The sequence below is a fragment of the Cynocephalus volans genome, chromosome 1, assembly GCF_027409185.1.
Source record: "Cynocephalus volans isolate mCynVol1 chromosome 1, mCynVol1.pri, whole genome shotgun sequence".
NCBI classification, from domain to species: domain Eukaryota; kingdom Metazoa; phylum Chordata; class Mammalia; order Dermoptera; family Cynocephalidae; genus Cynocephalus; species Cynocephalus volans.
The window spans coordinates 63,403,650-63,546,910 of record NC_084460.1 but is presented as its reverse complement, the minus strand read 5'-3'; the positions used below and the strand labels follow the sequence as shown (position 1 = coordinate 63,546,910).

The 143,261-nt window shown below is 44.4% G+C and overlaps 5 protein-coding genes and 1 non-coding gene across 6 annotated transcripts in view; 3 read left to right on the top strand and 3 right to left on the bottom strand.

Moving 5' to 3' along the window:
• The window catches only part of LOC134379758 (cryptic protein-like), a 6,807-nt gene extending 4,638 nt beyond the window's left edge, over window positions 1-2,169 (bottom strand). The window contains exons 1-5 of the mRNA XM_063098936.1: window positions 2,147-2,169; window positions 1,808-1,857; window positions 1,583-1,717; window positions 745-883; window positions 555-664 (exon numbers count right to left, since the gene is read on the bottom strand). Coding sequence (XP_062955006.1) covers window positions 555-664; window positions 745-883; window positions 1,583-1,717; window positions 1,808-1,857; window positions 2,147-2,169 — 457 coding nt within the window. The remainder of the gene's footprint in view (window positions 1-554; window positions 665-744; window positions 884-1,582; window positions 1,718-1,807; window positions 1,858-2,146) is intronic.
• Window positions 2,170-18,537: 16,368 nt separating this feature from the next.
• LOC134379701 (serine protease 40-like) lies at window positions 18,538-26,654 on the top strand. The gene is made up of 4 exons (XM_063098809.1): window positions 18,538-18,829; window positions 21,680-21,919; window positions 23,485-23,657; window positions 26,340-26,654. Exons 1-4 carry the CDS (start codon window positions 18,538-18,540, stop codon window positions 26,652-26,654), a joined length of 1,020 nt encoding a protein of 339 aa, XP_062954879.1.
• Window positions 26,655-68,962: 42,308 nt separating this feature from the next.
• On the bottom strand, window positions 68,963-69,034 carry TRNAE-UUC (transfer RNA glutamic acid (anticodon UUC)). The gene has a single exon. It is a non-coding gene; the product is annotated as a tRNA-Glu (tRNA).
• Window positions 69,035-70,837: 1,803 nt separating this feature from the next.
• Window positions 70,838-74,855, bottom strand: CCDC115 (coiled-coil domain containing 115). The gene is made up of 5 exons (XM_063114604.1): window positions 74,631-74,855; window positions 74,451-74,554; window positions 74,265-74,347; window positions 73,501-73,632; window positions 70,838-71,759 (listed from the first exon to the last, which is right to left on the bottom strand). The coding sequence occupies exons 1-5, from the start codon at window positions 74,739-74,741 to the stop codon at window positions 71,647-71,649; spliced, it is 543 nt and encodes a 180-aa protein (XP_062970674.1). The 5' UTR covers window positions 74,742-74,855; the 3' UTR covers window positions 70,838-71,646.
• A 540-nt stretch (window positions 74,856-75,395) lies between these two features.
• On the top strand, window positions 75,396-79,291 carry IMP4 (IMP U3 small nucleolar ribonucleoprotein 4). Its single transcript, XM_063105650.1, has 9 exons — window positions 75,396-75,516; window positions 75,626-75,734; window positions 77,239-77,322; window positions 78,057-78,166; window positions 78,246-78,378; window positions 78,460-78,614; window positions 78,685-78,779; window positions 78,879-78,952; window positions 79,050-79,291. The coding sequence occupies exons 1-9, from the start codon at window positions 75,514-75,516 to the stop codon at window positions 79,160-79,162; spliced, it is 876 nt and encodes a 291-aa protein (XP_062961720.1). The 5' UTR covers window positions 75,396-75,513; the 3' UTR covers window positions 79,163-79,291.
• A 15,486-nt stretch (window positions 79,292-94,777) lies between these two features.
• On the top strand, window positions 94,778-121,479 carry PTPN18 (protein tyrosine phosphatase non-receptor type 18). The gene is given in 15 exon segments (XM_063103684.1): window positions 94,778-94,902; window positions 96,885-96,961; window positions 97,263-97,339; window positions 97,424-97,519; window positions 97,632-97,670; window positions 115,373-115,441; window positions 116,030-116,092; window positions 116,325-116,467; window positions 116,841-116,907; window positions 116,990-117,067; window positions 117,163-117,252; window positions 117,603-117,691; window positions 118,361-118,563; window positions 118,999-119,073; window positions 119,294-121,479. Coding segments are annotated over 15 exon segments (1,359 nt in total). The 3' UTR covers window positions 119,362-121,479.
• The last annotated feature ends 21,782 nt before the right edge of the window (window positions 121,480-143,261 follow it).

Genomic DNA, 143,261 nt, shown 5'->3' with positions numbered 1-143,261 from the left:
AGGGGTCAATGACGTGGAGGGAGGGGCAGGAAAGTGGTTCAGGGGCTTTGGCATCATTAAGTGGGTGACCGGACACTACTCAGGCAAACCAGCCAGGGTTGACAGAGGGCAGAGGTGGGGACTTGGCTGAAGGGCTGTGCCTTCCCTGACTGTGCCCCTAAACCACCTTTTGCCCTCTGGCCTGGCAAGGCAGGCCCTGCCCAGGCAATCAGAGCCGAGGCCCTCATGGCTTCAGAGCTGAGGGACGGTGTTGGCTAGTGCAGGGAAATCAAGAGATTCACTCTGCTAACTTGTCTCCCAGGTTCAGCTCTGCTCACCAGCTTGTCGGCTCCTGAATTCCGCTCATTGCAAAGGATGCATAAGGTCGCTGCTGGAAATCACATTTAAACCCAGCAATCCGGATATGAGAAACTTAAAAACAAAAATTTAAACGGTAATAATAATTCCCTATGTGATTCACAATCGAGCAGGTTTGCTCATGTCTGTGTCGCCTGGCACAGGAAGATGCTCGCATGTCGGTGTGAGCCGCAAGCAGGAGACTCTGGTCCTCTTACCACAGCGGCCCAGCGTCTGGCGGGGAAGGCAGTGCAGGGCCCCGAAGACGCATCTGCAGAGCCGGCAGCGGCGGAAGGTCCAGGCACCGTGCACCAGGGCACCGCATTCGCTAAAGAGGAGGGGACCTGGCGTCAGTGCGGTGGCCCGCAGCGCCCCGCCCCCGCCCGGGCCGACGCGTCCCGCACCCACCTGCGCCTCTGGTCGTGCTCGCAGTAGCGGCCGGTGAAGTGCGCGGGACACACGCAGAAGCTGCCCAGCACGCAGGTGCCCCCGTTCCGGCAGCAGCGCGCCCGCAGGGCCGCACCTGTGCGGACACCCGGCGTCAGCTCTGCGCCCCGCCGCGGCCTCCACGGCATCCCGGCCGCGAGGGGGCCTAACGTGGCCGCCCCGGGGAGGCAATAAAATCAGCTCCCTGCTCAGTGTGTTTGCTCAGGTAAACCCTGCGTGTCAATGTAGGGATCAGAGACAAACGACCTGGGTGCCACCCTGCAAGTGGGGCTTTCTGTCTCCCTTCCTTTCACATGTTAAAGTCAGGCTGTGGCTTCACCTGACAGTGATTAAAGACAGGCTTCCCAGGCGGGACCACCCACGGGTGTGATGTCGCCAAACCCACCGGTCAGAGGGGCCTCCTGGGGACGCGGAGCCGGGAGCCCGAGCGTCTGTCCTCGATAAGTGTCCGCTGTTAACCGGGTTTGGGATATTTGTTTTAAACACATTTAAATCACTGTTTCCTGGACTTGCAGGAAGATAACCATTCAATAGCAAATGCAGCATTTTACGCATGAAATCGCAACACTTTTAGCAGTGAGCACCTCACTAGGAAATGTTTTTTACTTTATAGTGTATCGTCATCTGAAGGTAACAAAACGTTCTCTGTTGGGGTTTTCGTTTTGTCCTTAATTTATCCCGCATTTTCTTCAGCTCCTAAACTCAAGAGTCCACTAATGGAGATGACAGCAAACGTTTCGTGGGCGGTGCCGCGACTTACCCTCTCGCTCCCAGGAAGCCCCGGAGGAGGAAGGCAAACCCTGCGGCCTCCAGCCCTGCGCGCTCTCGTTGATGTCCCTAACGTCATTCAGCGTCCCACTGAGTGTCGCCTGCTGGAGCTTCTGAGCTGCACTGCGGTTGACTTCTCCACCTTTATGTCTCTCTCTTTCATCGCCTTTTAAAAGCATCGAAAATATGAGACTGGTAGCGATTGAGGAAGATGTTATGCAATTAAAACAGAGACTATGAATAAAATGTTTCTTACTGTTTCCCAAATGGATGATCTGTAATGCCAAACTCATCATAAACAGAAGCCTAGAAGGTTTGAAGACAATTATTAAAGTTTAAAATATGAAAAAGTATAAGCAGAAATTCATGTATATAAATGTAATGCAATTGTTATATATGAATAAATAATTATATAAAATATTTATAATAAATATAATGCAATCATTTTGTAACTTGTAGATTTTTATTAATGTCATAGCTTGAAAAGATTTTAGACAGATAGTGTACACTTCCTTTAATGAGAAGAAATTGCAATTTGTTCTGAGAGTTTTAAGCCCCCTCATGGCTCTAAGATCTGGATGACCTCTGTCCTTACCTGACATGGAGCCTCCGGGTCATTCTTCCACTGACACATCTGGCTTGATATGAGTCTCCTCTCATCGATACATTGAAGATCAGTTTCCAAGGAAGTTGAGTCTGAACAGTTTTGTATTAGAAGGTATCTTTACTCCAGGCCCTGGAATGGCTGCATCAGGACACAGAATGGATAAGTACTGAAGACAGAGACATTTCCTTCCCTGCCTAGGTTGAGAGACACAGTGATGAGATCTGTGACAGGCAGGTCCCAGCTTGGAGCCTGAAGAACTGTCTCCTTGGTGAGACCTGGCTGGGAGGTGGAGACTTGGGCCAATTCTCACCCCAACAGTATTTACAGTGCTGACAGCAGTGGCCAATCCATGATGCAAAACATTGGTGTCCGAGGTGACAAGACTTCCCCTCACTGACAAAAGAAAATTAAAACCCTAACACGAACCAAAAGGCTTTCACAGAAAAATGGAGACCTTCTATTGCATACTGCTTATACTAGGAGGTAGTGAGGGGGCCCAGCTAGAGAGGGGAGCTGCTGTATGGGATGTAACCAGCAGCCCAGGGTCCTAGAGTATGAGGATAAAGGGTGACATTTCAACAAGTGCCTTCTGAAATGCACCCTTACATCCATAGACTGAGCTTTGCTCTGTGAGCAGCATGGTGGTATCTGTACTCATTTAATACAGTGCCCCTCCGGGGTAGGTGCTATTATTATCCCCCATGTAAAAGTGAGGAAGCCGAGGCTTAGAGAGTGTAAGTCCCTTGGCAGTTAGATCTTTGAAAAACATGAAATGCGCAGATACTATGAGAAGAGGCCCACAGGGCATGGAATGCAGAGCCCCCTGAGCACAGGTGGAACTGCTGCATGCCGCTGTCTGAGGAGCCTGCACTGACTCCAAGAAGGGAGTGATTTGCGGGCCTCTTCTGGAACTTTCTAAGTCTCAGTTTTTCTAAATGCCAGCATAGGGACTGGGGCCCTTGCAACAACACTAAAGAAGACACCCTGGAACGTGGTGTTGCAAATTGTTCTGTGATTTTAATATAAAAATTGATTTCTAAAAATAGCCATGTTTCTTCCAAGGCTGAAATGGCCTTTGATACTAATTTAATTTCTTGCACCTTTAAATGTGAGGTTTTTAAACCAGTAGGGAATTGGTGAGGCTGGCTGCCATGGGGCCTCCCAGTGATGGGTTCTGTGAACTGCCAGGACCAGGTCAGGCCCAGCAGATCCAAGCGAGCAAAACACTCAGAGGATGACATTTCAGGACTTTGTCAAACATCTGTAAGTGCAGTCATGAAAAACACACTTCTAAGTTTAGTGGTTATTACTGGTTAATTGCATAATTTAATTACATATAAAAGTAAGTTCAGGGCTGTCTGGTTGCTCACTTGGTTGTGCTGATAACACCATGTCATGGGTTTGGATCCCCATACTGGCCAGCCACCAAAAACAAAAACAAAGAAAATAAGTTAACATTTTATAACTTAAAATAAATAGAAACTTCTATGTGAGCTAAATGGGCTATATACCAAAATAAAACCATACATTAGCTAAAGAATTGTATTTCTTTGTGTAAATTTTCTTTTTTGTTGTTTTTTGTTTGTTTGTTTTAAAACTGATAATTTTATAGAATGATGTTGAAACCAAACCTTTCTGATAATATTAAAGTTTTAAAAGTAGTATCTAAAATCTAATTACCCTCCCACAGTTTCTTTTATTAAATTTTGCAGAGTGGACTTTCCAAACAGACACAAAATCTGGGAGAATGATTCAACAAACTCAGGTTCAATTAAGTATCATCCTTCTCCATTCTTATCTCACTTATCTCCTCTCACACTTTCTTCTTGGAGTTTTTGATGGCAAGTTCCAAACATCATGATATGTCAAATAAGGTTTTGAAAATCTGTGCTTTAGAAATGGAAACTGTAGAAAAAGGAAAGGAAAGTCGTGCCAGCAAGATAGGATTGAGAAGCAAGAGACAGTGACTGTTGTCAGCCCACCTTGGCTGTTTGCTTAAGACCTGAAGTCAGCTCTGAGGAGGGGAAGGGCAGATGGCCTGCAGTAATAAAACTGCTGATAACCTATTTTTCATCATACTGTCACTTGCTCTCCATGCAGGGCTTTGTGGTCTCAGGTTGTCTCATTTACTCAAAGGTCGTATAAAAAAGTGTTTTGCATTTCACTGCAGAGCTGCCCTGTTTGGGATCCACAAGGCCCAGTTGGAAGGGGCTGCCTAGGAGATGCTGGATGGTGGGAAAGCGGATCCCCTGCCCTGGGGGAGGTCCTCTTTTCTTGTTATCAGCTGCAAACAGATAAGGTTGGAAACAACCATTAATCAAACCTCCAGTGGAATGTTCTAACTCATAAAGTGTGTGGGAACTGGGACACTCTGTGCTAGGATCGCAGACTGCCCCCCTCAGTGTTCTCAGCACATCAAACAATCACTGAGAAAAATGTTCTGCAACAAGTCAGGTGTGAGGGAATTCTCTGAAGATGACTTTAAAGCAGTGGCTGTCCCCATGGGCTGCTCTGGTTGTTGGCCGGGCCATTTTCTATCTCTATACCTTTTCCTATTCTAGATATCTCATGTGAGTGGCATCACACAGTATTTGTCCTTTCATGTCTGGTTTATTTCACTTGGCAGAATGTTTTTAGGTTCACGTGTTGTGGCATGTTTCAGAACTTCATTCCTTTTTGTGATTGAATAATATTTCATTGCATGTACGTACCATGTTTTGTTTACCCCTCATCCGTTGATGGACACCTGGTTTATTTCTACCTTTTGGTAGAATACAGCTAGAAGACACCTGTCTACACGCCAAGGAGGGAGGCATCAGGAGAAACCGAATGATGAGAAAATAAATTTCTGTTATTTAAGCCACCAATTCTGTGGTAGTTTATTATGGCAGCCCAAGCAGACTAATACACAGGTTTTTGTTTTTTCCATTATTGTTACATATTATGTAGGTCAGTAATTTTTGCCAAGTACAAAGTATATTTATACTGGTAGTTTTCTGGAAGTAGAGAGAGTGTTTTTTACTCTGGGTCCTCATACAGACATCTTCGTATAGAGGAGGGACCCTGCTGACAGTTTTCACAGGCAGTGGCATTAGCCCCGCTGAAGTTCCTTTAAATCAAATGGTGAATCTGGACTCTATGGGTGTGACATTCCGGGTCCTTCAGGAAGCCCAGTGCAGTCTGAGATGCTCATCTCAGTGACCAGGCAATGACCAAGTCAAGCGATGGAATATGGTCTCCCCAAGCAGTCAGTCTCCACCACAAACTGCATTTCCCAGATGCGGCCACACCCAGATGGAGACCTTTACTAATTATTCTAATTAGCGATGCTAATTTAGCCTCTAAGTAATACAAAATACCTGCTGGAACAGATTTCCTTGAACAAAATGCGGTCGTAAAAAAAATGGAAAGCACATATTCCCTGAAGTAAAAACGGAAGCTTAAAATAAATGCAGCTCAAGAATGAGATTTAGTTTTTCCAGAACTGTGGAGGAAGGACGCGGTGGTGTGCTGAAGGACAGGCCTGGGGTGCAGGGGCCCTCCTTGGAGCACCAGCTGTGAAGGGGGCTGTGCCCTGGCGTCTGGTGACAAAGCACAGGATCAGGAGGGGTGGGAATCAGGCTGTCCTCAGTGGCTGGGCACTGCTGTGGCTCAAGGTGCACTGTGTCATCAGGTCAGATTTATCTTCCCACTGGGGACTGGGACCCAGAGAAGGGGCCTCTCCCTCAAGGGCTTTCATCTCCACAGGGGAGACAGTCAAGAAACAAAGAGTGAGCCTGCAGTGTCTGAGTGCTTTGATCAGAGAACATTTGGGACTTCACCTGGGGGGGGTATGTGTGCGTATGTACGTGTGTGTGTACGTGTACAGGTGTGTGTGTACGTGTGCATGTGTACGTGTGTGTGTACATGTATGTGTATGTGTGCGTGAGCGTGTGAAGAGAGAGAAATTGTGTCCAAGTCGAAGCGTGAAGGAAGAGGCTGACCAGTGGCAGGCGGGCTCTTTCCCACCTCCCCTCTCCTGCCCTCCCTTCCTCCATCCCTAAACACTTCCTCCCTTTCCTCTTCCCTTCCCTCCTCCTCCTCCCCTCCTCCCCACAGCTCTTAGGTCGCTCAGAATTAACTTCAGATTTACAACATTTAACACATGGTTGTAAGTCCCAGTTTACCTGAGGATCCCCCAGAACCCCCATACCTTCCACTTCCAGCCCTGTGGCCTCTTCCCAGGACAGACGACTATGGCTTCCCATGGGACAGGAGGGAGAAGGTGAAAAGGGGGAGTCCCCATCTTTTTGTGACCTGCTGTCAAGTGAGTGACAGGCCCACGCTCAGGAGAGGAGCTTACACAGGGGCATGAGCAACAAGCAGGGGTTATTTGGGCCCCTGGCAGGGACTGCCACATGTAAGTTAAAAATGTTGTTTTGCCATATCTGCTATTTTGCTGTTTTATTTTTAACTGAAGAATATTAAAGTAATTACATACGTCATGACATCTTCCTCCCCTAAATATTTCAATATTTAGGATGTCTGAAAAACAAGGCTATTTTGCTACATAACCATAAATCTGTATTATACTGAACTGAATTAACAATAGTTCTTCATTTTAAGATGGGATCATTCCATTTTGGGACGGATCATTCCATTTTGGGACGGATCATTCCATTTTGGGGATGGGATGCCTTCGGTCTCAGAATTCCAAGCTCTAAGCACTGTGAACTCCTCAGTTCATATCTCAGTCCTCCTTTTTATTCAATTTTCTCAATTTCTATCTTCTAAACTTATAAATAGATTATATTCTTATTCGATTCTACTTATCAAAGTTAATTTATTATAAAGTTTGATAAAGCAAAAATCTGAATTTTCCTCAATATATTAAGAATCATTTAATTGTAAACATTTATGCAACGCTCTGAAAACCTGTGTTTTTTGTTTTTGGTATATACCTGTCTTTAAGCCCCTTATAAATCAGTCTAGTATCTGAAGTATTTCTATAAGAATGTATGATAAAATTTAATTGTAAAATCAATATCTTATTGAAGAATGGTGCCTCGCTGAGTTTAAATTCTGTGAATTGACCACATTTGCTCACAAATAGCACTTGGCACATTTGACAACAACCACTCCAGACTGTGCACTGAATGCTTTGGATTTCAAGCTGAGATTGGCAGGGAGAGGGGAAGGTGTGCAGTAAACTGGAGCTCTGGGATCCAGCCAGTGGGGCTGGGCCCGGACTTTCGTCCCTGTTAAAATTTGAAAAGGAAACCAGTTTGGAGAAAGGGATCAACTTTATGTTTAAATGCTAGTCTGCCAGTTTTAATGGTCAAGAACCACATATAGAATTGAACCCAATTAAAGAGTTAATAAAATCAACGGCCTTTCTTACAGACCAATTTCAAGGTTTGAAGATTTAAAAATAATAATCTTACCTAGAATGCAGAGGCAAGTTTTCTTTTCTTCAGGCACTAGTCCAAAAAAAAGGATTCCAACAGAGTTCTGAGCTCTTGGAGTTTTTCACAGAGAAAGGGACACTCTAGGGTTACATGTTATTTATTTAATTTAAAGTTTTAATTTACAGCACTTTGTTCTTTTATTAGCATTCTGAACTATTTTAAATATACTGAAAAACACAGAGAGGGATTAACAGATGTTCATGAACCCACTATCCAGAATTAATAAACGTTCACATTTTGTCATATTTGCTTCTAATCACTTTTATATAACATTTTAATATTACATATATTTTATATAGAAACATATATATAAACTTTACATAGTGGTCCCTCAGTATCCTCAGGGAATTGATTCCAGGACCCCTGTGGATACTAGAATCCACAGATGCTCGAGTCACTGATATAAATTGGAGTACTATTTACATATAACCTACACAATCCCCCATATACTTTAAATCATCACTAGATTACTTATAATACCTGCTACAATGTAAATGCTGTGTAAATAGTTGTTACACCGTCTCATTTTAAAATTTGTATTATATTTTATTGTTGTATTGTTATTTCTTTTTTCAAATATTTTTGATGCATGGTTGGTTGAATCCTTGGATGTGGAATTGTAGACACGGAAGGCCAGCTGTGTATATAAATATATCTATATTTTATATAACAAAACATTTCATGTACAGTTACAGTTCTCCTTGTCACTGTCCTCTGGCCTACTCCCTTCCCCAGGGGTAGCATCCACCCTGAATTTGTTGTATATTCCTCCCGCCCATGTTTTTGAAGTTTCACTTCAAATATATGGTCCCCAGACGATATATAGCACGAATTTCTATGTTTGGTATTATGCAGTCACTTCATTCTGTGCTGGCACTTTTCACTAATATCTTATCTTCTAGGCCAATATCGTTGCCATACACAGATCTAGTTCGACGTCGGTTCTGTTTCCAGTACTATGAGCAAGGCAGTGACAAGCATGCTAGACCGAGTCTTTATGTGCCCTGTGATGTTTCTCTGGAAGTCAATTGCTTCATCACGAGGCATCACATCATCAGCTTGTGAGATGCACTGCATTGTGCTCCACAGTATTCACCCTACACTCCCCAGCAGCGTGTAAGAGGGCCATGCCTGAGTGACCAGAGAGCCATCCGAGGATCCCAGGGTCCTCCAGAGTGGGCCGGTCTCCCCTCAGCTGCTGTGAGGTTCACGACATTCATTCAGGCACCACACCTTGGAGATGGACCATACCCAGAGGGACTCTCACACTGAGTGGGATGTGGGTGCCTGAATTTGATCTAGATGTGTAACAGGTAGTATAAGGAGCTACATTTCCCCTGTTCTGCCAGGTACAGCCATTTGTTGATTCCATCATTGTGGCACCAGCATGTCTGATGATGCCAGCAGGAGTGGACAACACGTGTTTTCTAGGTATTCTCATCTACCACTTCCTGGAATCTGCTCCATCGTGGCAGGCACCTAAGGTTTCTTCAAATATAGCTGAGCAAGGAAGGGGTCCTTTGCTTTCAGAATCAGTGACCTGAGTCCCCTGGAACTACCTCCAGAGTGCAAAAAGAATTTCCCTTTCTCAGACAACATGCAGGTGGTGCAGGGGCACCCTGCCTTCTTGGAATGGAGTGGAACACAGAGAGTGCGCGCAGTCGCATGTGAGGCCTGCACACCTGTGAGTGAACTGAAGGTGTCAGCAGACCACAAAGCTGTGGAGAGTGCTAACATTAATAAAACAAGTGTATTTCACAGGACCTAACTTTTTAAAATTACACATAGAAATGTTAAGCTTGCAAAAACCAGGAAACTTTCCCCAGGCTAAAGTTTCTGTTGTAGATAAAGAATTGTAACACAGTAAAATTGCTGGCTCAAAGGGCAGATGTCCTTGGTGCAGGTTAACCTACTGATTGATATGTTGAGAAAGTTACTTGATTGTTATGTAAACATACTGAGGAAATTGCTGTAAGAAAAGAAAGTGTTTACTAAGAACAAGCTTTTGTTGGTGGATCAACTTAACCTTTTGCAAATTGCATTATGGAATTTCACTTTGTTTATTTTGCTGATGTTACTAGTTTCCATTGTTAAAACTATACTTAACCATAACTCTGCCCATATCCTTGTGTTCTTTGTAATGATTAGATCAACTGAATTTTCCTGTGGAAATTTCTTGTCTTTATAATAAAAGGGAGAAGCTAACTTTGAATCAGGGCTGTCACATTCAGCTTTCTCCTCCTAATGGGGAAATTACTGAAGTGCAGTCCTCATGGGCTTCTCGATGCATTCATACTGCTTTGAGTAATTGAGTAATTCTTTTTTACATCTCCATTACACAGGGGGAAGTGTAACACATAGCAGCACCCCTAGAACTGGAGGGGGGACTTGCAGGGTACAGAAGGAGTGACCTCCTCTTGGCCCTGCCCCATCTCTTCTGCCTCGTCCTGCACAGCATCTCACTGTCCCTGCAACTGTGGTTGGAGAGGAGGAGGCAGTTACAGAGGCCTTGGGGTGCAGCATCCCAGCTGGACAGGCCATCACTGGCATCACCCATTCTACAATGGGGCTATATCACAAAGGAGTCAGAGCAGCTGGGAGGGGAGAGGAGCAGACAGCACACCCGCGGACCAGACAGAAGAGAATATCTTTCAAAAGTCCCCACAAAGTGCCAGGGGGATTTCCAGAGAGAGCGAGCTTTCACTTGGGGTAGGAGACCCCAGGTTTCCAAGATAGTGCAGATGGCAGGGAGGATGCGGGGGCCACAGGTAAACTGAGGCTGAGTATGGAAGGAAGAGTAGGAACCATTTCAAGGTTTTGGAACCTTGATTTTAAGTCCCGGGTCTGAGGATTCAAGATGGGTAAGGCAATATCAAACAGTCTATTCCTGCCACCTTGTGGCTAAGCTCACAGCAACTTATTCCTGGAGACAAGGGAAAGAGGAAGAACCTGACTGAGCAGGAAAATAAATAAATAAATAAACATACAAACACATAAAGGGTGGGTGGGGGAAGAAGACACAAAAAATCGCAACAATTCCTTGAACTTGTTAAGACAAATGAACAGATTTGATGTAGTGGGCGGGGAGAGGGAAGGGGGAAAGAGGAACGGGTAAAGGGACATGAAAATCAACTGCAATGTATATTGAGAAGTTAAAATAAAAATAAATAAATAAATAAAAGTAGGAAAATGCAGTGCCAAGGGAAAGGTGCCACGCTGTCCAGCACTTACAGGGCTGGGTGAGTGCAGAGAGGCTTGTGTAGGCAGTGGTTACTGGCACAGGTTCTAGATCCTACTCACTGGGGCCAGGTCCGGGCACTGAGCCTGCATGAGGGTCACTTTGCCTCTGAGTGATGCTGGCTCCTCACCTGGGAGATGGGGGTAAACTCAGCCCATCCCCGTGGTGGGGGAGGCTGTAAGGTCTCAGAGCGCCCCACCCCTCACACCCACAGCCTGCCTGGTGCCCTGCCTCGGCTCACAGCACCACGGGCTGTTGTCCAGGAGCCTTGGTACCCTCGTCCTTTACGGACCCACCCAACTCCTGATGGTGGTGTCCCTGTCCCATGTCCAGGCCAAACACAATCTACCTTCTGCACTGCCTTGGAGACAGCTTAGGGCAGGAGCAGGCAGGGCAGTGGTTAGTCCTGAGCTCCCTGTGTGAGCCTTGGTTTTCCTTGGATTCAGGTTCCTCATCTGCAAACTGGGAGTGTTCATCGTTGTGAGCATTTACATTTAAAGTAATTACTGATAAGGAATGACATACTTCTGACATTTTGGTATATATATATTTTTTTACATCTCTTTTGCTCCTCAATTCCTCCATTACTGACTTATTTTATATTTAACTGATTTTTTGTATTGTACAGTTTTGATTCCCTTCTCACTTCCTTTTATGTCTTTTTAAAAGTTATTTTCTTAGTAGTTACCTTGAGGATTACAATTAACATGTTAAAAGAATAAAATCCAATTTTAATTAACACCAACTTATCTTCATTAGTGTACAAAAACTCTGCTCCTTGACAGCTCTGCCCCTCCTCTTTTACATTGTTATTGTCACAATTACATTGTGTGTCCATTAAGATAGATTTACCATTATTGTTTTATACATTTGTCTGTTAATTCATATAGGAAAAGGGGGAGATTCAAACCTATATATACATATATATATAAGCTTTTTAATTTACTTATATAGTTACCTTTGTTCATGTTTCTTCTGTCCCCATATAACTTTAAGTTTCTTTCTAGTATCCTTTCATTTCAACCTGAAGGATGCCCTTTAGTATTTCTGGTAGGGCATGTCTACTAGTGATAAACTCCCCAAGTCTACAAGACATATTCTTTCTCCTTCATTTTTGAAGGACATATTTTCCAAATATAGAAATCTTGGTTGACATTTCTTTATTTTTAGCAGTTATACTGAATATGTCATCCTACTGCTTTTTGGCTTCCATGGTTTCTGATGAGAAATTGGCTGTTAATCTTATTAGAGATCCTTGGTACATCACTTTTCTCTTGATGCTTTCAAAATTCTCTGTTTGCATTTGGCTTTTGACAGTTGGATTATAATCTTTCTCCGTGTGAATGTCTTTAATTTATCTTGCTTGGAGTTTGTTAAGTTTCTTGTTGGTGTAGATTCCATCTGTTATCAAACTTGAAAGTTTTCAGCCATTATTTCTTCAAATATTCCTTCTGCCTTTTCTCTCCCTCTCTCCTTCTGGAGCTCCCGTTATACATATGTTGTTATTTGCTCTTATGGCTTAATCTCCCAAAGGCCCCACTTCCTAATACCATCACATTGGCGTTTGGGTTTCAGCATGTGAATTTGGTGGGGGGACACAAACATTCCAGACTATAGCCTGTCTTGTTCCCTAGCCTCTTTCTTCCCAGGATTTTGGTCTGTTATCTCTTGCCTCAGGTGGCTCCTGCTTTAAGTGGCTTTTGACAAATGCCCCCCAGGGGGTCACTCCAGCCCTTAAGAATGTTTCAAGGTGGGCAACACAAACATCAGAGCTGATCCTCAAGGAGCAACCAGACAGGTCAAAACACACAAACATAGTTCTTTGAGAACAAGGCCCATATCGTCCCCTTTGGCACTGGCAAGCTGCTCCAAGAATGCTGCTGGAGCATGGGTAATGGTAGGTGGGTCAGTTAGAAGACCACTGCTCCCTCTTACCAAAATTTAGCAGCTTCTTTCTTTGTTAATCATTCCCCTCGTTGTTGCAAATTTATTTTTAGTTGCCATAGTTCCAAGAAAGTAGATTCTGACAGATTTTACCAGTTTAATCATTGCCTTAGTGGAGGACTGGAGAGCTGGAGTTTCCTACTCCACTGTTTTCAGTCTCTGTGTTTTGCCATTGATTTTGCTCATATTCTTGTTGTAATTTACTGATTTTAACTTGCTGTAGGTAAATACTACTATTTTGCCCTTTGGCACTTTTACAATTTATTTGAAAGGAAGAAAGTTCTCCACCATAAAGAAGACTGAGAAATAGTCCTTTTAAATTTTCAATGGCTTATTTAGTTACATTTAACGCTATTTCTTCTTGATTAGTATGCTATGTGAGGTGAGGATTTCATGTAGAGAAATTTGTATACATTTCCCCCCAATATAAATTTTGTTGTACCATTAAAAGTGTGAGACAAAGGAAATGGCTACTATATATAGTGTTGAGAATGTTTTCAATTTAGAGAATATAAGGAGTTCCCACAAATCTATTAAAAAAGAAAAGAAAGGTAGAAAGGCCCAAAGGAAAACAGACAAATTGGGTAGGTGATTTGCAGAAGGGGTCATGCAAATGGGTGGTAAACTCAGAAGAAATGCTCAGCTTTGTTACTAGTCAAAAAATCCATATAAAAATGACAGTGAAATACCATATGATGCACCTGATTGGCAAAAAATAAACAGTTTTGTAACACTTCATAGTAATGAGGATGTGGGGAGCTAGTAGGCAGGCACTGCTGGTGAGATTGTAATTGAACTCATCGTATCAGGAAAGCAAGTTAGGAATGTATGGTGACATCAGGTACATTACAGGAAATGCACTCCACAGAACCTCTCACAGAACAGCACAGGGAGAAATACACAAAGACATTCCACATAGAGAAGCACAGGCAATAAACTCTGACACAGAAAATGGATTGAAGTACGCATCTAATTAATGAAACATGTGTAGACTTCCCAAAATAATACTGGCAAGTAACAACCAAAACGGGGAACACAGACCAAAAAAGTTTTATAAACAAAATTCAAATTAATGAGTGTCTATGCAATGAAGCAATGGGATGAGAAACAATGGTAGAGGGCACCCAGTGTGCAGCCTTAGGCTTATGGGCAGAGTGTGACCGTAAATGAGGATTGTTCTACTGCTAGGCAAAGGTCACGACTTCCCTTCCTCATTGACTTAATGCTTGAGTGATTGTATGTGGATTGCTTATATTTGTTTGATGTCCTTTTGATCTCTCCTATTCTTGAAAAGGAGACAATAGTTGAGCAGGTTTTATACAGGTTTTGTGTAATCTTAAGGTTAAAGCTTCTCATGATAAATGTGCACAATTATTTCTTTTCATGCTTTTTACAATAAGTCTCCATTATCTCAAATGAATTCATGTTTTTAAGTTCTCTAAAATATAGCAATTATGATTACAGCTATAATCCACAATGATTATCAATTAATTTTGGACAAAATAAGCTCTACAGAAAAATTTAGAACTTCATTCAAATAAATCTCTGAAGCACTACAATGTTCTTTTGTAGATTTTTGAAGATTTCCTGTTGTGGTTAAAGAAACAGTAAAGGATGAGAAAAAAATAAGGAAGGAAAGAAGGAAAGAAAAACAAACAAACAAAAAACACCAAAAAAATAGTTCAGAGAGTATAAAAGGATCAAGTGCTTTTTATAAAAAGGATAAATAAAAGTAGGTAACTTACAAACATATGTATTGTTCCAAGTTTAATCTTGAGAATCTTATGCCTGGGTTTATTCTATTCTTTTCACAGTGTATTAAAATTGCCAATTTATTTTTCTGCTTCTTCTGTTGGACATTGAGCTTTTTGAATGAGAGTTTTGTTTGTGTGTTAGCAAATTCTGTCTCATAGGAGACTGTGGCAGGCAGAATTCCAAGAAAATCCTCAATGACCTACATCCTTGCATAATTCCTCCCCTTGAGAGTGGGAGGGATTGTGACTATGACGGGCTATCACTCCCATGGTTACATTATGTTACATAGCACTTTGAGAGAGGAAGATTATGGTTTAAGGAAGGATGATTATCCTTGCTGGGCCTGACCTAATCATAAAAGTCCTTTATATCTGGGTCTAGAAGTCACAGACAGTAGAAGTCAGAGATTCAAAGCCGAAGGAGGATTTGATGTAAGGAATTCTTTTGCTAGCTCTAAAAGAGTTAGCTGTGATATTGTGGAAAAGGCCTGTGGAAAAAAGCTGTGAGTGGCTCTAGGAGCTGACTGGCTCCCAGCAAGCTAAGAGACATACAACTCAGTCATACAAATGCAAGGACTGAATTTTGCCAACAACATAAATGGGCTTGGGAGTATGAAGGGACTTCAAAACATTTGTGGAAAAATGAAATTAAAAGATAAAAATATAAAATATAAACTTTATTACTCAACATAAGCTCCACCAAGTTCAAGATGCTTTTGTAAGTGTTGATACCAGCCATTTAATCCATCCCTAAAGAACTGAGGGTCCTGGGAATTTAACCAGGTCAATGCAGTCTGTTTTACATTATTACCTAAAGCAAAATCGGAGCCCTTTAAAGACTTTTTAAGATTAGGAAACAAAAAGAAGTCAGAGTGAGCCAAATCAAGACTGTAAAGTGGATGCCTAATGATTTCCCAGTGAAACTCTTGCAAAATTGCCCTTGCTTGATGAAAGGAATGAGCAGGAGCATTGTCATGGTAGAGAAGGACTCTAGTGAAACTTTCCCAGGTGTTTTTCTGCTAAAACATTAGCTAACTTTCTCAAAACACACTCATAATAAGCAGATGTTACCATTCTTTGGCCCTCCAGAAAGTTGATAAGCAAAATGCCTTGGGCATCCCAAAAAACTGTTGCCATAACTTTACTCCTGACTGGTCTGCTTTTGCTTTCACTGAACCACTTCCATCTCTTGGTAGCCATGGTTTTGATTGTCATTTGTCTTCAGGATTGTACTGGTAAAGCCACATTTCATCTCCTGTTACAATTCTTGGAAGAAATGCTTCAGGATCTTGATCCCTTAAAATTTCCATTGAAACCTCTGCTCTTGTTTGCAGCTGATCTGGGTGCAACAGCTTTGGCACCCACTGAACAGGAAGTTTGCTGAACTGTAATTTTCCAGTCAGAATTATGTAAGCTGAACCAGTCAGATGTCTATGGTATTGGCTATTGTTTATGCTGCTAATCGTCAGTCCTCTTCAATTAGGACATGGACAAGATTTATTTTTTCCCGATAAATTGCTGTGGATGGTCTGCTGCTGCAGGCTTTATCTTCAACATTGTCTCATCCCTTCTTAAAACGAGTTATCTGTTTGTAAACTGCTGACTTCCTTGAGGCATTGTCCCTGTAAACTTTCTATAAAGCAGCAATGATTTCACCATTCTCTCACCCAAGCTTCACTATAAATTTGATGTTTGTTCTTGCTTCAATTTTAGCAGAATTCATGTTTCTCTTATAGGGGTTCTTTTCAAACTGATGTTTTATCCTTCTTAGTGCCTCAAAAGAGATCCTGTTCAGACATGTATAACAAGTTAGTACAAGTTTATATTGGTGCCAAAAAAATTTGCAATCTACGACAAATTTTTCATAATTTGCATTTTCCACGAACTTTAAGACCCCTCATAGATTCTTCCCCAGCGCCTCCAGTAAGCATGCAGTCAGCTGACACCTTGAGCTTGAGACCCTGAACAGAGAACCAAGTTGAGCCTGTGTAATAATAATTTTGTATTGTTTTAAGCCACTAGGTTTGTGGTAATTTGTTACACAACAATAGAAAATTATTATAAATTTTGGTTCCAACGGCCGGCCCGTGGCTCACTTGGGAGAGTGTGGTGCTGACAACACCAAGGCAAGAGTTAAGATCCCCTTACCAGTCATCTTTAAAAAAAAAAAAAAGAAATTTTGGTTCCAGGAATGAGGTGCTGCCATAACAAATACCTAAAAATGTATCAGTGGCTTTGAAACTGGGTGGAAGTTGGAAGAATTTTGACAAACATCATAAAAAAACTTACATCATCTTAAGGAAAGCCTAAATTTCCTTGGACAAGACTGTGAGTAGAAGTCCGGACTTCAAGGATGCTATTAATGAGTGCTCAGAAGAAAGTGTGGAACACATTATTAAAAATGGAAGAGAGTAGGTCCTAATGATGCCATGGCAAAAACTGTGTACTGCAGCTATGTGTAAAGCAAGCTGCCATGCATATTGCATATATGCCTGAGGAGGTTTCTAAGCAAAGCTTTGAGTGCTACCTAGTTTTTCTTGCTGCTTATAGCAAAATGTGAGAGGAGAGAGGTAAGTTAAGAAGAAAACTGTTAAACAGAAAGGAAATAGGAATGATGATTTTGAAAATCTCAGCCTCTCCAGATGTCAAAAGATGCTGAAAGTCAGAGATGGCTGCTGAAACCATGGCATAGGGAAAAGGCTGAGTGTGAGACTGTACAATTTCTACTAAGAAAGACCCCAGAAAGACCAAGCGGTGAGAACAGTTGGTAAAATGAAAGGCCCTTTCAAGAGAGCACACATTCCTCATGGGTCTTCTCAATCACAACAGAGGTCCTCTAGGACACTTAAGGGCATGGTCCTCTATCATCTCAGCAGGAGGCTCAGAAAGAGAAGGGATTATCTCAAAACTGTGGATATGGCTTTGTCTAACAAAGTGAAACCTGGTGAAACCCACACAAGGATCACAGGTTCTTCAGATGTTTATGTCGAGCAGAAACATTCTCAGCTTGTACTTACAGAGACAGAGAAAGTACAAAAGCAAAGTGGGTCCCCCAAATTCTACTTGCAGGAAGCAAGCTGATGGAACTACTGAGATGAAAACATGTGCTACTTTCCATAAAAAGAAAGGATAGCCAAGACTCCAAAGTGCAGAGCTGAGAGTCAGAGAGTTTCCCCTGCCAGGCCTTGAAACCTAATGGAGTTTGCCCAGTAGGATATAAAAACTGTTATGAACCAGTATCTCCTTTTTACTTTCCATTCCTCCATCCCTCTTCTGAACAGAAATGTCTATAACTGTTATCCTATGCCTGTCACACCACTGTACACACACTGTTGGGGGACGAAGTTTCTTTAGTTTCATAGGTCCACAGACAGGGAAAAATTGTGCTCGGGAGCTGTATTTAATGGATTACAGCGAAGAACCTTATCCATACCAGATTTACAGGATTTAGATGATGTGATTGTGAACTTAGAGCTGATAAGATAATGAAATCTAGATTTAGATGATGAGATTTTGAATTTTGAGTCGATACTGTAATGGGATGGGACTCTTGGGAACCTTGGGATGTGATGAATGTAACGTGCATTTGGAAGGGACGTGAGTCATTGGAGGCCAGAGGCTGGACTGTGGCAGGCTGCATTCTAGGAAGACCCCAATGACCCTCTTGTTGAGTGTGGGAGGAACTTGCCAGTATGATGGGATAATCCTCCCATGGATATGTCATGCTGTGTGGCACACAGGAGCTTAAGAAAGAGATATTATATTATCCTTGGTGGGCCCAACCTAATCACATGAGCTGGCGGGGTTATAGATGGATGGACTGAATCTGAAAAGCAAGTTGGAAATATTTGATGACATCATTTAAGCACCCACGCTCTGACCTTTACTGTATACTCCCCAGCTTTATGCCATAGCTGCCCTAATGTCTCCCCCATCAAACTGGGGTCCCCAGAGGAAGGGGCCCTGCCTCCGCCAGCAGCCTGCGGGCTCCCAGTGATGACCGCCACCTGCGGACTTGGGGCTCTGGGCGCACGTGTCTCGACGCCTTCCCCTAGTCCTGCGCCGGCCACGGGCACAGCCCGGTCCCAGAGGAAGGCGGTTTCTCAGCGGCCTCGGATGGCCGCGCGCCGCGCCGTCCGCTCCGCCCAGGACGTGGCCAGCCCGATGGGGGGCCCCAAGGACGGGCGCTCAGACCGAGGCTGGCGGGCGACCTGGGTGCTGGGCGCCGCCCTGCTCTGCCTGCACCTCCTGCCACTGCGCGCCCAGGCCCCTCCTCCGCTGTCATCTGGTGAGTGGTCGGGGCAGGGGTGGCCGTGGGGAGAGGGGGAGGTGAGCCAACGTCACCCGCCTCTCTCGTGCCCCTCCCCCTCCACCCGACCCCTGACATCTGCCAGGAGGACCTCGGCCAGGCCAGGACCTGCTCTGGGGACCTGGGAGGTAGGCAGCTGGGAGGCCCAGCCTTCGGACCGAGGGGAGGACCTGAGCGCCCCCTCTCTTCTGCTGGCTCTTTCCGGTTGGATCTCAAGCCTCCTCAGTCCCAGGGCCGAGGTCCTGCACAGGCCCCTCAGGTCGGGTCCCACACGCCCTCTTCATTTGAAGGAAAGTGCTGCTTCAGACTGGCCAATTGTCGGGCAGTGTCTTCCCTTCGGCCTCAGTGTGAGAACGGTGGGCTGAGCAGGAGGGCACAATCCCTTCAGCCCCGAGGCCCTGAGCAGTGACATCCCTTCTGCAAGCCTTCAGGGTCTAGATCTTCAAACAGGGCTGTGCTCCTTACATGAAATAAGGTCTGGGAAGAGCCCAGCGCCCACCTTCCAGCCTGGACCTCTGCCCCATGGTGCCATCTCTCCTGAAAGGCAGCCCTGATCTAATGTGCCTCCCCTTCCGCCATCCAGGTGGTGTCTTGTCACTTCATCCTGGGCCTTGCCTATTTCCCACCTGTGAATTGAGAGGAGAGGTCATGGTGGCCCCTGCCTCTTGCTGATGGTGACATTTTGGGGCACCGAGGGCTGGCATCCTTAATGCAGATACCTCATGGCTGGATTATCTTCCACAGTATGTGGAAAGAACTCAATCACAAAGGAAGAACTCCAGGGAGCAAGACCCGTGGTCCCAGATATACCTGGTGTGCGGATCCTCGCTGGCAATAAGGCAGCGCCAGGACGGTGGCCATGGCAGGCTGCTTTGCTCATGAATGGCAGACTCATCTGCGGAGCTGCACTCATCGACAGCAACTGGGCAGCCTCTGCGGCCCACTGCTTCCAAAGGTGTGTCTTCCTTCCTGGGAGCCCCCAGCTGCTGGGAAGGAAGGGAAGGGACGCCTACAGGAGGGAAGCCTGAGGCGGTCAGTAGAGAAGGGGTGACAGTCGCCCCAGCCTCTTTGTCTAGGCTTTGTTCTGGGATAGTTTGCTGCCTGCAGGTGTCCCGGTGTGAGCTCTTGCCCCTGCTTTGACCCAGGAGTCCCCTCCACTTGGAATACCATCCCTGCTCATCACCCAGCTGATCTCCTGACCATCTGTGACACATCTCCCAGGCCTCGTACCCATTTCTCACTCTGGGGATGCCCCATTCCCACCACAACTCCCTACTTTGGTAAACCTACCAAGGTGGTGTGATTGTCTCAGCTACGTGCATATTACTTTTAAATAGCTAAATTAATATTCACTCTAGCTGTGATTATCAGTAAATACTGTAAACAGATTTTAGTTCCAAAGTGACAGCTTCCAGTCCACTCTTTATCTTCCATAAGTTTTAGGAAACAAAACCCTGTCCCTACTCAGGGTGAACTTTGGTTTCTGTGTCTTGCCCAGTTCCAGACCATCCCATGAGATCTTGGCGGGTCTCAGTTTCCTCCTGTGTAAATGGTAGTGAGTGTGTAGTGTCCCTGGCCATACACTTGGCACAGGCTTCAGGTATTAAGTCAGAGTGACAGTCCCAGGGCCCCGTTTCCCAGGGCCAGCGGAGTGATGGTCAGGGCCTGTGTAGACAGGCTTCTGCCCCCTCTAGCTCTCCACAGGCCATCCAGGGCACACCTGCTGAGGCTCCTCTGCATGCTAGCCATCCACACACTCTGGCACATTCCTCTCTGGAGGTGTCCTGAGACTCTGTGTCTAACTAGCACCAGTGTCCTTTTGTTACTTCCATAGAATTATGGGTCTACAAAGACACTACTGTCCCCCCAGGCCAGAGCTAGGGATGAAGCAAATGGCCTCTGTCCTGGGAGATGTGAGGCAGATCGGGTCCCTCCTCAGGTGTATCCCGGCTCATGGTGCCAGAGGGAGTGGAGAGGACACCTTGCTCCAAGCCAGGAAGCCAGAGCTGTGGGCGTAGCTGTCCTTGAGTCTTCACTTGGGTTTCCCTCATTTCTTCAGCCCCCATCAGTGCAGGCCCCATGTGAGGCCTTCTGTGGGGCCCACCTCGAAGCTTCTCGTCCTATCAGGAACTACCTCGGTAGACTCTGGGGGCATGTCAGGGGAGACGCCATGGGTCCAACCAGAGCAGGGGCTTGGAGGTGGAGGGGCCTTGGGGGAGAAGGATTCGGGTGTGTGGAGTGTGAGTAGGGACAGCAGAGGCAGGACATGTGGGCTGGAAAGTCACTCATGTTCTGGAAACAAGGAGAAGTTCCATTCCATGTACTCCCCCATTTGCTCCACAAATAGTCGAGTGCCTGTCACCAGGTGGGGGTCCAGCCTCTGGAGAAGACAGTGTGTGAGGCCTGGGGAGGAGGAGCCTGGATCGTGCTGGACTGGGAAATGGGGTCTTTGAGAATCACTCCAGGCCATGGGGCCTTGCGAGGGGTCTGCTCAGAGCTGAGAATGAGCTAAGTGTCTTATCTAAAATGAAGGGGTGCAGTTTGATGTGCCCCCAGCATTTCTGTCCAGCACTAACATTCTCTGCTCCTTTGATTCTAGGGCATACTGGGAAAGCCATCAGAAACCTTCAAAGGATAAATATCCTAAGGCTGTAGGTAGCCATCAAACCCATCTCAAGAGAAGGACTATTCAATATTAGGAAAGGAGGATGAGAGAAACCCTGGAATGATAGGGGCAGGGGGTCTAGTTGCCTACAGTGCCGGCCCAGCATTCAGAGGATCCTGCCCCCAACAGGTCCTCTCACCCATCTGACTTCCGGATCCTGCTAGGGTACAACCAGCTGAGCAATCCCTCTGAGTACAGCCGGCAGATGACAGTGAACAAGATCATCGTCCACCCAGAATACAACCAGCGTCACAACATGGGGAGTGACATCACCCTGCTACAAATGCACCTGCCTGTGGAATTCAATGCCCATATCCGCCCTGCATGCATCCCAGAGCCCACCATCTCGCTGCCCACTAAACTCAACTGCTGGATAAGCGGCTGGGGAATGCTCACGGAGCAAAGTGAGTGCAGGGCAGGACAGGCAAAGAGACGAGGAGGTGGTAGACCATGGTGGGGACCTTCCAGTCCTTATACAGCTTCAAGGTTCCCTCCATCTGTGGTTCAAAAAGTCTCACATCTCTAAATTTAGGAGTCAGGGACTTGGGTTCATTGACTCTGAGCCATTCAGTATTCCATGGTTCTGAACACTGTTGGTCCCACCCTGATTCCAAGGTCCTACCTGTGTTGACTACCTCCAGAGCCTCACCAAACACCACTTGAGCTTCCAGGGCATGGAAGGTGCTGGGCATCAGGGAGGAAATAAGGGCAGTCCTGCCCTCTGGCCTGGGACAAGTAGGGGAGCTCAAGAACTCTTACCTCTGAACCTCACTGCTTATCCCTCAAGTAAGACTTGACCGTTCTCTCAGCTTGCTGGGTTTTTGCACATTTTTGATTGAGAGAGGAGAAATGTTGGGCAAAGATTTTTGCACAAGGGTGAATGCTTTTGATTGAGGAAAATATAATTGTGAGTGAGAAAATGTAGAATATAAATTGGGCATGATTTGTAGGGTCATGATCTGGCAGAGTATCTCAGTGGAGGCACTTGGGGCAGGACTTTCCTTGATGTGCAGGCCAGCATCCCTGCTCCTGGTCGCTAACTGTCAGTCACACTGACCTAGTCCTTAGAGCAGCCGACTCTCCAACATTTCCAAAGACACCCTCCTGAGATGGACTTTCATTCTCTAAGAACCACAACCAGGGCAAGATGGATTTTCCAAGATGGGTTGGAGGGTAGAAGTTTAGAGCAGCAAGGGACGTCAAGGGCTGGAACAGCCACCAGGGCAGACAGCAGCTGAGGACAGGAGAGACCTGGTCCTCAGTCGTCCTTCTCACTCCATGCCCTCTGCTGACTTTGGCTGCTGGGCGTGGACACAGGCCTGGTTTCTGCCACACACTGGCAGCCCCTGACAACACATGAGGGCCATTCATGGCAAGCACTGCACAGGAGTGAGCTGTTATCCCAACACCACACCAAGGCCAGATCTGTGAGTGACATCTGGAAACAGAATCCGAGTATCCACAGGCCAGGTGCTCCTTGAGGCAGGGCCATGTCCTATTTGTCATACTGGCCAAGTCCACCTGGCACTCGTTAGGAATGACATTGCTCCACCCTGGCCAGGCCAGGGCTCCCACCTCCCTCTCTTCTCCCTCCAGCTGTGTCCGCATAGCAGTCAGAGGGATTGTTTTTGAAACATAAGGAGACCCTTCGGTTGTTTCCCAGTGTGCTTTGAATGAAACCCCAGTGCCACACCCTGGCTAGGAGGCCCTGCTGTGAATGTGCCTCATCTTTTTTACCCTTTGCTTCAGCCCATTTGCTGCCACACTGGTCTCCCTGCTGGTCCTTCCCACCGTGGGCCTTCACCTTTGCTCCCCAGAAGACCTTCCCCTGGTCTTCGTATGTCCTCTGAGAGGCCTCCCTACCACTGCCAGCTAGAATGGTCACCCTCTGTCAACAGGCAGGCCTGGGAGGGAGTGGGCTTCTCTCCAGCGTGTGTCCCCCATCTGAGCCATCTGACTCCTTCCACAGAGTTCCTGCCTGAGCCCTTACAACTGCAAGAGGCAGAGGTCACCCTCGTAACAAACAACTACTGTAAAATGTTCTACCCAACACCCCCAGGCCCCCCCAGGCGTGATGTATATGGCATATATGATGATATGGTGTGTGCTGGTGACCTCTTCACGGGGAAGTCCATCTGCCGAGTAAGTGGGACCGACTGTCTCTCCAGCCGGAACTCAGCTGCCTCTCTCCTCCTGTGCCATCTGTGTCCTCCTCCTCTGTATCTTCTCTGGACCCTGCCCCCACTCAGATTCCTCTTCACAAGCCTACCCCAACCTGAGGTGTCAAAGCCAGAAGGACAGAAGCCCCTAAAGAGCCCCAGTCCGTCCCATCCATTTCCTTTTAATTAAAAAAAGCATTGTTGAAGCAGAGCTTACACAGAAAGGGCATAATTTACAAGTGTACCATTTGATGAATTTTTAGAGACTGGCACATTCATATATTTAGCACCCAAAGAGTCCTACTCATGCTTCCTGCCTGTCCCCAGCTCTCCTGGAATAGCCCTATATCTGGCTTCTAAAGCACCATGGCTTCATGTCGGTGCTTTATCTGAATGAAATCATACAGGATGTAAACTTTTGCCTGGTCTCTTTCAGTCAATATTATCTTTGTGAGATTTATTAATGTACCGTATAGTTTGTATTGTTCATTCTTATTGCTGTATTCCACTATGGGGATACACTACAATTTTAGTTATCCATTCTCTGTTGGTGGCATTTGGGCAGTTACCATTTTAGATTGTTGCTAATAGCATTGCTGTGAATATCCTGGTGCATGTGTTTTAGTGCATATATGTTCATATTTTGGTTGGGGGTCACTCTGCCAGTGGAATTGCTGTGCTGCAAGATACTCATATGTTCACCTCATATAGATACTCTGAGGAGCTCTTCAACCTGGTTGTACCAATTTGAACTCCTGCCAGCAGTGGGCGAGAGTTCAGGTTGCTCCATGTTGCCACTAGGACTTTGATTGTCTGCCATTTTAGTTTTAATCATTGCATGTGATTTTAAATTTGCATTTCTCTGGTTACTACAGAAGATAAGCACTTTTACACGTTTATTGCCTTTTTCGTAAAGTATCTATGCAAGTTTTTTTTGCCAACTATGCAGTTGTCTTTCATCTTGTATCATAGGAGCTCTTTATATACTGCAGATATACACCCATTATTGAATATGTGTATGTATTATGAATGTTTTCTTCCACTCTGTGTAATCTTTCTATATCATGGTGGGGAAACTGAGGCTGAGGCAAGAGAGCACTGCCATAGTAAAGTGTGGAGAGGCCCTGCTATCCTCAGGAGAAGCTTTCCCCCTACTCCACAGTGTCCTCCGACAGCCTCCTCTCCCTCTCTTGCTTCCACAGCTCAGAAACATACTGCCACGAGTCCCAACATGAAATGCCCTACATGTACCCTCCCTGCTCCCTACAACCTACCCCCCAGCCAAACTGATTCTTGGCCCCCTCCCTAGCAGGGCTCACCGCAGGGGTGTGTGCACATGCTCTCTCTTGCTTTCTCAGTTCCTGTTCTGCCTCAGCCCACTCCATCAGGCTCCTGTGCAGCATCCTCGTCAGATGCCGCAGTGGCCCCTCCTGTGTTTCCTGCTCTTTTCCTTGGCTGTGCCTCCTCCTCCTCCTGACACCAAGGGCCCACCACTTGCTGTTTAACCTGCTTTTCTTGCCTTGCTCCATTTTTTTTTAGATGGAGAGAAAAGGTCTGATATGGCGAATTCCGTATGCTGACCGTTCCCTGCAGTCCTTTGCCACCCCTTTCCTTACAGTCATGTCCTGGCCCCTTGTCCTGCCCCAACAGCTCAAGAACCATTTTTTCAACATCTGCACTGGGTTCCATTGCTTCCGTAATGAGTGTCCGCCACAGTCAGGCCTTGCTTCTCCCTCCAGTCTCAGCTCAGAGATCTCCGATGGCCCAGTGAGAGCAGCCGTTCCCGGACCCTTCCTACACTCTGCATGCCCCATTCCACAGGTCATATCGGCAGATGTGTATTTGCATGGACATGTTACCTCCATGTCCCTTGGGGCACTGACTGCACACAGAAAATGCTTGGTCATGTTTATGCAGCAGAGGGCTCGAAGGTGCTGTGTCCCCTTGGGCTCCGCTTTTTGGCCAGTAAGAAGGGGGCATTCCATTCATGATGGCAGGGACCTTCCCCCCTCAGAGCCCTGCCACATGTGCAGTCCCCAGCACTTTCTGGGAGCCCCCGGCACTCTTCTGTGATTCTAGCTGCCCCCATCCCCTCCTACTGGACATGGGCACCCCTCTTTTCACCTCAGCACATCCAACAGCTTGGCATTTTCTAAAGAAGCTTAACCAAGGAATTGAGTAAACACTAGAGACCTTAATAAGTCAAAAACAAAGGTGCGGGGGGGATACAGTCCTGGACTGAGGATTTGGGCAAAGGCCACAAGCCAGGCCTCTAGCCACCCTGCAGGACCTCAGGCAATGCCATCTCCCACAAGAAGGGGCTGGGAGGGCAGAGGGCAGATATCTGTCTTCTGGAGTCCCCGTGTGTATTCTCAGAGGTCTGTGGCTGCTAGAATTTAGGGCTGCCCATGGTCCCCTCAGGAGCTTTGTGAAAAGGTGCCCAGGGCCCCAACCTCAAGATTTTGATCCAGAGGGTCCCTGCTTTGTCTGGACTTTTTAAATATCCAGGTGATTCTTATGAGAACCACTCACTTAGCAGAGTCAGCTGGTGCCCACCTTGCTTCCCACACTCCATCCTGGGGAAAGAGAGGCCCCCTCCCATCCCCTGAGCAATGTGCATCCCTCCCTGTCTCACCCCCACCACCCATGTCTTCTATTTCCTCAGGGAGATTCTGGGGGTCCCCTCGTCTGCCCGCTGAATGGCACCTGGTTCCTGATTGGGGTGTCCAGCTTCAGCATGGAGTGCAACAGATATGTCAGCCTCAGCGTCTTCACCAGGATCTCCTACTTTGCCAACTGGATCGATGAGAGGAAGAAGGCCACGCCCACTGCCGATCCTTCCTTGGCGCCCCCTCAGGAGGCTCCCTCTGCTGTGAACAGCATGGCCTCTCTGGGCACAGTGCACAAGCCTGGGATCTGCGCGGCTCTGGTGTCTTCTCATGTCTTCCTGCTGCTGCTCATCATCCTCAGGAGGCTGTGACAGACCCTTGCCAGCCTTCCACCATGAGCTGCTTGTGAGGGGGTGGCCTCCGTGTTCCCATCTCTGGGCTCTCCTGTTCATCTGAGGCCACCCCTGCCCCAGGCCCTACGAAATAAAAACAACTGAAGGAGCTTCTTGATTTTGTTTCCACCCCATCAGAGCCATCTCCCAGGCCCCACTATGCTTCAAGCTCCTCAGTCCAGGAAGGTCTCTCTCCTCCCTGAGCTGAGGGACACCCAGAGAGCCAGGCTGGCCATATGGGATTTAAGTCACTCTTTTTGGGGAGTTGGGTTTCATGTCTGCGCTAATGGGTGTACCATCTTCCAGAAGAACCAGCTGTGGCACAGAGGCCAGGGCTTCACCATGTGGAGGCAGTAGCGTGTCCTTCTGGAGTCAGATGACTTACACTGAGCTGGAAATGAAGAAGGGACTTCTGGGCCCACAGGTCACAGAGGATCTCTTTGAAAGGTTGCAGGTAGACTGCAAAGGGCCAGGACAGGCCGAGGTCTGAGGTCTTGGGTCAGCTCTCAACCTGCTGCTCCTGTAGCCACAGCCCTGCACTCTCCCCAACTCCTGTGGGCTTAATCCTGGCCTGTGGTAGTTAAGGTCTGGCTGACCAAAGACTTGATGGCCTAGCACTGAGCCCATAAGCCAGGATCTGAGCTGTCTCCTGCAGTCCTCTCTGGGTCACCACATCCTAACCATTCAGCACGATTCTCAAAGGGCCTGGCACCACATCCTCCCACTCCCCGACCCAAACTCTTGATAAGGGAGCAGCCCCCAGTCATTGCAGGCCAACTGTGCACCAAGTGCCATCCAGGTGTTCGCTGCAAATTCTTTCTGATCTTGTTGTCACCCAAATAGCCCAGTCCCTCACCAGCAGGTGGGAACAAGTTAAATCTCATGTGCATGATCAGCAGAATCTCATGTGTTAGAAGCCCTGTGCTGCTAACACAGAGGTTTCCTTTTCAACACAGGGCCTGTCCTTCCTTCCCACTGAGGCACCACTGAACAAGACTGGCCTTATGAGCTCAGTGGTGTCTAGAAGTGAGAAGAAAGCATTCCCTCCCCTGTTCGTAAACTCAGTTAGGGGCTCCACAGAGGGGTTGATGGGGCCTGAAGTAGGTTCAACACTTGGTCAGTTCAGACTTGGAGCATTAGCCACCTGCTCTCCCCAGAAGTGCCACTTTCCTTCAACCCACAGTGGCCTCATGCTGGCTGGGCTGGAGTTCCCTCACATGGTTACTTCTGCTTTGACCTTCAACAGGTGTGTTCCTGTGTGGGGATAGGGTTATGTGATTGCCTGCCTGCCTACCTGTAAAGTTCCTCGGGCCTCCTCCAACTCAGTGGATGCAAAGATACACCCAGTGCACTCTGCAGACCTCCAAGATCACAGATCCAGCCAAATTCCTCATTACCGGGAACCAACATCATTGCTCAGTATTACTAGCATGGTTCAGTCTCTTTATATATCTGGGACTCAAAAGCCTGGTATGGTTAAATAACTTGTCTGAGGTCACATAGTAAACAGTGGAACAGGAATTCAAATCCAGATCTCAAGAGAGAGCTTAGAAGCCTTTTTGCTACTAGTGCAGCCATTTCCAGATGCCGCAGGCCCTGTCTGACTTTCCCTCTCAAGCTGCCTTGGAGAGGCTTGGGCTATCCTGTCCCGAGTGTAGCTCATAATACCCTTTGGTCAGTGCCAAGGAAAGATTACAAATACCAAGACCAAGGTCCTGCTCACAGTGCAGGGCCAGTGAGCTTGGGGCTAGGGGACAGGCTGGGAGTGTAACTGGTGTGGGTTTTACCAGACCCATCATGTGGTCTTCCAGATCTCCAAATGGTACACTGGCACAAGCTGCTGGCTCCCTTTTCCAAAATCAACCCTGGACGAACTGTGGAGATGAGAGGAAAATGTGGATTTCAGAAGCTAACCAAAATCAGTGAGGAAATCCTGGAGAAACTGAAGGTTATCTTAAATGGCTGTAGTTGAGGGTGAAGCCGGGGGCAGTAAGAGGATGGGCTTGACAAAGGCCATTCACATGTTCTGCTCTTGTCTCTTGCCTCTCCATGCCTTGTGACAAATGCTGCCAAATCATCCTCAGGTGCCAGTATTGCAGGGTGGCAGTGTCAGCCTGTGTGAGGGCCATACCAGCCACCTGTGGGCATGTGCCCTCTATCTCCCTTCCTGGAACCACACAGGGAAGGATTGTTGCTACCTGGGAAGGTGGTTTCCTTCCACTTTGATTTCTTCCAAGGCTTTCAGGTGAAACCCTGACTATAGGAGCTGCCTGGGGCTTGGCAGAAGGCAGGAGAGGGTAAGAGAGGAGTTTTGGTACCCGGGCCCCTGTGCTCTGGGGTCAGCCATCCTTCTCCTGCAGCTCATCAAAACTTCAGGCTTCCTCAGTGCACATTACCAGACAGGATGATAGAGTAGCTGCTAACCCTGCAGAACAGGCACACGTGCCAGAGTAACTGCCCACCTCAGGAGTATGATTGCCACATAAGAACACAGCAGACTTTACAACATGTCTTACTTGAAATGGAGTCTAGGGAGAGACAGATCAAATATTTTAATAAGCACAATAAATATTCTTTTGGATATAGGGAAATATCATTAGCAATAAGATCAGAGTCCAGGAAACCACAGAGAAGAACCAAGTCAAAATATTACATATGAAAAATAGTGAGTTAAAGAGCACAATAGGTGAGGTGAGTAATGAGATAAATACAGGGGAGAGTGGAATGTAATTATTACTTTGTATGTCCATTGCACAGTATAAACTTTGGAGCTGGTACACTTAAGTTAGGATAATTTGTAGAGCATTTATTTACAAAAGAACTAATTACCAAGCTATGGTTGCATGTGAGGCAACGAGAAGGCCCAGGGCAGGGGCCTGGCGCAAGCAGCAGCAGCAGAGCTTCTCCCACCCCTAGACCCTGAGGGACGAGGGAAGGGAAGCCCCTAGACAGACAGCACCTTCAGAGGAACAGGGACATTCAGTTGAGGATTCAGCCTCCCAGAGAGGAAATAAACACACTGACCACTCTATTCCCTTCCTCACATCTTCAGCTGAGGCTCCTCATTGGCTGAACCCAGTTGCAGCCAGAGGGCACAGGGACCTGTCTGTGGAGCCCACAGCAATGGGCTGGGGAGGGTGAAGTGCACAGCTGGAGGGACAAGTGGAAGAGAGCTGCTGCAGGTGGTCTGCATTATATGGATCAACTCTCCTGCTTAAAAAATTAAAGCTTTCATTAATTGATTATTAAAAGATCTTCATAAAAGCATTGAAAAGGTAGAAAGAGAGCCAGGATCTGCGAGGTCAAATTCTGGAGGAAAATCTACAATCAGAGAGGTCATCAAATATCTGAGCCCCACCGTGGTTTCTGCAGTGAGGGTGTTCTTACAGCTCGCAGCTGGGCTTCCCTGTAGCAGACATCTGTAAATGCAATAAAATTCAAGACCCAGTAGGTGAGCTATATTAGGGTCCTCCAGAGAAACAGAACCAATAGGGTGTGTACATATATAGTGAGAGATTTACTTTCATGAATTGGCTACTGAGATTTTGGACACTGGCAAGTCCAAAACCAGCAGGGAAGGCTGTCAGGCTGGAGACCCAGAGAGAGCCAATGGTGAAGTTCAAGTCCGATTTAGTCATGTTTTTATCTTCTATATTTTATGATGGTTTGATATCTTGGGGAAGGCTTGCTGGCCAGGAAGAGACTGTCTCTCCCAGGGATAGCAAATTCCAAGAGATAATAAACAATTTGGTTGTATACACACGTTTCACATGCAAACCAATCAATCAATCCCGAGCCCATACTCCCAAATACCACCTCTATCTAATGGTTACACACCGAGCCAAGATCTTCCCTATACTAGGTTACCCCAGGCCCAGGTACTGGACAACTAAGGCCACCCTGTAGCCCAGAGCCTGCTGACATTATTCAAACTAGCCAGCTCATTGCTGTGCCTTGACTTTCCCATGGAACCCACAAGGAAGGCTCTGGGCCAGGCTCTGTCATCACTTCTGTCTCTGCCTCCTGACCCAGCCTGGTACTTTCCCATGTGGCCATACCTGGTGTGGCATGTCCCCTCCTCTTTGAAACTGTTGGTAATAAACGTCTTCTTTCAATGTCATTAGCTTCTCTGTGTCATCACTCAGTCACCTCCATAAATTATGATACAGTTGGTACATTTTAAGGCACAGCCAGAAGCTGTCAGACTGGAGACTGGGGAGAGCCAATGGTTCAGTTCAGGTCCAAAGGCCAACTGCTGGAGAATCCCCTCTTGCTCAAGGGATATAGGTCTTTTGTTCTATAAAAGCCTTCAACTTATTGAATGAGGCCCCATATACATTAAGAAGCACAATCTGCTTTATTCAGGTTTCACAAATTTAAATGTTAATCTCACCTGAAAACACCTCACGGAAACATCCACAATAGTGTTTGACCACATATCAAACGCTAACCAAGTTGATACATAACATTAACCATCCCAGAAACACTATGGGAAACACTCCCCACGTGATGTTGGGCCCCTAGAGAGCTCCACTCTCAGGGTAAGAGCATAAGAGGATAAGACATACCCTCTTCCCTCCAACCTAAGGACCTGAGGGAGGCTGCACCGGCACTGAGCAGAAAAGGAGAAGGCAAAGGAATGGGTAGACCTGCACTTGCAGTGTGACTAGCTACGGGTCAGTCAAGCAGCCTCAAGCTGTGAGTGTGGTTTCAGGTGGTCTGTGACCAACTGGGCCCCAGGCTCTTGACAGAGGCAGATGCAAAGCTCCTCTAGAAAGTGGTACATTCATTCTTGGTGTAAGAAAACCCCTATAATAATTTTTCTCAAGAGTACCAACCAGCACACAGTCAAACATCACCAACCACGAAAGAAAACAAAGCTTCCTAAATAAGAACCCGGAAGAAATAAGAGAAAGAAGAAAGAACAAAGACTTCAGACTTCGTAAATGACAAACAATGTACAATACCTATGCTTATTATGGTGTATGTGTTAGCTTGGTCTCAATAACAAATGATCTCAAAAACTGCTGGCTAGCCCCCAGCAGCCACATCCAGCCCAGCGATGACCGAGCTGATGCCAGAGGCCCCTGGGCTCCCCTGCCTGAATGAGGGGGATGCCACAGGCCTCGACCTCCCTGCTCCTGCTTCCTCCTCCTCCCTCCCTATCCCCTCCTCCTCCCCCCCAACTTCTCCTCAACAACATCCTAGGACGTAAAAAATAATAACAATAATAAATTTAAAAATTTTTAAAAAGAACAAAATTCAACCTCCCCTCTTGGCTATCCACCTTGCAGCCCCATCTCACCCCACCCACCCACAATGACGCTGACCTCTCTGTCCCTTGAATTCACCAAGCTCATTCCAGTCTGGTGCCTTTCCCCTGATGTTCCTGCCACCTGGAACTCTTCTCCAGATTTTGACTGGATTTACCTCCTTCTCATGTTGCTTTTTTGTTTTTTGTTTTTCACTCAAAATGTCTGTGTGAATAACAAGGCCATTGGCTCTGAACATTTAAAAATCATCCATAAGTTAGTTTACAAAGCCACTAAGAAATTACCACTAGCACCCATTTTTAATAAAGAAACCAAGAAGTAATATCCTAAAAACAAAACAAAGCAAAGCAAACAAACAAACAACAGAAACTACTGGCCAGGAGTGCAACTTCTAGCACGACTCCACGGACCTGCTTCCCAGAGAAAGCGAAGAAAATTATTATTATTTAAAATTAAAGTTCAAGAAAATTATTATATTTTAAAATTAAAATGGGCATACAGCAAGTCAAGAAGAACTTACTCATGAAAACGTACTGAGTTCAGTAGGAACAGCGAGAGTCTGCCGCGCTTGAACCACGACCTGCTCCTTCCACTCTCCCAGCTCAGCACGACAGAAAGTCCGCTCCAGCGGGGTGCAGCCAGGAGTGCAGGGCCCCGCTCCGAGTCAGAGGGTCACAGCACCCTCTCAGGAGGTCAGCCAGGGGTGGGCACTCTTTCTTCTATTCAGCCCCCACTGTGGGGCTGCGTGGGGTGCACTGAAAATACTGGAGCCCCGACTTCCCTTACCCTGGCCTGTAAAGCAAAGTGTCCCTGCAAGCCAAGGTGACAAACTGAAAAAACATCCCGAGATGCTGATAACGTTATCAGTTTATTTGAGCCAATATATATGTCTGCAGCCCAGGAAAGCCCAACGAAGTTGCCTTCAGAAGTGCTTTCTGAAGGGCCAGCAGAACTTTAGCATTTTAATAATCACAGAAAAGTGAAGAACAAAGGAGAGAGAAGGGGACAGCTCCTTAATCAGCACGTTAGTTTTCCTGCAGGTTACACAGCATTACGTAGGTTAGTGATTGGCTCTCAGTTGCATCCTAGGTATAGATGTATGAGTAAGGGTCACGGGTACATTTTCAGCACTCCAAAGTGACACAACTTCTGTCGGTGTTGGTAAGTCTGGTTTTAGGTTAAAAATAGTCTTGCAGTAGCAGGTCGGGTATGTGAGGTCATGGCTGCCACCCCATTCCAGACCTCCCAAAGCTATGGGAATTGAGCTGACCTTAGAGCAGATCTCTGGTTTATCAAAGGCAACCTGAAAACCTAAGGCCCACCCCCCATAACACCGAGCATCCAGCTCCTAAAGCAGGAGTGACTCTCAGAGAAGTGTGCCTGCCCATGCCCTCAGCTCAGGGAGAAAAGCAGGTCATAGGACACAGAGATCTGAAGCTCTTTCCAAAGGAACTGACTTCATTGGCAACAGAATGTGGAAAAGCTCGAGCTGGAAGAGCACCCTCAAAAACAATGGAGCTTGTGGTACTAAGCAATTAAGAAGAAGCTGGTAGGTTTATTAGAGGTACAAGCTAAATTGCAGGCCAGCTGGTTTACCAGCAAAATCCAGGTAAAGAAAGTTAAGAGGAGCATTCCTGGGGTCAGAACAAATGTCAAACACTGACTCAAAAACTCTCCCTGCAAAGGAGCTTGAGTTGAACTGGATCAGGCCAGCTGCTCCCCTGCACACTCCCACTGCCTGCCATGCCTGCGTTCCGGAACCACCAGGTGAACGTACCCACCTGGGGCATCCCCACTCTCCTCGTGTGCATACACGCCACTACAAAACACGAGTTCAAAGATAAAAATTACTGCATTGCTTGCCTGTGAAGCTGGCCCTGCCCACCTGTCCTACTCGCTGCCTCCCTCAACAGCCTGGGGTAAAAACCCAATCTCATGTTCACCAAACTACACATTGAGAAGGAGTCTGTGCTATATCCCTTCTCCTGACAGCTCTCAGGACTTAGCCTCACTGGGTGACAAACCCCATCTGTCATTGCCCTTCTCCAACGAACAACATCTGATGCCTTGGCCACAAATCCTCTGCTCACATCTCTTCTGCCATATCCTATTTCTCCACAGATAAGCCAAGACTTTGATGTCCTTGGCTGTGCTTCTGCCTACCCTTGGGGCAATCAGGGCCTTATGCCCACCATTTGGAAAGCAAGTACAGGAGAAGCCCATGGCTAAATCCCATGAGCTCACATCAGTGCATAAGTGATTTAGATCAGGGACTATACCAGTGAGCTCTGTGTGGGCCCATAAAGCAGAGGAATGTTCTCACAGTCATCCCTGGGACAGAGGAGGAGGTGGACTAGTAGCCCAGTCTTGGCTCCAGACTCATCTGCCATGTCACCCTCTGTCATCAGGAAGAAGTCACTTTCCTGTAAAATGCTTGTACAAGCCCCCTGCACAGGACTGTGATGGTCAGAGGCCCAGGGGCCTTGTATGATGTGGCTTCTGTCTTATGATACAAGAGATGCCACAGGAGAGTGTTTCAGATGCAGCTGTGAACCTGGTCAATGACATCTTCACTGGCAGTCCACTGGCCAATGACTGAGCAGAAGGACGAGCCCAGGGACAGGAAGCTGGGAGTGTCTTTATGAAACCCTGGATTGTGAGCCCAATCATTTGTAGGAACCAACATTTTTATGTTGTTGAGACACATAATCCTTAGTTTATGTAGTTGTGTATGTTTTCAACATGCTCAGTGATAGAATTCATTGAAAAACGCAATTGATGTGTTTTATGTGTACTTAAATTTTTTAGAAAGTAAAGAAAGTTTAAAAAGCTCATTAGTTATTCCCAAAATAGTGCTTTTACATGTAGCATAGAGAAATACTTAAGGACAATATTTGGGGGCCCTGTGACATACATAAGGCCCCCTCAGAGAGCCTGATGTCTGTGCCTAATACTAGCAAAGCCACTTGCTGATGGACTTCTAGGCCCAGGTAGACATGATTTTGAACCTATATGACCGGGAACTTAAAGAACCAGAAATAAAAGACAATCACTTAGAAACTCAAAATAAATTCCCATAATTAAAACCACAACCCTCTAAAAATAAATAAAATGAAAACTAACACCTCTAAAAGGAAATGTCTCAAATATAAATAACAAAAAAACCAGACAATCCATGACTAAAATAAACAATAAGAAACTAAAAATCAATAATTATATAAATAAAATAATTAAAAATAAAGTAATTCAGAAATAAAATAATTTTAAAATATGTATATAATCGAAAATAACTTTAAAGCTGAATTAATCTGAAAATATATACCATTTAAAGGGAATAACTGTAGATTGTGGGAAGATGGTAACAGTTATTCTTTCTGTGCTGTTGTAAGGTTCTCCCTGTATTGAGGAACAACATCAAAATAGAGAAGGACTGTCGCAGTAGAGGTGATGAGAGAGAAGACCTCTATGAAAGAGGGAGAGAAAACAGAGCCACTAAATCTCCAGAGCAACTGCTGTATCTGTTAGCATTCCATATGAACAACTGGAGTGAGAGGTCTGTGAGCCTGGGAAAGCTGTTTCAATCATACTGCTTCCTACAAATTCAAGAAAATAAATTTCACAGAAAATTTAGTGACAGAAAAATATTGATATTGAATCCCAACAATGGTACTATAGGGGCAAAAAGGGAATAATTGCAGAATAACACCACTACAGAAAACAAAAGCATTTCTTCTTAATGTACCTCATGTACTGTAACGTACTTTTTAAAAAAAAATGAAGTAAAAGGCATCAAGAAAATGATACAGATACTAAGTGACATCATAAATTAGGATTAGAATAACTCAGAAGTGAAAGGAGAGAACTCAGGAATAAATAAGAAAAAAAACTGAAAAATCACTTCATAAATAAAGTGTAAAGGAAAGGAAACAAAGTTACAAACAGTGCCCTAAGAGAAACAACAGGTCAAAAAGGGGAAAATACTAAAAAAAAAAATAAGTGCGACTATAAAGATTTGAGAAAAAAATTTCAAAATTTGAAGGTCAGTGTAAAAGACTGGAGTGCCTAAAAGAGAAAAACAAAGCAAAGACACAAAACAAACATTAAAACTTACAATTGTAACAAAAACAGTTCTTTGGAAATAAATAAAGATGCTTTCAAAAGCTTTAAAGAAAAAGAAAAGTACTTTGAGTACCTAGAAAAAAAGAGGAAGCAATACAGAAAGAAAACAAAGTTAGAAAGGGCTGGCTGGTTGCTCAGTTTGTTAGAGTGTGGCCTTATCACACCAAGGTCAAGAGTTCAGTTTCCTGTATTGGCCAGCCACCAAGAAAAAAAATAGGAAAAAGAGATGAGAAAGATAAAATCTCAACATTTTTGAGAGAAATATTTTGTTACAGAAGAAACTGAAGTAACATATTTAAGAACCTCAATGAAAGAAACTGTGAGGTATGGATTTTATACCCAGCAAAATTGACTTGCAGATATAAGAAGCACTAACATTCAAGTCATCATGCAAGACCACAGATAATACTGTTCCCATGGTCCCTTAAAGAGAGCTGATCAAACTTAAGACAATGAAATGCTCAGAACACTACGAGTAAATGAAGGTTCCGTGAGAGGGTGAGTGGCCGGGGTGGTGGTCATGAGGGTGATTGCCTTACAATAATTTATTAAGAGGTTTGCTTTGGACACTTTTCTCTTGGTGGCTGGCCGATACAGGGATCTGAACCATTGACCTTGGTGTTACAAGGCAGTGCTCTAACCAACTAAGCTAATCAGCCTGCTGGACACTTATCTACATACTAGGGCATTTCAAAAAGTTTGTGGAAAAATAGCATTAAAAGACAATACAAATCTTTCCATAAACTTTTTAAATTGCTTTGTGTATGCTTTAATTGTGTAAAAATATTTTTAAAACAACTGGTAATAAACACTGTTTAATGTAAAAATTTCCAACACTAAATGTAAAAAAAATCACCCAAACTAACTTTAAATCTATACCATTCAGAAACTGAATAACTGGCACTAAATTAGCTGACAGAAGAGGGGTATTCAGAGAAGCGCCATAAGGCAGCTGCTGTTCTTCAGCCTCATGTCTGATTAACACCTTTTCACAGTGGGAAGCTTCAGCTCCTCTGAGACTTGGCCTGTGGCCTCCCAGTGATGACCTTTGCAGGGGCCAATCTGAGAACCTGCAATGCAAATGCAGGTGCTAGAGTCCCTGGGGAGACACAGACATGGATGGAGGAGGAGCATGCCAGGGTATATGTATGGGACCCAGAAGGGACTTCAGGCCATCGAGAGACAAACTTTGGCCATAACATCCCAGGGGTCAGATCCACAAGACATTGAGGCCTATTTGCTGCTCTGTACTGGGGATGTGCCTGTTAATATCCAGAAACAATTTAACCCGGGTATTTGTCTGGGCAGCTTTCAGCTGACTGGTCCCCTGGACAGTGCAACTGATGCAGTGGAAAGAAGAAACCCTCAGGACCTCCAGGTGAAAAGTCAGAGTCACACACACCTGGGCTGTGTGAGGAGCAGGTGGTCTCAGGTCTCATGGAACAGGGGTGGAGACATAACCTTTTCCCTACACCCCTCCACTGCACACAACCCTGTCATGAGATCTTCACATTGAAAATGGACAGCTTCCCGGAGACAATTATCATCTTTCTTTCTAACACAGCCACCAAACTTTGCCTGTGGCTTTCAATTAAAAAAAAAATCATTATGCTGTTGTAATAAAAACATAAATTCCATAGTTTTAGTATGTCTCATCATGAGAATGTTGCAGAAGACACTGCTTTTTAATGTAAAAAACCTAGTTACATTTATTTTACTTGTTTTCAGAACTGGAAAATAAACAGAAAGAATATAAGTAATTAATTAGTCCATTCAGATTGCTATAACAAAATGCCACAAACGGGGTGACTTGTAAGCAACAGAAATTTATCTCTCATAGTTATCGGGGCTAGAAGTTCAAGATGAAGGCACAGGCAGATTCAGTGTCTGGTGAGGGCCTGCTTTCTGGTTCACAGATGTCATCTCCTCACTGCATGGTGACAATAGTGGGGGAGATCTCTCAGGCCTCTATTATAAGGGCACTAATCACATTCACAAGGCCACCACCTTCATGACCCAATCACCTCAAAGGCCCCACTTCCTAATGCCATCACACTGGGGATTAGAATTTCAACATACAAATTGGAAATGTAGAGGACACAGACATTCATACCGCAGCAAGTAACTAGTACTCGTACCTTCTAAACATATCCCAACTTAGCGTTCCACTGAATTTCCTTCCAGTTTTTATGTTTTGCATGATTCTTACATGCCTATAAAAAAATCTGTCAGACTCAGCTTTTGAGAAATGGTGTTATGTGGCAATCCCAGGCCCTCAACAGGGCTCTGCAGAGGCTGGGGAACCCCCAGGGCTTGTCAACTCCCAGCCAGGATGGGACCTATGGTGCCCCCTTGATGCCAGGGCCTGTGAGCATCCACAGGGACACAAAGCTGAACACGCGCTCTCTTTAGGAGGTCGGGGTGGGTTGTGCGGAGGAAGGGACAGTCTTCACGTAGAATACCACAAACGGGAGCTCTGAAGTGATCACATGGCGGTCCTTCAGGCACCTGCAGTCCCTCCTCTCTGAGGACCCATTGGAGGGCCCAGTGAGAGACCTAGGGCCTTCTCCCTGGGGAGACGCGCTCAGACATCCTTCTCTGCCCACATGGGCTGTTACCTCCCCTTGCCTCCTCGCAGGGTCGTACACAACAGCGGCCAGCCCCGTGCTCTCCTTCATTTTCCTGAAATGCCAAAAAGAGCACTGGGGGAGCAATGGGGCCGTGGGACGTATTTGCCTCCCCGTCCTCATCTCCCCTGCTGCACACACACGTTCCTCTTCCTCTTCCTCGCCATCGACTTCACCTTCCTCAATCCCTTCTCTTGAGTCTGTGACAGGAGAATTTCTGGAGCCAGGTTCCTGCTGGAAGGAAGACAGCAACGTCCAGAGCCACTCGGTACAGGGAGGCGCCTGTGGCGGGGGCCGGGGCAGCCAAAGCCAGACTTCCCTGGAGCCCCCTCTAGCAGGGTGGGGCCCGGCTCTGCCTGGCATTTGCGGCTGCTCAGCATAACTCAATGCTGCAGCCTGGTGTCCAGAGACCAGGGCAATGCCAGGGAAGTGGACAAGGAGGGCCAGGGAGAGATTTTATAGACATTGGAGATCCAAGGATGTCAACTGCCTGGGTGACACCAGGTCCTCCAGGATGAGAATCATGAACAGGGAAACAGGGGATGGGGAGAGCCACAGGGAAGAGACTTTGAATAAGAGAAGAGAGAATGAAAAGGAGACAGAAACAGGAAATAAATTACATGAGGGTTGCCTTGTCTGTTTCTGAACCTGAGAATTATGTGAAGGTCAAGGGTGGTGGCCACGTACAGGGCGCAGAGTAGCTGCCAGGAGAGGGTCTGCGAGAGTGGGTCCTCTCTCTGCTGTGTCCAGCAGGGCAGCCACCGGCACTGGAGTGACTGAGTGGCTGAACGTCTTGCTTTATTTTAATTCATTGAAATTTAAACAGGCTCATGTGCCTGGTGGGACTGCAGCAGGCAGCACGGCTCTGAAGATGAGAGATGAGGAGGAAGCATCCTTTCCTGCCCTGGTTCTCGTTGAAGAGCTGTTCACTGCCCCAGCCAATTGCTCACCTAATAGGGATTTCCTGAGCACAGGCACATGTTGCAGGCACTGCAAGGCCCTGGGGACACTCAAACAGTGAAGTCAACATCCAGGTCCCAGCAGGGCCCACTGACACCAGAGAGGAAAAGCAAGGCCTGGCAAACCTTGTGCTGGACACAGTCAGAGCAGCGGGAGTAGAGGGGAGGGACTCTCCCTTGTCACCCCTGATTCTGGAGGAGAGCTTGGGCAACCCATGGTCTAGATGGATGAGGAGGGGTCCTTTCCATACCTGAGCAGATCTCAGCCCAGAGGTGTGTTCACCAGATGTTTGCCAGGGCTGAGCACTGGAATGGGGAACGATGAGGAAGACACAGTCTCTGCCTTTGCAGGGCTTGCCCCTGACCAGGATTCCTGTCCCTATGAGTAGGAGGACACAGGCAGAGAGTCTGAGCCTAGCAATTCCAAGACTCTTTCAGAGAAGCTCTCAAGCTGACATCCTCTGGGCCACAAAGCGAGGCCCACCTTGACCCTGGGGTTAGTCCACCTGTCTTTGCTAAGCTCAACCTGCACCAGGGGCCTCCTGCCTGCAGGCAACTGGAAAGTGCTGCTGCAGCTGCCCCAGCCACAGGCACAAGACTCCCTTCAGTGTAGACAATGTTTCTGGGCTGGACAATTCCTGGCTGATAGTATCCAGACAAGGATTGGCTGTCAGGTAACTTGCAGAAGCAAGTGAACAGTAAAAATTAGTCCTCGTCCCAGCCTCGAGGAGAAACAGCCTCAGAACCTGAGTGTCCCCAGCCCAACCCTGCAGTCCACCCCTGCTGTCCCACCCCCTGGCCAGTCTGCACTGTTGAAGCGGAGACCTGCTTTCTCTTCCTTGCCTCACACCAACTTCTGTTGGTGAGATTGCAGGGTCATAGGAGAGTGCCTGGTGCGTGACACGGGTGGATGGAGAAGACGATGGGACAGGAAAGAAGCTTCTCTCTCCAGGCCTGTAGGATGCCATCCATGCAGCACTCAGGCCACCGTGGTGGCCATATCCCGCCTCATGCCCACTCAGAAGGAGCACAAACATCGTTGTATGGACAGGCAAGATGGGCTCAGGTGATGACGCTCTGCTGAGTCTCCCGATCTTGAAATTTTGGGACCCTTTCCCCTGCCTTGGCTTAGGCACTCCCTGAACCTTCCTCTGTCCCTCTTGATCTTCTCCTTTGTGAGGCCCTGTGCGGGCTCTGGGTGCTGCCCTGCCCTGGAGCCCACTGGTGCCACCTCTGAGTCCTGGGAGTGTCCTGGCTGGTGTCAACTTTAATTCTCTTGAGTCACACACAGCAGGGTCTCCTCCAGCACCACGGGAAACTGTGACCTATGGATTAAGGATTCCTAGGATGATCTGGTCATGTGAAGGGAGTTTCTGGGGTGAACAAGTGACATTTTTCAATCTAGCAAAACACTTGTTTCGTGGAGGAAAATATTGACACCTCCAGGGCTAACAAATTCTATTCAAATACAGTATATTTCACACATATGAATGACCCAAAAGGAAACTCAAACCATAATTTGTCTTTTCATATTTATATTTACTCAAAATGATGACTGAGACATGTCTCCTTGCAAAGGTCCACAGAAGACAGCAGGAACCTATGTCAACGGGTTGGTCCACAGGGACCTGTGTGGTGCCGCTCCTGTACCATGCTAAGCTGTTTTCCTCCTGCCGTGCCATGCACAGCCTACGTTCCTCCTCGTAGAAAGGGGGAAAGTGTCCCCCAACACACAGCCCCTGAAGAAGACCTTTGACTTCTCTTCATTTTACAGAATTTCCTGCTCACCGCACAGGAAGCACAGCTGGTGCCCACGAGCGAGGCAGATATTGCACATGAGAATGGCACTTTCTATTCCTGCAGCATCACCTGAAGCAGAAATATTAAACCTCAACTGGTGAAACTTGGAGTGAAATTCCCCCGACTCTGCCTGGAGGTTCCTCCTTCCTCAGATTCCTATCAGAACTGGGGGTGGCATGTGGCTACACAAGGGTCTAACTAAGCAGGGGTCTTCCTGCAGAAGGGAGGATCCCTGCCCAGCACTCCAAGCTATTGAGATCATGGGGGAATTAACTCTGAAGATGCCTGTAATCAAAAGGGTCTGGGAATGAGAAAAATGGCAGGACTGAAGCATCCATGGGGGAAATTCCCATCTGATCCTAAAAGTATCTGAGGGAGCAAGGACTCTGGGATTCCTGGGATTCTCAGGCCTGGCAAGCACCCCATGCAAGGAGGCTCAGGAACGAGGACTGAAGTCATAATTGATGCCAAACTCATAGTGTAAGTGTACATTTCTCTCAGACAGTAGAGAAAGTTCATGGAGTTTGGAATCATGCGCCCCAAACCACAGCACCCGGTTTCTCATCCACGGGCTGTGCAACCTGCTTAGGTCATCCGCCTCGTCCAGCCTGGGGCTCCGCATGTGTCAAAGACATTGCGGTGGCTTCTCTTTTATCACCATCCATCTAATGCTGGGAAGGAAATATATTGGCCTGCTCAGAGGTGAGATTTATTACTAAATGAAGTTGTCATTAACTCAGTAACAGGGATTCCAAAACGTGGACATTTCTGGGCGCTGATGGCATTTTTTCCCTCCAGGTTTATTGAGGGAGAAAAAATCAGGGCACAATAGTCATGTGCCATTTTAGTTTCATTTATACCTCGACACATTCCCTACTCCTTCACGTAGCTATTGTTCAAGTTCTTTTTCTTTTCCTTTTTTCATGAGGTAAGATATACGTACATTGAAAGACACAAATCTTTTTTTTTCTTTTTGGCAGTTGGCCAGTACAGGGATCCACACTGTTGACCTTGGTGTTATAACACCAGGCTCTAACAGTTTTAACTAATAAATACACCAATATAAACTTTTCCCCTTTTAAGAACAGAATATTTTCATTTTTGCTGGAAAACTGCCTCATATTTTATTCCAGGCAATTTTTTTCTCCCTCAGAGGAACTACTGTTTTGATCATGTCCAGTTGCCTCAGCATAATGTTTGTGAGATTCATCTACAGTGTGTATTTTAGTAGTTTGTTTCTTTGTGTTACTGAATAGTATTATGTTGTATGAATGCACCATAATTTTTAAAATCCATTTTCCTATTGATGGCAATTTGGGTTATTTCCTGGTTTGGGCTCTTATAACTAAAGGATCTATGAAAATTCTTGTACAAACACTTTGTATTCTGTTTTGTTCCTGTATTAGCATTGAAGTGGCACCTTTCGTAGGTTTTTAGTCATTGCTCCAGGGACTACAATGTGAATTTTTAACATTATCACAATCTACTTAGAGTTATTATTGTACTATTTTAATAAATGTAAAATATAAAAACCTTGCTCCAGAGCAGTACTACTTATCTCCTTCTATCCTTTGTGCTATTGTTGCCATAAATTTTACATCTAAATATGTTATAAACCCAACAATAAGGTATTATAATTTTTGCTTTAAATAGTCATAGGCCTTGTAAAGAAATTAGGAGAAAAAGGAATTAATAAATATTTGGAGGGAGATACTTTGAGGCTGTGCAAAATATATGTTTCTTTAAGTTTCACCCACAATTTTTGCATTTATTTGTGAATCTTGCTTAAAGTAATTATTTACTATGGTGCTCTAGTGGTGATTTTCTATTTGTGCTATCCTTCTACATTTACTGTTTGGAATTCTTCTGTAAGAAAGATTTGTCCTTCCTTCCTTTCTCTCTTCCTTCCTTTCCTCCTTCTTATATAATCTTCTCTATATCAGTATGAACTCATGAATATTTAGTTTGTTATGTGGGTTATAATTCAATGCTCTCGTAATTTATTTTGTTGCTCACATTGTCCCAGCTCGGGCCACTGGGAGCTCTTACAGGTTGGCTCCTTTTGATGTGTCCCCATCCTTTTGGGTTTTTTAAGAAGCACTTTCTTACTTAATGACACTAGGCAATATTTCAGGCTTACCTTGTATTTTCCATTCCTAGCCCTAGAATTAGTCATTTTCCAAGAAGCCCTGGTTCTTTTTATTGGAGAATGGTATTTAGAAACCAAGATCTGGATGCCAGGTGTGTTCATTCATATTGGGGTGTCACAGCTTCTAGGCTCTCTCAGCAGACAGAGTTTGGAAACGTGTATGAATACAAACTCAGGTATGCACACGTACCTATTATCTATCTATCTATCTATCTATCTATCTATCTATCTATCTATCTATCTATCTATCTATCTAATCTATCATCTCTATTATTTATCTATCTATTTATCTATCATCTATGTATATGGACAGATATATTAAAAGACATAGGTTCATAATGATATTCCCAAGTCCAATTCAGCACCACAGGTTTCATTTTAGTACTCTCTCTTTGCTTATTTATAACTTTTGTTTTTTACCTACAATGAGAAACTGAGCTCTAATTATCTGCAATATATGTACTAACATGAAGAGTTTTATTATTGCTAACCCATACCCTTGTGAGAAATAAATCTATCCAGAGTACAGTTTGTGTAGATCTTGAGTCTTACAGTATCCAATTAAAACACTGTTTTCCAAAGTGACTTAGGACCTTTCATCCCCACCTTCTTCAATGTGGGTAAGTCATAAATTTGTAATACAATTAGATTCATTTACCACTGTGTGTATTCCTTCTGAGTCTCCCAGCATCCTTGTTGATTTTAGAGTTTGCACAGAGTAAAATAAAATTTATTTCTTGAGGTGCACAGTTCTGTGGGTTTTGAGAATTGTATAGAGTTATGTGTCCACATCCACATAACATTCAAACTGTTCATCACTCCCAAAATTCTCTCATGCTGCCCCTTTTTAATCAACCCCTCACCACCATTCTTTGGCAACCACTGATCACTTTCCATCCCTATAATTGTGCCTTTTCCAAAATGTCACATAAATAGAATTATATAATACATAGCCTTTTGAATCTGACTTCCTTGACTTAGAGAAATGCATTTAAGATTAATCCATATTGTTCAAATCAATTGTTTGTTCCTAACAAATTTTATATTATATATGTCTAATTGTTTAGTCATTCTAATAGGCATGTGGTATGTCCCTGTTGCTTCTGCCTCATATTTATAAAAGAGTTCTCATGAGTATAGAATCTTGTTTTGACATTTGTTTTTTCTTTCTGCACTTGAAAGATGTAATTCTATTGTCAGCTTACCCTAGTTTTTCATGATATGTCATCCATCATTCATATTGTTTCCCCCTATATTATTTTTCCCTGGCTGCTTCCAAGATTTTCTTTTTGTCTTTGAATTTTATCAGTTTGACTATGACATGCTTAGGTATGGCTCTATTTGTATTTCTTTCGGGGGTTTGTTGAACTTTTTGGGTCTAAAAGTTTAGGTTTTCCACCAAATTTTGGAAGTTTCAGCTATTATTGCTGTGGTTTAAATGTCTCCTCCAAAATTCATGTTGAAATTTAATTGCCATTGTAATGATATTAAAAGGTGGGATATTTAAGAGGTGATTAGGTCTTCAGGGCTCTGCCTTCATAAATGAAGTAATGTCATTATTGTGGGAATGAGTTAGTTATCATGGGAGTGGGCTCCTGATAAAAGCATTAAGTTTGGCTTCCATCCTCTCTCTTTCTTGTGTGCTCTCTTGCCCTTCTGCCTTCTGCCATGGGATGACACAGCACGAAAGCCCTCATCAGATGCCAGTGCAATGCTCTTGGACTTCTCAGCCTCCAAAACTGTGGGAAATAAGTTTCTTTTAAAAATAAATTACCCAGCCTGTAGTATTCTGTGATAACAGTAGGAAACAGATTAAGGCAGTTATTGATTTATTTTTCCTTGTCATTTAATTTTTTTGTCTCTTCCCTCTCCTTCTGGAACTTAATCATTCCACAGATCACTAAAGCTCTGTCCTTTTTTCTTCAAACTTTTTTCACTCCCATTTTCAGACTGGATAACTTCTATTGTTGTGTCTTCAAGTTTCTTTCTACTACTGTTTCTTATCTGTTGATACACTCAAGAGTAATTTTTTTTCATTTCATTATCTTTCTATTTGTTTTTTATAATTCTATTTTTTATTGAGTTTCCACATCCGTGCACTCATTCTGAGACTATTTTCATTTATTCCTATAAACATATTTATAATGGCTGCTTTCAAGTCTTTGTTTATTGCAACATCTTGAAAATCTTTGGGATAGTTTTCTGTTGCCTGCTTCTTGTCTTGTATATGGATTACATTTTTTGTTTCTTCACACATCTTAAGATTTTAAAAATTGTGTACTAAAAGCTATGAATGATATTTATAGAGACTCTGGATTCTGTTGTATTCCTCTGAAGAGTGTTGCTATTTTTTTCTAGCAGGAAGTTAGCTTGGCTGGACTTAAACTCCAAAATTTATTTCCCCTACAGTGAGCACAGCTGAAATTCTCACTCAGTTCTTTCCTCTTCCAACTTCTGTTTTTAGACTGGGGTGTCCCACATATATGTAGTTCAAAGATTCACCAATTATTTGGAGAAATTCACAGTATATTTTGAGATTTACCCATTTCTGGATCCCTCCCTTCCAGAATTTCTCCCCTAACTTTCCAGATACTCTGCCAGCCCCAAAATACATCCTCTGACACAGAATTCACATGTACAGATTGTGAAGTACTTTGAGACAAACTCAAGCTTGCAGATATCTCTTGTAATTTCCCACATTCAAGGGAAAACTTCCTCACTGCCCTCCTCCTTGCTTTTTTAAGGCGTGTGTGTTTCTCTATAACTGTACATAGTACTTTGTCCATATTTTATTACTGTTTTCTGTAAGAATGTTAGTTCAATAAGTTACACCATTACTGGAAACCAGAACCTCAATTTTGTTTGTTTTTTGATTTTTGAGAAATGGAATCATTTAGTATATATATATATATTGCATCTGATATCTTTTGTGCAACATTATATTTGTAATATTTATTCATGCTATTGCATGTAGGTATAGTTTGTCCATTTTTTAAAAGTTATTTATTTTTAATAATTATGGTAAAATATACATAATAGAAAAGTTACCATTTTAACTGTTTTTACGTTCAGTAGTATTAGGTACATTCACATTTTTGTGCAACCATCATCTTCATTTATCTGCATAACTTTGTTCACCTTGTAAAAATGAAACTCTGTATCCATTGAACAATAACTACCTGTTACTTTTGTTCCCAGCTCCTGGCAATTACCTTTCTACTTCTTGTCTATGAATTTAACTATTCTAAGTACCTCACATGAGTGGAATTATGCAGTGGTTGTTCTTTTGTGACTAATTTATTTCACTTACCATAATGTCTTCAAGGTTGATTTATGTTGTAGCATGTGTCATAATTCTTTTCCTTTTTAAGGCTGAATAATATTCCATTGTATGAATAAACCACATTTTGGTTTTGATTCATCCATGGATAGACACTTGGATTGCTTCCATCTTTTGGCTATTGTGAATAATGTTGCTATAAACTTGGACTTACATATATTTATATTTATATACACACATATACATTACACATACATACATACACACATAAATGTATAAATATATATTTTTATATATGTATAAGTATATATACATATATATATATTTTTATCTTTCTGCTTTCATTTCTTTTGGGTATATAACCAGAAGTGGAATTGCTGGATCATATGGTAATTCTATTTTTAACTTTTTGATAAACTGCTATACTGTTTTACATAGAGGTTGCATCATTTTACATTCCCATTAGCCATACACAAGATTTCCAGTTTTTCCACATCCTAGTCAACACTTGTTATCTTCTATAACAAATGTTCTATTAAATACTAGTTATCCTAATGGGTATAAAGTGGTATGTTATTGTGGTTTTGATTTTCATTTTCCTAATGATTAGTGATGTTGAGCATCTTTTTATGTACTAAGTGGTTATTTGTATATCTTTTTTGGAAAAATGTCTATTCTAGTCCTTTGACCATTTTTGAATTGAGTTGTTTTAGTTTTTTGTTTTTGAGTTGTAGGAGTTCTTTATATATTATGGATATTAATTCCTTATCAGATACACGATTTACAAAATATTCTCTTATTCTGTGGGTTGCCTTTTTACTCTATTGATAGTGTCCTTTGATGCACAAAGCTTTTTAATTTTAACAAAGTCCAATTTGTCTATTCTTCCTTTTGTAGCTTGTGGTTTTGATTTTATATCCAAGATATCTTGCCATATCCAATGTTATGAAGTTTTTCTCTTACTTATTTCTAAGAGTTTTACAGTTTTGCTCTTATGTTTAGGTCTTTGGTCCCTTTTGAGTTAGGTTTTTGTATATGGTGTAAGGCAAGGGTCTAATTTTGTTCTTTTGCTTATGGAGATTGAATTTTTCTCGCACCATTTATTGAAAAGCCTCTCCTTTCCCCATTGAATGGCACCATTGTCAAAAAATCATCTGATGATATATGTTCTTTTTTTCCAAGATCTCTATTCTATTCCATTGGTCTATATGTCTGTCTTTATGCCAATACCACACTGTTTTGATTGCTATAGATTTGTACTAAGTTTTGAAATCAGTAAGTGTGAGTCTCCCAACTTTGTTCTTCTTTTCAAGATTGTTTTAGCTATTTCAGGTCCCTTGAGATTCCATGTGAATTTTAGGATGAGGTTTTATTATATTTTGAAAAAAAAAGTCATTAGAATTTTTACCTCCTTGGTTAAATTAATTCCTAAGTATTTTATTCTCTTTGATGCTATTGTAAGAGAGATTGTTTTCTTAATTTTCTTTTCAGTTAATTCATTATTAGTGCATAGAAATTTAACTGATTTTTGAGTGTGGATTTTGTATCCTGCTACTCTGCTGAATTTGTTTATTAGTTTAACAGGTTTTTTGTGAAATCTTTAGGGTTTCTATATGTAAGATCGTATTATCTGCAAACAAAATTAATCTTACTTATTTCCTTCCAAATTTGTATGCTGTTTATTTCTTCCTTCTGTCTAATTGCTGTGTAGCTGAAACTTCCCAGCCATGTTGAATAGAAGTGGTAAAAGCAGGCATCTTTGATCTGTCTCTAATCTCTGAAACACTCTCAGTCTTTCACCATTGCTTATGATGTTAGCTGTGGGTTTTTCATATGTGGGCTTTATTATCTTGAGGTAGTTTTTATCTCTTATTAGTTTGTTGAGTGTTTCTTAATTTTTTTTGTCAAATGCTCTTTCTACACCAGTTAATATAACTGTGTGCTTTTCCCCCTTCATTCTGTTCCCATATATCTCCTCCTCTGCCCCAGATTTCCTATTATTAACTCCTTTCATTTGTGTGGTACATTTGTTACAGTTGAGCAACCAATATAGAAACATTATTATTAACTAAAATCTACAGTTCAAATTAGGGTTTACTCTTTATGTTGTACATTCTGTGGGTTTTGACAAATGTATAATGACATGACATGTATCCACCACAACAGTATCATATAGAATAGTTTCACTGTCTTAAAAAATCCCATGTACACTGTGCCTCACCTGTTCGTACCTTTCTCTCCACAAACCCTGGCAATCACTGCTCTCTTTACTGTCTCAATAGTTTTGCCTTTTCCACAATATCACATAGTTAGAATTATACAATATGTAGGCTTTACAGACTGGTAGCAATATGCATTTAGGGCCATCAGAGAAGCACTGTGCTGTAATCAGTTTTCATTTTACCAGAACGTCAGTGAGATCTGTGTGCTCCTTGTTTGTAAATTCATGAAGTGTCTAACTGAGGACATGGTCCAAGGTATCATTAAAGTTTTGTAGTGTGTTTTTATTCATATGTTCCTCTGAAATATTGTAGTTTAATTTTTTTTTATTATACATATTACGGAGTACAAAGTTGACTATCAGTAGTTGTGTACAATGGTCCAATCAGGATAGTTAGCTTATTCATCATCATAACATGTAATCATTCTTGGTGTCTATTAACCAATTTCTCATTGACCCTTCTCCCTCTTCCCCCTCCCCTTTCCACCTCTAGTAAACACAGTTTTCTTCACTCCTTCCACAAATTCAACATATTATTGTGTTCTTTCTTTCTTTCTCTCTCTTTCTTTATTGTTTATTTGTTTATTTATGAATTCACTCCCACTTATGATTGAGGACATGTGGTATTTCTCTTTCTGAAACTGGGTCATTTCACTTAGCACAATTTTCTCAAGGCTCATCCATGTTGCTGCAAATGGCAGAATTTCATTCTTTTTTATGGCTGAGTAGTGTTCCATTGTGTATATATACCACTTTCCTTATCCAATCATCCATTGATAGACATTTAGGTTGGCTTCATAGCATGGTTACTGTAAATAGAGCTGTGATAAATGTGGGATTGCAGGTATCCCTCTGACATGATGATTTCCATTCCTTTAGATATATACCCAGTAGAGGGATTGCTGGGTCATATGGTAGTTCTATCTGAATTTGTGTGAGGAACCTCCATACTGTTCTCCATAATGGCTGTATTAACTTGCAGTCTCACCAACAGTGCAGAAGTATTCCCTTTTCTCCACATCCTCACCAGCATTTGTTATTCTCTCTTTTTGATAATAGCCAGTCTAACTGGGGTGAGATGATATCTCAATGTGGTTTTAATTTGCATTTCCCTGATGATTAGTACAATTGAACATTTTTTCATGTACCCATTGGCCATTTGTAGATTGTCCTTTGAGAAATGTCTATTCAGCTCCTTTGCTTATTTTAAAAATTGGATTATTATTATTACTTGGCCGTACAGTTATTTGAGTTCTTTATATATTCTGGATATTAATCCCTTATCAGATGCATAGTTTGAAAATATTTTCTCTCATTCTGTAAGTTGTCTGTTCATTCTGTTGATCATTTCCTTTACTGTATAGAAGCTTTTCAGTTTGATATAATCCCATTTGTTTATTTTTTTCTTTTGTTGTCTGTGCTTTTGGGGTCCTATTCATAAAGTCTTTGCCCAGTCTTACATCTTGGAGTGTTTCCTCTATGTTTTCTTCAAGGAATTTTAAAGTGTCAGGTCTTATATTTAAGTTCTTAATCCATTTCAAGGTGATTTTGGTATATTTTGGCAAGAGGTACAGATCTAGTTTCATTCTTTTGCACATGGATATCCAGTTTTCCCAGCAACATTTATTGAAGAGGCTCTCCTTTCCCCATTTTATGTTCTTGGTGCCCTTGTTGAAGATCAGTTGGCTGTAAATATATGTGATGATTTCTGGGTTATCTGTTCTGTTCAGTTGATCCACATTTTTGTTTTTATGCCAGTACCATGCTGTTTTGGCTACCAAAGCTTTTTAATATACCTTGAAGTCAGGAGGTGTAATGCCTCCAGCTTTGTTTATTTATTTATTTTTTGCCCAGGATTGCTTTGGCTATTTGGGGGTCTTTTGTTTTTCCATATAAATGCTAGGATTGCTTTTTCTATTTCCGTGAAGAATGTCATTGGCATTTTGATAAGGATTGCATTGAATCTGTAGACGGCTTTGGGTAGTATGGACATTTTCACTATATTGATTCTTCCAATCCATAAAAAGGAATGTCTCTCCATCTTTTGGTGTCCTCTTTAATTTCTTTCAGCAGTGATTTGTAGTTCCCATTGCAGAGATCTTTCATCCCCTTGGTTAAGTTTATTCCTAGGTATTTTATTTTTCTTTTGGTGACTATTGCAAATGTGCCTGCTTTCTTGATTTCTTTTTCTGCTAGTTTGTTGTTGGAGCATAAAAACACTACTGATTTTTGAATATTGATTTTATATCCTGCAACCTTACTGAATTCATTTATCAGCTCTAAGACTTTTTGGTAGAGTGTCTTGGGTTTCCTACATATAGAATCATGTCTTCTGCAGAGACAATTTGACTTTGTCTTTTCCTGTTTGGATGCTTTTCATTTCTTTCTCTTGTCTAATTGCTCTGGCAAGTACTTCTAATACTATGTTAAATAGAAGTGGTGAGAGTGGGCATCCTCATCTTGTTCTTGTTCATTCAGTATGATATTGGTGGTGGGTTTGTCATATATGGCTTTTCTTGTGTTGAGATACCTTCCTTCTATACCTAATTTGTTGGGAATCTTTATCATGAAGGGATATTGAATTTTGTCAAATGCTTTTTCTGCATCTATTGAGATGATCATATGGTTTTTGCTCTTGATTTTGTTGATGTGATGTTATCACATTTATTGGTTTGTGTGTGTTGAACCATCCTTGCATCATTCATTGTATCTCGGAATGAATCCCATTTGATCATGATGAATAATCTTTTTGATGTGTTGCTATATTCTGTTTGCTAGTATTTTGTTGAGGATTTATGTGTCTATGTTCATCCTGGATATTGGCCTGAGGTTTTCTTTTTTTGTTGTATCTTTGTCTGGTTTTGGTATCAGGGTGGTGCTGGCCTCGTGGAATGACTTTGGGAGAATGGCCTCTATTTCAGTTTTCTGGAATAGGTTGGAAAGACTTGGTATTAATTCCTCTTTAACAGTTTTGTAGGTCCAAGCAGCAGTGAATCCAACAGTGAAGCATTCCAGTCCTGGGCTTTTCTTTGTTGGAAGATTTCTGATTACTGCTTCAATCTCATTGCTCATTATTGATCTGTTCAGTTTTTCTATTTCTTCTTGGTTCATTCTTGGTAGTTTGTATGTGTCCAGAAAGTTATCTATTTCTTCTGGGATTTCAAATTTGTTGGCATATAGTTGTTCATAATAATCTCTAATGATTCTTTGTACTTCTGTGGTATTAGTTATGATGTGTCCTTTTTCATTTCTGATTTTTGTCATTTGGGTCTTCTGTCTTCTTTTTTTAGTTAGTCTGGCTAATGGTTTGTCTATTTCACTTCTCAACAAAACAACTTTTTGTTTCATCGATCTTTTGTTTCATATTTTTGGTTGCTATTTCATTTATTTCTGCTCTGATTTTAATTATTTCATTCTATGTACTAATTTTGGATTGGATTGTTCTTGTTTTTATGCATTTTTGAGGTGCAATGTTAGAAGTCTTATTTGAAGTCTTTCTGTTATTTTGATATAAGCACTTATTGCAGTAAACTTTCCTCTTAATACTGCTTTTGCAGTACCCATAGGTTTGGGGATGATGTATTACTATTACCATTAGTTTCAAGAAATTTTTGGATTTCCTGGTGGATTTCTTCTTTGACCAATATATCACTCAGAAGCATGTTGTTTAATTGCCATGTATTTGTATGGTTCTCAAAGTTTCTCTTGTTATTGATTTCTAGATTTAATCCACTGTGGTCTGAGAACATACATGAATAGATTTCAATTTTTAAAAAATTGTGACATTTGGTTTCTGACCTAATATGTGGTCTATCTTGGAGAATGTTCCATGTGATGATGACAAGAATGCATATTTTCTAGTTGTTGGGTGAAATATTCTGTATGTGTCTATCAAGTCTAACTGGTCTAAAGTGTAGTTTAAATCATGTGTTTCTCTGTTGGTGTGTTGCCTGGATGATCTGTCTGATCATGGGGGGGCTCAGGTCCCCCACTATTATTGTATTGGGGTCAATCTCTCTTTAGGTCTAATGGTGTTTAGTGTTTGCTCTATATATCTGGGTGCTCGAGTGTTGGGTGCACATATATTTATGATATGTCTTCTTGCTGGATGGATCCCTTTATCTTTATATAGTGGCCTTCTTTGTCTCTTTTTATGGTTTTTGGTTTAAAGTCTATATTACATGATATAAGAATAGATACTCCTGCTCATTTTTGGTTTCCATGTACAAGGTGTATCTTTTTCCATCCCTTCACTATTAGCCTGTGTGCATCTTTATTGGTGAGATGAGTCTCTTGAAGACAGCATATAATTCGGTCTTGCTTTTTTATTTAATCCATCAGTCTGTGTCTTTTGAGTGGGAAGTTTAATCCATTTACATTTAGGGTTGTTATTGAGAGGTGTTGTCTTATTTCTGGCATTTTATGGCTTTTTGTATAGATGTTTTAAGTATTATTCATTCCTTTCTTCTCCTTTGATTATTGGTCTTCAATGTTTGTGGGGGCTTTTTGAGATGACAAGATTTAGTTTCTTGTCTTTCTCATTTGTATTTATGTTTTACTAGTGGGTTTTGTTCTTACTTGTGTATTGATGGTAGTGATTATTGTTTTCAGATTCCAGATGCAAGACTCTTTTGTGAATTTCTTGCAGGGATGGTCCTGTAGGGATGAATGCCTACAATTTTTGTTTGTCTGGGAAATGCACTATTTCTCCCTCATTTCTGAAGGATAGCCTTGCTGGATATAGTATCCTTGGCTGGCAGGGTTTTTTTTTTGTTTGTTTTTGGTTTTTTTTAGTATTTTGAATATGTTATCTCATTTTCTTCTCACTTGTACAGTTTCAGTTGAAAAGTCTGCTGTTAGTTTGATGGGGGCTCCCTTTAGAAGTGACTTGATGCTTTTCTCTTGCTGTGTTTAGGATTCTATCCTTGTCTTTGAACTCTGCCAGTTTGAGTATAATATGTCTCAGAGAGAATCTTTTTGGGTTGAATCTGTTTGGGGAATCTTTGTGCTTCTGGGATCTGAAGTTCTGTGTCTCTCCCTATACCTGGGAAATTTTCCATTATTATTTCATTGAATAGATTTCAGTGTCTTTACTTTTCTTCTAGCCTTCAGGAACAGCCATGATTCAGATGTTTGTGTGCATAGGTTGTCTGCTAGCTCTCTGAGATATTCTACAATTTTTCAAATTCTTTTTTCCTTTTATTTTTTTGTCTGCCTGGGTTATTTCATAAAGACTATCTTGAAGTTCAGAAATTCTTTCTTCCATTTGTTCTAATATGCTGGTTAAGCTCTTTGTTGTGTTATTTTATTTCACTGAATGTGTCTTTCAGTTTCAGAGGTTCTGCTACATTCTTTTTTAAGGTATTAATCTCTTTGTAAATTTCCTCCTTCATATCCTGGATATCTTTTCTCATTTCATTGTGTTGTATTACAGAGTCCTCTCTTATCTGATTGAGTTTCCTTAAGATAATTACTCAGAATTTCTTTTCAGTCATTTCAAGGGTTTCTGTAGGGTCTACTAGTTGAGGGTTACTGAATTCATTTGGTGGATCATATTTTCTGATATTTCCATATTTCTGGTATCTCTACATTGATTTCTGGTCATCTCATAGATCAGTTGCTTCTTCTATTTCTCTGGAGTGGACTTTGAGGAGAAATACATCTTTTTCTAGGCTCCTCCAGTGACTGTCCTTGTGTCAATGAAGTCAAATATGTGGTTTAATAGTGTTTACGTATCCGAGTGCTCTGATGTTGGGTACATATATATTTATGATTATTATGTGTTCTTGCTGGATAGATCCCTTTATCATTACATAATGACATTCTTTGTCTCCTTTTATAGTTTTTGGTTTAAAGTCTATTTTCTCTGATATAAGAATAGCTGTTCCTACTAATTTTTGGTTTCCATTTGAGTGGTATATCTCTTCCCATCCTTTCATTATTAGTCTGTGTGAGTCTTTAAAGATGAGGTGGGTTTCTTGTAGGCATATAGTTGGGTCTAGTTTTTTTTTTTTATTATTTATTTATTTATTTATTTATTTTTATTATTATTTTTTTTATTTTGTTTGTCGTTTTTTCGTGACCGGCACTCAGCCAGTGAGTGCACTGGTCATTCTTATATAGGATCCGAACCCGCGGCGGGAGCGTCGCCGCGCTCCCAGCGCAGTACTCTACCGAGTGCGCCACGGGCTCGGCCCTGGGTCTAGTTTTTTAATACAGCCAGCCATTCTATCTTTTGAGTGGAGAGTTCAATCCATTTATATTTAGTGTTGTTATTGAAAGTTATTGTCTACCTCCTGTCATTCAGTTGCCTTTGTGTGGCTATGTTAAGTACCGTTTGTTCTTTCTTTCCCTGTTTGTCTTCAGAGTACATTGGTTTTTTAAGGTGGTACAGTATAGCTTTTTTCTCTTTCTCATTTTCCTATGTGCCCTACTGATGGTATTTGTTCTTCCTTGTATATTCATAGTGGTAATTTGAGGGGGATGGGGGGATTAAAGATGCAGGACTCCCTTGAGGGTTTCTTTTAGGGCTGGTCCTGTGGTGCTGAATTTAGTTTTTGTTTGTGGGAAAAACACTATTTCTCTTTTATATCTGAAGGATAGCTTTGGTGAGTATAGTATTCTTGGCTGGGAATGTTTTTCTTCTAGTACTTCAAATATATTGTCCCATTGTCTTCTTACCTGTAGGGTTTCTGCTGAGAAGTTTTTCTCCTGCTGTTTTTAGGATTCTCTCTTTGTCTTTGACTTTTGCCAGTTTGGCTACAATTTGTCTTGAAGAGGACCTGTTTGGGTTGAATTTGTTTGGGGATCTTTGAGCCTCTTGAATCTGTAAATCCATTTCTCTACCAATACTTGGGAAGTTTTTAGCTATTATTTTGTTGAATAGGTTCTTGATGCCTTTTTCTTTTTTCTCTACCTCTGGAACATGATTCAGATGTTTTTGAGTTTGAGGCTGTCTGATAGCTCTCAAAGATTTTCTTCATTTTAAAAAATTCTTTTCTCTTTTGTCTGCTTGGGTTATTTCAATAACACCGTCTTTGAGATCAGAAATTTTCTTCTGCTTGCTCTAGCCTGCTGCTTAAGCTCTAGAATGTAGTTTTTATCTCATTGAATGAATCCTTCAGTTCCAAGAGTTCTGCCACATCCTTTTTTAATGGCATTAATCTCTTTGTAGAGTTCCTCCTTCATGTCCTGGATTGTTTTTCTCACTTCATTGTGTTGTCTATGTGACTCTTCTTGTGTCTTACTGAGTCTCCTTAAGACTGTCATTTGGAATTCTTTTTCAGACATTTCAAGGGTTTCCTGTAGGTTGGGATCTGGTATTTGAGAGTTACTACACTCCTTTGGAGGTGTTGTAGTTTCTTGTTTTTTCATATTTCTAGTAGCCCTATGTTGATGTCTTGTCATATGGTGGAGCAGATGCTTCTTCAGTTACTTGAGTAGCTTTTGAGGAGAGATAATCCCTCCTGCAGATTTGTTTTATGTTGCTTGTTGGGTGGGATGTTTTAGTTTTGGTTCTGGGTTGACTGTATAGTCCAAGAAGTTTCATATGGACTTAGAAGTTCTGGGTAGACTCAGCAAACCAGGGGGCACTGACAGGTGTGGTGCAGCTGAGGGCAACTGGGGCCATGCGGAGTGAAGCTCCTGGTGTTGTGGCCTAGCAGCACTGGGCTCCAGTTAATGGAAGCTGTGAAGGGCAGGATTCCAGAAGCTGTGTCCTGGTGGTGCAAGTTTCCTGTCACATAATGACACTAGACAGGACTATAGAGTGTGTGGCTGGATAGAGGCCATGTGGGGCAGTGTTCTAGAGGCTGCTGCCTGGCAGCTCAAGGCTCCTACAGGGGAAACCACAAGGGGCAGGACTCCAAGGTCTGCCATTGGGTGGCTCACATTTCCCATAGAGGAAGACATGGGGGGCAGGGCTCTGGAGGCTATGGCCAGGTGGTTGGGGTTCTGGAGGTTGCAGTGAGTGGTGCAGCACTCTGGTGTCCAGGGCCAGTGGCCATATAGTGGCTGGGGCTGGGTCCACCCAGTGTGGGATTCCAGAGGCTGGGGCCACGAATGCAGGTGGTATGGGCTGTGCAACAGCGTGCACCAGTGGCTGCTGTGGGGAGAAGGAAGAACTCCCGTTGGCGGAGATGGATCTTGGCCCTGGGGCCAGAAAACGGTACTGGTGACCTCAGCAGTGGTGAGAGTATGCTGGAGCAGGAGAAAGAGGGTTACTACTGGAAAATGCTCTAGGTCAAGTAGACTCTTCTCATTGCAAGGCAGACTCCCTCCTGCACTGATCCCAGCTGTATCCTTCCTGCTCTGGACTTCTTTTGCAGTAGGACTGCATGCTGGGCACCTTTAGTCTGCCATCTTAACCAGAACCCTCTATCTTGAAAGTTAGGAAAATGAGGGGAAATAAAAAGTTAAAAAAAAAATTGACCAAGGTCATGTAGCCCATGAGTGAATGAGCTAGAATTCTTCAAGGGCTGTGTGACTCCAGAGCCCAAGCTTTAACATCTAGGTTCTACTGCCTTTCTTGATAGCCAGAAGCTCCTTCAACTGCATGCCCATGAACAGAGAGAGCTTTTTCTCTTTGTATATGAACACATATTCATCTCATCATGGGAGGCCCACACTCATGCTCTCATCTAAACCTATTTACCCCCCAAAGCCCCCACCTCCAATTACCATCACATTGGGGATTAGAGCTTCAACATATAAATTTGTGGGGGGACACATTCAGTTCATCTTAACTCCCTTCTCCCACCCCAAAATTGGTTGCTTGTTGATTTATTTGTTAATGAATGTGAAAGAGTTTCCTTCTCTGCCACCAACTTCTCAGAACACGAATGTTTAATGTAATGTCAGTACTCAATTTGTTAAAACATATTTCTCATACAAATGAGTATATGTCAGGATTTATACACCTGTAAAATGAGAGTACTGGCAGAATGACAAAGCTGGTTCAATGAAGGTATGAGAAGCTGGAATTTATATATGGGTAGTGCTGAAATCTTCCCACTATAAGTTAACCTGTGACTTTACAAGATTGGAAAACTAATCAAAGCTACATTCTCTCAATGATCAGAGACATTGTAAATGCTAAAGATGACATATGAAACCTTGTAAATCAGATATCTCACAATATTTGGATTATTTTTCCCGAGTAACAAGCATTTAACTGTTATATATACCAGTGGTATTTTCTATCAGTTTGATGCTTCTCTTTTAACTTTAGTTTTTCCTTTCTTAATATGAATATTTGTTTCTATGTAGTCTAAAGAACACTATTTTTGTTGTCATCCTACAACTGTATATATTTTTCCTCCAAAGATGTCATCAATAGTTACTGTATTAGTTTTGTATCTTTTTTGTTGTGGTTTTAAAAAAATATTTCATATATACAATTTATATTAGCTTTTAATGATTAACAGCTTACAGACTCAAAACAAGTCTTCTCAAATACTTTTCAGCTTTCTCACCAAGGACAACTGTTTTCAACCCTTTTACCCATTTAAAAAAAATTTATCTTTAAATATCCAAATAATATGCATGTATTTTATACATAAAACACATGCATTTGTTTAACTTTCTGTTATATGACAAACTCTGTTCTTGGACTTGGTAGTACAGCACTGAATGAGATTATCAAATCACTGTTTACCCAAAGCTTACATGCAATGGTATTTGACAGGCAATGACAATGACCACACACACACAAATACACACACACCCCACAAATGCAATATCAGGGGGTGATAAGTACAGAGAAGAAACTGTTTCAGGGGAAGCACATGGAACTGGTGTTGGGACAGTGGGGTGTGAGTGAGGGTGAAGTTGTTACACAGGATGGACATTGAGGGTCTCTCTGAGGAAGTGAAACTGAAGCAGAATTCAGAGTAACGGAACAGACAAGCCAAGGAAATACGTATGGGCAGAAGGAACAGCAAGTACACAGACCCCAAGTCAGGAAAGAGCTCTGTGCGCTCAGGGGACAGAAGCAAGCATGGTCAGTGTAGGCTGGAGTGAAGCATCAGAAGAGGTGGGAGTTGGGGTCACAGTGATGGAGGGAGGTGCAGGACCCCGCCATCCACACTGAGAAATCTGTTTGTATTACATGATGGGAAGCCACTGGAGTGTCCAAGCTGGAAAGTGACAAGATCTGGCTTACATTTAGATGATACTCTAGCTGCAGTTTAGAAGATGAACTGTGGAGGAAATCCTTTTGTAGTGTGTGTGTGTGTGCTGTTTGCCACGAGAAGATGTAATGTGTAATAATGAAGTGAAAAAGGGAAAAATGAGTGGGAGATGGAGTCTCTGTTATGTTGTTGGGAGGGTCTCATCATAATACAACACCGAGGGGCCCAGGCTGCCTCACCTCTGACCATTCTGACTGAAAACATTTTCTCTTCAGTAAGATCAAAGCCAGAAATCCATCTCTGTCCCTGCTGCCGGCTGGCCATCTCCAGGCAGTAAATCCTCAGCAAAGATGTACTGTGTAGCCATCCCGCTCACACGTCTCCAGGTTTGTTTGCAGAAAATGACCTGCAGCCCAGGGATCCTGGCCTGGCAAATCCAAAGCCAAAGCAGCGACAATGTTTTGATCAGAGCTGCCAGAGTGATACAGCTCAAGGTCAAGAGAAAGACAAAAGCTCTAAAGCCTAGTTTAGGAAGAGAGGCAGATGTCAAAGGCATTTTCTAGCCCCTCTACCTAAGACAAGCAATAAGCTCAACAGGAAGGAACAGAGTGGTGGAAATAGAGCCCAACCAAACCCAAAGGGAAAAGCCTAAGAAAACAGACATATTGTTAAAAGGAATAGAAAATTCAAGAGGGGGAGCATTCAAGTGTGCATAGGGTGGACAAGACTTCAGACAAGATAAAGCTACTCATACACAAAAAAAGCACATTCCAGGCAGAGGCTTTTTATATGCAGGGAGTGTCCACAGGGCCTTAATGATGAGTCAGCATTGCTCTTACATCAGAAGATATAGACAGAGAAAAGTCCTAAGTGTGCAGTGAGTGTCAGTGAAGCTTTAGCAATAAGTCACACCTCATCGCACACCAGAGGACACACTAAAGGGAGTAACTGCTTTCTTACAAACGGAGGCTGACGCTGTGCACCTGGTTCATGCATCTATCATGCAGACAGAAGAGATCCAGAGGGCTACAGAGAACCTGAATTTGGCCCAAGTTTCCCCTAAAGATACCAAGAAAACAGGCCAAGGTTTCGAGAACAGAAATGCCACATGAGAGGAGGAAATTACCTTGCCTCTTGGTAGAAGGTGGTCTCTTTCCTACTGAACACATTTTTCCATGGTTTTATTTGTGCCAGGTATGCTTTCCACAGATGTTCTTAGCCAGTGACTGCAGAGCAGGGATACCAAGGCAGACCTGGTACTGATGGCCTTGCCAGCCACCTCAGACCACACAGAAGTCTAGGATGCCTCCACCGCAACTTCCTTCCCTCTTTCCTCCCCTCTGGTAGCTCTCCCAGACTTCCTTGGTGCTATGTTTGAATGTTTTTGTCTCCTCCAAAATTCATGGTGAAGCAGACTCACCAGTGTAACAGTATTAGGAGGTGGGGCCTTTAAGGGATGATTAAGTCATGAAGATGGCACCCTCGAAATAGGATTAGTTCTCATAAGAGGGCTTGATAGAGGAAGTTTGTCCCTTTGTCCCTTTCTTCTTCTGCCACGTGAGGACATCGAGCAAGCATTTTGGAAGTGTAAAGCAGCCCTCACCAGACAACTGAACCTTCCCACACCTTGATCTTGGACTTCCCGGGTTCCAGTACAGTGAGAAAATAAATTTCTGTTCTTTATAAATAACCCGGCCTGTGGTATTTTGTTATAGTAGCAAAAACGAACTAAGACACTTGGCTTCCTCAACATTTTCTCACATGTAGTCATGTCTCAAATAAAATCTTTACATACTTAATTTCATCTTGGTGTCTCTTTGGAGAGAATACTTACTAACACAAGTGGTACCAAGAACAGTCTGAGAAAACAGGTGGTAAAATAGGGATTTGGAGACAGGCTCACCCCTGCTTGGCAGGAGAAGAGCAGGTTGGCAGGTGGGCCCAGGTAAGTTCTGAGCTACTGAAGATGTCATATCTGTGAAAAAACATGCACATATTTAGCTTTTCAACATGTATATGTTAACTTCTCTTAATAAGCTCATATATAATGTTTTAAAAATATCATTTAAAAGAATGTTCTAAACCCTTGCTTGCAAAGTGTCATGATTTGTAAACAGTTCAGTTTACTAGAATAAAGCAGCACACAAGGCATCACTTAAGTAACATGCTTAGATTTATCTTTCTATAGTGTACATGTAAACCTCTTTCAAATAAGCTATATACAATACAGTAAAAATGTCATCAAAAAGCATGTACTAAACACTTGCTTACAGAGTTCCCCGCTGGTAAACAGTTCAATTCCCTGGAATAAAGTACTCAAAATAAATCTGTGAAGAAACACACTCAGATGAATTCTCAATGTGTATATGTAAATCCCTCCCAATAAGGCTATAAACAGTATGGTAGAAAGCATGGTAAAAAAGCACATTCTAAACATTGTCTTATAGTGTCTCCTGGTAAACAGTTCAACTCACTGAAATAAAGCACTAGAAAAGCACCCGTGAAGTAACATGCTCATCTTTAGATTTTCAATGTGTGTGCGTAAACCCCTCCCAGTAAAATTATATACAAAATGTTTTTTTTTTTTTTTTTTTTTTTTTGTCTTTTTCGTGACCGGCACTCAGCCAGTGAGTGCACCGGCCATTCCTATATAGGATCCCAACCCGCGGCGGGAGCGTCGCGTCGCCGTGCTCCCAGCGCCACACTCTCCCGAGTGTGCCGCGGGCTCGGCCCTATACAAAATGGTTTTTAAAAAATCATTAAAATGCATGTTCTAAACACATGCTTACACAGTTGTTCAATGAAATAAAGCAGCTCACGATGCATTGGTTAAAAAAAATGCTTAAATTTAGATTTTCAACATCTATATTTAATCACTTGTTATAAGGCTATGTACACAATGTCAAGAAATGTCATTAAAAAAGATGTTCTGAACACTTGCCTACAGAGGTCCCTGAGTGTTAAACAGTTCAATTCAGTGTAAAAAGTAGCTCACAATGTATCATAAAGTAACATAGCCGGATTTAGCTTTTCAGTGTGTGTATGTAAGCCCCTTGCAGTGAGTCTATAAACACAATGGTAAGGAACATTGCTAGTTAGAATTCATGTTCTGAACACTTGCTTAGAGAGTTCCCTATTTGGTAAACAGTTAAATTCACCATAATGAAGTAGCTCGTAATGTGCTCGGATTAATTTGCAATGTGTGTATGTTAACTCCTCCCCCCCAAAATATAAGCACAATGGTAAGGAACATCATTAAAAAGCATATTCTAAACACCTCGAGTTGTTTGGTGAACAGTTTATTTCACTGTAATAAAGCAGCTCACCCATCTGTGAAGTGACATGCTCAGTTTTAGCTTTTCGGCATGTACTTGTGGACCCCTCCCAACAGTTATAAACATTTTTGTAAAGAATATTGTTTAAAATGAATGTTTTAAACACATGCTTACAAAGATCCCTGATTGGATAACAGTTCAAATCATTGTAATAAAGCAGCTCACAATGCATCCATCATTTAAGTAACATGCTCGGACTTAGTTTTTCAATGTGTATGTAAAAACTCCTCCCATCTAAAAGTAACATACTTAAATTTGGCTGTTCAACATATACATGTAAATTCTCCCAATAAGGCTAAAAAAAAAAATGGTGAAAATATCATCAAAAAGCATGTTCTAAAGACTTTTTTACAGAGTTCCCTGTTTGGTAAACAGTTCAATTCACTGTAATAAGGCAGTTCACAACATGATGCTGAAGTTACATGCTCAGATTTAGTTTATCATTGTGTATATAAACACAATGGTAAGGAACGTTGATGAAAAGCATATTCTAAAAACCTGTTTGCAGAAGTGTTTGGTGAACTGCTCATTTCCCTCAAATAAAGCATCTCACAACGTATCTGTGAGGAAACAGGCTCAGATTTAGCTTTTCAATGTGTATATGTAAACCACGTGCTATAAGTCTATAAACACAATTGGCATAGTCGTGTAGCTTTACACATCTTTTTCTTTTGTTTCCTCCCAGTGTGAACCCACTCTAATTTTGGAGCTTCTATTGTATTTCACTGACCTTACTGTCAATTAACTTTACTGTCAGTTAGTACACCGGAACCACACTTTTAATTATTGAGTCTGACACTTGCTTGAATCCTGGTAGGGCAGATTTGCGGTAGGAGTGGGGTGGGTGTAAGTTTTCAACCACGCTGAGCTTGAGTTGCCAGTAAAAAGCTTAATAAAAACAAAAATGGATGGACCCCCTCCTCCCGGGGTTAAAAAGGATCTCTCTCGGGCCGGCCCGTGGCTCACTCGAGAGAGTGTGGTGCTGACAACACCAAGGCCGTGGGTTCGGATCCCATATAGGGATGGCCGGTTAGCTCATTGGGTGAGCGTGGTGCTGACAACACCAAATCAAGGGTTAAGATCCCCTTACCGGTCATCTTTTTTTAAAAAAAAAAAAAAAAAAAAAAAAGGATCTCTCTCCCTTCTCCATACAAAGGGTGAGTTTTATAACAAAATCCTATCAACAAAGTGCCGACTAGTGAAATTTTTTTTTTTTTTTTTTTTTTTTTTCTTTAAATCTTCCTTTAAATCCTTGCCGATTTTTTTTTTTTAATTTTATTTTGTCGATATACATTGTAGCTGATTATTGCTTCCCATCACCAAAACCTCGACTAGTGAAATTTTGAAGCCAAAGTAAGGAACAAGTAGCACATTCAGTTTCTGCTTTGACCATGAATTCTGGGAGGAAGAGATTAATGTGGAACGCCGGCCCCAGCTGCGTCCTTTATGTTGATTTAAACTTACTCCTAACCGGCAGCTGCTCACTCCCTTGAGCCAGCCTACACTTTGTACTAAATTCTAAGTGTATTTCTTACTTTTGTGTTAACTTAGTTCAGACCTGCCGCAGTCTCTGGAGCTAAGCCATGCTTCTCTGTGTAGTCTGTGTTCCTTAATTTGCTACATTAAACCTGTTCTCATTTTCTACTGTGACTCTTCTCTTGCATTCTTTCCTGTGGCAGAGTCAAGAACCTGCTAGAGGATGGGGTGGGTTGAAGCCAGCTATTGGGCCTCCTCTGTTTGTTTTGTTTTGTTTGGTCCAGTGGTCAGGTTTCCTGTTTTTTCACCTGAACAGTCCAGGATTGACTCCCCTCTCCCAGAAAGAACGGACTTCAAACTTTTAAATGACCCTCTCCATGCCAACACACACACAATTCCTATCAAAAGAAGAACCAACCCTATAAACACAAGTCAGCAAGTATCTTCCTGAATGCGGTGTTATAACACCAAGGTCAAGGGTTCAGATCCTGTATCGGCCAGATACAAAAAAAAGAAAAAAAAGTGCTTTCCACAGTTTTCCACCCTTTCACTGTTCTCTCAATTAATCCATGGAGATTATATGCAGGGCTGAGGTCCTGTTTCCAGAAGGGTACTGCCACACTTGTTCAGTTTATTCATTCATACCTTTTTTATTTTTGAGAAATTGTTTTTATAATTATTAATTTTAAGCATACCAATTTAAATAGAATACAATGGTTTCCTTTTAGGCTTATAAAGAGCTTGGAAGTCATCACTTCTGTCCTCACAGCAGGAAGAAAGCCGAACAAACTAAAAATCAACTACTTTTCTTAGATCTGTCAGAAAATCGAGGTCATAGGGCAAGCTGCCGCCCTGAAAACTGGAAAGAAAGGCGAATATAGAGATAGTTTACCAGGCACAGAAGCTGCTGCTGAAGGCAGCAACTGGTAGGGAAACTTAAAGGATAACTGACTAATTGTTGGAGACTGAGTGTGTGCTAACATAAGAGATAAAAACTGCTGGTACTCAGTCTTAAGGGAACCACACACACTCATGGGTTTTATCTTGAGGAACCCTACCAGGTTCTCAGGGTGAAGATCAGAGAAAAGTCCCCTGGAGCTTCTGGCGAAAGGAAGGGAAAATGGCCATTTTAAAAGGCATCCGGAGTGTCATGTTTGCCTTAACAAAGGCTCATCTTCAGAGAAACTGCTTTATTAGAGCCCAACCTGTAGGAAGGAAAATACCCACCTCCAGCCCACTCTAGCCTTCCTATCTCACATAAGTGGAGAAAAAGAGCAGAGAAGCACCTGTGAAGGTCATGTCCCAAGAGCCACAGGTTCACTAAAAGACTGAGACCTAATCATGGATCTGTAGAACATTTTCCTCTGCCCCATGTCTTACCACCACATTACCAGGGCTCCTGTACAATAACAGCAGACTATAGCTGAAAAAACTGTAAGACTCAGAATTTATGTAAGAAGGAATCTATAGGGAAATTCAGAGGCAACAGGGAGACAAAAACAAGTACACCAGAGGAAAAGTTTGCCTCTGATACCAACAGCTACAGCAACCAATAAACACAGCCTTGCTGCTAGATAGATAAATACAAAACCTTACACTAAAAACCTATTTACCTCAGTTCCTTTCACCTGATGTATCATTCCTGGCTTTCAAAAAAATTTCAAGATGGAGGATAAAACATGTTTGCAGCACAGAATCTCCATCAGCCGGTTTCCTGCCTGTGGAATTTTGTAAGCCCCACAACATTCTTTATTTTATTACATCTGTTTCATGGAGTACAGGCAGAATGCTGTAGATTTGACGTCTCCCCCCTCCCACCCCCATTGAGGCTTAATCCCCACTGTAACTGTTGAGGGTGGGAAATCCTATTATGGTAATTGAAAGGTGGGGCCTTGAAGAAGTGATTAGATTGTAGGGCCAGGCCGTAGTGAATGGATTAATGATGGTGGCCAGAGGTGTGGTTCTCAGGGCTTTAAAAGCAAAGCACATGAAGAGTTTTTCTCTTTCTGCTTCACCATTTTCTGCCATGTGAGAACCCTGGGTCACTGTCACCATCACCAAGACCCTCACCAGATGTGTTCCCTGAACTTTGGACTTTCCAGCCTCAGAAATTGCAAGAAATAAATTTTGTTTTCTTAAAAATTACGCAGTTCCCAGCACTTTGTTATAAACAACAGGAATGGCCTAATACACTTACCTTGTTGGTGCTGGAATAACATTCTCAAAACCTTTGCCATCTCCTGTGCAATTCATGGGGTTCCAGCCAGCAGACAAGAGGGTCCTCCATGGCTCTTTCCTGTCTAACCCTATCTCTATTCCTGGCTTCTGCTGAGATGGTGGACTTGATCCATAAGTCACATGCCCAATCTCTAACAAAAGGTGTCCAGCTACATCCTTGCACTTTCCAGAGCATGCTTTCTTACAGTAAATTTCCTAATTTTTGCATCCTTCATAATCTGGATGGCCTGAGAACCTCCTAAATCTTCAAGTGCTAGCTCCTTTTTGCTTGACTGTTCCTTACTCAATGTATTCCTTTCCTCTCATGTTTTACTATAAGTGACAAGGAAAAACCAGGCCATCCCTTCCACATTTTGCTTAGAAATCTCCTCAACTAGGGCAGGCTGGTTAGCTCAGTTGGTTAGAGCACAGTGCTGATTACACCAGGTTCCAGGCTTCTTTGATCCCTGTATCAGCCAGGTACAAAAAAAAAAAAGAAGAAAAAAAAGACCCCAAAAACAAACAAACAAAAAAGCTCCTTGACTAAATATTCAGGTTAATCACTTATAACTTTTACTTTCCATCCAACAGCAGAACAAAATTTAGTCAAGTTCTCTACAACTTTATAACAAGGATTGCTTTTTCTCCAATATTCAATAACATGTTCCTCATTTCCTTCTTTTTTAAAAAAAATTTATTTTCTTTCTTTTTTTTATTGAATCATAATTGATTATACATATTATTGGGGTTCATCATTGATGTATGTTGATCAAAACAATATTATTAGCATATATATTATTACAAATCATACTTATTCTGTATTGTCCCTTATCCAATCTCTTCCCATCCTTCCCTCCCCCTGCCACCTCTGATAACCCTACATTTCTTCTCTCCTTCTGAAAGAGTAACAGTCTGTTCATTTGTTGCCTAGGTGATCTCTTTGGTGCTGAGAGAGGTTTGTTCATGTCCCCCAGTATTACCATAGAGTAGATGCTTCTTCTGTCTCTCTGGAATGGGCTTTGTGGAGAGAGACATCCTTTTCTTTTCTTTGGTTTTAGCTGGTGACTCTCCTTGTGTCAAAGCACTCCAGTGGCTGGAGGGCCATCGGCATGGTGGTTGTGGAGTCTAGCTGCTTTTGTGGCAGCCATGGCTATTGTGGTTGTGGTGGGCCACCTACAAGGAAGTGGTGTTTTGGCATGCTCCTTGCCTGGTTGCAGGAGGAGGGGTTGGTCCCTGGCACCAAAAGTATAGTATATGCACCTCACCAGCAAAGTGAGGGTTAGCTCAAGGAGAAGTGGGTAACAACCCTGCCTTCTGCCAGGATTCAACCTTTATGGCTTTGCTACCTAATACATATTCATACTACCTAGAGAACATTCGACTAAGAGGGTGGTTGCCAGTTTTGCAACATAGTCTTGCACATTTTCAGTTGGTCTCCTTTCAGGGCACATTTATTGGTCAAATCCTACCACACGCACCAAACATATTCAAGAATATTCTAGGGCCATCTTGTGGCTCATTTGGGAGAGTGTAGTGCTGATAACACCAAGGCCAATGGATTCGGATCCCATATAGGGATGGCCGGTTAGCTGACTTGGGAGAGCGTGGTGCTGACATCACCAAGTCAAGGGATAAGATCTCCTTACCAGTCATCTTTTTTTTTGTTAAACAAAGAATATTCTGAGCTCTTTGTTGCCTCCAGTGGAAGGTCATTCAGAGGATAAACTCCCTTCCACTGAGCATGTTCAGTCACTGGATTTGCATAAGTCCACCCCTTGGGGTCTCAGTATCCGTAGGTTGGTACCGAAAATAAGTGCAATAAACAACAGTAACCCTCCTCTCCGGGAGGGCCTAGAGCAGGGGCCTGAGACCTTGGGGAGTGTCTTGAAGCCCAGAAGTATATCCTGAAACCCCAACTGAAGGAAACTGAGCACTTGCTAGCTCAAAAGCAGCAGCAAGACTAGAGAAAGTTAAATTGTTAGAATCTCTTTCTCCCAGCCCTTTCTGGTGCCTTTGTGGACTTTGTACTAAGCTCCTCGCAGACTGAGCTTCAGAGATTGGAGGCCAGCAGCAGAGGTGGCCGCTGTCCAGGCCCTTCCGTCTGTCTCGTCCACCCTCCCCAGTTCCCTTCTGCCCTCCGTGTGTGGGAAGTACCGGTGGGAGTCCCCGCCCTCCACAGGGGGAGTGTGACAATAAATGTTGAAGATGTTATGTATTATTTTTTAATATTTCAATATTACTCACATCTATAAGGTATATAGTATCAAATACGAGGGGGTTTCCAAGAAGATCATGGGTGAATTAGTATCTTTTAGGTCAATTTTCCAATTCATTTTTTTCTTCTTCGTGGCTGGCACTTAGGGTTTCAGGTATCCGAACCCGTGACCTCGGGGCTACAGGCTGCACTCTAACCAGCCGAGCTAACCGCTCTGCATCAGCTTCCCAAATTTCATGAAGTTCCCTCGTAATTACCAATGGACAAATCAACCAGCTAATGCTGTGATGAAAGTTGTCGCTTCCATTAGAACACAGAACGATAGGACCCAGAGCTCTCTGGGATTCAATTTCTCTAGGTTCAAATTAAGAGGAAATACCCGATTTGGCTTGAGGAGTTCTAGTGGTGAGAAGCCAAAATTTAAGCGAGTATTTGTTCCAAAATTTGAGCGAGTATTTGTTCAAAGTTCAAAATAACGAGGCCTTTTTCCCATACCGGGAGTCGAACCCGGGCCGCCTGGGTGAAAACCAGGAATCCTAACCGCTAGACCATATGGGAACTGGCGGCCAGACGCTCTTCGTCGCTGTACACGTCACTTGCTGCAGCTAGGCCGCCCGCCCTCCACCACGACTGCGCGCAGCAGCGCTAGGCTTGCCTTTGCGGCGATTCGTCCTGACTGCGGCTGCGCGAGCCCGGGCGGACCGCACCCTTTTCCTGACTAGGCCCTAGAAGGACCAGCCCCCTCTTCTGGCAGGAGAAGCCGCCTCCAGTGGGTGGACTCTTCGGGAGACTTCCCGGAGGGCTGGAGTCAGGGCGGAAGTCAAGACGGCGTGTTAAAGACTTGGCTGAGCGCTTGCGCTCTTCACCAACCCCATTTCCAGAGGGGCGCGGTCTCTCCAAAAGAGTTCATCAGTACCCGAAACCCAACTTCACACAGTAAATGAGAGCAGGCTTGCGTCTGTCTGACCCAGGACATCGACTGACAGCTAACATCAACACAAAGGAAGGGGTGGCCAAAGACTCCGTTGGTTACAGCGTGGTGCTAACAAACCCAAGAAGGAGGGTTCCATCCCTGTTCGATCCCAGCCAGCCGCCAAGCAGTAAATCAACATAAAGGACGCAGCTGGGGCCGGCGTTCCACATTAATCTCTTCCTCCCAGAATTCATGGTCAAAGCAGAAACTGAACGTGTTACCTATTACTTACTTCAAAATTTCACTCGTCAGCACTTTGTTGATACAATTTTGTTATAAAACTCAACCTTTGTATGGAGAAGGGAGAGATATCCTTTTTAACCCCGGGAGGAGGGGGTCCATCCATTTTTGTTTTTATTAAGCTTTTTACTGGCAACTCAAGCTCAGCGTGGTTGAAAACTTACACCCACCCCACTCCTACCGCAAATCTGCCCTACCAGGATTCAAGCAAGTGTCAGACTCAATAATTAAAAGTGTGGTTCCGGTGTACTAACTGACAGTAAAGTTAATTGACAGTAAGGTCAGTGAAATACAATAGAAGCTCCAAAATTAGAGTGGGTTCACACTGGGAGGAAACAAAAAAGGTGTGTAAAGCTACACGACTACGCCAATTGTGAAGCTAGGCAACTACACCAGTTGACGGGTTGAGGCTAATTGTATGGCTAGGCATTTCATAAATAAGCCAAAATGTTTCATTATTTTAGTAATAAACCCATTGTACAGACCCGGTCACAGACCCCTCACACGCAGGTCCATGCTAGGTAATTGGGAAAGATCCCAGGAGCCATTGGCAGATGACACAAACTCAGTCCTCAGCAGAAGTGGCAGTGGCAGTGGCCTCTCCAGGCATCCTAGGGGCACTGGCAGCAACAGCTTGCAGCAACAGTCTCCAGCAGCAGTAGCAGCCTCCCTGTGGCCCCCAGGAGCATCCCAGGGGCGGGTGCCCCGTGGATCAGAACCACTCATCCTTTTACTTAAGTCCATAACCCAGGACACTTGGGTGCACATGTGCAATTACATTAGACAATAACCAAGGAACACCCGGGCCCACATACATATTTACATCAAATGCTTGGCAAGATTCTGAACAACTGAGGGGTCGTAACTACTTTCCTGTATTTTCCCTACAAGGTGCCTATCAAATCAGGAGTGGGGTAGGTGAATCAACACATAGTATGTGGACAGATGCCCCAATTAAACCAATTAAAACCACAGAGGTTCTTGAAGGTGCTGGAGAATTCCCTTATCACTTCATCAATTACAACGCCAAATCCAGAAATCATAACAGCTGATTGCTAAATTCAACTCTACTTTAAAAATTGATTTTAAAAAAGTAAGAGCTGGGTGACAGTTCCTATAGCATTTACCTTAGTTATTAAGTTATTCAATTGTTTGGTGCAATTGGATGTGTTTTATTTTACAATGAAAAGTTAAAAACACTATGCAAAGTGAAAAGACTAACTGGGAAAAATATTTACATCTTATACTATGAACAAACAACTAATTCCCCCCAAAACATAAAGAGCACCTAGAAATTGCTAAAAAGATCAATAACCCAGTGGAAAAATGAAACAAGAACACAGATTTCCCAGAACAAAAAACACAACTGGCCCTTCAATAAATGAAGACCCCACTCCTAGAAGGATAAAGGCAGGGTTTTTTAAAATCTGGAAGTTCTCTTTCTAGAGTTCCCTTGCAAATCTATGTCAGATCTTTTTTACTTACTGGTTTAGACCCTGCCAACCGCTGCCCATCTACTCAGGTGTTTGTATTGTTATTGACTCAAATCATAATGTCCTGATCTGTCAGCTGTGTATGGCTTTTTCCTCCATCAAAGTCAGTTTTGAGGATCTAGTGAACCTGCAGCACTACTTCTTGTCCTTCCCCGCCACTGTTCGTGCAGTCTTTCATCATTTAGCTGAATGATCGATGAAGTTGTTCCGATTGTTCACTAAGGTGAAAAGCTTTGCATCAGTTGGTGTGTCCTGTAAGAACACAAACCTAGAAGTTGTTTCAAAGGAATGGCTTTCAACATTACTCATTGTGCCTCTTCAAACTTCACACCTAACAAAGTTGGAAACAAGTAGTCCAGGGATGGGGGTAGGGGCAGGGTCTATTTGTGAAGGAAGAAGGGCTGACATAAGGCAGCCACATCTGAGAACAGCTGTGCTCACTGTCCTGTCTCTGTGGACGCAGGTCAGGCAGCCCCAGGCTCAAGCTGCTTGAGTTTCTCTTGGAGTACCCGGAGCTGGCTTCGACCCCAGTTGATGCGGATCTGGAGGTTGGCCATGTCTGCAGCCAGCTGTAGGCCTGGAGGAAAAGGAGAAAATGTCATCATGGTATTTGTGGTATGACACACAACCCAGGTGACTATGGACACCCCCAGGAACTGGGAAAGTTCCAGGCGTCTCTGGCCTCCACACTGTTGCTGAAACATTCCAGGTATGGCTCTGCACTGACTGTTCCAAAACTTCACTGAACCCACTCTCTCAGCTCCTTCAGGTCTTTGTTAAAATGTCACACCCTCCTCAGAAGACTTCCTTGACACCTTTATATTACCCACCAGGAACTAAAAACTCACAGACTATGACTTCTCATGCCCTCCCTTCCTTGCTTCTTCCACTATCACAGTCCTTCACTACTCTCACCCACTCTCCCTCCTTTTCTCTGCTTCCGAGTGGTCCATTCTGGATCCACCTCTAGGTGGCTTTTGCCCTACATCTCTGCTGGAACAGCTACTGTCTAATCCTCCGGGTAGTCCTCAGCCTTCAGCCTCCTTCTTGGCACCAGGGCTGAAAACATATCTCATCACTCCCTATAGGAAATGCTTTCTCCTCTTGGCTTCCAGGACACCCTGCCCTGTGGGTGCTTTTCAGTCTCCTCTACCCACTCCTCTGCTTCCTCTCTCTCACCTCCCATCCACACTCCCCAGCCCTCTACGAATCTCATCCTGTCTCAGCTTTAACCCTGCCTCTGTGTCAGCAACTTGGGAAATTAAACACCAGCGCTAAGCAGTGGACTCCCAAATATCTCTTCAGTCCAGGCCTCTCCCAAACTCCAGATGTGTGTGCCCAACCGCCCACTCAGACTCTCCACCTGGGCATCAGTGGACACTGCACGACACATGGGACACACCCACAGCACACACTCACCTCCCAACTTCTGCTTAGCTGCAGCCCACAGCCTGCCCACAACAGGTGAGGGTAGCTCCATCCTCCCAGGGGCTCTGGGTGGAGACCGTGGGCTCTCCTTGACTCCTCTCCTTCCCTTACTCTCACACACAATGTCAGCAAATCCAGGAGCTTCTATTTTCAAAATGTGTGCAGGTTCCCACTGCTTACCCCACCTTCACTGCCTCCACCTGTATCTCACATGCCTGGCTGCTTCCTGGCACCCGCTTCCTTCCCCTGCTATCCAGTCTGTCCCCACCCAGGACCCAAAGGATTCCTATTACCCTGTGAGTCTGACTGCACCATCCTCTGCTCAGAGCCACCCTGTGACTCCCAAAGTCCCCATCGGGGGCCTACAGCACTCGGGCCCAGGCCCCCTAATCACAGCTCCTGGCACTCCTGCTGTGCTGACTCCACTTCAACCCACTGGCTTCCTCTCTGCTTTTCCTCCAACACACCAGACATCTCTCGTCTCAGGGTTTTTTCCCTGCCTGGTCTCACTGCCTAGAACCCTGTTCTCTCAGACCACTCCTGTCCCACTCCATCCTGTCTTATTTTTTTTATAATTTTCACAGCTTGGCATTGTAGTACAGCCTACTCATTTATTGTCATGTTGTCTTTCTTCTCTCCATAGAATAAACCACCCATGAGGGTGTCTGTCTCTGTATCCCCAGCAGCTAGCAGGAACCTGGAACGCTGCCAATAGCCAGTAAATACTTTTGGAAAAAACAGCACGTGTGACAAAAACTCGCAACGGAGAAAACCTGCAATGCCCATTTCAGACTAACTCCTGCCATGGCATTATTGCTCCAGTGCTCACTGTGGATAGAGGGTCCAAATTTAGTTCCGGGCCGCGTGGCCAACAGATGGGATTTACTCACCATTCCGGAAGCTGGCTTGTGCCTGCCGCAGACTGTGAGGAACCAGGATTCCGAACCAGTTAAGAGGGTCCTGGGGAGCCGCAGAGGGCTCTGGCTCCAGGGGCCTGGTGGGGCCTTTGCGCCTGCGCAGAGCTAGAGAAAGAAAGAGTGGAGGAGGTTAGGGTCTTTACCACCTTGCTCTTATTGTCCTGGTGAAAATGTTGAGCTTATTCTGAGCTTGTGACTCTGGAAAACAATGTTGGTTTGAAAATCTCCCCAACCTTTTGTGTTCTGGGAAACAACTAACCGCAAAGCACCACCATCTGACACCACCCTCGTGAATCACATGAAACTGTCTACTCTTTCTCGTGACTCCCATAAGTCCCACAGATGTCCCTGTTGGCCTGTGACAAGGCCACACATTGACCTTATCCATTTTGCCTGAACGTGTGGAAGGGCCAGGCACAGACTCTCCAACTCCCCATTCTTTATCTCCGGAATGATTAACTGGGATTAGAAGTTTGTCCCTCAAACTAGCTAGACACGGAGATGAACATTTTCTGTTGGGCTTACTGAGACTTCCCCTAATTGCAAAACGATCCCAACTGTAAAGCAACCCACCTATAACTTCTCTAATCCTTCCTATAAAAGTCTAGACAAAGCCACCCTACTGAGACATTCTGATTTCCAGCTCTAGGATGCACCGTCTATTGCAAAATCCTGAATAAAATCATCTCCTCAATCTTTCTGTGCATTTTGTCTTTGACATCGGGAAAGGGACTCACCTGCCTCGCGAGGCCCCACCTCCTCCGGGGTCTGGGCGCCAGCTCTCACCACCATGAACTTCTGGAGTCCGTCCTGGGCCTCGCTGAAGGACGAGAAGGGAGGCTGTCCCTCCGGCAGCCCGGGCCCGGACCCCTTCCCCGCCCCTCCACCCCTCCACTCCCGCTGCAGCGTCTCAGGTTTCTCACCTGGCGCGGACGCAGACCTGGGGGTCCATGTGGGCGGCATACTGCAGGGGCCCTACCGACTTGGCACCCATGGCGTAGCGAGCCTTGGCGAGCGAGAGCCAGCCCTGGAGAGAGAGAGCAGAGCAGTGAGACTGAGTTCACGTCCGTGGGCCCTCCCGCCCGCCCGCCCCAGAAGCCCACCTCCTCCACCCGGGCGTTCAGCGCCGCCCGCTTCGCCTCCAGCTCCTCCAGGTCCCCGAGCAGCTGCAGAAGCAGCGAGTCCAGCTCCGCCCGCAGTTCCGCGGCCGCCATGGTCTGGTCACACTCGGGTCACAGGTAGGCTGAGGCCGGGTTCTGGAGCCACCTCCTTCCAGGTTGCCGAGGTCCTCCGCGCCAGCACAACAGCCAATCGGCGCACGTGACCCGCCCTCAAGGGGGCGTTCCCAGCCGTGCGCTCCGACGCCCACCTCCTTTAAGCGCAGTTGCCCTCAGGAAAACAGGACGGAGGGTTTGATTATGGGGTTTCTCCAATTAGCGCCCCAAGTGCATCAGCCCACCAGACTGTCGGTGACGGTTCCCAGTCGCTTCCGAAGCGGCCGCATTTTAAAAGTCGGGCTACCGTTCTGGCGATGAAAGAGGGCGAAGCTGTACGGGAAACATTTTGATTAAGGGAGGAGTTGCAGAAAGCGCGGGTAGGCAACCTCTCGGTCAGCCCTTGTATCGCTCTTGTAGTTGGTGGACTGGTTCGAACCGCCAATTATGACGGTTTTAGCGGCTCCTCATCTTAAAATCGGGCATCCTGCACGGTGGTGGGCGGTGGTGAAGCTGTGGGCGGACATCTTTATTAACGGCTGTAGCAAGCCACGTGACAGCATCCTGACTCCGATCTATTGGTTGCTCCAACGGAGCACGCGCCGCCGGGTTGGCCCCCAGCTGTTCGCCATCTTAACTTTGGGCATGGTCTACAGCAGCAGACACTAGTAAAGCCTCTAGCGATCTTCTTTGTCGAGGGCGGAAGCGAGGGCTGCGTCGCGCAGGCGGTGCACATAGATTCTCCTAGACTCACGTGGAAACGGCGACCAGGATGGTAGGAGGATTGTCTGCGCTCTTGTTTTGCGGGTGGGGGTTCGCGGGGAGCTGGGGATGTCGTCCTTGTGGTTCCGGAGCGGGTGGTGACTGGGCCCATTGTTCCCCAGCTGCGCCGCGAGGCCCGCCTGCGCCGCGAGTACCTCTACCGCAAGGCCCGCGAGGAGGCGCGGCGATCCGCCCAGGAGAAGAAGGAGAAGGTCCGGCGCGCGCTCGAAGGTACGGCCGCCCAGCCCCGGCGGGCAGGGCGAGTCATTGCAACCACCGTGCACTGCATTTTAAAATCCGACGGCATAAAACACGTTTAATCAGTATTTGTTTGTGTTAATGTGGCTGAGCATCTTTTCAAGTATTTGCTGGCCGTTTTCCTTGCCTCCTGGGTTCTGTTGCCTAGTCCTACGATGGTATTGATTACTTGTCATTTATGCTGCAGTATCCCGGTTTTACCGCTTGCTTGTTAACTTTACAATGTGTCCAGGTTTTCCCCCATTTCAAAATTTTTACGTGCTTCTACAGCTATTCCCCGTTTTTTCCTCATTTTCATTTGCCACATTAAGGAAGAGTCTGTGTCACACATGCCTGATTGGAAATGCCATATTTATCCCTATTTTGTTGGTTCTTGTGTTAGTGGAGCTTTGTGTTTCTCATCTGATGGTATATCACCGCTAGTATTTCTGATTATCTTAAATTCGCCTTGATGTTCCTAGGTGTTAGGCCTATCAGTGTGTATGGTGCGGATAGGTATGTTTAAGTTAAGAAGCGTAATGTTAAACACCTGTGACCCATCTACTTAAATGAAAAATGATCAATACATTGAAATTCAGGAATATTTTCCCCAACTTTGATAACCACCATATTGAATATTGCTTAGAAATAAACCATTTTTTTGCTGTACTTTGTGTTTATTTTACATTAATTTGTGTCCAGTAATCATATTAGTCAAGTTTTAGTTTTAAAGGTGGAATTAGGTTTTATGTGTTCCTTTGCACTTTTACTTTTCCATTCAGAATTGTTTGTAGATACTTCAAGTGTAGTGGGAGGCCACTGCAAGTGAAAATTCCACAGTCTTCATCCATTTTCCCGTGGGTGGCAGTGAACTTGTATTTTCAGTTTGGGGTAGTTAGGGACAGCGCTGCCGCTGTGAACATGCTCTTCCGTGTGCAAGAGTTCCTCCAGGGCGTGCTGGAGAGCAGGGCTCGGTCCAAGGGTATGCTCACGTTGTGGGCATGGCCACAGTGCAGCCCCTGTGCCCAGCCCAGCTTTGTTGACAGAGGAACCTCTGAGCTAGCTGAGGCCATGGGCCTTGAAGCATTCTGTGCATCATGACTAGCAGTTTTGCTGTCTGACTGTTTCAGGGTCTCTGATTTACCTTCATACATAAGGAGCAGTCTATGTTTCTTTGAAAGTAAGTTTTAAAATATTTGTTTGGCTATATAAGCATTATGTACTTGTGATAAAATATTTTAGAAAGCTCTCATCATGAGATTCAAGAATTCAAGAACTGTAGAAAATGAGGTCTCCAGTAACCACTGTTCACAGGTTGGAATGTAGACCAAAAAAAAGTTGTTTTTTCACCTGTCTTTCTCCCTTGTTTCACCTCTGTTCAGAAAGGAGAAAGGTATTTTTCCTTTAAGCTTATACAGGCTTGTAAACAACAGAGTGTTTTATAAACTGAGGGCTCCATGCTTGTGTCTCACTCAGCCCGTCTGTCTTCTCTCTGCAGAAAACCGCCTTATTCCCACCGAGTTACGCCGAGAGGCTCTGGCCTTACAGGGGTCCCTGGAGTTCGATGACGCCGGCGGTGAAGGTGACTGTGTGCTCTGTGGCCACCCCTCCTCCACCCTCAGTACTGTCAGCCAAGTCCTCCCTGCACTTGAGTCCACTGGCCTCCGTATCCTTCCTCAGACTGTTTGGCACTTTCCCGCCTGAGGAAACTGTCCACAGCAGCTGCTCCTGGAACAGACCCTCAAGTGCTGTTGTGTCTGCACAGACGGTACCTCAGGGGCTCTCTCTGAGTGCTCCCTGTTCCTTTTTTTTTTTTTTTTTGTCTTTTTCATGACGGGCACTCAGCCAGTGAGTGCACCGGCCATTCCTATATAGGATCCGAACCCGCGGCAGGAGCGTCGCCGCGCTTCCAGCGCAGCACTCTCCGGAGTGCGCCACGGGCTCGGCCCGCTCCCTGTTCCATTTATATGGCACACACAGTAGCACCCCACTTACTCAATACTGGTCACGAGGAAAAGGAGTCTGTCACCTTTGGCCTTAGCATAATCTGGACTTGTGCTAACACAGAAGCCACTAGCCCCATGTCACTAATACAGCTTAAGTGAACTACAGTTAAACGAAATGAAAGATTCCATTCTTCAGTCACACTTGTGCTTGGTAGACAGTGTGGCTGGTGGCTGCCCTCTTGCCCCGCGTGGGTATTCCCATCATTGTAGGCTTCATCAGACAGTGCCATCTGGATAGAATCAGCTGCCCCCCAGTTAGCATTTCACTCCCACAACAATATTGCATTCTTGTCTCTCATGCCTCTGACAGGTGTGACCAGCCATGTGGATGACGAGTATCGATGGGCAGGGGTGGAGGATCCCAAGGTCATGATCACTACCTCCCGAGACCCCAGTTCTCGCCTCAAGATGTTTGCAAAGGTACTAGAGGGTTAGGAATGAGTGGGGGAAACCCAGGACAAGTGGGCCCTGTCCTGACCAGACACGGGTCCACACGCAGGAGCTGAAACTGGTGTTCCCAGGAGCTCAGCGCATGAACCGAGGCCGGCATGAGGTGGGGGCACTGGTGCGAGCCTGCAAAGCCAACGGGGTCACTGACCTGCTCGTGGTGCACGAGCATCGAGGCACACCTGGTGAGGATGGAGGGAGGGAGAGGGGATGAGCGGGGAGATCTTGGGGCAGATGGAGTCTGACAGCCTGCCTGGCCCCACCAGTGGGGCTTATTGTCAGCCACCTGCCCTTTGGGCCCACTGCTTACTTCACACTGTGCAACGTGGTTATGCGGCACGACATCCCCAACCTCGGCACCATGTCAGAGGCCAAGCCCCACCTCATCACACATGGCTTCTCCTCCCGCCTGGGCAAGCGGGTGAGTCTGGGGCCCTGGGGTGGGGGCTGGGGGCCAGGCCAGGCATTTGCCAAGCTCCTTTGTGCCCCAGGTCTCTGACATCCTCCGTTACCTGTTCCCTGTGCCCAAAGATGACAGCCACCGGATTATCACCTTTGCAAACCAGGATGACTACATCTCGTTCCGGTGGGTCCATGTGGCCTTGGGATGGTGGCCCTCATGCTGCTTGTTGCTGACCCACTGCTGCTTCCAACCCACACCCCTGTCCCGGCTCCCTCTCCCCAGGCACCACGTGTACAAGAAGACAGACCACCGCAACGTAGAGCTGACTGAGGTCGGGCCTCGCTTTGAGCTGAAGTGTGAGTTTGGGGCTTTATCCCATGTTTCGGGGAGGGGAGAGGAAGGGAGGGGAGGCTGGCTCTGCAGGTGATAACATCTCACTCTCCTTCCCTGTAGTATACATGATTCGCCTGGGCACTCTGGAGCAGGAGGCCACCGCGGATGTGGAGTGGCGTTGGCACCCCTATACCAATACTGCACACAAGAGGGTCTTCCTGAGTGCTGAGTAAGCCTGCTCACCAGTCAGGACATGGACTTGGAACCTGGGAAGGTGGGGCTTGTCACAGACAGGCCCATCAAGCTCAGGTGTGGGACTGTGAGTGGGGGAGGAATGCTAATAAATCTCTGTATCATGTTGCCCCTCCTGCCTCTAAGTGGTCCAGACAGGCTTGCTATTGGGCTGTGCCTGAAGGATGAATCACATGGGGTGTCTTTGGTCAGCGGTCCTGATGGCTGTGGGACATACTTGGGCCCGGTGTTGATGTGGGGATTAATGTAGTCTTGTCTGGAACCCTCCAGGCTCACCCCTTGGACATTTGGTGCTGATGTCCCCTCGGGAGTCAGAGACCATGGAGTACTCATTGGACGGCAGACTTGGGCAGTAGGGCCAGGTCATGTCACTGGCAGCACGCTGAGTTTACTCTGAGTTTGAGCCACTGGTGGACTGACGTAGAGGGAACAGGCACCACTCACTGTTCAGCAAGATCCCTCCTCTACCCTGGGCAATGGAGTGCACCTTCCCCCTGCTCACTGGGGACCACTGATGTCGAAGGACCGCCTTGTGCCTACCTCTGGCTCTACCATGGCACAGGGGTTACCCAGGGTCACACAGGAAGGGCCATTGCGGTCCAGGGAGACTGGGGTCTCCCCCTGTTTCTCCACACTTATCCCCTCTCTCTGCCCACGTTCTCTGTGTGAACACGAAGGACTTGGATCCATACAGAGCAGGTATGAGTATCTAGACACTGCACAGTGCTCTCAGGTTTACAGAGAGGAGTGTGATGACAGAAATAAATTCATCATGCCAGGTTAAGGGAATGGTCTGTGAAGAAACAAGTCAGGCAGCAGGCAGGGACAAAGAGGGGCCTTCGCATGGGTGTCCTGAGAACTGAAAGATGGTGTGATGTGGCAGGGGCCACCTGGATGTCCTTTGTAAAGGTCCTGAGGTGGACACTGCTCATCGAGGTTCCAGGAACAGGAGCTGCCCAGTGGGAGAGGGGACTTGGGGGAGCAGGGAACACATCAGGGCACGGCATTCAGGTCTGGGGAGAGAGCCTCCGGGGACCTCTGCGCAATGTCTAGCCCCACTCACGTGAATCCAGTTCCTCCTGTGGGGCCTTCCTGGGCCTCTCCCACCTTGCCACTGCCTCACTCCACCCGTGAAGAATGTGCTATTAAGGTTTTTTTGTGAATTATAGGAATTTCAAAACACATATGAAACTAGAATAGTGTAATGTTCTGTTTTTGTTTCCTATGCCTGCCGTAACGAATTACCACAGTCTGGGTGGCTTAAACAAATTTATTCTCACAGTTCTGGAGGCCATAGCCCAGGATTGAGGTGTCCCCCCCCCCCCCCCGAAGGCTCCAAGGGGGCTGTGGGGTGGGAATCCATCACTTGTCTCTGTCTAGCTTCTGGTGGCTGCCTGCAGCCCTTGGTGTTCCTCATCTGGAGCTGCATCACTTCAGTCTCTACCTGTGTCTTTGCATGCTCCCTCTTCTTTCTGTCATATCTCTTCCCTGTGTCTCTTGTAAGGACCCTTATCTTTGGATTTAGAGCCCATGGGATAATCTAGGACGATCTCTTCATTTCAAGATTATGAATTTATTTATTTTTATTTTTTTATTTTTATTTTTATTTTTATTTTTATTTTTATTTTTTTTTAATTTTATTTTGTCGATATACATTATGGCTGATTATTGCTCCCCATCACCAAAACCTCCCTCCCTTTTCCCTCCCCCCCTCCCACCCAACAATGTCCTTTCTGTTTGCTTGTCGTATCAACTTCAAATAATTGTAGTTGTTATATCTTCTTCCCCCCCCCCCCGGTTTGTGTGTGTGTGTGTGTGTGTGTGTGTGTGTGTGTGTGTGAATTTATATATTAATTTTTAGCTCCCACCGATAAGTGAGAACATGTGGTATTTCTCTTTCTGTGCCTGACTTGTTTCACTTAATATAATTCTCTCAAGGTCCATCCATGTTGTTGCAAATGGCAGTATTTCATTCGTTTTTATAGCTGAGTAGTATTCCATTGTGTAGATGTACCACATTTTCCGTATCCACTCATCTGATGATGGGCATTTGGGCTGGTTCCAACTCTTGGCTATTGTAAAGAGTGCTGCGATAAACATTGGGAAACAGGTATACCTTCGACTTGATGATTTCCATTCCTCTGGGTATATTCCCAACAGTGGCATAGCTGGGTCGTATGGTAGATCTATCTGCAATTGTTTGAGGAACCTCCATACCATTTTCCATAGAGGCTGCACCATTTTGCAGTCCCACCCACAATGTATGAGAGTTCCTTTTTCTCCGCAGCCTCGCCAGAATTTATCGTTCATAGTCTTTTGGATTTTAGCCATCCTAACTGGGGTTAGATGGTATCTCAATGTGGTTTTGATTTGCATTTCCCGGATGCTGAGTGATGTTGAGCACTTTTTCATGTGTCTGTTAGCCATTTGTATATCTTCCTTAGAGAAATGCCTACTTAGCTCTTTTGCCCATTTTTTAATTGGGTTGCTTGTTTTCTTCTTGTACAGTTGTTTGAGTTCCTTATATATTCTGGATATTAATCCTTTGTCAGATATATATTTTGCAAATATTTTCTCCCACTCTGTTGGTTGTCTTTTAACTCTTTTAATTATTTCTTTTGCTGTGCAGAAGCTTTTTAGTTTGATATAATCCCATTTGTTTATTTTTCCTTTGGTTGCCCGTGCTTTTGGGGTCGTATTCATGAAGTCTGTGCCCAGTCCTATTTCCTGAAGTGTTTCCCCTATGTTTTCTTTAAGAAGTTTTATTGTTTCAGGGTGTATATTTAAATCCTTAATCCATTTTGAGTTGATTTTAGTATACGGCGAGAGGTATGGATCTAGTTTCATTCTCCTGCATATGGATATCCAGTTATCCCAGCACCATTTGCTGAAGAGGCAGTCCCTTCGCCACTGAATAGGCTTGGTGCTCAAGATTATGAATTTAATTAGATCTGCAAGGGCTCTTTTTTCAAATAAGGTCACACTCACAGCTCTAGAGTTTAGGATGTGGACATATCTTTGGGCAGTGGGGTGGGGGTAGTGGGACACCATTCGACCCACTGCCTGTCCCCATAACTCACCTCCAGTGGTTGTGGGCTTCCTGCCATTCCCCACGGCACACACAGGCAGACATCCCAAGCAGGGCGAGGACGCCCCCTGCTGACTCGACTCCCTCATGTGCCTGCCTTGGGCTGCATTCAGTGTTCCCCAGTGCAGGGCAGGCACTTAATGGTGCTTTGTTTTTTAATAAGTGGAGCACAGAAGACTCAGAGTCAAGGGCATATGGAAAATAAGCAAGATGCCTACGATACCATTTATGCACTCCACTGTACCCTCACCGCTAAAGTACCCTCTCGGTGTTAATTACAACTTCTTCACATAATCCGGCATGGCTCACCAGTGGTGGAGGGCTTTATGAAGGACAGTTAGAAATGCTTTGCTTATCAGATGTGCTGAGCCATCAGGGATGCAGTGGGCTGGATCTAATGTTGGAGACACTTGAAATGAGGCCTCTCCTGGTACACAGGTGGGAACCTGTGGGTAAAGTCTTTGTGGAAAGTGATTTGTAGGATTTTTTTAGCATTTAAAATGTGCTTCTACTTTCTGAGTCACCATCCTGTGGTCTGAAATGGTTGCTGGGATGCTGCTGGGACAGCTTGGGAACACATTAACCTGGATGTCTGCACAGGGGAATTTGCAAAATGAGGCAAGGAGATAAGTCATTTAAATTGAGAGAGAAGCAGGTTGGAATGTCATTGACATCTCCAGACTCCAAGACTCACAACTTGCTAGGAGGCAGGTTTGAAGTACAACACTAAAGGGATATTTGTGCATCTTTTGTTTGGCTTTTCTATTAAGAAAACAGGTAGTACTTGTATGGTTTAGAAATGTGAAGACTAGGGAGGAGATAAGTAGGAATGTGCCCCAGAGGGGAGTGCCCTTGTTTGCAGGCCTCTGCAACTGATGCTCAGGCTTCAGGAGTCTTCTCAGCATTCAGGAATATTAGCAAGTGGAGAATCCAGGTGTTGAGCATATGGGAGATCTGTGTCCTATTTTTGCAACCTTGATACAGACTTGAAATTATTTCAAAATAGAGTAGTCTCCCTCATCTGTTGTTTCAGTTACCCATGGTCAAGCATGGTTTGAAAATATTAAATGGAAAATTCCAGAAATAAACAATTCATAAGCTTTAAATTGCAGGCCATTGTGAGTAGAGTGATGAAATCCCACACTGTCCTGCCCAGGATGTGAATCATCCCCTTGTCCAGCTTATCTGTATGCATTTGATACCTGCCAGTTGGTCATCTTGGTTATCAGGTTGACAGATCACAGGAAGAAAAAGGGTGAGTATAGTATAATAAGATATTTTGAGAGAGAGAACCATATGCACATAAGTTTTATTACAGTATATCATAATTGTTCCATTTTTTTATTATTAATCTCTTACTGTGTCTACTTTGTAAATTAAACTTTATTATAGGTATGTATGTATATGAAAAAACAGTATATATAGGCTTCAGTACTATCTACGGTTTCATGCATACACTGGGGGTCTGGGAATGTATCCCTCACAGGTAAGGGGAGACTGCTGTAAAAAATTGCTGAAGTTTTTAAGGAAGGACTGTTAATCTTGTTGGGTGACATTATGGCTTTATTCAGATTACTTTAGAAAATGTTCTTAATTTTTAGAGAAACATGCTGAAGTATTTTTGGGGGTGAAATATCAGCCTGCACTTGCTTGAAAATGCTTCAGCAGAGGAGGGAAAGTAGCTGAAACAAAATACTAATTGTCATATTTAGGCAGTGCGTACTGGGGGCTTGTTACAGAATTCTTCCTGCTTTTATGTATATTTTAAGTTTATCAAAATAAGGAATTAAAAGGGGAATAATTAAAAATGCTTTCACTTGTTATTAAAGCAGCTCTCATGTCTTTGTTTTAAATTATTAAAAATACTTAAATAAGAAGTTCTAGTTGGAGACATGCCTACCTGTTAACAGTGGTTGAAAGCTATTGACAGGGCCAGGGGATGATGAAGTTTATTCCACATCAGTGTAGTTGAACGTTTTAGGCGTGAGAATGTGTTATTCACTTGTCACTTATACCCCCCAAAAAAGTAAAAATTGAAGCACAACATGAAGTGCATTTTAGGCAAAAGTCTGTATCCCACTGAAGTAGCTGTGGCGAACACCTTGCCCACCACCCTGTATTCTTTCCTAGGTACATTCCTAGAAGTGCAATTTCTGATCCAAGATCACCTGTCTAACCCTCTTGATACTACCAGAAAGTTTATACCATGAGACCATTTTTATCTATCAGATTGGTAAAGATGGAAAAGTTTGAATATAGTTGCTATAAGTTTGGGATATTGAGCTTGTAATAGGTACAGACCTTTAGAGGGGAATTTCATAACAGCCCTAAAAATCTTATTATACATCTACACTTGGATTTAGTAGACAAGACTTCTAGGAATGCCCACCATGCACATTCCAACAGCTGCACTGTACTGACCTTTGTAGCAGCAAAAGAAGGGAAACAGCCTAGATGTCCATCCACAGGGCTACAGTTACATAAGTTATGACACACCACAGAGCAGGACACTATAAAGCTGCTGGTTTAACTTTTTTTTTTTTTTTAATGTATTAAAAGCTGTACGTATTAATGTGTATAACTTGATGAGATTAAAATAAGTATATGCCCCTGAAACCATCACTACAGTATATGCTATAAACATCATCACTTCCAAAAGTTCTCCCTCCCTATTATCATTATTATTATTTTGTGATAAGAACACTTCATATAAAATCTACCCTGAGCAAATTTTTAAGTATACAGCATTGTAAACTATAGGACTGTGCTATAGGACTGTGCTATAGGACTGTACAGTAGGTTTCTAGGACTTATATATGTAACTGAAAATTTATACCCTTTGACCAACATCTCCACATTTCCTCTCCCCCCAGCCCCTGGCAAGCACTGTTCTCTTTGCTTCTATGAGTTTGACTGTTTTACATTATTCATAAGTGGCATCAAATAGTATTTATCTTTCTGTGTCTGGCTTATTTCACTTAGTGTAATGTCTTCCAGATAAATCCATGTTTTTGAAAATGACAGCATTTCTTTTTTTAAAAAAAATCCATTTATCCGTTGACATTTACTTAGGTTGATTCCATATTGTATTTGTGCATTTCTGTGGCTTATTATAAATATCTGGAACTGGGTAATTTAAAAGAAAATGAAATTTATTGCTTATGGTTTCGGAGGCTGGGAAGTCTGAAGTCCGGGAACATATCTGGTAAGATCCTTGGTGATGCAGGGGTATCACATGGCAGAATGACAAAGGAGAGAGAGAGAGCTCCTCATGCGCTCTCCTTTCAAAGCCCTCAGAACCACACCCATGACCACCATTAAACCATCAACTTATTAATCCATTTAATAAGGCATGGTACTTACAGTCTAATCACCTCTACAAGGGCCCATCTTTCAATTACCATAATAGGATTTCCCACCCTCTTAACACTGTGACGGTGAGGACCAAGCCTCCAGCATATTTAACTTTGGGAGGACACAATTCAATCCATAATATATATCTTTGGTATTGTGAATAAGGCCACAAAGAACATGAGAGTGCTGATATCTCTTCAAGATAATGATTTCATTTCCCAGAAGTGGGATTGTTGGGTCATTTGGTATTTCTGTTTTTAACTTTTTGAGGAACTACCATACTGTTTTCTATAATGGCTGTACTGATTTCCATTCCCACCAAGAATGCACAAGGATTCCCTTTTCTCCGCATTCTTGTTAACATTTCCTTTAACAGGTGTGAGGTGATGTCTCATTGTGGGTTTTTTTTAGTGTGTTCTGGCCAGTACAGGGATCTGAACCCTTGACCTTGATGTTATAACAACACATTCTAACCAACTGAGCTAACCAGGCAGCCTTCATTGTGGTTTTGATTTACATTTCCCTGATGATTAGTAATGCTGAGTATTTTTTTCATATGCCTTTTGGCCATATATATGTCTTTGGAGAAATGTATATTCAAGTCCTTTGCCTATTTTTAAAGTTGGATTGTTTGGGTTTTTTGCTGTTGAATTGTTGAAGTTTCTTATATGGTTTGGATAGTGCTATGGTCTGAATGTTTGCATCCCCCCAAAATTCATATGTTGAAACTTAACCCTGAAGGTTATGGTATTAGGTGGGGCTTTTGGGAGGTGATTAGCCATCGTGAATGCCCTTATAAAAGAGGTCTGAGGGAGCCCAGTTCGCCCCTTCCACCATGTGAGGACACAGCTAGAAGGTGCCATTTATGAACCAGGGAGTGGCCTCTCAACAGACACTGAATTGGCTGGTGCCTTGATCTTGGACTTCCCAGCCTCCAGAACTGTGAACAATAAATTTCTGTTGTTTATAAATTATCCAGTAAATGGTATTTTGTTATAGCAGCCCTAATAGTAACTTTTTATCAGATATATGGTTTGCAAATATTTTCTCGCATTCTGTAGATGCAACCATTGACAAAATCCTCAAGATAGATGTTAAATAAAAAGCATGGTGTGAAACACTGTGTGTGATATGCTCCCAGTGTGCAGAAGAGGTAAGAGGGACCCTATGCTTGTGTATGAACCACATTCTCTCCAGGAGGAGGTACACCTAGCTGGTGCATTAGGCTTCCAGGGAGGAGGGAGTCTCTTTACTATAATGTTACTGTGGGTAAACATTTCATTTACTTACTGACCACAGTGAGCTGCCTTCTGAGTTCTCTGCCCATTTTTCTTTGAAGTGCAGAGAGACACACGGATTTTTTTCTCCAACACTAATATTTCTTTAAAGTGTAAAGGAACATGTCCTCATCTTAAAAACAAAACAAAACCCAGAAGTGTGTACAGTGAAAAATAAACCACCTTCCTCTTCCCTTCACCTGTACCAATCCAGCCCTGCTCTCCAGAGATCATCACTATTGACTTTCTTAAATATCTGGCCAGACATTTTCTGTTCATGGTATGCATGTATTTGTTGACTGGCAGTTATATTTTTTTAATCTGGAAGGGATCATTATGCACACCATTCTGAACCTTGCCTTTTTCCCTTTAATAATAACTTTAGGATGCTTCAGGTCAACTAGGCAATCTGCCTCCTTCTGGCTGCACAATCAGGTGGTTTCTTGTTTTTACTAGCACAAATGTTGCTTCAAGAATATCATTGCACATACCTCTGCATATACTTCTGTGCATACTTAGGCAAGTGTATCAGGTGAATAAATTCATACACGTAGAATTATGTATTTAAAATAACAGCTCTGCTCCGCCATGTGAGACAGCTGGGTCACTGTCACCACCATCAAGACCCTCACCAGATGCACTCCCTGCACTGTGGACTTCATAGCCTCCAAAATTAAAAAGCTGTAACGAATTCGAAAAATTATGCAAAAAAGAGAATGCACCAAATAAAAAGTTTTGAAGGCTGGTAACTCTAAGGTTGAGGGGGTACATCCTGAGGGTCTTCTTCCTGGAGGAAACTACAGAGTCCAGGGATGGCACAGAGCATCACATGGTAAGAGGGCAAGAGCGTATTTATGTGCACTTTTTATAAAGCCACCAGTCCATTTTCATGATCACCCATTAATTCATTAACATATTAACCCAAGAATTAATGAATTAACCCATGAAACTCCTAACTTTCTGATAGTGTGGTTCAATTTTCCATACTCAATAGTTACAGTGAAGATTATGTTTCAACATGAGCTTAGGAGGAGACATTCAAACCACAGCACTAGCCTTGTCCTCAACTTTGTCAAGTGGGCACCTCCAAGTTGGCCATCCTGGAGATGAACCACCAGAGAGCACAGGTGAAACAGTGACAAGAGAAGAAGGAAATTAAAATACTGAAGGAAATCCAGCTCCTCCAAGTGGAAGCCAACAATTTTATAATTCAAAAAGGAGAAATTTGGAGTCTGGTTCAGATCTATGGAGCAGCTCACTGACGACGAGAGGTGAAGGACTTGCAGGAATTTGATAACAGCCCAAGGATGGGGATTCTCCCTGCTGGCCAGCTGCAGAGGGCCTGTAGCCTTGGCTCTCTGATCAGCAGCAACAGACCCTGTTGCATGGTGACCACTGGGGCACCAGGACTCCAGCTGCTGGGCAGGCACCGGAAGGGAGAGCTGACGTGTGGCCTCTTGCAGGCTCACAGCTACCTCTGTCCTGCAGCTATAAGCTGTCCTGCCAGCTGGAGCCCCTGTCCCAGTAGACCAATGACACCCTCTGGCTAAGAAGAAGAACAGGCCACCATGCACTATTATGCATGTCTGGCCTGGAAAGATCTGCTGCTACTCATTCAGTGGCACTGAGAACTGTTTTGGCCAAGTGTAGGACTGGGATGGTTCAGGGACAAAAGAGGGAGTGGTCAGCACTGGAAGCCAATCTGGAGCTGCTAGAGGACATTCAGTTGGCCTGGGTGCACGTCCTCTCTCTGTCATCTTGTTCAGCTGCCCAGAGTGGAGGCCTGACCTGAGCCACTCAGAGGCCAGGAAAGTCCCTCCATGTCCTTCTAAGAAGCCAAAGCCAAACCGTGTGCCAAAAAGGGGGTGTATGCCTCAGGGCACCTGGGCATTGGTAGGACTTAATAATAATAAATAAAATGATATTAATGGTTGTGTCTGTGAGCTGTGAGCACCTGCTCTACATACTGGCACTACGCATTATCTGACTTTTTAACTGTTGTCAAGCCGGAGGTGCAAAATGCTTCCCCAATTGAATTTGCATTTCTTTAATTATGACAGGTTGGGCATCTTTTCAAATCCTTATTGGCCATTTGTATGTATGTGTATGTTTTCTGTGAACTGTCTGCTCTCTTTTTCTATAGAAATGATTGTTCACCTCTATATTGATTGTTTTAAATCTTCCAGTTGTGGAAATTTTCAAACACAGGAGCAGAGAGGATGGTACAGTAGGTCCATGAGCTAGTCTCTGTTGTCTAGCCTTGTTTATTTCCTAGCCCCACCCACTCTGTATCCACTCTGCCAGTTTATTTTGAAGCAAATCCCAGATATTACATCATTTCATCCATAAATATTTCCATATATATTTCTAAAAGATAAGGACTCAACAAAAGTAACAATAGCATCTATCACACCTAAAATTATCAAGTTTTTTTCCCTATCATATATATGTTAGTGTTCAGTTTTCCTTGATTCCAGTATGTTTGTTTGAACTACAATCCACATTAGGTCCACTCATTGCAAATGGTTGATCGGTCTCTTTAAGTTCTTTTTTTTTTTTTTTTTTTAACAGCTTTATTGAAATATTCACATACCACACAATTCACCGGTTTAAAGTGTGTGAATCATTGTGGTTTTTTAAAATCTTATTCACAGGGTTGTGCAGCCACTGTCACAACCTAATTTTAGAACATTTTTATCCTCCCTGAAAGAAACCCCATACCTATTGGCTGTCACTCCTCAGTCCCCTCCAACCATACCCCCAGCCCTTGGCAACTACTAGTCTACTTTTAGTCTCTATAGACTTGCCTGTTCTGGACATTTGATATAAATGGAATCATATAATACATCATCTTTTCTGACTGTCTTCTTTCACTTAGCATAATGTTTTCAAGGTTATCTATGTAACTGTGTCAGTACTTCATTTATTTTTATTGCCAAATAATTTTCCATTGTATGTAATACCACATTTTTTCTATCCATTTATCACTGGAAATTTGGGTTGTTTCATACTTTAGGGCTATTATGAATGATGCTCCTTTGAGCATTGGTGTATACGTACATCCTAAGTCTCTTTTAATCTATAAGATTGTCTCTCTCATTTTTTCTTTGCAACCTATTCAATTAGGAAACTGGTTTACTTGTCTTGCAGAGTTTCCACAGTCTGGATATTGCTGATTTTATCACTGTGGTGTCATTTAATATTTTTGAGAGCTGCTGTATTTCCTCTGAATTAATACTTAGATCTAGTGGTCAATCAAATATAGGTTCAAATTTTTTTGGCAGGAATACTTGATGGGGATGTTGTGTTCTTTCACCAGGAGGCTCATCATGTTTGGGTGTCATTTTTGTGATGTCAGCAGGTAGTATTATTGCTTAGCTCCATTAATTCATTAGGGGTTTCAAGCTTGGTGTCTATTTCTCTAGAAACTAATATGAATCTTTTTTGCGTTATAGTTTCAAATTTATTACTGCTTGTATATTGGAAAATGATGTGTGTGTAGTGTATTTTAACAAGCTACCTTTAAAATTTTTCTTGCAATTCCTTATGGTTTTTCATAAGATTTTCTAGAATTTCTAACTGATTATGCCATATGCTGGTTAGTGTTTCTGCTTCTTTTTCCTTGCCATGTTGCTTTGGCTAGGACTTCAGAACACCCTGGTGGCAGCAGCAATGAGGCTGCCTCATCATTACAGGAATTCTTCCAGAGCTGTTAATGCTCACCATGGCTGCGCACTTATTTCTCTCTGGTGTTGTAAGTGTGGAACAGACACCTATGCAGACAGATCCATGCCTCCTTTTGGTTGTCCTGGAGACCACACTTAACCAGTGACACTGTGGGCTCTGTGTGCAGGGTCCACTAAGGACCACAACCAGCCTCACCTGAAAATTATTTGGCCAGTTGGTCTTTTCTAAATAAAGCACCACACACAAAGCAAGTACACTGAAGTTGGGCTAAAATTCTGGTGTAGAAACTGCAGGCCAAGGACGCAGGCAGTCTGACCAGATCCATTGGTCACAGAGGCCACTGGGATGCTGCCAGTGCTGAGCAAGTGTCTGCCTGAGTTTATTTCCTCCAAGGGCCCACTCTGGGCAGTGCAGATGCCCAGGCTCTGCCCTACATAAGTGGGGCCAACCTGGGTGAAAAGTTAGTATGCGGTTTTTTTGTTTTTTGTCTTTGTTTTGGTGGCTGGCTGGTATAGGGATCAAAGCCTGGACCTTGGTGTTATGAGCACCATGCTCTAAACCAACTGAGCTAACCGGCCAGCCCTGGAGCATTTTAAGGATATCATTTCCTACAAATGGGAAAGAGGGCTTTCCCCTCTATTCCCCACATTTTCTCCCCCCTTCCTGATGCAGAATTGTGGGACAGTTCCTGTGGGCAGAAACCCATCCTCCACAAAGAGCTGAGGATCATGGGGGGTGGCAGCGGCGGCAAGAAAGGGTAGGGTGGCTTTTCCCTTGAGCTGTACTCCCCTAGCTCCGAGCTGCTGACTCCTTTCCTGGGGACCAGGAGCGATCCTTGATTCAGAACACTGAAACCGGGAACCCCCCTGAGGAGAGTTAGAAGTAACAAGCTCTCCCAGAGACAGTTCCCAGGACTGGTAGAGACAAGCTCCCACTTGCAACTGGAGAGGGGGTCCTTTTTCCTGTTTGCCAAATGCCAGAATTGTGGGTGAGCAAAGACAGCTCACCCAGCCCGAAGGTTTTTAACAGAGTAAAGCAGTAAGAAATTTTTTTCAAATTTCTTCTGCCCTGTTTTGGCCTAGCGGAAGAGGAAGTCAGAAAAGACTGTACACCAGGGATGTCCATAGTCTCAAAGTATCTCCCCACAAGCTTCCTGAGTTAAGGTGGTGTCTGCCAGGTTTCTCCACTGTAGTTTCTCTTTTCCCCTTTGCAACATCAATGCAGGCTGCACTCCTTACAGCATTTCGCAAGCATCCTAAGCACCCTGCAGCACCCAGTCCTCTTGGCTCGGTTGAGCAGCCACTGCATCAGGCACTCTGAGCTGTCGGGAAGGTGGCAGACTAGCATGTGACATATGGGCTTCAACATGCTCAGGATTTCTGCAGGCAGTGCCAGCTGCTCCCTGGACAGTCAGGTCAGGAAGGCGGGTGGGTTAAACAATGAGAGGGGGGGCATGGAGTGAGGGTGGACATGTAGCCAGAAAGATACTCAACCCAGCTGGAAGCACATCTGGCAAACCACAGCCTCAGCCCCTTAATGTTCACAGGCCACAAGGCAGCATCTGGCCAGTCTATCAGATACCCAGCAAGACAGGCAGAAAGACAGATTCCCCAAATAGGCAGACCCCCAGCCAGTCAACCAACCAGATAGACACACAGATCCTGAGGCAGACAGACTCCCAGCTGGACAGAGAGCCAAACAAATGGGCAGCCAGACATCCAGATAAACCTGTGGCCAGAGAGACATGAGGACTCCATCCCACCCCCAGCCAATTTGAAGGTGGGCTTCAGCCAAGCAGAAGACAGAACCTCTCAAGGACAGACCCGCTCCCCCAAATGGACAAAGAGACATTACCCCAGTGGAGAGACTATCCATCCAGTCCACCAGCCAGCAAGACCTTCAGCTGGACAGACAGACTTAGCCTCCACCAGTCAGACAGACCTCAGAAAGACCAACCTGCCCTCAGCCTCATCTTGCCTACTGGACAGACAGAGCTAGGTAGGCAGACAGACCCTTGGCCCCTAGCTGAACAGAGATCCCCAGTCACTGGGTCAGCCTCCCTGCCCCCTGCTTACCACCATGGATGGCCCAGTGACCCCTCAGTGTCACCAGTGCTCCAAATACCACTCAATCTCCAGTGACCATTGACCTCCAATGACATCCCATTACCACCAAGGTCCACAAAGACCTTTGATGAACTCTCAGTGACTCTCCCCATTTTTCTTGTATCCACTAGTGTGGAATGACTGCCATTAGCAACCATGAGTTATTCAGGGACTCAGAGAGCCTCCAAATTTTCTCAAAGTTCATTGATACTTCTGTGTCCCACCCCCTGAATCTCTAGCAACCCATGATCATCCATGAAACCTCAGTGATTCCACTGACACTCACTGTTGTGTATTGAGTAGGAGCTCTCAATGACTTCCCTGACTCTTCTGACCCCTTAATTACTAGAACTAACACTCCAAACCCCATCGACACTTCATTTACTTTCACTGAAACACCTTGTCCCAAAAAAACCCAGTGACCTCCAGGTAACATTAACATCCACTGATCTGGCCCCCCCACCCCCATGAACATTCAAGAGACTGACCTCCAATGAATTCACTATCATCATTCATCCTCAATAATCACTACTGACCCCTTTAGGACCCTCATGGATGAAACTGATAGATGATAAACACTGAGTCTACAGAGACCCCACCCACCCACTGACCCCACAGTAAATGAAACATCCTCAGCTGTTTGATCCCCACTGGCTCACTTTGACCTCTCAATCACTTAAGCCAGGGTTAGCAAACTATAGCTGGTAGGCCACAAAAAATATTTCATGACACATGAAAATTATATGAAATTCAAGTTTCAGTGTCCACAAATAAGTTTTTATTGGAATACAGCTAGGCTCATTTGTTTATATAGTCTACGGCTGCTTTCAGACTGCCACGGCAGAGTTAAAGTAGTTGAGACAGAGACCAGAGACAGCAAAGCCAAAACCACTTCTTATCTGGCCCTTTAAGAAAGAGCATTCCCATTCCTGGCTTAGACACTTATGACCCCCAATGAATTAAACTGACAACCTGTTGCCAATAACCCTGTGATCCTTCAGTGACTTAAAACACACCTCTAGTCCAAATATTAACTTTCTATCCAACTACCGCAGCCTGGTCTCCACAGATGCCCCCTCCAATGTCACCCCTCGAAATTTTTCCATGACCCCTGTGAAAGGTGGGCTAACTCATCTATCCAGGTATGTCCTTGGCGGGCCACTAGGAGGTGGTCCATTCTCCAGCTTCCCCTCAGTGACTCCAGGAGCTGGCGGCAGCTCTCTTCCAACCTCCTTTTGAGCATTTTGTGAAGATTGGGACACGAGTGCAGAAAAAAGAGAAGCTCCTTAAAAGCGTTGAGAACATCTCATCCCCTGGAATCCACTTCCAGTGCTTCAGTTCTCAGTTTCCTGGCAGCTTTATGTGGGTAGAGATCCTCGAACTAGGATTGTAACCTGGCGCACCCAGCCCCTCCCAGCCCAACCCGGGAAAAAGAAGGAACCTCAGGAAATACACAGATACAGAAGCCACAGCATGGGAGGCCTGGTGTCATTTTTCCCCGCGGCTGCCCCTCCCTCACCTCCCTCCAACCCGGCTGGAGCACACAGTTCCCCCGGGCAGGAGGAGCAACCCGATCTCGGCGACCGTCTCCACTGACTGCTGCCACACCACCCCGGTTCGGACCCCGATGCAGACTAGCTCCTCGGAGACAGGGCTGGAGAGGCCGGGCGAAAGAGCGCGGCAGTCCACCAGAGCGGACACCTGGAGGTCGGCCGGGGGCGTAGGTACCGGATTAGAGGCAGGTCCAAGCAAGAGGAAGTGTCCGTGGGACTGTGCAGATTCAACCCGAGGGCGCAGCAGCCGAAAAAAAAAAAAAAAAAAGGAAGCGCCAGCGCGGGCCTCACCTACGGCCCAGCTTGTGCGGACTTAGCGCGCCTGCAGCCGCCTTGGCCCGCCGCCTGGCGGGTAGAGCGAGCTCCGAATGCCATTGTCCAACGGGCGCGCCCTACCACCTGTTGCCCGCCTCCATTGGCTGGAACGCGATGAGGGCGGGCCTCGCAGGCTGCCTCCGCCTCCCGCGGGGTCTACACTCGCCGCGAGCGCCAGGCGCAGCGAACGGACTGGACCTCGCTAGCCCGCGGCGCCATGAGCCGCTGCTGGGACGCGGCGCGGAGCTTCCTGCAGCATCTGGAGGCGCTGGGCGGCCGGGAGGGGGAGATCCTTGCGGCGAGTTCAGCGTGAGTGGGCGAGTGTGCACAGCTGAGCGGTGCGCTTTGGGTCCTCGCCCCGGACTGTCCGGACATCTGTCCTCCTGTGCACCCTGCAGGCTCTGCCTCACTCTTGGTGTCCCAGGGGGTCTCCCCGCCTAGGGTGTGTTTTTCTCTCCCCAGCACCTCTCTTTCTCTTGCACCGTCCCGGTCTTCACCCTCTGTCCGCGGAGCCCAAGAGAGCGAGGTCCACAGCCGGGCTGGGAAGGGTCGTACACACTCTCGGGTCCCGGTGTCCTCGTCGCGCTCCCGGAACGATGCCGCTGCCAGGCAGGGTCGACGGGCGGCACACCTGCGCGGGACGTCCCTCCCCCGCCCCCACCCCCGGGCCGCTCCGGTCGACCTGGAGGTCACCTCTGTGATCACAGGGAGGACGACGAGGAGCTGGGAGCAGGGGGAAGAGGAACCGCGCGGGGGCAAGGCTGTGGACACCGGGCTCCAATCTACTCCCGGGACTTCCCAGGGTGGTTTACCTGAGCCCTCTTGGTTCGGTTTCTCCTTTGGTGAAATGGGGATGTTAACGACCAGCTGGGCTGAGGATTAAATGGTGTGAGTCAAAGCACTTGGCACATTTTAGGCGCTCATTACAATAGGGTTAGTGCAAGCCAAGCGTAGTGTATGCTAACGCAGCGTGGTAGGCACGGCATACCACAGGTAATGAGATGTTTAAAATATAATAATTTATGTCCCAAATACAGGAACATAATATACAAATATGTAAACACATTTATATGGGGACATAAAATTTAGGAGTATGTGATATATAAGTATATAAAAATAAATATGACTAAGTGACAATTTACACAACAGACATTATATAACCATTAAAAATACAACGAACATAACAAATAAAGATTATAATTTATAAAATGACCAAAGTTATTCAATAAGTTTTTAAGTGAATATAAAATGTGTAACAAGTAAATAAGTATAAAATAATCTAAATAACTTACACACATGTAAAATATTGTAGTATATAAGAAATTAAATAAGAAATGCAAAACATAATTTACACAATATGAAAATGTACACAATAACGTAAACACATAACACCCATGTGGTATGTAATGTCATGCAGGTCAGTGACTCCATCGGGTCCCGGCCATGAGCCATGCTGAGAGCCCCTATGCGGAAGGCTGGGTGGGGAGGGTGCCCCGTGCCACCAAGGCCGGCCTCCTGCACTCAGGGAATCCCTGGGCCTCTCTAGGCCTCTACAGAAATACCACTAGTGGTACTCACTACACGAGGGTGTCCGTGAGAACATAAATGACACGATGGACATAAGTAAAGCACTTAGAATGTTGGCTCTCACACAGTGGTTGCTTAGTAGATGTTACTTATCATCATGATTATGAATACCTGATGATGATGATAATATGCTGTGCACTAATTCTAATAATCTCCCGGTAATAAAGTACCTATAGTGTCTTGTTATGTAAGTTAATACATTATACATTATAATTCATATACACTGTATGTTGTCATATATTATCATATGCTTAATTATATAGTACAGAATATATTTAATTACAGTTATTATTGCTTACAATACAATATAAGAGGGATTGAATGTGCAGAGGGTGGGTGCTGACAGGTCTGGGTTCAACCTTCACTGTGCCACTTCCTGGATGGGACCTGAGGCAAGTAGTTCAACCATGTGGTGCATCAACTTTTTCACCCGCCCAATGGAGACGTCAATGATAGTATCCACTTCGTAGGCACCTTGTGATGACTAAATGTCCTTAGCACAGAGACTGGCATAGTGAAGGCACTCTAAGCCGCTACCATTATTGCAACATTTTAATGAGGTAGGCCCTGTGTTACTGGGGGTTTGCAAACACATCCCCCATGCCACTTGCCTTGTGTTCTGTAAGAGCCTCGGTGTCCCAGGACTCTGACCTGGTTCTTCCCTTCCTCTCTCCTCCCTTCCCTGGTCGGCTTGCAGTGCCTTCCGCCAGGACATCCTGCCCGCAGCAGCCTGGAAGACATGCTGTGTTCTCCACCGAGGCCGGCAGTGGGCCGGAGAACGTGAGGAAGAACCACTACCAAGATATACTGCCGTGTAAGTCGGGGGTCTTCCACAGGAAGTCAGTGCCACTCCACACACGCCCCCTGGGCGGCAGTCCGGGCATCAGCGTGCTCCCCGAGTCACCCACTGCACTTCTGGGGGTTCTCTCCCTTCAGAGCCTTGCGTGGCTGCATTGCTCCTGAGCAGTCCACAGGGCACCCACCCCTATGCCCTGCGTCCGGTGGGATCCCTGCGGGCGTGCAGTCCCCCTGCTGGCTCTCATCCAGGGGGTTGTCAGGGCCTCGACACCTCTGTCATCCCCAAACTCTATGATTCTCACCTCACCCGCTGGCAGATGATCAGACATGAGTGATCCTCTCCCTACTCCAGGAGGAGGGTCACGGCAACTACATCAATGGCAACTTCATCCGGGTCAGGCTTGGGGTCAGAGGAGGGGGCGGGATGGGGGTGTCCGATGAGTAGCCGGATCCCAATAGTGAATGCTGCCTTTACCAGGGTGAAGACGAAAGCCAGGCCTACATAGCCACACAAGGACCCCTGCTTCACACCCTGCTAGACTTCTGGTGCCTGATCTGGAAGTTTGGGATCAAGGTCAGCTTTGGGGGATGGTGAGGTGGGGCCAACATTCTGAGTCCCTCCTTGGCCTGTTTCCCTGACCCCCTAACCCAAATCACCTCCTTCTCCCCTTACCTTTCTGGTTTAGGTGATCCTGATGGCATGTGGAGAGATAGAAAATGGACGGGTAGGTGTCCTCAGCCCCCCAGAATGCATGCCCTTGTGCGGGAGGAGGGAGGAGGAATCTTGCTAGCTCCTTCCTGACCCTGAGACGCCAGGGCCCAGTTCTTGGAGTGACCCCACTATGACTCTGTAGGAAGCCCACTATTTCTCCCTTTAATTTTTGGTTGATCTTTTTCCTTCTGTTCATGGGGCCATTCACTCAGTGTTGGCAACCCCTCTTCTGCTGGGTTTCTCACCCATTCCACAGCATAGACCATAAGGCCCTATGCTGACTGGTTCCCGCGAACAGCTCTCATCTCTCTTTGTACCTCTCTCTCCCCTTTATCCATTGCACTGTAACCACTCTGGCCTCGGCTTTTCATCAGATGTGCCAGGGATGGCTCTGCTACACAGCCTGTGCCTTGGCTGTTCCCTCTGCCTGGGACATTCTTCCACATGGCTTGCTCCATCACCTCCTCCAGGTCTTTGCTCAAATGTTACTTCCTTAATGAGAACTTCCTGGATCCTCACACCATTTAAAATTCTCAGCAATCCAACTGTTCTTCCCTTGTCCTACTTTACTGTTTTTCTTCACAGTTTTTACCAACTTCTTACAAATGGACTATGTATATTATTTATTCTCAGTGTTCCTCATTAGAAGGTAAGCTCCACAAGGTCAGGGATCTTTGTTTTGCCTGTTAGCATAAATTAGTTACTCAGTAAAATGCATGTCAACATTGAAGGCACATACCTTGTTGTGGTTTCTGCATTCTTGCCATGGATGGAGTGAGGGGTGGGGGTAGAATGGCCTGGGGTGACTAGCTGATCATGGAGTCTGTATGATATGTAGTGATGTCTCCTTTTTCATTCCTGATTTAGGTCATTTTAATTTATGTTCTCTCTCTCTCTCTCTCTCTCTCTCACACACACACACACACACACACACACACACACACACAGTCTGGAAAGAGTAAAGGTGGGCAAATTACACTGTTGTACTAAATCCATCTTGCTGCCTGTTTTTATAAATAAAATGTTTTGGAACTCAGCCACTGTATTAGTCCTTTTGTGTTACTATAACAGAAATACCTGAGACTGGGTAATTTATAAAGAACAGAAGTTTACTTGGCTTACAGTTCTGTGACAGCTATGTCTGGCATGGGCCTCAGACTGCTTCTACTCATGGTGGAAAGCAGCAGGCAGCCGGCAGGTACAAGCAGATCACATGGTGAGGGGAAAGGAGCCAGCAAGAGGGGGGGGGAGGTGCCAAGGTCTTTTAAATGAGTGAGTAAGAACTCACTCATTAACACCCCCTCCCCCAGGGAGAGCATTAATCCATTCATAGGGATCAGATTTCTACATGAGTTTTGGAGGGGACAACACATCCAAACTGCATCAGTCACATTCATTTATTTACGTGTCATCTATGCCTGCTTTCATGCTACAATGGCAGAGTTAAGTAGTTGCAAGTTGAACAGATTGTGTGGCCTGCAAATTCTAAAATATTTATTATTTGACCCTTTATAGAAAAAGTTAGCCAATCCCTGGGCTGAAGGTCTATCATTTTATTATTTTTTCAAAGAACCAGTTTTGAGTTTTATTCATTTTCCCTACTGTTTTTTCATTTTCCATTCCATTAATTTCCTCTCTTATCTTTTTTATTTCCTTAGTTCTGGTTATTTAGGTTTAATTTGCTCTTCTGTTTCTAGTTTCCTGAGACAGAAACTTAGATCACTAATTTGAGGTTTTTCTTTGTTCATATATAAGCATTTAATGTTATTTATTTTCTCTAAGCACTGCTATAGCTGCATCTCACAAACTTGTCTTTTTTTTTCAATTAGTTCAAAATACTTTTTAATTTCCCCCTGTGATTTCTTCTTTGACACATGGTATTTGACCATGGATGTTGTGTAGTTTCCAAATATTTGAGGACTTTTCCATAAAACTTTCTGTTATAGATTTCTAGTAAATTCTGTTGTGGTCAAAAAACAAGTTTGTGGGGCGGGCTGGTTAGCTCAGTTGGTTAGAGCATGGTGTTGATAACATCGAGGTCAAGGGTTTTTTGGTACCAGCCAGCCACCAAAAAAAAAGTTTGTATAATTTCAATCCTTTTAAATGCACTGAAACTTGTTTAATGGCTATGAATATGGTCTGTTCTGGTAAATATTCTGTGTGCACTTCAGAAGAATGTGTATTCTGCTTTTGTTGAGTGGAGAGTTTTATAAATATCAGTTAGGTCAAATTGATAGTGTATTTTTTGAAAGACACTTTTGTATCTTTACTGTATATTTTATATCTTTACTGACTTATTTTCTCTAAATATTTTATGAATTGCTGAGAGAGGAGTATTAAAGTTTTCAGCTGTTCTGTAAATGCCAATTAAGTCAAGTTTGTCAACAGTGTTATTCAAGTCTTATTATTCTCTCTCTTTTTTTTTTTTTTTGGTCTATTTACTGAAAAAAGAATTTTGAAATCTCCAACTCTAATTGTATATTTATCTGTTTCTCCTTTCAGTTCTGTAAGTTTTTGCTTCAGGTACTTTAAAACTACATCCTTGAGGGCACATATGTTTATGATTATGTCTTCCTAATGAATGGATCCCTTTTCCAATATGTAGTGTCCCTCTTTATCTCTGGTAACATTTCTTTTTCTGAAGTGTGCTTTAATATTAATATAGTCATTTAAATTTCCTTAGAGTAGGGTTTGAATGATATGTCTTTTCCATTCTTTTAATTTTTAGTCTATGTTCATCTTTAAATGTGTTTCTTGTAGGTGGCATATATAGCGACTTACTTTTATATCTAATCTGACAATTGCTGCCTTTAATCAGAAATTTAGTCTTTAATGTATTTATCGATAATGTTGGGGTTAAATCTACCAACTTGCTGTTTGTTTTTTATTTGCTCTGTCAGTTCTTTTGTTCCTATCTTCTTCTTTTCTGTTTTTTTTTTCTTATTGAGAATTTTTTATGCATCTATTTTATAGTCATGATTCCCTTATTAGCTATACCTTTTCATTTTATGTGTTTAGTGGTGGATTTAGGATTCATAATATATATCTTTAATTTATCATAGTTTACATTCAAATAATATTGTACATTTCACATAAATGTGAGAACTTTTAGTATAATTCAGTTTCCCCTTTCCCCTTTCTATGCTTTGTGCTACTGTTGCTATACATTTTAGTTCTAAATATGAAATGTACTCCACAATACACTGCTATTATTTTCTCTTTAGATTGTCATTTTAGACAGCTTTGTTGAGATATAATGCACCCATTTAAAGTGTATAATTGTTTTTAGTATATTGCTGAGTTATGCAACCATCACGACAATAAATTTTAGAATATTTTCTCCTCTTTCTTTTTTTTTTTTTAGAATCAAAGAATTGGTTTTATTTTATTTATTTAATTTTTTATTGGTTATGAATATTCGTGGGATACAAAGCTGATTGTCACCACTTGTGCCCAAGATATGATGGTCAGATCCATATGGGCAAGATGCCCATTATCACAAATTGCAATTATACCCCATGTCCCACACTTAATTATCCCCAACCTCCCTCCCCATCCCCCTTTCCCCCAGTCCACTTTGTATCCCTAGGTAAGCTCTCTCCCTCTGCAAGTCCAACAAACCACTGTGGCCTTTCTTTCCTTCCTTCTTTTTCTCTTAGCTCCCACTTATGAGTGAGTACATGTGGTATTTATCCCTCTGTGCTTTGCTTATTTCACTCAACATAAATTTCTCCAAACTTATCTATGTTGTTGCAAATGGGAGAATTTCATTCTTTTTTATGGCAGAGTAGTATTCCATGGTGTATATATGCCACAATTTCCTTACCCAATCTTCCATTGGTGGACATTTAGGTTGGTTCCATGTCCTGACTATTGTAAACAGTGCTATGATGAACATGGGAGTGCAGGTATCCCTTCCACATGATGATTTCCATTCCTTTGTGTATACACCCAGAAAGGGGATTGCTGGATCGTATGGAAGACCTATCTGTAGTTGTTTGAGAAATCTTCATACTGTTTTCCATAGTAATGGTACTAATTTATAGTCCCACCAAAAGTGGAGGAGCATTCCCTTCTCTTCACACCCTCACCAACAGTTGTTATTCTCTGTCTTTTTTATTATAGCCAGTCTGAGGTGAGGTGATACCGCAGTGTGGTTTTAATTTGCATTTCCCTGATGACTAGTGATGTTGAGCATTTTTTCATGTACCTGTTGGCCATTTGCATGTCTTCCTTTGAAAAATATCTGTTCAGCTCCTTTGCCCATTTTTAAATTGGATTATTTGTTTCTCTTGCTGTGTAATTGCTTGAGTTCCTTGTACATTATGGATATTATCCCTTGTCAGATGCATAGTTAGCAAAAATTTTCTCCCGCTCTGTAGGTTGTTGTTTCACTCTGTTGATTGTTTCCTTTGCTGTGCAGAAGCTTTTTAGTTTGATATAGTCCCATTTGCTTACTTTTTCTTTTCTTGCTGTGTTTTCGGGCTCATGTTCATAAAGTCTGTGCCCAGACCTACTTCCTGAAGTGTTTCACCTATATTTTACCTTGTTACTTTTACAGTTTCAGGTATTATACTTAAGTCTTTAATCCATTTTGAGTTGATTTTAGTATATGGTGAGAGATGCATGTCTAGTTTCATTCTTCTGCATATGGATATCCAGTTTTCCCAGCACCACTTATTGAAGAGGCGGTCTTTTCCCCAATGTACGTTTTTCTTGCCTTTGTCAAATACCAGATGGTTCTAAGCCTGAGGGGTGATTTCTGGGGTCTCTATTCTGCTCCACTGGACCGAGTGTCTATTTTTATGCCAGTATCATGCTGTTCGGGTTACTGTAGGTTTGTCTGATTTGAAATCAGGTAGTGTTATGCTTCCAGCTTTATTTTTTTGCTCCGATTGCTTTGGCTATTCAAGGTCTTTTGTTGCTCCGGATGAATGTTGAGATTGTTTTTTCCATTTCTGTGAAGAATGTCATTGGTATTTTGTTGGGGATTGCATTGAATCTGTATATCACTTTGGGTAGTATAGATATTTTCACAATGTTAATTCTTCTAATCCAAGAGCATGGAATGTCTTTCCATCTTTTTGTGTCTTCTTTAATTTCTTTCAGTAGTGGTTTGTAGTTCTCATTGTAGAGATCTTTCACCTCCTTGGTTAAATTGATTCCTAGGTATTTTATTTTATTTTTTGTGACTGTTTTAAATGGGCTTACTTTCTTGATTTCTCTTTCTGTTAGCTCATTATTGGAAGATATAAATGCAACTGATTTTTAGGCATTTATCTTGTATCCTGCAGTGTTACTGAAATTATTAACCAGCTCTAGGAGTTTTTTGATAGAATCTTTAGGTTTTTCTATATATAGTATCAGGTTTTCTGCAAATAGGGACAGTTTGGCTTCATCTTTTCCAATCTGGATGCCCTTTATTTCTTTCTCTTACCTGATTGCTCTGGCTAGTACCTCCAGTACTGTGTTAAATAGAAGTGGTGAGAGTGGGCATCCTTGTCTTGTTCCTGTTCTTAAGGGAAAAGCCTTCAGTTTTTCTCCATTGAGAATGATGGCAGTAAATTTGTCATAGATGGCTTTTATTGTGTTGAGATACTTTCCTTCTATACCTAATTTGTTGAGAGTCTTTATCATGAAGGACGTTGAATTTTGTCGAATGCTTTTTCAGCATCTATTGAGATAATCATATGGTTTTTGTCCTTGATTTTGTTGATATGGTATATCACATTTATTGATGTTTGTATGTTGAATCATCCTTGCATTCCTGGGATAAATTCCACTTGATCATGGTGTATAATATTTTTGATGTGCTGCTATATATTCTGATTGCTAATATTTTGTTGAAGGTTTTTGCATCTATGTTCGTTAAGGTTATTGACCTGTAATTTTCTTTTTCTCTTGTGTCTTTATCTGGTTTTGGTATCAGAGTTATGTTGGCCTCATAGAATGAGTTTGGAAGAATGGCTTCTGTTTCAATTTTTTGGAATAGTTTGAGGAGAATTGGTATTAATTCAGCTGTAAAGCCATCCAGACCTGGGAGATTGCTGATTCCAGCTTCAATCTCATTGCTTGTTATTGGTCTGTTTAGGTTTTCTATCTCTTCTTGATTCAGTCTGGGTAGTTTGTATGTGTCCAGATACTTATCCATATCTTCCAGGTTTTCACATTTGTTGTCATTCAGTTGTTTAGAATAGTCTCTAATGATTCTTTGTATTTCTGTGGTATTGGTTGTAATGTCTCTCTTTTCATTTCTGATTTTTGTTATTTGGGTCTTCTCTCTTCTTTTTTTGTTAACCTTGCTAATGGTTTGTCTATTTTATCTTCTCAAAAAACCAACTTTTTGTTTCATTGATCTGTTCTATTGTTTTTTGGGTGTCTATTTCATTTAGTTCTGCTCTAATCTTTATTTTTTTCATCTTCTACCTTTAGGATTGGATTGTTGTTGTTTTTCTAGTTTTCTGAGGTGTAACATTAGGTCTTTTATTTGAAATCTTTCCATTCTATTGATATAAGTGTTTATTGCAATAAATTTCCCTCTCAGTACTGCTTTTGCAGTATCCCACAGGTTTTGGTATGATATATCTTTATTTTCATTAGTTTCAAGAAATTTTAATTTTAGAATATTTTCATCACCCCATAAGGAAACCCTGTATCCATTAGCAGTCACTCTCTATTCCCCACCTTTTACACCCCTAGCAACTCCTAATCTACTTTTGGTTTCAACAAATTTGCTTACTCTGGACATTTCATTTAAATTAAATCATATAATACGTGATTTTTTGTAACTGACTACTGCTACTTCTTCTTTTTGGGAAGCTGGCCAGTACAGAGATTGAACTCTGGACCTTGGTATTATCAGCACCATACTCTAACCAACTGAGCTAACTGACCAGCTAGCTTCTTTCACTTAGCATGTTTTTAAGGTTCATGCATATTGTGGCATGTAGCAATATTTAATTTCTTTTTATCACTAATATTCCCTTAAATGGATCTACCAAATTTTACTTATCCATCAGTCAGTTTAAAGAATTGAGGTTGTTTTCCCTTTTGGCTATTTTGAATAATGCTGCTATGAACATTCATATACAAGTTTTTTGTGTAGATGCATGTTTTTATTTCTCTTGGGTATATATCTAGAAGAGAAATTACTGAGTTATATGGGAACTCTTTTTAACATTTTAAGAAACTGCGAAACTTTTTCACAGTGACTACATCAGTTTACATTTGCACTAACAATATATGAGGGTTTCAATTTCTTCACATCCTCACCAACATTTGTTATTGTCTGTCTTTTTTATTATGGCCGTCCTAAGGGGTATGAAGTGGTATTTCATTGTCTTTTTTTTAATCATGGTAAAATACACATAATATAAAATTTTCCATTTTAACTATTTTAAATACAGAATCCAGTAGCATTAAGTACGTTCACAATGTTGTGCAACCATCGCCACTGTCCATTTCCAGAACTTGTTTGTCATCCAAAACAGAAACTCTGTACCCATTAAATAGTATTCCCCACCCCTCCTTCCCCCAGCTCGTAGTAACCTCTATTCTATTCTCTGTCTCTATGTTTTGTCTATTTCAGGTACCTGTGTAAGTAGAATCATACAATAATTGTCCTTTTGTTCTGGTTTATTTCACTTAACATAATTTGAGTTTTGGGTTTTGTTTTGTTTTGTTTTGTTTTTTCCTCATACCAAGTTAAACCTTTATCAACCAGTATTAGGCCCTTGAGATACTGGGCAAACATACCCTTTCTCCTGCTGTCCTGGGTCCTAAGTACCCACGTGGCATGCAGGGTGGCCCAAGACAGAAAACTACATAATGTTTTTAAGGTTCATCCAAGTTGTAGCATATATCAGAATTTCATTTTTTTAAGGTCAAATAATATTCCATTTTATGTATATGTCACACTTCGTTTACCCATTCATCTGTTGATAAATATTTGGGTTGTTTCTACCATTTGGATATTGTGAATAATGCTGCTATGAACACTGGTATGCAAGTATCTGTTTGAATCCCTGTTTTCAATTCTTTGGATATATACCTAGAATAGAATTGTTGAATCATATGGCAATTCCGTGTTTAATTTTTTTGTTTTCCACAGTGGTATTACCATTTTACATTCCCACCAGCAATGCATAAGGGATTCCAATTTCTGCACATACTTGCCAACACTAGTTATTTTATATCTATATCTATAATATCTATCTATCTATATCTATATTTATATCTATCTATCTATCTATCTATCTATCTATCTATCTATCTATCTATCTATCTATCTATCTATCTGAGTTCCTCTGGTACTGTCGGGCCTTAAAAACTACGCCACCTTAAGTGACATTACAAGCCGTGCCATTATAGGCCCACAAGGGTGTATTAAAGTGGCAGCCTAAGACAGCGCCGGGAGGAAGTAGGGTGGGAGTGTCTGTGGGAACCCTGCCTTAGCCTTTATTGGCCAAATACGTGCTTCTGCATTCGTGAACACTGCCTGGTTGCAATAGCTAGGCATTGAGACAGGATGCATGCTCTCGTAATCTTTAAGCTGATAGGATTATGTAAAAAACCTCCCTTCCCCATTTGCCTTTAAAAGCAAGTACTTGGGTGATAATAAACGGAACTGCTCGACAGAACCCCTGCCGTGTCTGAGTGTCCTTTAACCGGGCTGGTTGGGGCTGGTGGTGTACTCACCTCTCTTCACGGCTCTCTTCCCCCATCTCTTTCCAAAGGGAGGGTAAGAAGAATCCAGGGCATTCGCTCGCCCACCGAAAGGAACGAGGCTAGGGCTGTTTGGGTCGGCCGGCAGTGGACCCGACAGAGTGGTGCTGTAGGATTGTAGTAATGGAAAGATTGTAGGATTGTAGTAATGAAAAAATATAGCTCTAACCTGCACAATTTGCTAGTATAGCTTTAACCTGCACAATTTGTTTCTGCAAACGCTTGCTAAAACGGGAAACATATCTAAAGGCATTTTAAGTAAAGCAGCTTCTAAGAGGTCAAGAAGAGGTCAGGCAGACTTAAACACACATTCCAGGAACCAGTTGGTCCCAAGGACTAAACCAGCCCCCCCTTATCTTCAAGACACCTGGCTGGACCAGGGAAGATAAACGATTGAAAAATGTATCATCTCTTATCGGGGTGCTAGCCTGTTGAGCCTAACCATAAATCCTAAAGTGCCTCAGTTAATTAGCAGCTATTCCTGTTATGAAAAACTATCTAAAGAAACTGTATGAAAACCTGGGTGTTAAAGAACTCGGGACCGCTTATGTCCAGAAGACAAAGCGACCCAGCATGCTGAAATAAAACTCCTCTTGCTTGATTGCAGCGATCTCTTGTCTCGTGGTCTTGGTAAAGTGAGCCACCCCTGACGTGTGAGATTTGTCCTTAGTTCACGGGTCTTACAGTGCCCCGTGTGTGGCATTTTTTCAAACTCGTGGGTGAAAGGGGAGCAAGTAAAGCCCCCTGCTGCTCGGTCCTGAAAGAAGGTCGACGAAGGGTGATCAACCAGCAGAGTGGCCCCCGCAACCGCGGCAGTCGACATGAAGTAATCCGCCTGCATGTCAGGGTGAGTACCATAAGAGGGGGAAGTCCCTGCACTTCTCTGCCCTGTTGCTCCCTTTGTCCCTTCCTAACAGGGCAACATGGGAGGTGTGTGTGGAAAGAGTGATGCGACAGCCTGCAAGGCTCTAAAGTACATGTTAAAAAGCAGAGGCCTAGAAATATCTGACTCCACGGCCACCAATGCCTGGCGTCATGTGGTGCAGGTGGCCTCTTGGGCACCTTCGTCCAACTTGTTCTCGTATGAGACTTGGGACCGGCTTCAGACCATGGCCAGAAAGAACAAGATTAGTCACGGGCTAGACCCCCGCTTAGGGTTCTACCCAACCATCTCTGCCCTAAAGCTTTGCTTCCATCCCAAGCATCAGGAAGGGGCAGAAAGGGATTGGTCGCAGTTCGATGAGGAGAGAAAAAAGGAAACAAAGCTGCCAATGTAAGGCCCTGAGCCATTGAGTGATACCTATGCCCCTACCCTGTACCCTCCTCTCCCGGCATACTCACCCCACCAAAGTTTAGCTGAAGGAGAGAAAGCGGCACCTGAAGAAGTGGAGGTGGCTAGCCCACCTTTAAAAACATCCCCGGCAGAGCCGCATGTTTTCCATTATGGCTCGCTGGGAACCCCCAGCCATCCGCAGCCCGTCCACAGCCTGTGGGGGGAAGTGGCCCCTCAGGCCTATCTGGTCAACGTTGTAAAAGAACTAAAAAAGGCTGTTGCCGAGGCCAGGACTTTATCCTCAGCCTTGCAGGCTCAGACACAAAACTTGACCGAAGACTTCAAGGTGTTTACGGCCCTGATCCCCTCAGGAAACAATCCTTCCCCACCCTTCAACGACAATGTTTTGGTTGTGGAAGACAAGGTCATTTTAAAAGCCAATGTCCCAAGGCTAAAGGCAAAAAACCCCCTACCACACCTTGCCCCCAATGTAAAAAAGGATTACATTGGAAAAAGGACTGTAGGTCCAAATTTGACAAAGCCCCCGGTGGAAATAGGCTGGCCGCTTGGTACCCTTGGGAAGCTCATGACCTTAAAGAGCTGAAAAAGGCTGTCACAGAGGATGGGCCCAATTCCCCATGGGCAGAAACCATCCTCCAGGGCTTAGCGCACCAACCCTGCACGACCCAAGACTGGAAAATGCTCTGTAAGGCTGTCCTACCCCCAAACTTGTTTATCAAGTTCTGTGCCTTCTTTAAAGAAGAGTGCCATGTGCCGGCAAAGATAAGTCAAGCAGTAGCGTTGCCCAATGCCACCAACCCTGGACTCACCTTCCCATACGTCCTTGGCAAAGGTTCCTATGTAGGTGCCAACAAACCCTTTTGCAGCACTGTGGCAATCTCACCGCCCCCCAAAACTCAAAATAAGCAAACCTGAAGCAAGCAGGCTGCAGGGGCAGATGTGGTGGCCATCAGCTCCCTCTTGGGAGTTATTGGAGCGGGTACCGGGACTGCCGCAATAGCCTTGGCACATCAACAGGTAGCTTCCCTTAGGGAGGCAGTGGACATAGATCTTGGCCGTTTGGAGGTGTCTACATCACATTTTTAAAAAATCGCTAACATCACTTTTTGAAGTTGTTTTACAGAATTGACGTGGACTAGACCTGTTGTTCTTACAGCAAGGAGGATTATGCACCGCCCTCAAAGAAAAGTGCTGCTTCTATGCCGACCACTCTGGAGTGGTCAAAGATTCCCTAGCTAAGCTTAGAGAAGGGCTAGAAAAGCGCAAAAAAAGAGCTAGAAGCTAATAGTAATTGGTTCCAAAGCTGGCTTTCAAGTTCCCCATGGCTCACCACCCTGCTGTCCTCCCTGGCAGTCCCCCTAGCCACTTTCCTTGTCTTAATCATCTTGGGGCCTTATAAGGCGCAACACCACTTCTCTCGTAATGCTCACCCAGGTGGTAGAGGAGGTGGCCCATAATGAAAGCCCTGACAGCCCTTGGGTCAATATGGCCATTCAAGAAATCAACGCCAATCTCTAAGGCTCTGCCCCGCCCCTACTTGGCTGGATAGTCAATGACGGGTAAGATTTCCAGAGGGAAACAACCTAAGACAGGCACAGCCACCAGAGGGAATGGAGGCGAGGCTGGGAAGGTTAGCCGCCTCCAGCTGCCTTATTAAAATAAAAAGGGGGAATTGTTGGGCCTTAAAAACTAACGCCACCTTAAGTGACATTACAAGCCACACCATTATAGGCCCACAAGGGCGTATTAACGTGGTAGCCTAAGACGGCGCCGGGAGGAAGTAGGGTGGGAGTGTCTGCGGGAACCTTGCCTTAGCCCTTATTGGCCAAATAAGTGCTTCTGCGCTTGTGAACACTGCGTGGTTGCAATAGCTAGGCATTGAGACAGGATGGATGCTCTCGTAACCTTTAAGCTGATAGGATTATGTAAAAAACCTCCCTTGGGCCGAGCCCGTGGCGCACTTGGTAGAGTGCGGCGCTGGGAGCGCTGCAACGCTCCCGCCGCGGGTTCGGATCCTATATAGAACTGGCCGGTGCACTCACTGGCTGAGTGCTGGTCATGAAAAGGACAAAAAAAAAAAAACAAAAAACAAAACAAAAAAAAACCTCCCTTCCCCATTTGCCTTTAAAAGCAAGTGCTTGTGTGATAATAAATGGAACTGCTAGACAGAACCCCCGCCGCGTCTGAGTGTCCTTTAACTGGGCTGGTTGGGGCTGGTGGTGTACTCACCTCTCTTCATGGCTCTCTTCCCCCGTCTCCTTCCAAAGGGGACTGGAGGGTAAGAGGAATCCAGGCCATTCGCTCGCCCACCAAAAGGAACGAGGCTAGGGCTGTTCGGGTCGGCCGGCAGCGGACCCGATGTGGTACAAATATATTTCCCATTCTGTGGGTTGTCATTTCACTTTCTTGATAATGTCCTTTGAAGCACAAACTTTTAAAAATTGTGATGAATTCCAATATATCTGTGGTTTTGCTTGTGCTTCTGATGTTGTATCTAAGAAGTCATTGTCTAACCAAAGGTCATATAGATTTACTCCTAAGCTTTCCTCTAGTGTTTTGTAGTTTTATTCCTTACATTTAGGTCTCTGGTTCATTTTGAGTTAATTCTTGTATATGGTGTGAGATAGGGGTCCAAACTTATTATTTTGCATGTCGATATGCAGTTACTCCAGCACCATTTGTTGAAAAGACTATACTCTCCCCATTGAATGTTCATGGCACTCTTGTTAAAAATTAGTTGGTTGTAGAGGATTCATAAAGCAAATGTACTTCACAGGGCCTGGTTTTCCAAAGCCTTGCAGTTTCAAATATTGACCTTGTGGAGGACAGGAAATTTTCCTCAGGCTGTAAAGTCTCTGGTATAAGATAAAGAACTCTAACACAGCAAGGTTCCTGGCTCAAGGACAGACTAGCTACTGATCGATATGTAAAGATACTGAGAAATTGCCATAAGAAGGAATGTTTGCTAAGGTCAAGCTTTTGTTAATGGATCACTTAATTGCCTTACTGAATGTCATCTGGCTTGTTTCACTGAAAGTTAATAGTCTATATTATTAAGCTGTTCTCTCTTCCTGTAACTTCCCAGTCTGGAGAATAAATGCAGGAAGAGAACCTCAATTTGGGGTTAATTTACCAAGGAAGGAATGCATCTTGCTTGAGGGTGCTGGGGGAGATTAACCAATTCAGGGCTTCTCACTGCTCAAAAGAGATGGGCTTTAAGTAATCCTTTGCAGCTCCATCACCCAGGGGAAGTGGGATGACAGATCCATGGGGGGCAAAGCAACAATTGATCACATATCTGAGGGTTTATTTCCAAACTCTCAGTTTTATTCCACTTGATATGTCTATCCTGTGGCAATCTAACTGTTTTGATTATTGTACCTTGCAGTAGGTTTTGAAATCAGGAAGTATGAGTCCTCCAAATTTGTTCTCTCTTCAAGATTGTTTTGGCTGTTTTGGGTGGGTCCCTTGCTGTGCAGAAAAAAGTTAATATAGGAAGCATAACTCCTTATACTTGAAAAGGCCTTTCTGTAAGGTTGGTACTTGGCTGGCCTTGGGAACTTTGATTTATAGTAGCAGTGGTTCACTTTGCCTAAACTGTTTATACAAACAATATGGCTTAGGCCTAACACCTGCTTTCCCTCTGGGAGTCTGAAATTTTGGTACATGCTTGGCAGAGGGTGGCTACATACTATGCAGAAGGTGCCCCAATAAAAACTGTGGGCACTGAGTCCCTAATGACTGTACCCATGGACAACATTTCACATATATTGCCACAAGTCATTACTGGGGTAATTAAGCATGTCCTGTGTGATTCCACTGGGAGAAGACTTTTGGATGCTCATTCCCTGTTTCCCCCAGACTTTGCTGAACACACCCTTTCCCTTTGCCGATTTTATTCTGTATCCTTTCACTGTAATAAATCATATGCATGAGTATGACTATATGCTGAGTCCTGTGTGTCCTCCTAGTGAATCATTAAACCTGGGGGTGGTCTTCAGTACCCATGACATACTTATATTTCCCATTAATTTTAAGATTGTCTTGTCACTGTCTTCAAAAAACTTGCTGGGATTTTAAATAGGATCTACATTGAAGTAGGTCAATTTGCGGGGTATTGTCATCTGAATAATATTGTCTTCCAATCTATGAATGTAGATGTCTTTCCATTTATCTAGATGCTCTTTAATTTCTTTCAGCGATGCTTTATAGTCTTTAGTTTAGAATCTTGTTAAATTTATTTCTAAGTATTTTATACATTTTTTTTTTTTTTTTTTTTTTTGCAGCTGGCCAGTATGGGGAACCAAATTCTTGGTGTTACAAGGCTACACTCTAACCAACTGAGCTAATCAGCCAGCCAGTATTTTATACCTTTTGATGTCATTGTAAATGGACTTGTTTTCTTAATTTGCTTATTGCAAACTGAATAGTTTACACTATATAGATATACAATTGATTTTTTCTTTGTTGATCTTGTATCCTGCAACCTGTTGAAACTTAATAGTGTGTTGAACTTTAATATTGTATTTGTGTGTGTGCGTGGGTGTACATTCTTTAGCATTTTTTCTATATAAGATCATGTCATACTTAAATTGAGGAAGATTGTTCATTCCTTTCCAATCTGAGTGTCTTTCCTTCTTTCCTTCCTCCCTTCCCTTTTTCCTTCTTTCCACCACTACTACTCCTCTTTCTCTCTTTCTCTGTATCTCACTCTGTCTCTTTTTTGTAATTGCATTGGCTAGAACTTCCACTACAAAGTTCAGTAGAAGTGACAACTGTGAACACACTTATCTTGTTCCTGATCTTCAGGGCAAAGCATTCAGTCTTTCATCATTAAGTATGTTGTTATCTGTGGGTTTTTGTAGATGTTCTTTATTATGCTGAGGAATTTCCTTTCTATTCTTGGTTTCGTATTTTTATCATGAAATTGTTGTGTCTTGTCAAAATTTTTTCCACAGCTATTCAAATGATCATGTGTTTTTGTTTTGTATTCTACTAATATGGTTTATGACATTGATTTTCATACGTTGAACCAAACTTGGATTCCTGGGATTAATCCCACTTGGTCATGGTGTCTAATACTTTGCTAGTATTGTCACCTCTCCCAGGATGATGGAGACACAAAGGATTACTCAAAGCCCATTTCTCCAGAACAGTGAGATGCCCAGAAGGGGTTAATTCCCAGGCAAATCCTTCAAGAGATCAGGATTCCTAGGAAATAACCCCGAATGACGTTTTCTCTCAGTTTTTATTCTCCAGGCAAGAAAGTTACAGAAAAGGAACATAGGTGGTTACAAAAAGAACAATGAGATAATCGTTATGGGAACACTCAGTTCCCCAAGAAACTTAAAGAAACAACTGAAGACTTTCCCATTGTTAGGTTTAGCTGCACCAAGGACATCAGCCCTTAGAGCAAGCATTTTTGCTGTGTTACAATTTTTTATCTACAACAGAGACTTTAGTCCTGGGAAAGTTTTCTGCTTTTTCACAAGCTTAGCATTTCCATGTGCAATTCTATAAAGTTAAGCTGTACCTTAAACTAAAGGGCTTTGGCCTTGCTAAAACCACATTCGCTTTATTAATGTTGGTATCCTTCACAAGTATTTCGTTAAGAATTTTTGTGTCTATGTTTATAAGATATTGATTAGTAATTTTCTTTTATTGTAATGTCTTTGTCTAGTTTCAGTATCTGGGTAATACTGACCTCATACAGTATGTTGGAAAATGGTCTCCTTCAATTTTTTGCAAGAGTTTGTGAAAGATTGGTATTAATTCTTCCTTGTTTGGTAAAATTCACTAGATTATCTTTTAAAGATGTTAAAAATGAGAGATATATCTTTTACACTTAACCACATATTTGCCTTTTTCTTTATTCTTCATTATTTTGTGTAGATTCGTATTTCCCTTGGGTTTCATGTTCCTTTGTATGAAGAGCTCACCTTAATATTTCTCATAGTGCAAGTTTTCTTGTGATGAATTTTCTCAGCTTTATTTGTCTGAAAAGGTTTTTTTAAAAAAAAATCTGTCATTTTTAGGATGCCACTCCATTGACTTCTGACTTGCAGAGTTTTTGAAAAAATTCTGCTGTCATTTTTATCTTCATTCCTCAGTATGTGATGTGTCTTTGTTTTGTGTGATGCTTTTAAGATTTTTTTCTTTATCATTGTTTTCCAGCTATTTGATAATGATCTGCCTTGGTATGGCTTTCTTTGTTTATTCTCCTATGGTTCATTGACTTTCCTGGATCTGTGGGTTTCACCAAATTTGGAGAATTTTTCAGCTATTTGTTTCTTCAAAGATAATTTCTGTTCTCTGTCTCCTTTCCTTCTGGACTTAGGTACACATGCATTATACCATTTGGTATATTTCCACAAAGAACTGATTTTCTGGGTTTTTTTTTTTTATTATTTTTCTCTTTTTCATTGTGAATAATTTCTATTGCTATGTTTTTATGTTCATGATCTTTTCTTCTGGTATCTAATCTGCTATTAGACAATTATTTTTTCATTTCATATGTTTTATTTTTCCTTTCTAGAAGTTCCATTTAGGTCTTTTTTGTATTTCTCATTTCACCCTTCATCATGTTTATGTTTTCCTTTTCATCTTTGAGTATATTTATAATATTTATAATAGCTATCTGAAGGTCTTTGCTTCTTTCCTCATCTCTGGCTTTTCTGGGCCTTTTTTCTATTGACTGATTTTTCACATTTTTCTGTTTCTTTGTAGTCTAGTACACTTTTATCGAATGCTTGATATTTTGAATATTACTCAGGTATGTGTTGGATTCTGTTCCCTTCCTTGAAAGGGTATTTTACTTTTTCAGGAAGGCAGTTAAGTTACTTTTGGATGTTTGATCATCTTGAGATTTGTTAAGATCTTTTAAAGCAGGTCTAGAGTAGCCTTTATTTTAGAATTAATTTAGCTCTAATTCTAATGTGTGGGTTCCCTGCTGAATGCCTCTGATAATCTATGAGGCCTCTCCACTCTGTCTAGAGGGAAGGCAAATTATTCCTGTTCCAGGTGAACTCTAGGGAATCTTCATTCTGCAGGTCACTAGCATTATTCTTTCTTGGGAGTTTCTTGTCTCACCTCATTGGATTTCATGCTATATGTACTCGGATTATTATTCAGCCCAAGATTCAAGGGGTGGGGTAACCACTATGAAGATTTCTACAAGGTTGTTTTGTTTTTGTTTGTTTGCATAGCTCTGTTCTTTGCAGGACTCTGCCATGCAAATTCTATCTGCCTCCACATCCTTGGGCCATGACCTCTGACTCCTTAATTCTGAGAGGTCATAGACTCCTCATGTCCTGCAGCCTGGTGACACCTCCAGGCAGGCAGTAAGCCAGGGTGGTCTATTCAGTGATCACTGTCCTGAAATGCCTGTCATCCTATGTCTGAAAATAGTGGCTCATATATTTTGTCCAGTTGTAAACAATTTAGTTTACAACTTAGTTGCTTACACTGGGAAGGTATCCTGGGCTATCTTTCTCCTGCATGGTCAGCAGCTCACTTCCATTGAAGCTGCATGGGTGTAATCTGATGGCTGTACCAGCTGGCTTCCACTATAGGTGCAGCTGCGAGTGCTTCCACCAGCACCACCTGGGGTGTCTTGTGGGAGCATGGACATTCTGAACTGGAACTCTGAAGGTGACTCCCGCTCCTCACTCTGCACTTTTCTCCTTTACCTTTTGCAGAAAAAATGTGAGTGTTACTGGGCCCAAGAGCAGGAACCACTGCAAATTGGGCCTTCCTGCATCACCCTGGTGAGCTGAGGCAGAGGTGGGAATAGAGTTCTGTGGGCCTTGGATGTTGTGGGAGGTTTTAAGGAAGATTCCAAGGGTGAAAGCCTTTGGGCTGGGTCTGAAAGGATGAATCATTTTCCCACAGTCCCCTTACATTGCAGGGAACTTTCTGGTGTTAGTGTGCAAATAGTCAAAACCCAATATTTGCATTTTTATTTCGGCTGTGATTACAGTTATCTCTGTAATGTAAATGTGACTGGTTAGGTTCTTGAGATTCTTATTTCTCTTACTATTTCAAAAGAACTCAGGGAAATCTCTCAAGTCATACATACAGTTGGTACTTAATAAATACAATGAAACTGTTTTTAGAACAAAAGAAATCTGTTTTCACTGTTAATGGGCTTGTTTGGTTTTTTTTCCCTCTTTCTCACCTTTGTTAAATGTTTCCTTCATGAAAGCTTTGGGGCATGTTTGGGCTAAATGAATCTTCTTTAAATATGTTTTTATACTTGATTTTTTAATCAGGAATGCTTTGCTTTCTATAAATGTGTCTTTTGGCACCTGTGATCTTTGTTCTCCTCCCTCTTCCAACTTGCCCCACATACTCAGACAAAGGAGACGTGGCTGAATGCAGACATCATGCTCAGAACCCTCCAGGTCACATTCCAGAAAGTATGGAAAGGGAAGGAGGAGGTGAAGGGGCTTCCACATGGGGAGAGCTGTTTCCTGTGTCTGCTTCCTCCTCTGCAAAATGGGCATTTGCAATAGTACTTACCTCCTCAGTTATTATGTGATAGATTTTAATAGAATATGCTTAAACTGGGTGTGGCTTGTATTAGGTGCTCCAATAAGTGCTTTTCTTTTTTCTTTCATTTATATTCTTTGCTCTTTTTCTGCGTTTCAGGAATACTGTTCTGTGCACCAGCTGCAGTATATGTCCTGGCCAGACCATGGGGTCCCCAGCAATCCTGACCACAAGCTCATCATGGTGGAGGAAGCCCATCACCTCCAGGGATCTGGCCCCAGTCCCCTCTGTGTCCACTGCAGGTTTAGGGAATCGGTGAGGCAGAGGGGACAACGCTGGGGGAGGGAGGTGAGGAGCAGAGGCTTGGAGCCAGTCTTGCAGTCTTAGTGCTATTTTGAGAAACCTGAGGCCATACTTGCTCATGCTGCATTGTCTGAAATTGTTAGCATTTGTTAAGCACAGACTGACTGCTGGGGAGTAAGCACACAGTTGATGCTCAACAAATGTAAACAATTCAAAACTTTTTCTTTTTAAATTATAATCTGGGGATTCTGGGAATCAAGAGGTCCTGAAGGGAATCTCACATTAGGGACCTCGCCTCCAGCCCCAAATGCCCCATTAAAAAGAGGTTGCAAGCAGGCCCTGACCGAGCTCACTCTGGTTCTCACTTGTCAGCGCCGGCTATGGGTGAACAGGTGTCCTGTGCACTGTAGATTATGTGAGGCAGTTGCTCCTGACCCAGGTACAATGCGGGCATCTGTGAGTGTGCTGTGTGTATCCCATGCCCACTTGGTCCTGCTCAGTGCCCCATCTCTCTGCCTCAGAGGATCCCACCTAACTTCAGCTTCTTTAACATGGTGCTCCAGATGCGGAAGCAGCGGCCTGCGGCTGTGCAGACAGAGGTGAGAGCCTCAGTCCCCTCATTCCAAGGACACAGGCAGGGCTTCCATCCCTCCTCCCCTCATCTTCCCTTCTTGATGACCCCTCTCCCCAACAGGAGCAGCACAGGTTCTTGTACCACACGGTGGCTCAGATGTTCTGCTCAGCGTTCCAGAACACCAGTCCCCACTACCAGAACCTCAAGGAGGTACAGAGGCCCCCTTCCCACCCTTTTCTGTCTACAATCAGTGTCCTCCGAGACTAGGACCTGGAACAGGAGCCCATGGAAACCACCACCCTTTTCTGTCTACAATCAATGTCCTCCGAGACTAGGACCTGGAGCAGGAGCCCATGGAAACCACTATCTCAGCATCCAGTCCCTGGGCTCCTCCTGGGAGCAGGCACTGACTCACTGTTACTTCCACCTTTGCCATCCTCCGGGCTCTCTCTCCAGGCTGTCCCCTCTTAAGCTTATCCCCAGAGCCCACGGTGACCCCAACAGGGGCTTAGCCGGTTTCCTCCAAAGCCTCGTGACCTTCCCCTCCTGTCTTTCCCCAGAATCGTGCCCTACTCTACTATGATGCCCTGTCCCTCCGGACTTCCCTGGTCCTTCTTGCCTGACCCCGCCCACCAGGCGGGGTCCCCAGGTATCTGGCTCCATCCTCTCATTCCTCCCTTTCCAATTTCTCAGGCTCATAGGCAAACCCTCTCCTCATCCTTGAAACACCAGCCCCTTCCTTGCTGTTTAGTTCATTAAATATTCGCTGGCCCTTTGAATTGGAAACCCTCCCCAAGATGACTCTTATCCCAGCGGTCCCATTGCCTCTGCCTGTCAGGCCAGCCCTGTGTTCCGAGGTTAGCCCCTTCCTTGCTTCTCAGTCAATAATTAATTCAGCTAATATTTCCTGATGCCGCCCACTTGTCAGGCCTCATGTTGGGTGCTGTGGGCACAGAGTTGACATCCTCCATTTTGAAGCTATCCTCTCGTCCCCTGAGATGCCACTTCCTCATTCTTTCATTCAGTAAACATTTACACGGAACTGACCGCCCCTCAACACCAATACCCTACCCCATTTACATGCCAAGCCGGCCCCTCCCTCCTTCATCCACCTAACTTGCGGGGCGCCAGGGGCACAGAAACGAGGCCCCTTTCCGCGGCCCCCTCCCTCTGCCCTCCGACCCCGGCCTGCCCCTCCCTCCTCGCCTGCGCGCGGCCGGGGCGGGAAGGAAGCCTGCGGTTTGAGCGCTGAGCACGCTCCCCACCCCTACCCTCCCTCGCGTTTGCGTTTCACTTCCTCCGCTCTCCCCGCCCGCAGGAGCATCTCGGTGCCCGAGGCCCCGGCCCTCGCCATGGCCGACACGTACGCGGTGGTGCAGAAGCGCGGGCCCCCCGCGGGTGCCGGGCCGGGGGCGCGGGCGCGCAGCACGGAGGAGGCGCCCATCTACAGCCAGGTGGCGCCGCGCGCCCGGCGGCCCGGGGCGCAAGCGGAGGACGCGCGGGGGGCGTCGTCTGGCCGCGGTGAGTCGAGACAGCCCGGGGCGCGGGTCCGGAGAGGGCCAGCACCCACCTGCTACTTCTCGGGACCCCATCCCCGGCGGCCGCGAGGACCCCGATCCCCTAGCCCTGCCTGGCCACGCCCCCGAGGCTAAAGTTTGGACTTCCCGGGCCACGCTCCCTGGACCACTGCTCCTCATTGGCCACGCCCCGGAAGCGTCCCCAAGCCAGGTCGTTCCCCGAGACTGGGTCCCAGTTCAGCCTTGGGCAATGCCAGCTTGTTCGTTTAAGCCTTGCCCCAAAGGCGGATGTCCCTGACTTGGCCACGCCCTTAGTGCGCGGCCTCTCGGGCCGGGCGCCGCCCCCAGCCCGCCGCCCCCAGCCCGCCGCCTTGGGTCCCGGGACTCCATGGGGCAGCCTGAGCTGACCCTTGGTGGGGTGGGGGTCTCCTGTTCGCAGTTCCTGCTGACCAAAGCTCTGATGGGCCTGACGCCTATGAGGACGTGGCGGATGGAGCTCAGACCAGTGGGCTAGGTAAGTCAGATAGACCCTGGGTCTCTGGGACTCCACGCAGCTTTGAGTGAACTCCGGGAGTTTGGGGTTTAGGGCTGGAGATGTGGGGCTAAGGCTCTCGGAGTCCTGTGGATGTAGCTGCAGTAAAGCAGGAGGACCGCAGGGCATGGCCTTCCGCAAGTTGCCTACCTCTTCACTCCTCAGTTTCTCCATGAGACCCACGACACTCTTCCTCCCCCAGGCTTTAACCTGCGCATTGGAAAGCCAAAAGGGCCTCGGGATCCCCCTGCCGAGTGGACCCAGGTGTGAGTGCTGCACCCACGCCTGCCTGTTGCTCCACATAGGTGCTTGGACTGCTGACGACCGTCGCTGTGCTGTGCGATGTGTTGGGAATGGGGACACTGGGCCTGAATCAAAATAAAACTTTCTCAGGGTGGGAAATGTGGGGGGTTTGCCCTAGTGATTATAGTATTCAGGACTTGAGGCTCAGGGAGGTATGTGGGAGACTAATGGCTGGTGAGTCAACACTGAGCAGATTCAAGAAAGAACATCTGGAATCCCAAAGTTGTTACGGGGAGAATGGACAGATCGGCTTCAAGAGATTGCCACCTCACCACATAATGGACTGGTCCATCCTTGGTATCTGAGCCTCCCTCACTCAGACGCTCCGGTGACCACACAGAGAGATGTGTGGTCCCCGAGAAAGGCTGCTGGACCCCTAGTCATTCAGCCAGACCCCAAGACAGCCAGACCTTCAGAGGGACAGTCTGTGGCTGAATGGATGTACCACCAGCCAGGAAGATAGACCAACCAACAGCTGGACAGACCAGTCTCAGCCAGAGAGACCACTAAACAAACAGAGACCCCCAAAGACAGACCCCTCCACCAGGTAGACAGCCAGAGGGACTCCTAGCTGGATAGACTCCCAGACAGATACAAACAGATCCCCAGCTGGACAGATACTCAGACATCTCCTCAGTTAAACAGACCACCACCTCTCCAGCTACACAGATCCCACACTGACACCCTTCCAGCCAGCCAGACTCCCAACTAGCTAGATGGACTCCCAGACAGACAGCCACACAAACAGAAACCCTGACTGTACAGACATCCTAGCCAGCCTGCGAGACTCCCAACTAGCCAGACAGGTGGGTCCCCAGAGAGGCAGACAGTGCCCACCAGCTATGCAGAACCCACATTTTGTCAGAAAAATTGATGCATCTCTGCTGGGCAGACAGCTGGGTGGACCACCAGGCAGTCAACTGGATAGACAAGCAGACAGACCTTCAGATTGATAAGCATCCTGAGTTGGACAGATCCTCTATTTTCCAGATCATCTCCCAGCTGGGCAGACATTGCCGATCAGCAGATTCTTCAGACAGACAGAGTACCTGCTAGCAGATAGATGGACCCCCAGCTCGTTACATAGATGGGTCCCCTATTGGATGGATAGACCCTTAGACAGGTAGACTCCCAGCCAGACAATGAGATACTCCCCTCAGAGAGATAGATGGATGCCAATCTGATTGACCAGCTAGATCCCAAGCTGGATGGACAGACAGACCCCCCAGCTGGACAGACCACCCCCAGCTAGATGGACGGTGGACCCCTATCTGGACTGCAGCTGGTCAAATGATCTCCCAGATGGGCAGACAAGCCCTGTCCCCAACAAGTAGATACACCTCTCCAGCAGTTCAGACAGATGGACCCCCAACAAATCAGACCCTATCTAGACAGACCCAAGATAGACCCCCGACCAGACTGACCCCTAGCTGTTCACACAAATCCCTGGCCAGACAGATTCCCAGCCTTTGAGCTGGACAGACAGACAAAGCACTTGTTGGCAGATCTGTAGCCAGCAACACAGATTTCTAGCCTGACAGGCCAGCTACCAGCCAGACAGGCTGGTGAACCTCCAAGTAGATAGAGTTAGCTGGAAAAATGGACTCCAGACAGATCGACTCCTTGCTTGACAACATCCTCAGAGCCTGGCTGGACAGACATGTAGTCTCCCAGCCAGAAATACAACAGTCAGACAGACCCCCAGCTAGACAGATAGATACTCAGTGATGGAGTTTGGATGTGTTGTCCCCTCCAAAACTCATGTGGAAATTTGATCTCAAATGTGGCAGTGTTGGAAACTGATCGAGTCATGGGAGTGGATCCCTCATGAATGGATTAATGCTCTCCCTGGGGGAGGGAGGATTAGTGAGTGAGTTCTTGCTCTATTAGTTGCCGTGAGAACTCGTTGCTTAAAAAAAGACACTGGCACCTTCTCCCTCTCTCTTGCTTCCTCTCGCCATGTGATCTGCTTGTACCCGCCGGCTGCTGACACTTTCTGCCATGAGTAGAAGCAGCCTGAGGCCTGTGCCAGATGCAACCGTCCCAGAATCGTAAGCCAAATAAACCTCTTTTCCTTATAAATTACCCAGTCTCAGGTATTTCTATTATAGCAACACAAAATGGACTAATACACTCAGTGAGTCAGATAGATCTCCAGCTGGACATATAGACAGATGGACCACCCAATCAGAAAGAGAAGCAGTTCCCCATCCAGAAAGACAGAACTTCAAACCGGGCAGGCCCTCCCAGGTGGACAGAACATAGTAAATTTACACATGGCGCTACAAAACCCTGATCCTGCTCAGTGCTCCTCCTTCCCAATGTGATCTTCCCAAACAGGTCAGTGTCTGTCTGACAATGTCAGGTTCATCCAGGCAGACTCCCAGCCACCTCTCCCCAACACAGTGCTCTCTCCAGGCTTTTGGATAGCTTTTCTGAGTCCTTGATGTGCACGGACCACCAAGGCCTCCACCAGCCCCCTGCCCAGCCAGGCCCACATCCCTTGCACAGTTCTTGTGAGAATTCAGTGAAAGAGCCTGTCAAGTGCGTAGTTCAGGAGCCTGCACTGTGTTTGGTACTTATCAGGCCATAATCAGCTCTGGGCCCCTGGGTTCACATAGCTCCTGAAACAAGTCATTTGCCCTTTGGGTGTTGGTGAAAGAAGGATGAAACTTGCCTTCCTTGGCTACAATGCTTGTTGGCAGTGACTTTGTTAAGTGCTATAAGGTCTTTGCACAACGAGCAGCTCAACCAACAGAAGCCAGGGATAACAGAGAAATCTTGGGGTTCTCCAGCTTCACAGGAAACAGGAAGCCAGTACCCCTGGAGTCTAAACCCTCAGGTGAAAGTTGAGGCTGACTGTATTGGACAGAGGCAGGAAGGAGGCTGCCAGGTGAGCCGCTGCTGGTGAGGTCCTCTCTGACCTCTGACCTCTGGGTTGCTCTCAGACCACCCATCAGCAGTATCTGACCCTTCTTCTTGGATGCTTGGTTTGCTTGGATGCTTGGACCCCACACTCACCTTCTTCCTTTCCTCCCCAGACACTCTTTCTTGACTCTTGCTGTTTGCTGCCCACCCTCATGATCCAGTGCTTGGCCCTTGGACCTCTTCTCTTCTCTATTCAAACACACCCCCTTAGTGATCGATCCAGTCGTAAGGCTTTGAATTCCTTCTACACGCTGACAACTCCAAATTCTTTATCTCTAGTTCAAACATAGACCCCAGAACTCCAGATCTCTACATTTCCACTTGAATATCTCAAACTTAACATTTCCAGAAGTGAAGTTCTGATGCTCCTACCCGGACTGACTCCTCTGAGGTGGGAAAGGAGTGAATGGCAGCTCCCTCTTTCCGTTGCTCTGACCCGAACCGTGCTGTCGTCCTCATGTAATCTGTCAGTTCGACCCTCAAAATATACCCAGAACCTGGCCCCCTCTTTACCTCCTCCGCTTCCCCTGTTCGGGCCATCCTCATTCCCTGCCTGGACTTTGCAGTAGCCTTCCTAAACCAGCCCTCGCTCCCACCCTTGCTTCCCTGAAGTCTGTCCTCCTAACCAAAGTCAGGTTGTGCTGTTCTGCTCAGAACCCTTTTGGGTTAGAATAAACACCAACCTGCTGCTTGTGGTTTCCTTGGCCTGACAGAAGGGCCCCCGTCACCCCTCTAACCTTACCTCCTGGACGCTCCTGCTCCCTGACATCACTCTGCCCACTTTTGGAAGACAACTCCCCCTGGATCTCTTGTGTTCCTGCATGTCTGGGCTTTCTTGGCAAAGGGTGCAGACTAGTTTTTAAAGGGCAATCGAAGCAAACAGGACACAGAGAATGTCCAAGATAGTAGTCTGCATTCCGGGATATTGTATCCCAGAGATTCTTGCTTCTGTTGCAGGATAATAAGTAATGTCTCCCTAGAGGAGAGCACAGGCAAGTCCTCAGCAGTCATTGTAAATACGGTCTCCGAGTCTCCTAATTTCAGGTCCTTCTCCTGTGATGGACACCCCACTGCATGCACAGGCAGCATTCAGGCCACATCACATCCCCTCGGGAATAGGGGTGTGGGAAGCCAACTGAAGCTGCTCTTCTGGCTGCTGTGTTTACTGGGAGTAATAAGCTGTCCATTTCTCTGATTGGCAGGTTTGGTGTTTCATGTATATATGTGAATATGAACATGAAACTGCTCAGGCTACCCTGTTATCTTGAAAGGAGGGTCAAATCTCAGAGCCTTCACGGTTTCCAGTTTCTCACCCACTGACCACCTTTCTGATCCAATCTTGGAAAGCCCGCTCCAGCCTCAGGCATTTGCTCTATTTTCTTTGCCTGGGATGTTTTTCTCCCAGATTCTGCTTCTAACATACAAGAGTACTTCAAAAAGTTTATGGAAAAATATAATTAACTTTCTGAAATCTCTCGTGTTACAGAATTTACCTCTTAATGTTTTTTGCTGTTTGTCTCTTCTAATCAGAATGTAAGCTCCATAAGAGCAGGAATTTTTGTTTTGTCCACAGCTACTGACTGTCCCAGTCCTGAGAACAGTGTTGGCACTTAGATGTGCCAGCTGATTTATCCCACACCATTTACTCCCCGGCTTCTTAATTTCTAATAAAATATGATACCTTGTCTCAAATGCGCCCTTAACCTTTCCATATCCGTGTTTTTGCTCAAGTTGATCATTCGTTCAGACGGACATAAAAGCTATCTTTTCTTAAGAAGAAGCTCGATGTTGGGAGAGACTGTCCTCCATGGGTCTCCTGCTTTTCTATACATCTTTTCTGGGGGTAGTGAGTTGAATGGTGGCCCCCCAAAAAGATATATCCAAGTTCTAACTCTTGGGACCTGTGAAGGTGACCTTATTTGAGAAAAGGGTCTTTGCAGATGTAATTAAGTTAAGCACCTCAAGATGAGATCATTCTGGGTTTAGGAGGGGCCCTAAATCCAATGACTGATGTCCTCAGCACCATGCTCTCCCAAGTGAGCTAACCAACTAGCCCTTACTGATATCCTTATAAAAGAAGGACAGGGAGACTTGAGACACAGAGATAGAGAGGAGAAGGCCATTGAAGTTGGAAGCAGAGGTGGGGTTGATGTGTCTACAAACCAAGGAATGTCAGAGATTGCCAGAAAACCACCAGGAGCTAGGAGAGAGGCCTGGAACATATTCTCCCTCACAGCCTGCAGAAGGAACCAACCCTGCCAACACCTAGATTTCAGACCTTGGGACCCCAGAACTATGAGAGTAAATATCTGTTGTTTTGAGCCACACTGCTTATGGTAATTTGTTAATTATTCATCTTGATAAAAAGCCAAGTTGCAGGCTCAGAAGGTGGGGGCTGCTGAAGGTCTAGCAGCCTGTTGTAACCTGGCCCTCCTGGCCTGCCTTCCCACCTCCTCTCCTGTCTCCCACTCACTCCCACACAAAGGCACACCAAAGTTCACTGCCTTCCTGGAGTGCACCTCCCTGCCCTTCTCCTTCAGCCAGGTCTCCATCATCCCACAGACTCAGCTCACAGCTCACCTGCCCTGTGAAGTGTGGAGCATTTTCTCTCACCAGAACTCCTCCTCCCCTCCTCTGCCCCCCAGAGCACCTGGATGTCCACTTTGCCACATCTCTGTCCCGGACTAGCATGATCCTGGGACTGCAGGCCAGTTCTGTGGGTCAGGGATGGGTCTCGCTCCTCTTTGTTGCGCATGTGTTTGGAGAAAACCTGCACAGAGCAGAGCTCCATAAATATTTGTGAGTTTCAACTTAGTAAGTGTAACTGCTCATCTTTGTACCCAAGAAATGGTCTTGGAAAGAGCCTGCAGGATGCCAATTGCAGCCTCAGTGAAGGCCATAGATGAAATCACTAAGTAACTATGGTTCATCTGTCAATGTTGATAACAGCTAAATCTATCCCAAACATAAGGTCAATACATGAATAAACTATTCAGTAAGTGGGAATTGTTTTATTTATTTATGGTACATTTCTTTTAGAATATACAAATTGGTCCTGGAGACATGAATCCTTAAGAAAATACAAGAAAAACAAGTGTTTGTAAAGCCATACTGGCATTCCAGTCAATTTCAGGTTTAAGAGCTGAGTTTCCAAACATAAATACAAAATGCATGTGAGACATGATTTCAGTGGGATTCCATAGATCCCTAGCAAACCTGGCCCTGCAGCCTTCCCTTTGAGGATGACTTCTCCAAAAGGTCTGTCTGTTTGTTTGGAGATGGATGACTGAAGAGGTCAGGAGGTTGACCGATGTGGCCTCTCCAGCCCCCAGCAATTTTTCAGGTACCAGAAATGGGAATTTTCACATTATCTTGTTTAACATATTTTGGAGAGCAGGGCCCCAGTTTTTAAATCTTTGGTTTCCCTCATGGGTTTAGCACAGTTTTTGGTCAGTAAGTATTTGTCGAATTTAATAAGGAAAGAAAAATCCTGGTGAGAAGGAGCTCTAAAGTTGAACTTTCTCCACCCTGACCTTCTTCAGGTCAAAAGGCCCCACCAGAATCTGGGATCAGCAGCTCTGCGGCTACCAGGTAATGTCTCAAATTTGCATTGTCATGTGTATGACAAATGCTTTAAAATAAAGCAATCAACATCCAAAGTATCAAAAATTACTTGGAATGATTTGGTGGGTTACCTAACTTTCTCAAAAATGTTCCCAGTGGATATACACAGTCCCCAGTGTTGACATTTGGGAAATGGGGGAATCTCATGCTCTCCTCCCTGAACTGGGACAAAGGTGTTTGATACCCTCCTCACTGGGACTGGGCAAAGCCCATTCCAGCCCTGCAATGCAGAAATGCAGCCCAAGGAGGTGAGTGAGTCAGGGGGAAGGAGCCATTGCATAGGCCCCTGGCAGTTATTGAGAGGCCTTTGTTTGTTTGTTCTTCAGAGGTGAACTTGACCCCGTAAGCACACTCATTTCATCAAATCATGTACCACATGCATCAGCAACAGAATAAAATGGCTAAGAAATGTTCTCTAAGTGACTCTGAATTTTCCTGCTTTTTCATATATTTCAATGATTGGTGAGGAGACCTAACCAAGAGGTAGCTGAGTTGAGCGAGATTTACTAGATTTATTGCACTAGAATAATCAGTCTTCAAGAATTTACAATTAACACCAACTATGCACAGCTCTCATCATTAGTCTCTGTCTTCCCATACAAGGTTAGCATTAAATTATATTTGTCTCTTTTTTTTTTTTTTCTGGAAAGATGTCTACGGAATTTTATGTCTGAAAAATTCTTCTAATTTGTGCCTTACGAAGAAATTTAGATTTCCCAAGACTGAATATCCCCTTGGGGAGTAATAAGTACATTTTTAATATTTATTTTATTATTGATATTGGAGGAAAGGGTCTGGAAGGCCTGGTAGCCAGCCTCAATCCACCCTGTCCTCTAGCAAGTTGATTCCATCACAGGAAAGAATTCAAGAGCAGAGTCCAGTACAAGATGAAAACAGGTTTAATGTAACAGAAAGAAATACAGGCTTCACAGAGAAAATGCAGCCTAGCTTCAGAGACTGAGCAGGGCCTTGAGCAGGGCCTGCACCAAAAGTTTAACACAAAAGTAAGAAATGTACAGTTAACATTTAGTTAGGTTGGCTCAAGAGAGCGAGCAGCTGTCCATTAAAAATAAGTTTAACACAAAAGTATAGTATTTGCACCTCACTTGGTGAAGTGCGGGTTGGCCCCAGGAAAGTGAGCAACCAACTGCAGCAAGTTTAATACAAAAGTAAGAAATACACATTTACAGACACAAAGGAGGCTCACCCCAGAGTGAACAGCAGCCTGCTAAAGGCAAGTTTGATACAAAAGAAATACAGACCTCAGACAAAGTGTGGGCTGGCTCTAGAGAAAGCAGCAGCCCCACCTTCTACCAGGATTCAACTTTTATAGTCTTGCTATCAAATGATATTTAACTAAGGAGGTGGTTCCCAGTTATGTAACATAGTCTTGCACATGCTCAGTTGGTCTCTTTTAGAGCATGCTCATTGGTTAAATTCCAACATATTCACTGAAGAAGTTAGAAATATTTAGAAATATTCTAAATATTTCTAAGTTCTTAGAAATATTCAGTGCTCTTCAGTGCCCCTAGTGGAAGGTCTTTCAAAGGATGAACTCCTTTCTACTGAGCATGCTCAGTCACTGAGGTTATATAATGTGTTTTTACTGAGCATGCTCAGCCATTGGAGTGCTACAGATCTGCCCCTTGTGGTCTCAGTTTCCCCATGTTGGTGCTGAAAATAGATGCAATTAGCAACAGTAACTTTCCTCTGGGGGTGGGCCTAGAGGAGAAGCCTGAGACCTTGTGGAATGGCTTGAATCTTGGAGGAGTGTCCTAAAACCCAAACCCAGGAAAACTGAGCGCTTCCTGTCTCATTATGGCTTCACCATTTGCTAGAAGAAGATAAAATATACTTCATGGCCATTTCCTTCCAATTTTTGGTTCCTTCCTTTCCCTACTTCCCTAACCTCCACACACTTTTTCCAGCATTGGCTATTTCTGCATTTTTTCCCCAAGTGCTAAGTTTCTTGATACATGCAGTTTTGCAAAGAGACCCATGCCACTGTTTTCTTTTAAGCAATTGAGTTCTGTGGTTCTAAGATAAGTAGATATTTTTAGTGCTAATGTGGAATTGAGGACATGGTGTTTTGGGTAAGACAGAGATTTAAAAAATCAAGATATGTTAGAACTAGATGAGGAAAAAGGGAGAGAAGGAGGCAGGTAGTGGTGACTAGGAGATCACTTGGGAGGAAAGTACCAGCCAGATGTGAGCAAGGATGAAAGCAACAAAGTGGAGGTGCAAATGCAAGAGGGTAAAAAGATACTGGTAACTCGCTCAGGACTGATTGCCTGCAGGCAATCAGGTTAAAACTGGAGTTTGGGCAGCTGACATTTGCATCAAACTAGGGTGTGCTTATTGCAGAGTGTCTTTGCTCTTTAAGGCTGCAAGAGAGCAGGAGTGGGTCCAGGACTCTTAGCAGTACTGGCTGACTCACTGTCTTTCACACTTCCAATTCCTCTAAGTTTAGAGGAGAACTAACAAAGCTGTTCCCAGCATGAGGGCTGGAGATGAGCCCACATCCTGTGTGGCCTCTTGATGCCCCAAGATGCAGCATCTGGGTTTCCAGTGAGGGGGTCTGAATCACAGGGAGAGCAGAGCAGGCATGGGAGTGTCAGTCACCAGCCTTGTTTCTGGTTCTGCAGAGTGTCCCACATTCACATCCACAGAAGCGACACTTCAGTATGTGAAAGGAAGAGTAAGGGGAGTGGGGGTGGGGTAGGGGAGAAGGGGAGAAGCAGTCGTCGGCTCAGGTGAACCTGCGCAGGGGGCCACAGCACTCAGCCCCTGCCTGTGTCTCCAGTTTGTAAGACAGGGTTGTTGGCACTGACGGGCATGAGGTGCCAAGTGCTAGGTGCACTTGGGAAGCAAGGCCTCTTTGTCTCAGGGAGGGGATGGAGGAGGAAGACGCTGCACAGGATGCTGGGGCAGGGTTTATCCTGTTCATGCTGACCCACTGTACAGACCAGGCCTCAGGCAGTGACCTGAGATCCAGCACAGTTGGGTCAGATTGGTCTCCTGGTCAGGGGTTATTTGAGTTGGGGACATTTTGATTGCATTTGAATACTCAGACTTAAAAAGTGAAGAGAGAAACTTCCTGTGCTTAGATGTGTAGTCATGGAAAGGCCTTGCTGGAAGGAAGCATGCAGAATGTAAAATATGCATTGTCGGTGGCATGAGACACCCTGCTGCAGAGGATCCTGAAAAGCCACAGCAGGTTTCCTGACTCAGGAAAACTGTGAGATAAGAAGTGTTGCTGTTTAAGCTTCTAAGTTTTGGAATAATTTGTTTTACACTATGGACGGAAAGTGTGAAATGTGTTACCTGAAAGGACACTGCCTGTTTGGAGCCTCTAAAAGTGGACCCTTTAGATGAGGAGCCCATACAGGGACTTGATCTAGCTCACTGGGGCCTGGTGACCCTCCCCCAAGATGCTCCTTCCTTCCTCCCCTTCAATTCTAGGGTCAGCCAAGTCCCTTCCAAGGCTGAAGCAGCTTCTTCTGGTACCAGAAAGTGCCTGAGAATTACTGAGTGGTCCTCTTACTGGAGAAGTGTATGCCATGTTGACAACTAGCAAAGTGGGGTTATAAGTGTATCCAAGCCATCTTGGCAATCACTGAATTACAACTTTTGTTATCGTTATTTGGTCCTCAAATTTATCATCAATTTTGGGTATCTGGGGGGAAAAAATCCAATTTTTAGACCCGAACAGCTGGTGGTAATACCTCATGAAGCCTGGCCCAGGGGCTTAGCCAACCTCCCTTTAGGACATCCTATGTCATCTCCTTTTAACATCATCATGAGTCACAGAGAAAAAAGATGAACCGAGAGTGGGGTCCCTCCCCTAGGGAGTCAATACTCAAAAAGTATTTGTTGAATAAATGAACGATTTCCTTTACATTGTTCATAGCATGCTGTATAGCACTATTGCCTCTCTATTTAGCATTATCCTTGAAGTGTATCCAGGCTGGTGAGCAGTCTTTGTAGACATCACTGTGAGAGCTGTGTCATGCACCATCTGATGGCAGCCACTTGTGAATAAATGCTTCAGCCCTGTCTTCCTCTGCCCTGCCCAGCATAGCTCGTGATATATATTTGCTTTGCAGAACTTTACTGCACCTACATTTGGGGGACATTTTCTTTGTTAATAACAATGCTGAGATGTACATCTTATTTGCATGTGTATCTATTTGCTTGCAATTGATCCCTAAAAGCGGACTCCTTGAGTTAAAAGGTAGCAGGAAAGAGAACACAGCCCCTGACATGCAGGAGCTGGGCCCTTGTGCTTTGTTGAACATGAACAGTGTTAGGGAACATTACTGTCAGGAAGGCCACTCTGTGATGGGTCAAGACAAGAACAAGCCCCTCCGTACTCACATCTGAGCACAAATATGCACATTGTCCAGGCCACAACAGACCCACCAGCCCTGCGCTGCTGCTCTGAGCAACGGCTGCTGCTTTACCACTTGCAGTTTAGCCTGGTTTCCTTCTTCCTGCCTTCTAAAGAAATATGCCCTGTCATACGACTGTCCCCACTTCCTGACCACATCCAATCCAGAGTAAAGCCTAGACCCTTAGACCCTCCCCCAGGTCACCTAACTCAAGCCTTAATCCCATGATGGTTTCTTCCTCACACCCTCTTACACAGTGAGACACTCACCACTCCCACAGGGTGCATTCTCCTTTGCTGTGATGTGAAATAAACCCAATTTATTCACCTACAGGTGTATTCTGGTGGTCTCTGATGGGGGTTTGAAGGAAGAACATGATTAAGACATGTTATGCCAAACTGTTTTCCCAAAAGGTTGTACCACTTTACATTCCCACTAGCAGTTAAACCTCCTTTGTCTTCCTCCCAGAATTGTTGAGAACGTCAAATTAACTAAAGTGATGCATTGTTGACCAAAAGAAAGACCTTTCTCCATCTGGGCAGTTGCTTCTCTTGGAGGAGAGTCAGCCCTAATTACTGAGATTGGTGTTCAAATCAGGTGGCAGATTTCATGACTCAAACATCAACACTCCACTCATTCATTCATGCTGTGGTAGATCAGTGAATAAAATAAAGTCTCAGGGCCAGCCCATGGCTCACTCGGGAGAGTAAGGTGCTGATAACACCAAGGCCACGGGTTCAGATCCTATATAGGGATGGCCGGTTAGCTCACTGGCTGAGTGTGGTGCTGACAACACCAAGTCAAGGGTTAAGATCCCCTTACCTGTCATCTTTTTTTAAAAACAAACAAACAAACAATAAAGTCTCTGCTCTTTTAAACAAAGTTTTCATTTACAGTGAGAGGAGACAGACAATAATAAATCTAAAATATACATAAAGAGGGCTGGCTGGTTAATTCAGCTGGTTAGTGATAGATCTTGAACATAACCAGTGCCATTTTAGGTAAGGCCAAGCACAAAATGGCCCCCAATCCCTCCCCCGTTCCCTTTACGAGAAGCCTCATGACTTCTGTGAAATGGAAACGCTTTTTGCTTCAGCATGGGAGCAATGCCCCTCCCTCACAATGCCCCTCCTTGATTGCTTCAGCCAGCCCTTGGCGCCCTACAGCCTATATAAGCTCTCCCACCCCCACGCCTGGTGCTGCCCTCCATTTTGAGCACAGCTTGGCAGATTCTTTTCCTTTAATAAAGCTTCATCGGTACCCTGTGTTTTGGCTCACTTTCTTTCAGTTAGAGCACGGTGTTGTAACACCAAGGTCAAAGGTTCGGATCCCCTTACTGGCCAGCTGCCAAACAAATATAAAACATACATAAAGAGTATTTCCGGGCGGCCGGTGTCTCACTGGGGAGAGTGTGGTGCTGATAACACCAAGGCCACGGGTTCGGATCCCATATAGGGATGGCCGGTTAGCTCACTGGGTGAGCTTGGTGTTCACAGTGCCAAGTCAAGGGTTAAGATCCCCTTACAGGTCGTCTTTAAAAAAAAAAAAAAAAAAAGAATATTTCCGTATTATTTGGTGCTGGTAAGTGCCATGAAGAAAACTAGAGATTGAGGGGGAGCAGACAGGATGTGCTCTGTGTTGGGGCTCAGTGGGGAACCTCAGCCTCAGAGGGAGGCCATGTGGAAATGGTGGTGGTTTGGGGAGGGAGGAAGCAAGATTCAGAGTGACCTCTACCTTCTGACTATATTGTGTTCTTTGTAGGCTTACAAAGAAAATACTGCATATCAAATTAAATTACCAAAAGAATTTTAATTTTTAATTTGACAAATGGATTCTAATATTCATCCGTGGGGGGGGGGCATAGAAGAAAAGCTTTGAAGAATTTTCAGAGCTATAGCAATTAAAATGGCAGAGATGGAGCAATGGAACAAAGTCTAAGATCTAGATAAGACCCATGTATACCTGGGAATATCATACATTTTGAAGATGTCTGTGGTGTTTGGAGAACTGATTACAAAGTTGGAGAAAAAATAATTGGGCAGCTCTGTTTTCCACCATTAATAAATATAAATTTCACAAGGATTAAAAAAAAAAACCCTAAACATTTAAAAATTATAAATGTACGTTAAAAAATATAGAATCTTACATACCCTTGGGGTAGAAAATCTCTCTGTCTCTCTCCCTTTTTTTTGGTAGCTGGCTGGTACTGGGATCTGAACCCTTGACCTTGGTGTTATATCACCTATATATCTTATGACTATATTTGGAAGTTACACATGTGAACAAACAAATGAAAAAGAAAGTATGAATTTTTTAAAGGTTAAAAAATATATATAAATTGAAATTGGCTTACTATTCTAACACTCTTCAATGAATAAGAGAAGGTTTATCTCAGCTGGGGTTCCTAGATGAATTCTCAGGCATTTTCAAGACTATTGCCTTTAAAAGAGTTCCATTCATTTCTTGTTTGGGGAAATACTGATGCATACCACAGACGGTGCAGGAACCACCGGTGGATGGGCCATTTTCTCTTCTGCCCTCATCATTGGTGTGACAAACATCATCCCCACTCTGCACTAGACTGGGTCAAGGAGAAGCTAAGTTACCCTTCATTCTGTGCAAATCCATTATGTGCACATCCAGAGCTATAAGCCATCATTTAGGAGGTTCAGTTGCATATCTAGGTGCCAGGACAGCCAGAGAATATTGGTTAGCTGATCCAGTTGCAAGGAACAGACAGGTGCTCTGGTTCTGACAGATACTGACAGCCAAGGGGTGGAGTGGGGGGCTGAAGCAGCAAAGAGCATTCTCAGTGGCCACTCAGCCATACTTGTTGCAGGCCTTGGGTGCTATTCATGGCTATTCGGATATAGCCACAAACCCTGGAGATCCCATTATTTTGCACACTTCAAAAACAGGCCCCTTCTCATCCCTCTCTGCTTCTCCCACTATTGATTTCTCTGTGTTCTGTTCCTCTTTCTTGTATTGCAAACAAAATTCCCTGAGAAGCACTTCACTTCATTCAGCTAGTCGCAATCCAACCCGGTGTACTCGGTTTTGTCATAGTTCGGAAAACAGGCTCCATCCCAGGCTGCTGGACTTCCTTATATATCCAGCGTCCAGAGAATCGCTTGTCCAATACAATAGCCACTAACCACCTATGGCTATTTAAATTTGCTTAATAAGAGCAAATAAAACTAAAAATCCAGTCTCTTCATTGCACCGGTCACATTTCAAGGCCTCAATAGTACACATGGCCAGTGGTGGCCATGTTGGGTGCAGGTCCAGAGCACCCCACCACGGCAGGAAGTGCTGCTGGACAGCATTGCTGTGGAGGCTGGCCGTTGGCTTTGGCAGTCACCAATTGGAGTGGTCGGTCATTGGGTAGCATTGGGTCTTGGGACAGGTAACTGTGCATGGGCTTGCATCTAATCTCTGTGAACAGTGGGCAGAGCTTTGTGGCAGGTGCGCACATGAAGTCAGGGTGCACACACGAGTCCTGTTTCCATGTAGCAGAGAGCAGAGGTGGAGCCCTGCATCCAGCGTGACCCTGGACGCTGACTGCATTCTCCACGCCCACTTGGAGCCCTCCTATCACTTGCATTTTTCTCATCCATAAGCGATAAGATTTCTGTTTTCTTACCCAGTTTCTAGCACAGCATGAAGATGTCCAGTGACTTATTCAGTGAAAGGAGCAAAATGATCATTTTCTGATTATTTTCCTAGACCAACATTTTGGTCACTGGAGGACTCACTGAGAGAAAAAGAACATGTTCATTGGCAAGTTCTAATGAGAAAGAAAACACTGTGGACCCTTTGTCAATGATTTTCCTAGTGACTCTTTCTGAATACATTTTTTTTAATGTTATCAATTGCCTTTAAGTACAAGGTTTTTTTTTTTTTTTCCTTCAATGTTATTTGAGAACATAAGAATAAACAAACCTAACTCTTTTCCCTTAACTCTCACTCAGCAGCAGTCAACACAGAAGACTTCTGTGACCAAATGTGTGGGGGTTTCTTTTCACCAGCAAGCTAGCAGACAATTCTGTAGTGGACACCAGCTGGGTGTCCCCAATTCAGTGTTGACACTGTCTACCTGGAGATTGAGGACTCAGTCCCCAAGACTGCCCCCATTTCAGACACCAGTCATAAGTTTGAGCCTCTGGAACGTCTGTTGTACTCACTGGCTTCAAGTTGGAGTTCCCATGATCCGCTCTTGGGGTTCAATGGATTTACTAGAGCAGCTCACAGAAATCAGGAAAACACTCACTTCCTTTTACCTGTTTATTACAGAGGATATCACAGAGGATACAGATGAAGAGATTCACAGGGCAAGGTGTGTGAGTGCAGAGCTTCCATGCCCTCCCAGTGCATGCCACCCTCCAAGAACCTCCATGTGTTCAGCTGTCCAGAAGCTCCTCAAACCCTGTCCTTCTGGGTTTTTATGGAGGCTGCATTACATAGGCATGACTCACTAAATCACTCACCACTGGTGATCAAATAACCTTCAGCCCCTCTCTCATCCCTGAAGATTAGGGAGGTGGGACTGAAACCTTGGTCTTTTTGGTGAACAGCCCCCATCCTGAAGCTACCTAGAAGTCTGCCAGCCATCAGCCTTCTCATTAGCATAGAAAAAGACACCACTTTGGAGATTCTAAGGATTTTAGGGGTTGTATGCTGTTTTAGTCTGTTTCCTGTTGCTGTAACAGAATTACCTGAGACTGGGTAATTTATAAAGAAGAGAGGTTTATTAGGCTTACAATTCTGGGACAACTGCATCTGGCATAAGCTTCAGACTAAAGTGGCAGGCAGCCAGCGGGTACAAGCAGATCACATGGCGAGAGGAAGCAAGAGAGAGAGGGGGGAGGTGCCAGGGTCCTTTTAACAATCATGTCTTGCGGGAACTAATAGAGCGAGAACTCAGTCATTAATCCCTCCTCTCCCAGGGAGAGCATTAATCCGTTCATGAGGGATCTGCCCCATGACTCAGTTTCCAACACTGCCACATTGGAGATCAAATTTCCACATGAGTTTTGGAGGGGACAACACACCCAAACTCCATCATATGCCAAGAAAGGAATGGGATGAAGACCAAATATATATTTCACAATGTTACAGTTTTACATCTCAAAAGTAACATATTCTTTTAACACAAAATTCAATATATATACATATATATATTTATACATAGGAGGTATAAAGTGAAGGACCATAGATGCCTTCTGCCCCCCATTTTAATACAAATGGACCCAGCCATGCTCACATTATGTGCCTGCTCTATACACTCATGCAGTGAATACAGTTGTTCATTTATTTTTATGTGCTTCTGTGAATCTGTGGGATACAGACCTAGGAGTGGAATTGTTTGGTCAGAAGGCATACGCATTTTAAGTTTTGACAGTGATTGCCAAATTATCCTCCCCTAAAGCCTTTGTTACCAAACTGACAGGTGTTCCTCATACACAGCCCAAATGACCAAGAAGTCTCTCATGCCAAAGCTTTCAGTGTTAAAGATTGGCATTTATTTGGGTGGCCATTCAAAAGAGCCGTGGTAACTAAAGGAGCTTTAAGATCCAGGACTCCTCGATAGCTAGAAACACAAGCATTTAAAGAGCAGAATCATGAGTGGGGGTTTTGGGAGTCGTGTGGGAAGCTGATTGGTTCAGGGTGAAGTCAGCACAACTATTCTTGGCATCTTGACTGATATTTTCCATGGCACCTTAGGGTTCAGGGTGTACATGCTTCAGAGCAGGTTTGTAGCTGCTGGTCTGCATAAATAATTTATGATAGGCATTATGGATGTTATCTTAAGCCATATGACATTCAGTTAAGGAACAAACATCCTGGCCTCCAGATCAAGTCTTAGCCTAAGGAAGTTTATGTTTAATGAACTCTACTCTTTTATTATTGCTGCTCCTAGGAATCTAGCCCATTCTGCCCAGTCAAGCAGTTTTTCTTTAGCTTTCTCCCCCTTCCTGCAGCCGAGGCCCATTCTGATGGGGGTCAGGGGAATAGCCAGGGGAAGTCTGGGGTCTGTCTCCTGGTTTCACCATGCCAATTGACATGTTTGCAAAAAGTACAATATAAGTGGCTGTTTCCCCAGACCTTAACATCAGGGAATGTTACCAAACTTTTCAGTCTTTTCGTATAAGATAGGTATCTTTTTCTTTGCTTGAATATACAAGTTTTTAGTTATTGGTGACGCTGAAAATGTATCATATGTTTGTGGACAAGTGTATTCTTTTTCTCTGAGATAACATTCATTTAATTTGTCATTTTTCTGTTGGGTTTTTAATCACATTCTTTGAAAAGTTTCTTTGCATATTAAGAAGAAGGGTCACCATTGTTTTTTACGGGCTAGGAGGTCTCAAGGTTAATGGGGGTAGGCAGTTAAAAAGTGTGAACTATATATGCTTTGACCCTCTTAGCCCACTTACAAGAATTTATTTTTCAAAAATAGCTAAAAGTTCAATAAAAGGCAAGAGCTATGTATCCAACAATATTCATTAAAAAAAAAACAAAAAAAAAAAAAACAGGAAACAACCAACCCTTACAGATGAAAACTATTTTGAGACTATATGCAACATGGAAAATGCTTTTGATATAATATTGAGTGAAATAAGCCAAATGCAAACTAGCTGTGTGATAACAACAACCACAGAAAAATATGCAAATAACCTCATGCAAACAGCCTCTTCCTGAAAGGGAATATGGAAAAATGTGTAAGAGGTGGAATTACAAGAGACCCTTCTAATGGTAAACATTCAATTAAACTAATCAGGAGGTAAAGTGTAGAGAGTGGAGAGGAATGGAGGCTAGTGGGGAGAGGTGTACATGTGTCCTCAAAGAGGAGGTGCTCTCCCATGTACTGGCTCGTGTGGTACGTGCAAAAGCTGCAAAGGACCCCTCCATCCCAGCCACGTTTCCTAACCTCGGTCACCAGCGTACAACTTTGTGATATTTGTCATGGTTTTATTCTATTTGTTCTATTTTTCTTAATATTTTCCTTTGGATTGACTTTACCTCTGATCATTCTTTTTACTTAGTCATATTGTAAATAATAGTAAAATAAATAAAATAAAATAAAATAAATTTTGTCATCAGAGTCCCCTGTAATCGCCTCATCACCCCAGGAGCACACAAGCCACAGTCTAGGGAACACAAAAGGAGACTAGAGGAACTACACATTGGTTTGACACTTTTGTTCTGCTTAATAAACTAAGTTTAGATAAGATTCAGGTCAACAGAGATACTTCCTGGACACAATCTGTCTGTGGCTTTGCCCTGAGTCCCGCCCTGGGTCAGCAAGGCTGCAAACGCCCGGGCTGCACTGAGCAGGTGCTGAGTCTCTGGCTCTGCAGGGTCTTGGCAATGAATGCTGGTCAGAAAGCCCAGTGTTAGAGATACAGGCTAGCAAGGATGATTTGCAGAGGTGAGAGAGATGGTTTCTTTCCTTGAAAAGTCTCCTACCCAAAATTTAGTAGCAAGATAAATGCACTTAGGGATTAATCTCTTGGATCAAAGCACCAGCTCTGGGAGAACTCTTACAAGCAAATAGCACAGATGCTGGCTGACAATCATGACACCCAAGCCTGGCTGCAGGTACCCAGTATCCAGAGCACATCTGCTTTCTACCTAATAAAAATTAAGAAACAGTTACTACTGGAAGTGGAGATACATGTCCTTACATGTCCACACTATCTGGTTCTACTGTTTTCCTCTAGGGGGTAAGTAGATATAGGAAAAGCTGGGGACACAGCCTGGAATACTTCAATACAAAAGGGTTCTGCTGTAATCCTTCTTATTACCTCTTATTTATTTATTTATTTACTTTTGCATTAGCACACACTTTAATTGCCACTCTTTTTTTCAGTGATATTAAAAATAGGACCTAAAAAAAGAAAAAAAGAAAAATTTTAAAAATAAATAAAAATAGGACCTGGAAGAGGGGGTCCTGGTGAAGTCAGTTCACACTGTAGGAACAATGAGCACAGGTTCGTGACTTTCTGTCCACAACAGTTGCTGCAGTTGATGCCATGACAAAGTGGAGAGTGTCTGTGGGCTCACACAGTGGCACTTCACCCACAGATTTAAGGGTCCTAGGAGGCAAGCTCTGTCCTTTTGTTACTGAGTTCCATGGAAAGAGATTTTACCGCCTTCTTTTGTGACTTTGGCCCTCACTACTGAAAATGCCTTAGACCAAATCTTCATACCCGCTCTTACTTTCCACCTTAGCTCAAGGCCAAATGTCCAGTGTGGCATTCCTCAAGGTCAGGAGAGAACCGGAGGCCTAGGCAACACACTGGTCAGTCCATAACAGAGCATCCATGTGAGGCCATAATGTCCAGATTCTGTTCTCTTGACCAGGTGGGCTGACCAAGAGATGGACCATGCTCCTCACCAATCCATCAGCCAGTGGGTCACAGGGGGTTCTACAGTGCCTTTGTAGAACCCTGCATATTCTATCTCCCAACAAAGGGCAGCAAGGCTTAGAAAGGGAGACACGTAGTGGAAATCTAAGAGAGAGACTGCAAGTTTTTTCCCGAAGGACTCACAGTTGAAGGAGGGCTCCCCCAAACATTGTCACATGTGTGACTTTTGACCCACACCTGCCTCCTGTGTTCTGCATGTTCTCCTTAGCTGATTGCATTTTACAGGAAGAGGAGCACGTGATGATGGTAAGGAAAATGGTACAGGGTAAAACTATAAAAACACTTTAAAACATACACATACACAAAAGTGTGTAAGTACAAAGAAGTCTCCCTCTTAGTCCAGGCCCCAGATCCAGGATATCCCTTTAGCAAAGCTTGCAAGATTGCTCCAGGATAGCAGCTCCACTGAGAACAGTGTAACTCATCTGTCCCTAAAGCCTGACATGGTGTCCTGCCAAGCAGCTCTCTGGGAAGGAGGTTCAACACATGCTTGGCTCTGTAGTTTGCTGGGAGGATCACTTCCGTCTCTGAGGGTTCAGGCACTGCTGAAGATCCTAAATCTTTCATGCTTTTAAAGCTTTGTAGGGCCGGCCCGTGGCTCACTCGGGAGAGTGTGGTGCTGGTAACACCAAGGCCGAGGGTTCGGATCCCTGTATAGGGATGGCTGGTTCGCTCACCTAGGAGAGGGTAGTGCTGACAACACCGAAGTCAAGGGTTAAGATCCCCTTACCGGTCATCTTTAAAAAAAAAAAAAAGCTTTGTTCCTTGGGAGAAAAAATGCTAGATGATGAGCTAAGATGCTGCTTTAGAATCTCTTCAGTTATAACTGGGATTTTTCTCTAAGCCCAAAATTTTAGTGTTTCTATTTGGGTCCTCCTTTCCCAACTCTAGTAGTGGACTGTACAATTTCAGCCCAAATGACAAGTTCCCACAGATTAAGAGAGTCATCATCATTTAACCTGTATCTAATGATACGTTCCTGGCCAGGCAGTCTGTTGGGCATTGAAAGACTGTGAAGATGGACGCACAAGTCCCTACCCAGAACTAACTGCAACCTCTGGGATCGCTGGATGCCCATGTGGACACTTAGCGTCCTCCCACTTCCTCTTCCTTGCTGACGTGGCTCCTATCGTGTCCGGAGTAGAAACGTGCCAGCCCCAGCCCGGGAATCTCCAGAGTGTGCCCATCAGGGCTGCCCACTCTTCTTGCAGCCGAGAGGAGTCAAGTGACAATTATGTTCTCTCAGGGAAGTGGTTTCTGGCAAAGAACTTCCTTCCAAACAAGAGAGTCTTGCAAAGAGAAGTCCTTTGTGCCTGGTCCCTTCCTGGTTGGAGTGCAGCCGTCTGTGGCTATGAAATGTTCTCAGGACAAATGGCTTCTGGCTGCTGAGGGCCAAGCAGAGGAGAGAAACACTCAGGGTGCTGATGATTTTGGGAAGCTGAACTCACCCTGGAGAGGACTGCCTCCAGCTTCCCTGTTCAGAGATGCTGAGTAGCTGGGTGCTCTAGGCCCACTTGCTCCAGTTTATCGTGACGGCAGCCAGTGCACCCTGGCTGGGGCCTTTGATCAGACACACCAACCCCGGCCACCTGCCCGAAACCCGGAGGCGACCTGCATGCCAGAGGCAAGAGCTCCTTGGCTGGGAGGCCAGTGAGAAGCAGCCCGGAGGCAGGGACAGAGGGCCCCCAGCCCTGCCCCTCAGGCTCGGGGTGGGAGAACAAGCTGCAGCAGCCTCTGGCCCTGAGGCCCTGACCTGCACGTTGTCACTCCGTACCAACACCCCGTTCCCCATTTTCCAGGGTGTCCTCCGGGTCCCCTTGTGCTGACTGGCGACTTTGTGTGCGTCCCCAGAGCTGCTCTGCAAAGCCCGCACACGTGGAGGCTCCCATACCTTCTGAGCAGCAGCGTCTATCCACTAAGTGCATAGGCATGGTCATATTTCCATATCTACAGGCTGAAAGAGACTTCAGGTAATGAGAGAGTGGATATAGGACAGCAGTGCCAGCAACGCGAGGACCAGCGGTGAGGGCAGAGCAAGGCTGGCGGGACAGAGGCCGGCGAGGGGCCGAGGAGGGCGGGGACACAGAGGGGCTGGCCGGGGGGGGGGGGGGGGGGCGGGGACACAGGGGGCGGGCCGGTGGGGCGGGGCGCGCGGGGGGAGGGACGGGGCCGGGGGTGGGGGGCGGGGCCAGACATCGGCCACCCCCTTCCGGGTCAGTAGTGAGACTCGCGGGGTAGCCCGGTCCCTGTACCCGTATCCTGAGTCCTCCCACCCTGGTGCTGCTTTAGGGAGCACGGCCCAGGCCCGGCTGGTGCCCCCTCCCTGCAGTCTTGAAGCCTTGCGCTCCTGCACCCTCAAGAGCCCTCCTCCCCATTCTCGCCCCGCTTCCCTGGCAGCACTTGAGCAGCCTCTAAGTTGCTCCTCTCCCAACCCCTTAAACAGTTTACTTCGTATCTGGTCCAGGGGCTGTCTAATGCTGTTTTCCATTCTCCACGCTAGGAAACAGTTTCCGGATCGCGGCCCACCACCACGCTCACACGTACACGTACACACAAACTAAATAAGAAGTTCCACGGGACAGTTCCTCCTCTTAACTGGAGGGGTGCCTGCATATTTTCCACCAATTTTTTTTTACACGGGTCACATACCAATAACTGACACGTCGCCACCAGTCTGGAAAGCGCTCGAGCCCTGGGCGTTACCCGGGGAGCGGCCGGCGCCTGCACCCGCTCTGCACCCAGCCCGCCTCTCATCAGTGCGGGTTCTGTTGCCGCCCCTCTCCTGGGCCAACCTCCGTGCACATATGTCACCACGCTTGCTTCTCGAAAATTCTCTGTGGTGTGGATGTTTCCTCCCCCATTTTTCAGATTTGGAGTTGAATCTCAGTAAGTGCCTTACTCAGGATCAGGTGGTTACCTGGTGATGAAGCCGAGACTGCAATCCTGAAGCCCTGGCTCTCTCAGCAACTCCTGGCACTGCCACACAGAAATGCCATCTTCTGGACTAAGAGTACCCGATGGGGCAGGAGAGCAGGTTCCAGAGCAGTACTGTCCACGAGAAATAGAGTGCGAACTACATACTTAGATTTTCCAGTACCTACAATTAAAAAGTAAAAAGAAAGACATAAGATTAACTTAATATATTTTATGTAACCCAATGTATCCGAATTATTATTTAAACATCTAGTAAGCATTAACAATGATTAATTATTTTACTAGTTTTTAGTACCAGGTTTTCAAAATCCGGGGAGAATTTTATACTTAACAGCACCTCTCAATGCCCAGCAGCTCAGCGACCCAGTGGAAGCTGGCAGCGTGCCTCCAACTCAGATTTTCTGGGCACCCTCCTGGCTGCATGTTGTTGGGCACATTATTTAATATCTCAAAGTCTGTTTTTCTCGTCTAGAAAACGGAGACAAAAGTACCAATTTCATAGAGTTGCTGTGAAGTTAAAACTAGAGAACTCATGCAAGGAAGTTAGGCCCATGCCTGACCTGCTGAAGCCCCTGGGGGTGGGGGTGGGGGGCACAGGGAGGCCACTACTGCTGTTGGAAGCTGTTGCTGCAAGCTGTTGTTGCCAGTGTCCCTGAGATGCCCCGAGAGGCCACCACTGTTGCTGCTTCTGCTGCTACTGCTGCTACTGCTGAGGAACTGAGCTCATGTTATCTGCTAATGGCTCCTGGGATCTTTCCCAATGACCTAGTGTGGACCTGTGTGTGAGGGGTCTATGACCCAGCCTAGCATGTGAGGGGTCTGTGACCCAGTCTGTACAATGGGTTTGAAGGGTCTGAGCCCTATCCCTGACAATGCAAATGGAAACTTAGTATAACTAAAATAATGAAACATTTTGGCTTTAGTTATGAATTGCTTTAGCAACACAATTGGCATAGTCAGCAGGATTCTGATAATTGCCCTAACCCAACACCAAGGAACACCTGGGCACATGTGCATATTTACACCAAATGCTTGGCAAGATTCTGAACAAGTGAGGGGTGCTAACTATTTTCCTATATTTTCTCTACAACCTCTCTGTGTAGCATTCATTCCTCCAGGTTATGGGGCAAGACCCTTTCTGGAATAGGGGTCTTATGATCTATAATCAGACAAGGTGGGTCAGAGAATTTCTTTATGTCCAGCTTCAAGATAGGGAGGGAGGAAGATTAGAATATATCTATGACGCACCTTGGGGAAGAAGGATTCTAGTTTCTATGGCTTACCTCAGGGGAGAATGAGGCTGAGAAACAGGAGGGCAGGAGAAGGTCAGAGGAAAACTCTCCTTTTGAGGCCATTTCTGAGGCCCTCACTTTAGGGTATTGCTTTCTGGGCCCCAAGAGAGCCCACAGGGAAGCAAGGGCAGATATTGCCCTGGCTGCAGATTAAAATCTTCTGGAGAGGTTTAAAAAACTCCCGTGTCTAAGGCCCACCTCAGAGGATTTAATCACAGTCCTTGAAGGTGGAGCCAGTGCAGTACAGGTGATGCTAATGGAGCCAG

What these genes read in the sequence shown, in the direction of transcription:
- IMP4 (XM_063105650.1), top strand. An exon ending in CCTCCCGCCTGGGCAAGCGG is followed by an intron (nt 78,615 to 78,684) that starts GTGAGTCTGGGG and finishes TTTGTGCCCCAG; the next exon opens with GTCTCTGACATCCTCCGTTA. An exon ending in GATGACTACATCTCGTTCCG is followed by an intron (nt 78,780 to 78,878) that starts GTGGGTCCATGT and finishes CCCTCTCCCCAG; the next exon opens with GCACCACGTGTACAAGAAGA.
- CCDC115 (XM_063114604.1), bottom strand. Translation starts at nt 74,741, where the DNA reads ATGGCGGCCGCGGAACTGCGGGCGGAGCTGGACTCGCTGCTTCTGCAG. An exon ending in TGAACGCCCGGGTGGAGGAG is followed by an intron (nt 74,555 to 74,630) that starts GTGGGCTTCTGG and finishes CTCTCTCTCCAG; the next exon opens with GGCTGGCTCTCGCTCGCCAA. An exon ending in CAGGTCTGCGTCCGCGCCAG is followed by an intron (nt 74,348 to 74,450) that starts GTGAGAAACCTG and finishes CTCGTCCTTCAG; the next exon opens with CGAGGCCCAGGACGGACTCC.
- LOC134379701 (XM_063098809.1), top strand. Translation starts at nt 18,538, where the DNA reads ATGACCGCCACCTGCGGACTTGGGGCTCTGGGCGCACGTGTCTCGACG. An exon ending in CCCTCCTCCGCTGTCATCTG is followed by an intron (nt 18,830 to 21,679) that starts GTGAGTGGTCGG and finishes GGATCCTGCTAG; the next exon opens with GGTACAACCAGCTGAGCAAT. An exon ending in GGGAATGCTCACGGAGCAAA is followed by an intron (nt 21,920 to 23,484) that starts GTGAGTGCAGGG and finishes CTCCTTCCACAG; the next exon opens with AGTTCCTGCCTGAGCCCTTA.